This window comes from Rosa chinensis, chromosome 3 (assembly GCF_002994745.2).
Source record: "Rosa chinensis cultivar Old Blush chromosome 3, RchiOBHm-V2, whole genome shotgun sequence".
Lineage (NCBI taxonomy): Eukaryota > Viridiplantae > Streptophyta > Magnoliopsida > Rosales > Rosaceae > Rosa > Rosa chinensis.
Window position 1 is genome coordinate 5301557 of NC_037090.1, and position 136833 is coordinate 5438389.

Below are 136833 nucleotides of genomic sequence, written 5' to 3' on the forward strand. Positions count from 1 at the left end.
ATGATTGTGTGCATATGTTGTGAGCATGTATATGGTTATTTTACAATTGGTATCAGAGCATAGGCTCACAAGTATCAAAATCGTTTTAGGGTTTTGCAAAACAAACACAAAAAAAAAAAAAAAAAAAAAAAGGTTTTTGCTTTACGGACCAAGTCACTGATCAGGTAACTGACCATGTAACTGGTCATGTAACTGATCAAGGTAAGTTACTTAAGTCAATTGCTGCATCTGGTTAAATATCAAGTTCACGCTTCCGCTGTGATTTTTAGCAGCAAATTGGGGAAAAAGCAAAAACAGGTTTTTCTGTGAAATTGATTTCGATTCATAGCATGATAATTGTGTTTTTGATTGTGCTCAAGAACCCTAGTTGCATTCCCGGCGTGCGTTAGGTTAGAGTAGATGGTGACCGGATGAAATTTACAATTTCTTGATTGTTCTGTGGTTTCTTGGAATCAAATCAATTTTGGTTATGCTTGAATATGCATGTTGAATTGATTGATGATATTGTATTGTATCTGTGATTGTGTAAAATTGCATGAAGAACAAAAATCTCCCAGATTTTGTTTACACATTATTAAAATTGACAGATACGAGAGCTTAATTTTCTTACAAGGATGAATCTGGGTAGAATATAAAGTTAAAAGCTCATGGGTTTTGTGGTTTTCTGTTGGCATAAGTGATTATGATGCACAAAGCATTCTTCATTGATGTTGGCAGAAAACAATGATCAGGTAACTGACCATGTAACTGGTCAGGTAACTGACCATGTAACTGGTCAGGTCACTGACCATGTAACTGGCCAGGTCACTGACCATGTAACTGGCCAGGTCACTGACCATGTAACTGGCCAGGTCACTGACCATGTAACTGGTCAGGTAACTAATCAAGTACCTGATCGTGTGACAAAACTGAAATTGTGATTTGTGTTTTAAAACTATGCTTCAGTTTTATCTTCCAAAGAAGTGGTCAAGTATAGTTTTAGAATACAAAACAGCAATATGCATGCTTGATGAAAATAAATACGGATACTTAGAAATTTTTCTTCTGTCTAAAGATGTGGATAAATTTCTTTGGATAACTTATTTTCATTGAATATGGTATATTGATAAAGAACTCCAGGATGTTATGCTTCTGCTCAAAAGTGTTGCTTAACATTGTTTTTGGTTATGGACTGATATGAATGCAAGTATGGATTGTTTAGGTTTTCTGTATGTTCTTGTTTTGGTTGCTTAAAGCTAAATAAAACGCAGAAAACTTAATATTATTTTCTTTACAAATTAAGAACTCACATGAATTTTTGTTTTGCTCCTTAGGTAACTCCTACATGAACTTGAACAGTGTCTTGATGTTAACTGGAACCAACTATAGAGCTTGGCTAGATTCTGTAGAGAACTATATGGGAATGCATGAGAATATAGACTATTGCTTTACTGAGGATAAGCCTATAGAGTTGAATGAAAAGAGCACCAAGAAAGAAACAGACCTTTACAAGAAGTGGCATAGATCCAATAGAATGGCTAAGAATCTCATTCGTACCTCTATGTCCAAGACTGTCAGGGGAAGTATAGAAGAGCCTGAGCTAGCATCTGATTTTCTGGAACTCATCGGTGCTAAGTTTAAAGAAAGTGAAAAGGCAGAAGCAGCTAGACTAACCAAGGAGTTTCATGATTTGAAGTACATGGGTTCAGGGGGAGTTAGAGAACATATTATGAAGATGATCAATATAAATGGCAGACTCAGGGAGCTCTTGATGGGGGTTAGGGATGAGCAGGTAGTGCATTATGCACTTCATTCCTTGCCTAACAGTTTTAGTCATCTTAGGACCAGTTACAACTCTCAAAAGGGAAACTGGACTTTAGATGAACTTATATCCATCTGTGTTGATGAGGAAGCTAGGATCAAGGAAGAAAAAGAACCTGCTACAGCCATAAATCTCATAGAGAAGCCTAAGAAGAAAAAGCCCCAGAATAAGCTCAAGCCTACCAAAGCCATAACTAAGAGTTCAACAGCTGCAGTGGCCAAGGAAAACAGGCCATTTAGGTTCAAGTGCTACTTTTGCAAAAGAGTAGGACACATGAAAAAGGACTGCACTGGCTATAAAAATTGGTTAGCCAAAAAGGGTAAGATTTTTTCTAATACAGTTTTTTCTTTAGAAATTAATCTTATAAATGTTGAACCACAGTCTTGGTGGATAGATTCAGGCTCACCTATTCATATTACTAATTCTTTGCAGGGATTCATAAGGAGGAGAATCCCAAAAGGTGATGAAGTGAACCTGTGTGTAGGCAATGGCATGAGAGTGGCAGTCAAGGCTATTGGAACCTTAAAGCTTGATCTAGGATTAGGAAAATTATTAGTTTTGGACAATGTTTTTTATGTACCTTCCATGAGAAGGAATTTGGTTTCAGTTTCTCTTTTAGTAAAATCTGGTTGTAGACTTGTTATTGATAGTAATGGAATTCTTATTTCTAAAAATTCTGTTCAAATTGGTTCTGGTGTTATCTCGAATGATTATTTACAGTTAAGTTGTTCAATGGCTCAACAAGAAATTTTACTTGTTGAAGATAACACAAATAGTACTAGCACTTTAACAGGTGTTAAAAGAACCAAATTAAATGAAAAGTTTGCATTTTTATGGCATAGAAGACTCGGCCATGTTTCAAAAGAGAGACTGAAAATATTGGTGAAAAACAAAATCCTAAATGAACTTGATTTTTCTGATCTAACTGATTGTGTGGAATGTTTTAAGGGAAAAATAACCAACACAAGAAAGAAAACTGCATATAGAAGCCAAAATTTATTAGAACTCATACACACTGATATATGTGGACCATTTAGGCATCAAACTATCTGTGGGAATGTGTATTTTATCACATTCATTGATGACTTTTCTAGATACAGTTATATTTATCTACTTTCAGAAAAGGCACAAGCATTGAAAGCCTTTCAAATCTTTAAGTCTGAGGTAGAAAATCAACTAGAAAAGAAAATCAAAACAGTGAGGTCAGATAGAGGGGGAGAGTTCTATGGAAAGTACACTGAATCCGGCCAACAAAAGGGTCAATTTGCCTTGTTTTTGCAAGACAATGGAATTAAAGCTCAATACACAACACCCTATAATCCACAACAGAATGGTGTTGCAGAGAGAAAGAATAGGACTCTTTTGAACATGGTTAGATGCATGATGTGTACAACTGGTTTGCCTAAATTTCTGTGGGGTGAGGCTTTAAAAACTGCAAATTATATTTGCAACAGAACACCTAGCAAAGCCATAGAAAATACTGCTTTTGAGCTTTGGTGTGGCAGGAAACCTAGTCTTCATCACTGTCATGTTTGGGGATGTCATGCAGAAGCTAGGATTTATAATCCAAGCTTGAATAAACTTGACCCCAAAACTGTTAGTTGCTATTTTATAGGTTATCCAGATAAATCTAAAGGCTATAAATTATATTCTGCTCATCATTCACCTAGAATTTTTGAAACACATCAAGTAAAGTTTCTAAGTGAAAAAGTTCACAATACAAACCTTGAGGATTTAACCTCAGATTTTGAGGAAATTGTGTCGGATGAGAATTTAAGTGTAGCATTGCCTTTAGAACAAGATGTACCTGGTCAAGTCACTGCCCATGTCACTGCCCAAGTCACTGACCATGTAACTGTACCTGATCAAGTCACTGCCCATGTCACTGACCATGTAACTACCCAAGTAACTGTACCTGGTCAAGTCACTGCCCATGTCACTGCCCAAGTCACTGACCATGTAACTGTACCTGATCAAGTCACTGCCCATGTCACTGACCATGTAACTACCCAAGTAACTGTACCTGGTCAAGTCACTGCCCATGTCACTGACCATGTAACTGCCCATGTCACTGACCAAGTAACTGACCACGTAACTGGTCAAGTAACTGAACCTCAAAATCATCCAGTGGCTCAACCTAGAAGATCACAGAGAGCAAGAAAACCAACTTATGGGGGGGAAGAGAGTGACTACATTGTTTATCTACAAGAAGCAGAAATTGAAATGGATTGTGCAGAGGACAATGATCCAACTACATTTAATCTGGCCATTGAAAGTAGTGAATCTCATCAATGGCAGCTAGCAATGGAAGCAGAAATTAATTCCATGAGTCAAAATGCAGTTTGGGAATTAGTTGAACCTGACCCCAACCAGAAGCCTATAGGTTGTAAATGGGTTTTCAAAACCAAAAGAGATGCAAATGGCAATGTAGAGAGACATAAAGCAAGATTAGTTGCCAAAGGTTTTACACAGAAGGAGGGCATTGATTTTACTGAGACTTTTTCTCCAGTTTCTACAAAAGACTCGTTTAGGATAATCATGGCTTTAGTGGCTCATTTTGATATGGAGCTGCACCAGATGGATGTTAAAACAGCTTTCTTGAATGGTGAACTAGATGAAGTGATTTATATGAGGCAACCAGAAGGTTTTGTGCAAGCTGGAAGTGAAAACTTAGTGTGTAAATTAAGAAAATCAATTTATGGCCTTAAACAAGCTTCTAGACAGTGGTACAAGAAATTTGATTCTGTGATTTCAACTTTTGGATTTACAGAAAATCTTGTTGATGAGTGTGTTTATTTGAAGACAGTTGGGAACAATTTTATTTTTCTGGTACTCTATGTGGATGATATACTTTTGGCTAGCAGTAACATTAAATTGCTTAAAGATACCAAGAGTTTTCTGTCAAGGAATTTTGACATGAAAGACTTAGGAGAAGCTTCCTATGTACTAGGTATTGAGATTAAAAGAGATAGGGCACAGAGACTACTTGGTTTGTCTCAACACAATTATATTACCAAAGTTTTAAAGAGATTTGGTATGGAGAAGTGTGCAGCTGGAGAAGTTCCCGTGTCCAAAGGAGATAAGTTAACCAAGAAGCAAAGTCCCAATAGTGATGTTGAAAAAGAAAATATGGAATCAAAGCCTTATGCTAGACTTGTAGGAAGTCTCATGTATGCACAAGTATGCACTAGGCCAGACTTGTCTTTTGCAGTAGGGATTTTGTCAAGATTCCAATCTAATCCAGGCCATGAACATTGGGTAGCTGGGAAGAAAGTGTTGAGATACCTGCAGAGAACTAAAAGCCACATGCTAGTTTATAGGCAAGTGGAGGATCTGAAACTCATTGGATTCTCAGACTCGGATTTTGCAGGAAATTATCCGGACTCTAAGAAGTCGACTTGTGGATATGTGTTCATGCTTGCAGGAGGTGCTATTGCTTGGAAAACCATGAAACAAACACTTGTTTCAACTTCTACTATGCAAGCTGAATTTATTGCAGTATATGAAACTGTGTGTGAAGGACTTTGGATTCGAAATTTTCTCATGCAGACCAAAGTATTGAGTCACATTGTGGCTGGAACACTTGTGATTTATTGTGACAATGAGGCTGCAGTTTTCTTTAGCAAGAACAGTAAAAGGTCAAATAATTCTAAACACATTGATCTAAAGTATTACAGTGTTAGAGAAAGAGTAAAGCATGGTGAAATAGTTGTTTTGAGTATTGACACAAATTCACAGCTAGCAGATCCCTTCACCAAGGCCTTGTCAGTAGCAGCATTCCAGAAGCATACAACAAGCATTGGAGTTTTAGCTAATCTAGATGCTTAGGTTCAGTAGAGAGTTAGTCCAATTGGAGCAATTTAAATTTTAAGGTTCTTGAGTTCTTGTATTTTAGTTGTGATCTTTTATTGTTTGTTTATCACAACTTATTTGTAATGACAGTTTTGATTATCAATAAAATTTTGAGGTATTTCCAGTTATGATTTTGCTGCAGCTTTATTGTTTTGTTTTGGAAATTATCATCTTGTTTATGAATATCATACTTGCTATCAGATGGCTTAAATCATGTATAGCATGATGTTGAGGTTCAAGCAATAATTTTAAGCCATCAGTGTTCAGTAAATTTGCTTGAGTTTCTGGTTTTAGAAACATAAAGTAGGACCTAATATATGTTTACTTGTTGATACACATTAACATATATTGTATCACTTCTGGTTTGACATATGTGGATTGCAGGAGCTTATGGTTGTGGTTTTGAAACTCTGCATTTTTGTTAAAATGTATATTGTTTCTTGCTCTGCATAAGTAACTGTGATCTCACCATGTTGGAATGGATTTTCGATTTGAGTTTGTTATCTGGCGCGCACTTCAGTAAGTTAAGTAGGTTTTGATGTTTTCTGATGCAAATCATCGAGCATGATATGTGTGAGTCCAAGGGGGAGATTGTAAGATCAAATATGGACATAACACATATCATCATAAAGTAATTGATGATTAGCTTAATATCAATCCTAGTTTAACATGGATACAAACTATAAATCAATACTTGTAACTTAATGAAGCAGTGTATCTATTCATTAAGGTAAGTAATCCTATTCTTAGTCTGCAAGAAAGACTACAATGAAGTGTTACATTAGGAATCTAACTAGGAAACCTAAACCGATATGGATAGCTTTAATGGGAAGCTTCTTGAGGGTTAAGTCTCCTATATATACAGATGAATTGGTCCCTGATTACTACCGACGTTTTGCATATTGTTCTGTCCATTGAGAAGCAAGTTGGTAAGTAACAGAAGACCATATTCAGTGATCGTATTAGCAATTGCATAAGATGGAATCCATGCCAGTGATTGCTGAAGGTAAGCCTTAATCCCTTTTATGATTGTGTGCATATGTTGTGAGCATGTATATGGTTATTTTACACTTGCAACCAAACCTTGTGGCATGCGCAATTGGTTCTGATCTGTCGCAATCAAAATTAACTTAAAGCCTAAAGAAACTCACCAGGTTCACTACCTTTTGGTACTTCCACCACCCTTTTTGTCATACTACAGAGGATAGCTCAGAGAGCACCAAGAACTGGGACAAGAAAAGTTTTAAGTTCTTCTTCAAGTTATTCAACTAATTAACTACACTTTTGTAGTAATTATGACAATCTCAGTATACATGAGTTATGAGTATCATACTCAGCTTCTCCGCTGAGGACTCCACCATGAACTGAAGCACCATAGGCCGCGACCTCATCGGGATTAAGTCCCTTCATTGGTTCTTTCCCATCAAACAAGTCCATCAACAACTACTTCACGGACTCAGCGGTAGTGGTCAGATATTTTGCATCCCCATCTCTTGTCCCTTGGAGGCTGCGCATTGAGTGGCTAAACGGTATGTTTCTAGCAAGACAATTGCAGTTACGTGTCACTCACATCTTTCGGGAAGGGAATGTTGTGGCAGATGTGCTAGCTAACTATGGTGCATCACATGAAGGTACTCACAGATGGGATTCGTTACCCCAGTTCTTGTCTTCTGCCTTTAGTCGAGACTTTGTCTCATGGCCGGCCTATAGATTTGCTTGTTGATTATTTGTTCAGTCCTTGTTTTCCTTTTTCTGGAGTTTGCTCTGATGTCCTTGTTTTACTGTTTCCATTGCTCTATTTCTCTTTGTTGCAGGGGATGAATTATTTTGATGGTCATTGTTGTTGGTTAGTCTCTTTGTGTATTGTTCCATGGCTGGCTTTGGTCTTGTCCTCCAGCCAGTTTGTATTCTCCTTTTTTACTTTAATAAACTTTCGAGAGGGGACGAAGAGTTAGTCCCACTCTCGCTTTTCAAAAAAAAAAAAAAAAAAAAAAAAAAAAAAAAAAAAAAAAACTACTTCACCTTCGGAATTTTAGTGCTCCCTCCAGCAAGCACGATATCATGAATATCCTTGTTCTTCAATCCTCCATCTTGCAGAGTCCTGTTCAATTCCTCAAACCTCTCCCTTGTGGCCTTGTCAATGACTTCGAGAAATCAATACCATCGAAAAGAGACTCAATCTCCAACTGGTGCAGGAAAAACAAGGCTCCATTGGCCGTCTCGCATGCCCTGTGAAGCTTCCAGAGAGCCTTGTTGTCCTTGCTAATGTCTCTGTTGTACTTCTTCTTGATCAACTTAATAAGATACTCCATTACTCTGTGGTTGAAATCCTCTCCTCCCAAATGAGTGCCTCCACTCGTAGAGATCACCTCGATCACACCATCATCAATGGTCAAGAGATGCTAACATCAAATGTACCACCGCCAATGTCATAAACCAATATGTTCTTGTCCTCCTTATTCTTGTCAATACCATGGGCAATGGCCGCAGCCGTGGGCTCATTAATTAATTACTCGATCCACTTTAAGCCCGGCAATTTTGCCTGCATCCTTAGTAGCTTGCCTTTGTGCATCATTGAAATAAGCTACAAGAAGCAAAACAAACTCATTAAACCACAAAAGTGTGACTACATATCATGTAATATCAAACCTTACCTGGAACAGTTATGACAGCGTATTTGATCTTCTTCCCTAAATAAGCCTCAGCTGTTTCCATCATCTTAGTCAATATCATAGCACTGATTTTCTCAGGGCTAAACACCTTGATTTCACCTCTAAAGTCTAAACTTCACCTGCATATAAGGCTTCCCATCTATGTTCACAACCTTATAAGGCAACAACGAACCTCCAGATCATTAAACCTACCAACAAGACCAAACCATGCAAAAATTCAACTTCAGTTTAGAATCCAAGCCTAATGCAATTTTCAACACACCTTTCGGTCTTGCTTTAATATTTTTTCACAACTCATGACTTATCAATAACTAAAAGAGTATTCTCTGAGATAAATAAAGTCTTCAATTGAGTAAAATTTGTAACCATTTACTAAACCCTAATATTAATGATAAAAATGACATGTATAAATATATACAAAAACAAATCCAATGTGATGAATAAAAATTAGCTTTCTCCCTATGAGCCGCTGGATATCGAAAACGGTACGTTCCATGTTAATATGCGCTTGATTCTTTGCTGCATCTTCCACTAGATGGCGGGAGGGAAGGACTGCTTGAGAAGTGGCTTGAGGTCCAAAACGGTGTAGTTTACGGAGGCTGTGACGGTGGTCGCTTCGCCGGCCAATGTACAAGTAGGTGATTCCAATAACAACTGCTTCGACGGAGGTCGACAAAGACTACGTGGCTCCGATTCCTTCGAACAACTTTGGGAGATAACCACTGATTTTGGCTCCGATCCCCTCCGAGACGGCGAGAACTTTTAGTGACTTTAGTCAACAAGTCGGAGTCCTTTTGTTTTTGTAAATGCTTTCTGTTAAGCCCAATTTCAAATTTGCGTTAAAGTTTTCTAACTCCTGCACAATTTTTCACTATTTTATATTTTATTTTTTATCTCAAAATTTTGACAGCGTTCGCTGCACGTTGTGGTTCTGAAAAATATTTAACATACTCCTGCTATACAGGGACGGAGCCAGAATTTTAAAATGTTCTGGGTTAAATCTACCTTATTCATTCTTTTTAAGAGAAAAAAAAAGGCAATATTTGTTTTTTTTTTCTTCAATGAACTATTTCTATATGTAATTAGTAAAAAGATGAGCAAAAAAGTTTACAAATGTTAAAAGTAGCGGAACAAACTAAAAAAGAAGTAAAAAGATAAATATGGTTAGGAAACGCAAAGAGTTTGAGTTCCAAATTTGCATTTATATTTGATACAAAGAATTTGTTACTATAAATTATTTTGGAATAACACAATATGAGACAATTAATGCATTCATTAAAATTCTTTTCTTAATATTGGGATGAAAATTGCTTATATTATTTCAGAAAATTTTCTTATTGGTTGGGCTATTTACTAATAAATTGTAGGTTGACATAATCTACACATGTAATTGCTTAACTGGCTAGAAAATCTTACATGGGCTACAGCCCACTTAGCCCTTTACTATGGGCCGTCCTTGCTGCTATACATCAATTGACAACTTGTAGACAACAACGTGCAAAGTTAGTTATTGATAACAAATTGACAACATATAAATAACGCATGTGGTGGTAAATAATTTAATACAACGCATTTTTTGTGCATGTTGTAAAAGAATGTAGGTGAAAACGAGTATTTATAGCATGTTGTAAATATAATGTTGTCATAGACTATTTTTCTGGTAGTGTACGTTATATGTATATATATAGTCTTCTTCCACCATGATCAACCACCATGCGCCCCTTGGTTTTTCTCTGACTTCTCCAATATCCCCTGTTTCATCCACCCTCTCACTATAAACCCTCTCATGCTCCCCTCACAAATTTCCAGTCCAAACAATCACATTTCAATATTTCATTGCTTTGAGATCGATTACTGATTATTCCAAATAGCAATGGAGATTCAAGCAGAAAACCCGCTGTCGGATAAAGAGAGCAAACGGGTCGGGCAGGGCGGCAAGATGAGGAGCAACAGCAACAGAAGCACAATGTTCAAAGAAGACGATCAATGCTATGTGGAAGTGGCACTCGATGGTTGCGACGACAATACCTTTGTGCTTCGGAACATCAGAGGAGCTGAACCTGAGTCGACGTCAGCAAGGCTAGAGAGAAGACGATCCGTTGCTTCTCAACTCTCTTTTAAACTCAAGAAAGTCACACGTGAACTGAAACGCATGAAATCTTCCTTGAGCTTCAAGAAGGTCGACAGGCCCACCAAGCCCGGTATTGCTCGTGCCCTTAAGGGACTCAAGCTCATGACCAAAAATGTGTGCAGTGAAGGTTGGCCAGAGATCGAAATAAGGTTTGATGAATTGGCTGTCGATGGAACTCTTCCAAAATCAGTCTTTGCTCAATGCATAGGTACGTGATAAAGAAGTCAGAAATGTTTTCTTGTCAAACAATATGTTTCGCAGTATATGTAGGAGTAATGGATATATTAATGATTTTGTTTGTTGCGTTTGTGATCAGGGATGAAAGAGTCGAGTGAGTTTGCTTGCGAAGTATTCGATGCATTGGCTCGTCGGAGAGGAATAACATCGTGTTGTGTGACCAAGGAAGAGTTGAGAGAATTTTGGGAACAAATTTCAGATCACAGCTTCAATGCCAGGCTTCAAACCTTCTTTGACATGTGAGATCATTCGTTCCTATAATTTATTTTAACCAAAAGAATTTGATTTTGATTTTCCTTTGATCTACATCACTATAAGATACATTATTGCGTGCCTACTTGCTACTTTATTTGCAGCCCAACCGGCATACATAATATGTTTTTGTGATCCTACTATTCCCAGCATATATAATTGAATAGACGATATCAGATTGATAAGCCAAAACTATTTGGAAGTTCTTGATAGTAACAGAGTGAATGATGTATATCGTACAGTTGGTCTTGGATAAAATTATATCCTCACATTAACGACATTTTTTTCCATTTGTTTGAGCATGACACATACATTAATGCATGGTGAATATGTAACAGGGTGGATAAAAATGCAGATGGTCGAATCTCTGAAGAAGAGGTGAAAGAGGTGAGTTAAATAATTCTTCGGAAAATGAAATTGTTATGGGAAATAAAGTTACAAAACTTATACATATATATTCATTTAACTGTGCAGATTATTACCTTAAGTGCCGCTGCTAATAAGCTGTCAAAAATTCTAGAGCATGCTGAGGAATATGCAGCATTGATTATGGAAGAGCTTGATCATGACAACCTTGGATATATTGATGTTAGTTTAGATCTCTCTCTCTCTTTTATGTTCTTCAATTTTTGGGCATTTTAATGAAGTTTTACCAATTTGGGCCTGGACTGCAGTTGTACAACTTGAAAATGCTACTTCTTCCGGACCCAACCCAATCTTCAAACCTGGAAACAGACAGCTACATTCAGAGCCGGTTGCTAAGTGAAAAGCTGGTTCCGACCAAAGAGCACAACCCTATAAGGCGGTGGTGCCGGCGGCTGTCCTACTTTGTTGAGGATAACTGGAGGCGGATTTGGGTCATTCTGCTATGGCTTTTGATATGCATGGGCCTCTTTGCTTGGAAATTCATTCAGTATAGACAAAGGGAGGTCTTCCATGTAATGGGCTATTGTGTGTGCATTGCCAAAGGTGGAGCTGAGACCCTAAAGTTTAACATGGCCCTGATTCTTCTTCCGGTGTGTAGAAATACAATTACTTGGCTAAGAAGCAAGACCCAGTTAGGAGGTGTAGTTCCATTTGATGACAATATCAATTTTCATAAGGTAAGGTGCTAAACTTGTGTTAGGCTATTGTTTCCTACTCTTCGCTCTGAAGATTTTTGTGCATATGTTTTTTTTTGAAACGGCATATGTTTTCATCACATGTATTGTCGAATCTACCATTTAGACTAACATGTATGTTCATTTTTCAAGTTATAAAAACTTTAAAACAGTTAAAAAGTTACATGGTAAGATTAGAACATGAAAATGATAATAAACATTGGGGGAATTATTTTGCAAGTGAAGAAAAGTGGTTTAAAACCACATCGATCTCCACATTTCATCATTTTTATGGACAATCTTTCTCCAAAAAAAAAAGAAAAATCATTTATATGAACAATCAAACCGCAGCTCAAAAAAAAAAAAATTGCATTCTTCATATCCATGCAATGTATTTTGCTACTTTGCTAATCACATTGTGCATTAGGTGATCGCGTTTGGAATTGCAGTTGGGGTCAGTCTCCATGCCGGTTCCCATCTTACATGCGACTTCCCCAGGCTACTACATTCAACCAATGATCAATACGACAAGATGAAGCCATTTTTCGGCCAAAAACGACCCGACAACTATTGGTGGTTTGTGAAGGGAACCGAGGGCTGGACCGGGGTGGTTATGGTGGCACTAATGCTAGTTGCATACACATTGGCTCAACCTTGGTTCCGTCGCAATCGACTAAGAAACCTCCCTAAAACCCTAAAGAAAGTTACTGGGTTCAATGCGTTTTGGTACTCCCATCACCTCTTTATCATTGTGTACATCCTCCTTATTATCCATGGATACTTCCTCTACCTCTCCAAGGACTGGGACAAGAAAACAGTAAGTGATCCTTCAAATTATTGTACTATTTCAATGAAGCAAAATTTATAAATGGCAAAGCCTTTTGTTACTTTCTGCCTCAACACTTTTGACTTGCTCGTTTTCATGAATGGTCATTGCAGACATGGATGTATCTGGCTTTCCCAGTAATAATGTATGCATGTGAGCGTTTGCTTCGTGCTTTCAGGTCTGGATATGAATCAGTGAAGATCTTAAAGGTATAGTCATTGTTGCGAAAGTTGTTTAATTTCTTTCCAGCAATTATATAATGGATTAGCTATTATATCTAAATAGCTAATCCATTATGTGCTATTGAAAAGCGGAATAATAATTGAACTTATTTTCTTTGAATTTCAATAATATCAGGTTACTGTTTACCCGGGAAACGTATTGGCACTCCATATGTCAAAACCACAGGGATTAAAATATACCAGTGGACAGTACATTTACATAAATTGTTCTGCTATTTCCTCATTTCAATGGTACTTTGATCATTAGTATTTTGTACTTATCCCAACTAAAAGTTTTTGATTTGTCAAATTTTTTTTTTGTTGCTTAAAATGCATTCATTTTACACTTCTGTTTAGTTATCATCTTAATTATAACAATTAACGTGTCTTATAGGCATCCATTCTCAATTACTTCGGCTCCTGGAGACGACTATCTAAGTGTTCATATTCGCACGTTGGGTGATTGGACATCTCAGCTCAAATACATTTTCTCTCGGGTAATTAAATTAATTTAATTTGTATATTGTATTGATCAATATCTTGAGCATATGTGTCTGAATTAGTTTTGGCTTATGATGAAAACTGCAGGTTTGCGAACGTCCTCCTCTAGAGCTCAGTGGCCTTCTAAGAGCTGATATTGAACAACCTGATATACAACTTAGGTAAAGTTATTTTGTAGCATTTAAATTCCAGTACCCAAATGCATGTTAAGTACAGTTGCCCACGAGAATGTGAATTTGTGTAAAATTTATCAGGGCAAAATTTCACCCATATTAATAGCTAACAATAATCCACCGACAAAACCCTAATTAACGTTCTTGAAACTAATCTAAGCATATATGAGCAGGATGCCAAGACTTCTTATTGATGGTCCATATGGTGCACCAGCTCAAGACTACAAAAACTACGAAGTTCTTCTACTTGTTGGACTTGGAATTGGAGCAACTCCATTAATAAGCATACTCAAAGATGTGCTTAACAACATTAAGCGACAGAAAGAACTAGACGCTCAAATGTTGGTGGAAAGTGGTGTTAAGAGAAAGTCTACTTTTGCAACAAAACGTGCTTATTTCTACTGGATCACAAGAGAGCAAGGCTCGTTCGAGTGGTTTAGGGGTGTGATGAATGAGGTCGCAGAAAATGACCTCGACGGGGTGATTGAGATGCACAACTACTGCACCAGTGTCTATGAAGAAGGAGATGCTAGATCTGCTCTGATTACTATGCTTCAGTCTATAAACCATGCCAAAAATGGTGTGGATGTTGTATCAGGAACGAGGGTGAAGACGCATTTTGCAAGACCAAAATGGCGTAATGTTTTTAAGCATGTGGCAGTAAACCATCCTGATAAAAAAGTTGGTAAGTGCTACTACTGCATACCCTGAGCTCTTATGTTTGAGGTATTTAAACCCGAAATATGTACTTTTTCTACGATCATTTTTTTTACTTGCTTTATTTTATGAGGCGAATGGTAATAGTTGATCCCACATAGGTATAGTTATGAAATGTACATTTTACTCGTATAATTCAAGATTTATAATACACAATTAGAATTAAAAGTTAAGTAAAAGAAGTAAAAAAAAAAAACTTAATAAAGTATCTAAAAAAGACTAGACTTCATTACGTAATTGATTGCATGTCAAATAAATGTGAATAAAATATTTCCTACTTATTTGTCAAATATGAAGCACCTTTTTTTCTTTTATGATCACTGTGATGTACATTGAGTTGTTTCTTCTTGTACCTTTGATGCAGGAGTGTTTTATTGTGGCGCACATGGATTAGTTGGGGAGTTAAAGATGTTAGCTAAAGACTTTTCCAGAAAAACTGAGACCGAGTTTGATTTCCACAAAGAGAACTTTTAGTTCCACCCTAACCATATATCTCTTTTAAAGATATTTTAGGGTTATATATAGATGTAATGTGTAAGTAATATTGATAGGGGGTGAAATTCACACTCCTTATTTTACAATTTACATTCCATGTTTCATTTTTTTGTAACTTAAATTTTATCTTTTTTTGAGAATTTTGACCCATTACGGAAATAGGGAGTGTGGATTTCACTCTCTTATTGATATCATTGACAATTCCATCAATTTATTCCATTCATCAAGATTTTCCAAGTTGTATAATAATGAAGCTGGTAGTTTATGAATTATGAAGTCTTGTATTCATTCAAAGATGCTACTCTTACTTTATGACAAACTTTGGCAAATTAATTATAGGCAAAAAAAATTTCTTCAGAAAAAAAACTGAACCACTAATCTTAACAGTTAATAAAGGCCAATCTTTATTCTGAATGCCTCCTAATTGGAAAGTTCTTCTCTCCAGCCCATTGAGACCAAATTAAGCAACCTAGGTTCAAAAAGCTTCATGCTTTATTATTTCATAAATTTGTACCCTTTTCATTACTCTAACCAATAAAAACCAATAACGAACCAAGGAAGGTAGAGTAGTAGTGCACTAGTGCACAACTCAAACTGGGATTAGGAAAGAAAAACTACTCCTGCTTAGCCAAAGAGTTTGATTTAACTATATTCCACAAACAGAACCAAAATTCCTTAATCTAGTTAGTTAAAAATTAGTCCCTCTAACTACCTTTCCCCATATTCTCTAGTTATTAAAAAAAGCAGGAGATTTTGGGGTTCCTTCCTCTGTTCCTCTCATTTTTCAAGAAAGCTTTCATTATAAAACTGGGAATGCTAGTAATCTTAGCTAGCAAAGCATCAAATCCTAAATTGCTAGGTGTCCAAAGTGTCCATTAGAAAATAACAAGTATTTAAAAAATCTTTTATTTTATTGGATTGGATGTACTAAATGGTAAATTGCCACCCCACCAAGAACCAAAATTTAAGGACCCCAGTGTTTTCTCCAGTGTGCAAATCATTTAACCCTCAGCTCACTAGAACCTTCTCACCATATAAAAACCCTCATCAACTTCATTCTGAAGCATTCCCACTTCCCACACAAGAAAGCAAGTCTCTTTTCATTTCTTTTGGCAAATGGTGAAGAAGCTGATTAACAAGCCCAAAAGAGAACTCAAAGAGATACTGATCTCTCATCTCTAAGACACAAACATTTGTGTGCGTGCTCTCTCATAACTTCTGTCATATCCTCCAATGGCTTCAACAACTGAACCCAAAGGAGAAATCCAAGAAGTATCTGAAGATGTTTCTACTGAAACTCTCAAATACAAGGTAAAAAACAAAAGCCTATGTTTTAGCTAATTTCAAACCCTCCTCTGTTTTGGTCTTTTTCTAACACCTCTTCGCTGTTTAATTCGCAGACTTGGGTATTGAAGGTCTCCATTCACTGTGGTGCTTGCAGCAAGAAGGTCACCAAAATCTTGAAGAAAATTGATGGTAAACCTTAAATCCTTGACATGCTTACTATTCTTTGATTTTCTGAAGTGGGTGCGTAACTGTTTCTTCCAAGACTGCTATTTTCTGAAGTTCAGTTTTTCACTGTGTACTGGAGAGGTTTCATAGCTTTTAACATCTGGGTTTATTAATTGTGTCGAAAGTTTGCAGCTTTAACTCAAATCGTGTACTCTCTATTTATGGCCGATATGATGGGTTTTGTTCATTTATTAAGTTCTCACTCTTTTTTAGTACGACCATGTGTTCAATTACTGTTTCTCATTGATTTTTTTTTTTTTGTGCGTTTTCAGGGGTTTACATTACAAGGGTCGACTATTTGCAGCAAAAAGTGACGGTCATTGGGAATGTGGAGGCTGAAACTTTGATCAAGACACTGACCAAGAAAACAACGAAACACGTTGAGTTGTTGTGGCCTGACCCGAAAGACAATTCCAAAGACAAGAAACAGAGTAAACCCAAAGGCAATGAGAAACAGAGTGAAATCTCCGAGGAAGCAAAAGCAAACCACGGCGGCGGCGGCGGAGATAAGAAAAAGGGTAAAGAGCCGGTGAAGGATGAAGTTGTTGAAGTGCAAGAGTCTGGTGGGGGTAAGAAGAACTTTGAAGTTGGTAGTTCTAGCAATAGTAAAGGTGTTGAGGAAGGTAATGTTGTTAAACCACATGAGGGTGGCGGCGGTGGTGGGGAAGGAAAATTAAAGGAGGCACAGACTGGCAGCTTGCCCAGCCAGTCACAGCCGGCGGCGGCTGAAAAGCAAAGTGGGGGTGTTGAGAGTGAAGCTGTGGGGGAGAAAAGTGGAGGTGGTGCTGGCAATGGTGGTGGGGGTGGGGGTAAAAAGAAAAAGGGCAAGGGGCAGAACGGGAATCACAATGTCAATGCTGCTGAAGGTGAACTGGTTGTCAACGCACCAAGCACCGGTTCACCACCGGTTCAGCCCGGGCCTCAGCCTCAGCCTCAGCCTCATGGGCCGCCTAATGTTCAGAGCCAAGTGCCCAATGTGCAGAGGCCTATTCCAGTTCCAGCCTCTCATGGCCCGCCACCTCAGCAGCAGGTGTATGAGCACCCGTACTACCCAAGGCAGCAGCAGCAGCAGTATGAGCATCCTTACCCAAGGCAGCAGCACTATGAGCACCCTTACCCAATGCAGCAGCAACAGCACTTTACTCCTGTGCATGCGATGAACTACAATGCAGCACACCCCAGCATTAGCTACGGTGCGGCTGGCTATGCTCCACAACCTGTTTATTCTCAGTCGCACACTTATGCAAATTGGAGTTTGGGGAATGAGGTTGATCCACCAGCCTATGATTTGGACAACCTTCCGCCTGCGCCGCCGTTCCATCCTCCACAGGCCTATCCACCACATCCTTACAACTCATCTGATTCCGATACCTATGCATTCTTCAGTGATGAAAATCCAAATGGGTGCGGTATCATGTGAGGTCTTGGCGGTGCAATGGGGGCGTAAGGGACGTGGTGTCTGGAGGGAAGCTTACATTGCTCGTGTAAGTGATCAAGTGCGTGGGGGATTGTCTGTGTTGTGGTATCGAGTACTGTGGATATGGTAAGATGATGATGTTTAATCTAGGGGGAGGGGAAGAATAAACTTGGGGTTTTAGGGGGTTAACTTTATCTAGTGCTTTTTAGCATGTAGCTCTGAGGACTAATGTATGCTTTTAGTTTTAGTTGGTTACCCAATTGTAACTAATGCCTTGTCTGATGGGTTGAACTATTAATTGGATTTGGCATTGGGTTGTTATGACATTCTGACTCGTGAGATGAATCTTCAAGGGTCTTAAGCTTGAGTAAAAAGTAGGTTTACGAGCACTATTAGCCTAGTGTCTTAATATCAATGTTGTAAAGCAAAAGAATTTGACCCCATGATGCACTTTCTCTTGGTTGTGATTATCTTGCAAATTGCTTGGTTTGTTATAGGACCACCGCAATCTTTCAAGCTTCAAATTGCTATCTGATGTGTAAAGATAATAATGGTAAAGTGTGAAGATTAATTAAACTTGATTATCTTAGAGGTGTGCTTAAAGTTTCTAAAGGAAGATTACATTAAATTGTGAACTGGAAAGAACAATTTACATTGTGCAAGGCCTTAAATTGTCTGTCTTTTTTCTGGATTTAGAAACCCATTTCAGACTCCACTAAAGCAATGGAAGTCTTGACCTTTGGATTTGATGGTTTTTCTTTCTATTATGTGCTTCACTGCACAGTTCTTTCTTCTGTGTATGATTGCTGCAATTGCTACTTATTTGTGAAAGTTCAGATCCACCAAATAGCAGAGCTCCTTTCTCCTTATAAGCCTAAATAAGCATTAAAGAAATAAATCTTCAAGAAAAAGTTTTACTTTAATTAGAAACATCTCTTACTTCCATTAACCTTTGGAGTTTGTGATACACTGTCTTCTTGCTTTTACTCTGATTTAATTTTTCACTTCTTTTAATCTTGGCTACTGCTTTAGAACTAAAAGCAAATTTGTACAGTAGTAGGTAGGCCTTTCTTTAATCCTTTCTTTTGAGACCATCTTATTAGGCATAGAACCCTACAAAAAACTCATGCTTATCAGATTATGATATGCACAAAACCCAGGAGATAAGCTTTGATTGTTGATTAGTTTCTATTTGACTTCACATTAGTCTGTTTTTGGCAAGTGGTTTATGGTTATAAAGAGTATTATCTCACTCATCTGTTTTAAAGAAGCAGCTAGTGACACTTGGCCAGACTCCATCTTAATACTGGAGTCATAATTCTTTATGTCTAAGTGGGTTTTTTGCGATTATATCAGTAACAATCTGTGGAGGAACCAGCAATTTGATGGGTCCTAAACAAAATATTCCCCTTTGTCATATCTTGAAGAGAAATTGTGGACTCATAATTTCAATGACAAAACACTGCTCAGCTTGGATGTCTTTCAATCCATGGAGAAAGCTCTCTTTTTGGGTATTTTATTCTCTCGCCCACTAGAATTTTCATTTGACATTCCAAGCTTGAGAACGTCATTGAGTTATTCTTATTCGTTTTTTTTTTTTTTTTTTTTTGACTGATAAGGGATTAGACGATATTAGTTCCTCGGAGGTAGACGATGTAGGAAACAAGTCCCACCCTAAGTTATTCTTATTCTTACTTGAACAGAAATGTGGTTTCCCAAGGATAACTAATCTTTTACCCTCCTTATCCCCAACAAACGGAAAAGAGTAGCAATTGAGTCATAGCATCCGTCTCAGAAAAGCTTTGATGCGTTTTGCTATATTTAAGTTGCGATGAAATATATATATTATGTATGTTGGATCGTTGGAATAAGCCAATGACATGAATGAAACAGTTCATGAAAGAATCTTAGAATCCAAAAATCAGCACAGTTAGGTCCTAGAGTTAGATGCCTCGTATTACTGTTGAGTCATTTCACAATACGATGGTGGTTGCAGGGCTTAAATGCTTCTGATTCTTCACATGATTTCTGTTTTCTTTCCAGCACATTTGCCAAACCATATTGAAGAAATTAGGCATGCACTACAACCCAAGTAGTCTAGCTTCTTTTGTTCTATTCAAAAAATAGATTTCAACTTCTTTGTTCGTGAAGGAGCTGGCTGAGTTTACCCAATAACCAAGCTGACAATGACAAGTCTCACACAACACACCTTACCATTTTCATTGTTACATAGTGATCTGATTTTGCAGCTCATATGAAAGATGAGTTTCTTATTGCCATTCATGTGGGGGTTGCCTCAATAATTGAAAAAATACAGTTGTCTTGGTGTGTCTGTTTTCATTCAGAGTGGAATTTGATCAATAATATCAAGCAACACAAATACAGAGATGCATGGAGCACCTGAATGATCTGGGAATGCAACATTGTATAATCAGGAGCTAGTGAGCTACTTAATTAGCTTCTGCGTTTTAGGAAAGACATGCATACATCGGATACATCTACCTAGAAGAAAATTTTACTAAAAGAAGGGATGTGACCCTCCAATAGGGTACTCACGTCCCTTAAGATTTGCATTCTGTGGATTTGAGCCCCATGCTGGTTAGAAGAGTAGTTGAAGAAGGGTGTATGATGACATTTGAGATTTGACAAAACACCTTTGCCTTTTTTCTTCTTTTTACTAAACAAAATCTTTCTGAGCTTTAACCTAAGATACTGTTTCAATATAAGTCTGAGCACAAAATGAATCAAATAATAGATTCAAACTCTAGCCAGCTTCTGGTTTTTAGCAAAGTTTTTATAATCACAAGCATAAACATAATTTAAGCATCAGAAGCAGAAAACATGATTTATTGCTTGAGGTGGTGATATAATTATGTAGATAATGAGGTCAATCATCACTAACACAATGATGCAAGCACCTGAATGATCTGGGATTTCATTACCACTTGCTATTAAGCTAAGAGCCACTTAGCTTTTGGTTATGTCTCTCATATAGGGAACTATGTCCCATGAAATTTGCATGATATGGATTTGAGCCACACAAGCTCAGTTGGTTAAAGACTTAAAAAAAGTGAGAGTAGTTTAAAAGGGTGTGCCATGACATTTGATCAATTCCTTTTTCTGTTTTTGCCCTCCTTTTCCCTAAAACTCAATCTGTTCAATTTATCAAGCACACCAGAAACATCATGAAAAGTTGAACCCACATTACAACCTCAAATACTGGTTCATTGATAGCCAAAGCACATTATTACTGCAAGATTAAAATCATTATGCCTGCCACTGAATCCAATAACAGGTTCAAACTCTAGCAGTCTAGCCAACTTTTGTTAATTAGGAATTCAACGAAGTTTTGATAAAGAACTTCTACGTGCTCTGGATTTTCAATCCTTGAAACTACTTTTTTACCGAATTTGGCTATTGAAAATCTTAGAATATCATATGCTCCGAAGTCCAAAGTATAGTAGAACTTTCGAAAACTCATGCCACAGTTCATCAACTAAAGATTAAAATAGAGCCTCCGAAAGCATAGGGTACTGGTTTCTGTTCTGAAAGCATGATTTTCAAGAGCAGGGTCAACATCACGACTTTAAAACATGGTTGAAACTTGAACCACAAATTTCATGATGGAGAGCACAAATTGGTCCAAAGCATTTAGATCCTTTGTTGTTTCTTTTGGGTGTAACAGAAGACCAGAGGCTAAAACAAGACACCAAGACAAAACTGAATAGTGAAGGTTTGCGCCAAGAAAACTAGGACGACAATCGTATAGTACGTAGAGGACTGTGGAGATCTGAGAAAAGGTACACGAGGGAAGCAAGGGTGTAAGACTGTAATGATCGATGTACCGAACTTGATCACAAGGGTAAGGTCAGATTGATCTTGTCAAATCGAAGTTAAAGGCAGCAAAGTACTGGGTAAAGTGGCTGGCTCATGCCTAATGGGTTAGGTTTTCAAAACCCATCATGCAAATCAGTAATCACAGGTAAAAATGATCACTCGATGAAATATTTTTGGGGTGATTTACTACACCAAACTTCTCTTAATTACCTTCATTATTAAACTTACAATTCATGATAATAAAATATAACATTGTCACAATTATCGATGTATTATTTATACCTACTTATTTCTTGTAAGGACGGAAATTGTTGGTCACATTTAAAACATCCTTAACATTTCATCGATCAAATGACTAGAAAGACAAAATCTGAGAAAAAACAATACAAACTTTTGACATCCTTCATTATTAAACTTATAATTTCATGATAACAAAATATAACATTGTCTCAATTATCGATGTATCATTTATACCTAACTTTTTTCTTGTAAGGACGGAAATTGTTAGTCACATTTAAAACCTCCTTAACTATTTGATAGAGTAAAGACTAGTACGTACGACAATGGAAATTATTCTATGCACCGACGGTGCAAGTGAACCAACCCTTATAAAATAATTTCAACCCTTGATATTTATTATCAATTTTATTTTTAATAAACAAAAAGTGTATTTAATGCAATCTGACCATTCATTTATGTTGGTGCAAGTGCACGGCGGTGTTCTGAATAATCTCTTGTACGACAAAATCTGGAAAAAAAAAATGCAAACTTTTGACATCCAGAAAGCAAGAGAGATGATATATAATCAAATACATATTTCATCATGGAAATTATTCTATGCACCGACGGTGTAAGTGACCAAACCTTTATAAAATAATCTCAACCCTTGATATTTATTAGCAACTTTATTTTTAATGAACAAAAAGTGTATTTAATGCAATCTAACCATTTATTTATGTTGGTGCAAGTGCACGGCGGTGCTCTAAATAATCTCTCATTTCATCATCCTCACTACCTAAAACAAATTTGTTTGCAAGGATGATGGCACTAGGCTCTTTTCCTATACTAATCCCATCAAAATACCCACATCAGAGAAAAAAAATTACATTTCGATACTTCAAAGATGAGATTTGAATTTTCTTAACAATAAGGTGTAACGCGGAAAAATCGAACTTTAAAAAGTGCAATTGTAATGAAATCCTATTTCCCTATTTTAAATGAGAGAAACGAAGCCCAAGGTCCGAGCCCAGTTCTCTTGGATGAGGACCCAAGACCCGAATCACTTTTTTTAATTATCCAATTATGAATTATTTTTGGTAGAACGAAGCCTATTTTCGTTACCAATTTCCCATTTCATATTCTCGCGCCCTTCTTCTTCCTCTTCGTCTCTGAGACGAAGATGGAGATCAGTATGAGCGGCAACGCCCTGAAGACCTTCGCTCGCTCCATCACGTGCCTCGCACGTGTCGGCAACGAGCTCGCCATCCAAGCTTCCTCTTCTCAGGTTCCGCAAAACCTTTTCCCCCCTTTCACTTTCTCTCGCTTTTCTTTTAGACCATCTCTCCATTTGCACTCTCTTTAGCTTATATAGTTCATCGAATATATATTTTTTTGGTACAGAGTTCATCGATTTTGTTTTACTCCTTCAATTTTTCACCAACGAAATTGCAAGTTAATCATCAATTTTAAGCTTCATTTCGGATTATATTTATATTTTGAGAATGATAGGTAATTTTTTTTAGAGTAATATTTGTCTCGGCGTGTAATTAGATCAATTTTCATTTTTCAAGATTGAAGCTCATTCAGTGGAGACAGTAATTTTTCTGAATTAAAATTAGTATCTGCTTCTTTCTGGTAATAAATAGTTAGGGTTTTGCTTGTGCATTTTTTAGGGCAGGGCCTGAATTAAGAGATAGCTGTATCAGAAAAATGTGTGTGTATATTTGTTTAATTTCTTTTGGGTGTTAAATGAATTGGTTGGCAATAAATTGAACAAGGATCACAAGAATAGGGAATAACTCTTTGAAGATTGGATTCGTTGTCGCTTTTGGTTTTTGATGTGCTTCCTTTAGTTGGGGGTGCTCTTTGTGTTCTCCGGTTTCAGGGATAAGAACTCTTAAAGTTCTTGGTAACTAGTTGAATGGCTACTATGTAGTTTGTTACTGTGCATATTGATGTTTGCCAAGGATTTTATTGCTTTCTATGCAGCTGGCTTTTCACACGCTCAATGCATCAAGGTCTGCCTATCAATCGATTACATTTAAGCCTGACTTCTTTGATGTCTACAATGTTGCTGTTGACCTTGTGCAATGTAGTGTGCTTTTGAAGGTAATGTGTTATTTTTAGCTGAACTTCAGTGTTTAACAAAGCTTCTGTACCATGGCGTGGTTACTGACTTAGTCTGTGCAGGCTGTTTGTGCTGTTCTCAGGACGCCTATAGGAAGCATAGATCATTTGAGCGTGAATTTGCCTGATCCCGATGCATCAAAAGTGCAATGGACTTTAGAATGCTACAGTGGTAGGTTACATTTTGCCGATCATATGTGTTGTTTATTCAACTGCTTATATTAATCTGCAACACTGGGATATGCAAACTCATTTGGGGTCAGATAACTTGTTATTCTATGTTATAAAGTTTCATCAGCTTTCAGGATTACTCTGTATATTGTGTGATAAAGTCATTGCTATCTCCAATCAAGAGGAGGCCTCGGGAACTGTTATTTATATGGAATCCCTTGGATTTTCTTATTTATAGGGGGTTATTGATGTCATAATAGAGAACTACATGGTGCATACATAATCTTCTTCTATTATTGTTTGATCCTCAGATTCTGAACTTCATATGAACATTTTGCAGGTATGAGGAAATCCTATTGGATTATTTGCAATGTTGAACCCGACATACAACTTTTGGCACTTGATAGGACAAAATTCCCTAGCAGCCTAGTAGTACGACCTCGAGATCTCAACAGATTGCTTGCTAATTTTCAATCATCTCTTCAAGAGATCACTATTTTCGCAACAGAGCCTACTTCCTTACCTTCTGATGCAGCAAGTGAAATTGGAGGAAAAGCTGTTGAACTTAGAAGTTACATTGACCCAACCAAAGGTAATCAACATTTGATTCTCATTTCTGAATTTTATCACACACAGAATGCTGACGCTTCAGTTTTCTGATAGCAGATAATGACTCATTACTGCATACTCAATTATGGATAGACCCTACAGAAGAGTTTGTGCAGTATACCCACACGGGAGACCCTGTAGATGTGACATTTGCCATGAAGGAGTTGAAGGTTAGTGGTTAACTGAGGAAACATAAAGTTAGAGTTGGATTGAATTTTTTGATTACGAAAATATGGATTAATTTTTAATTATACTCATTCAAGAGGAGTTCATCTACAAAATGAACACTCTAGCAGGAAGGTCAAGGCTGAACATCAGGATTCAGTGAGACCATATAACTGTAAATGATTCATCTACAACTCAAAGAAAATCACATATCCCAACACCATTACTATGTTTAATCCACAGAACCATAACAACATGATGAAAACTATCAGCAAGACCTTCTTACTGAGCATCCTACAAAGTTTGTCATATCCTTACATGGGGACATCTTGACATTTTGTGGAAATATAGTTCTTCAAAATATTATTCAGTTTTTCTATTTGGAGTAGTAAATGCAGTCCTTGGGACATCCTTTTTAAAGTTATCACTTTGAGATAAATCACTGTCTTAATTAATCAGCCTTTTCTTTGAGATAGTGATGATATCAAGCTTATTACTTTCATTAGTTGTTACGAGCCAATGGATTTTGTTAATTGATGCTTTTGAGTAAACTGTAAAAAGTTCGTAGACCATTTGTTTCCTTGGTGCTCTATTTTTTTATTAATTTTTTTTCTTTTATTTCAGGCATTTCTTTCGTTCTGTGAAGGCTGTGAAGTCGAAATTCACTTGTACTTTGAGAAGTCTGGAGAGTAAGATATTTGTAGTTTCTTTCTATTTAAATTATCCTCCATTTGCAATATTTTCTTATTTATCCAATGGTGAGTTTCTAGCTTCGAGTTAATATGTATGTCATTAGCTGACCGTGGTCAATATTAGCCTCAAATTAGAGTACTACTCAAGCCTAACCTGCTGTTGTAGTGGTCAACATCCACATCCAAATTGCAGAGTCCCTGTGCATCCTTTTGATGTGGATATATTGAGGAAGGTGGTCATTTGATTGACTCCCTCAATACTTTGGGTTAACCATGCCATATATCTATGCTGGTTTTCGTATTCCATTTCTCATTTTTGTTCTGGGACTTCTATTTGACATTATTGTGAGTGGTCCACAGGGAGATATTACATATCTTAGGATCAGTTTAATTAGTTGTCTTGTCAGTATGTTTGACTGTGTAGAGGAACATACTGTGATTAGTGATTACTAGTTTCATAATCCATCTGTCTTAGACTAGTATGATGTACACCAAATGGTAACTTAAAATTGGTTAATCATGTATCGGGGAAAGCAGGCCTATTCTGATGGCACCGAGATTTGGTCTTGATGATACGTCCACTTCAAATTTTGATGCTACACTGGTGCTTGCAACCATGCTAGCGTCACAGCAAGGAGCTGCTGAAGTGCACATTCAGGATGAGAATGGGATGGGGTCAGAAGCACAGCATCAAAGATTCCGAACAAATGTCCCTGAGCATTCATCTGATCAGACAAGAATGTGGTCTGATCTTACAGGTAACCAGTTTCCGATGTTTTGATAGTGACAACAAGTTGCGCTTCCATTGTCTTAAATCTCTTACCTGTGCAGGAAGTGGTGCAAAAAATGGTAGTGGTGCGGAAGTAGGACAGGTTCAAGGGGAAAGAGATTTGAATGCCAGTGCTCAGAGAGATATTCAGAGGTTTAACACAGTGCATATATCAAAGGCTGCATCTGCTAGGGGAAATGAGCCTGTTGGTCTTAATATGTATCCTTAATCTGACTTTTCGCTTCAGTTTGCTTTTAGTTGCTTTCATTATGACTTCTGGAAGTCTTTCTTTTTCTTTTGGTCTGAATCTGTCTCTCTTACATGATGATTTCTGGAGGTGTCTTAGTCTGTTTGCATCTTAGTTCCTAAATGTTTTTATTATCACGAAAATCCAAACGGTGTTTTTATCAGTCTCTTCAGCAAAATAAATACTAGCTCATCACACCACCCTAGCTCCCAAATTGTTGTTTAGATATTTGGGGTGAAGGTAGCTCATGATGTGCTTTTTCATTTTTGGCGTATTCCCTTGACTTGTTGTGCTAGCTTCGACCCTGTTGAAAAGAATCATATGGAAGAGCCTCAAGGTTAGTGAGGGCTAGTTATGTTTGTCTTGCTGATTTTTCACACCCTAGTAAAAGTTACTTAAGCTTATGCATTTTGTTGCTAGCAGATAGGTCAACAATCGTTGGTAATGGCTTTTCACAACGTCATCCGAGCAACTGGGTAGGTGCAGATGAAGATGATAACGATGAGGATGGCGAGGAGGATGAAATGTGCATTCAGTCAACGCCACCATACTACGAAGAACACTAGGATGCTTTGGGTGAGTTTGTTCCCTTTCTTATTTTGTTGGTCAATCTTAATTCCTCCAATACCAGAATGCTTTGCTCTGCTTGAAATAGAATCCGAGTCCCCTTCACCTTTTAGTGTGGTTTTAAATCATTGCAGCTACTTAGTTAGGACCCTTTCTCATGTTCATGTTGTTGATTCTGAAATCTGGAAAATGTGCAGGTGGGACCCATTAGTCCCTTGTTGATGCGTGCTCTCTCGTCAATTTGTCAGTAAGATCTCTACATGATCTTTTAAGAATTTGATTAGAGTGCGGACGTGATATAGCCGAACAATATTTACATCTTAAGCGTATCACAGATCTTTGTATTATATATGTCACTGTGTTTTCGTTGTAAATCAGTAGTAGGCATGAAACTTCAGACTTCTTATGGTTTAAATAATCATTGAACATCAGTCTAAAATCATTAAGAAATTATGAAGGGAGAAGATTCAGGAGGAGGAAAGAGAGAGATTTTTATAGATATATTTTACGCAATAATTTCTTTCAAAAGCATAATAAAATAGTTTCCATTTGGAAAAAGAAATAATATTTCGTCCAAAAAAAAGAAATGATATTTAGTTGGGAAAGCTCGTTAGGCTCCAGCTGGCTAAAGGAGAAGTGGGTTTTGGAACGCGCAAACACCGCCCCTAGCGATCTGTGGCGGGCCACCATTCTTTTCTAAACGGCCACGGCACGTAGCCGCTCCCTTGTCCAGTTGTCCTGGTCTCCTGGGCTAATACTAACGCCGTTTATTTGACGTCTAAGACGTTTTTGCGACGTAGTCGAGTGTGATAAAGAACGCGGTTACGCGGGTGTTGGAAACAATGATACAAAAGCTATAAAGCAAAATCAAATTTAAATGCTCCAATTCCCTTCAATTAATATAGAAGAAGACTTGCATTCTAGTTATTGAGTTCCAATTTATTATTATATTCAAAATTAGAGGGCTCGAGGTGCAGACCTACTTTGTTACTGTTTTATTTTGAGGGACTCAAACTCAAAATTTGTTTTAGCTCAAACCATTTTGAGTTCGAGCAACATAGTCAAATAGTTCTATCCTTAGATCAACATTATTCTTATGAAACAAAATTTTTAACCACAAAATTTTTAAGTGAGCTACACATTAAACAAAATTTATTCCGATATTTCTACGCAACTCGATTTTCTTTCCTTCCTTCTACTTTTAGTGTTTTTTTTTAATAATTTTTTTTTTTTAGAAGATTATAATTTTCTGTTGATAGAAGGATCTGACTGAACTTGAAATCTGCTTATTGTATGGGCATCAGTGTATGGATATTGTAATTTAGTATTATCTATAATGAACAAAGAAACAAAAAACAGAGTAAAAGGCCCGACGGTTATGTTGAAAAACAAATGCAAACGGCACACCATAAATAACGATCACGCCAAATGGGATGGAGATTGAAGTCCATTTGTTTATTCCTCACTATTTATTTTCTGAGGGTGGTGAATTGTTTAATTGACTATATGGAGATTAGAGAAATACAGGTAGGTTGATGATGATGATGATGATGATGATGATGGTAGAGGAAGGAGAAAACGTGTTTCGGTTAACGATTCTTGGAGGGACTTTGCCCACTAGGGAATCGGAATGGGAATTGGATAGCAATAGGTGTAAACCCTAGCTTAGATGCCCGTCTTTCTTCTTACCTTTTTACTATTTTAGTCTCTGAATTCTCAGTTTGTTCTCTAAACTAGAGGCCTAGAGGGAGGGGACAGCAGTCAACTATTCACATTTGATTCCTGGGAGTAGGTCGGACTAGGAACATGCCCATGGTTGTATGTCTTATTACTGTGTTGCCATTGCCACCAGTTGGATTCGGTGGCTTTTCAAATTCTTCAACTACTATTCTTAAAAAAAAAAAAAAATTTCTTCAACTACAAATATATCCACCAAATATCCTACTACAATTCCCTAATTTTTATTTTTTCGAAAATAATTTCCCCAAAACTTGAATGTATGTGTATAGATATATAATGTATTTATCAAAATTAAAATATTTGGATTTGATGGCAAAATGAGAGAAATAATGTCTAGTAAAAGAAAAATGTCATTGCGTCAACATGTTAAACTTCTTTTCTTTTTTCCTTTTTAAAAATATATATAGCTATTATGTTTACTTGTCCAACCATCATGGTTTCCATTTTTGCAAACTACTTTTAAATTGTATTGAGCATGATTTACTTAAAGTTGATAATATGATCAATGTAATCTTCTTAATGCATTGAAAAATAATATTATAATGCAACTATTATTATCATTACAGGCTTATAGCAAATAATGAAGTCTCTTCTTTCACCCGTCAGCGTTGAAATTAAATTGCAATCCTTAGGGCTTGTCCGGTAACGTTTTTAAAAATGATTTTTCAAAAACAGATTTTGAAAATAAAAACGAGAAAACAAGATTGGATTTTTGAGATCCGAAAATGTGTCCGATAGCTTATTCTGAAAACAATTTTCAAAAACGAGAGAAGATTGCGACTAGAGATGAGAGAGAGACCTGAGAAGAAGATAGCGACGTGAGAATATGGAAGAAGAGAGAATATACTTTTTTTTCTTTGTTTTGGAAAATATATCTCCGTGTTTTCTAAAATATGAGAATGAAAAAGTGAAAACGTCTATTTGTCGTTTTCCTGTTTTACGAGTAAAATAAAAAATTATTTTCAAAAATTATTTTCTGCATTTTTGAAAACAGACCAACGAACGCATTTTCAAGCAATTTTCATTTTATAAAATGAAAAAGATGACTTGAAAACGTTACCGAACGCCACCTTAGTATTTCTCAGTTAGCCATTACTTTTCATAGTGATTAGCGCGTGTTCAAAATTACTTATTAAAAAAAAACACTCTAAAAATGCAAAAAAAAAAAAAAACAGTTTGAAAGCATAAATGGCCCAATCGTAATAAAAGCTAAACCCAACGTCATTTGCCCAGGTCGCTTATAATAAGTCCTCGGCGGCAGGCTCTCGCTCTTATTAGTTTTTGTCTAGTTGGCTCTCTCTCTCTCTCTCGCTCACTGTTGAAGAAGAAGAAGAGACGCAACACAACATTAACAAAAGTTCAAAACCAGAAGATCAACAACACAGTGAAACAAACACAGAGAAGAACCTCAAGCAACCCAAAGCATTCAACATCAACAGACGCAGCAAACAAAAGCAATGGCCAAGTTACTATACGCTGTAGCCATCCTCCTGATCTGGGCCACAATCTCTCTCATGGTTTCATCATCCACTGTTGAAGCAAGTGGAGACCTTCCGTGGATACCCACCACCGCCACCGGCTTAGTCTCCGGGAACGATGAGTTCGACCTTGACTCGGAGATCAACCGGCGCATCTTAGCCACCAGCGGCTACATCAGCTACGGTGCACTGCAGAGGAACACTGTCCCCTGCTCCAGGCGCGGCGCCTCCTACTACAATTGCCAGCCTGGGGCTCAGGCCAACCCCTATAGCCGCGGCTGCAGCGCCATCACAAGGTGCAGGAGTTAATCTTTTTGGGTCATTTTGGAAGTGGGGTTTGATTGTTATAGAGAAAGAGGGTTTGGTTGTGGATGATGTGTCATTGTTGTTATTATTGATGGAATATATTGATGTTTATGATCAAAATCATATTTGAATATGATCTCTGTAAAAGATTCATTTTATTGCTTAATTCTTTTCTTCAATCTTTTTCTGGGCTTTATTTTCACTGAATCTCAAGATCTGTGGTCTTCATAGTTTTGTGTATGGTTAATGTTGCTTATCTAATCACAGTTTACTCCAATGTGGATTAAATTGTTCATGAAAGTTGGAAATTTTTTGGGGACTTGTGATTGCTGGGATTTGTTACTTACAGATAATCCCTCTGTACAATTTGAATGGTGGCTTTCTTCTCCTTTGTTTTTAGAGAAGAAAAAGGTAACCCCTAGCGAATAGTTAGGAATATGAGGGTAGAGTGGTAGACTAAGACATAAAGGAAGCTAACAAGAGAAAAAAGGTGCATTCTTGAGTTGTAATGAACTAATGACAGTAAAGATGTAATTTTGAATGGGGAAAGGTTGAATGTGAAGATGAATTTAATCAAATGTTGGAAGGGAATTGAGGATTTTCGCTTTCCCTGTTTGCTTTTAGCATTTGGCAAGGTGTCATTGGATTCAAAATTGTAGGTCTGTACTATGAATATCTTCGATATTATTCCATAGTGGATTTCCTTTTTCTTTCTAGCAGATTTTAAGGTCCATCAAAATTAAAGTTCTTGCTTTAAAGTGGGGTGGAAGAAAGTGATGTACATGCAAAAGAAGGATATTGAGTTTATTTCTTACCTTTTGCCAAAAAAAAAAAAAAACAGTGAAAGAGATGGGTATAATTCAAAATTCAGTAGGGATCGGGACAGCTTAACTTACTTCTGCTCTCATTTTTTTTTCCCCAAAATTTCAATGAAGCTTATACCTACACTGCCAGAGTTACATGGGCATGGTTTTAGGAATGGGATAAAGCATGGAGAAGTTGCTCCTCTGTTGCTTGATGTATTGTAGATATGTTTGGTTTGATGGATGTGTTACTGCTGGTGAAGTAGTACTGTGCAGGTTTATATATCGACTTGACCTAGATACCATGGTTGATCTGAATATTGTTCTTCATGAAAGCTGAATGGAGAAGCCTCGCTAGTTTGATTATTTTTTTGTTTACTTTTTTTACCCATTCGTCATTGCCATAATCTCTTTGATGCAATTTGTCAAGTACCTTGTCGATGTACCTTTAATGAGCGAGTAGAGATTATAGTGTAAGGATCTATATGTCGGGATGATAATGATCACAAGTTCGAGGGTCAATTGTGATTTTCATTATCATTTTAAGCTGCATATTGAAGTCTTCCATGTGATCTGCATGGAAATGAGCTATCAAAGATGATCTTCCTGATCTGAATTCTGTTCTTTAAATTTTGTTGGTGTATGTTGGGTTGTTAGAGATAGGTCATAGGTCCATCACATTCATTACCAACTGAGATGGGGATCAAATTAGAGCCATTCGTGGTCCCCTTTGCCAAACATAACTTAGCTCAGCAATGACCCTCTTAAGATTTCCTTCCATCATTGAGGTATGGAATCTCTCTTAAGAAGTATACTCTTTAGAACAGAACAGGTTCTGGGTGGGTAAAAGCTGCACCAAGTTGCGTTAAATCTGGGTTTTATTCTTGGTTTACTCTTGAAGATGGATTCAGTTTGGTTGCTCAGGTGGTTCAAGTGTGTGAATGTGTTTAATGTTTCAGAAGTCAGAACACTGAAAAAATTTAAGAGACTGGAAAATTTTCATTTGCTGCTACCTTTAATTAGGACCTCAAGGTAAATGTGAGCAGGGCCTCTGCTCTGGTATCACTTGAAGATGCTTGCCCTGCGTCAGTGACTTCAATTTTTCATGGTCCTGAAGGTTCAAGTTTTCTCAGTCCCATTAAAGATCGGGGCTCATGCTAATGAGCTAATGACCTACTGGTCCACCAAATATGGCAACTGGGCGAGGTGGTGTGGAATTTGTCATCCAAGTTTCCTGCCCAGTAAAATCTTGATCTGTATCTCGCACCTATTTTCTTTTGAGTATGATAAAAAATCACAAATGATTACTAAATTTTGATTTATTCGATACTTTGATCATTCAGTTTAATAAAAAATTATTTTAACCACTCAATTATGACACTGTCTAGCTTTCACTTTAGTCACAAATCCCAAACTGCGCCTAAGTGAAGTATAATCTAGTAAAAAAATATGTAACTTAATCTTCTTGTCATTTTCACCATCTATGCTCTCAAGCTCGTTATCGATCTTGACTGAAACAATACTATCTGCATAACCAATAGCTTGGATACAATCTGGGTTTTCCACCCATTCATGGGAAGAGACTTGAGTGTTTGGGTGTCAAGGTTTCAACTTACAAGAGAATATACGTCCATTAGTTGCAACCATAACAAGTTTGTCACCCTTCCAAAATGCCAATGGAATTTCAACGCCTTCTATAGGTCTGATGATTAGGTGTTTTATCCATATATCTAGGGAATAAAAGAGCAACAGATTTTTTCCAGACCGAAAGACTCCTGTAACATCCTCTTTTCTCATGGAAACTATCTAGAACCATTATATAATGAAATAGCTCATTACTCATATCAGATGAGAGGATGACTTCCTTCTCTTCTGAAGTAGAATTAAGTGCCCACCAATGATAAATTCCTTTGAAGTAAATCTGAGTAGAAGGACCCCAAAAGACACAACTTCCTACATTAGCCTTAGTCTCTCTCCAAGAATTAGTACCCATCGATCGTGTATATCTCTGCCCTAAATGGATATCTAGAAACCTCCCCCCATCAAACTCTACAATCCTAACAACCTTATATTCTTTAGCTCTGGAATCCCACAGCATTTGTAAGTGATTGTAGTGCATCATCATCATCATCTGGCGGAGGGAGAAGAAGACAGGACTGGGGAAGAAATTTGAACTCCTTGATGGCTGGATTGGACAAAACAACTGTCCCAATCAACAGTTGCACAAAACAACAGTTGTCTTTTAGACAAATGATCCCATTACAATGTGTAGGTACAATTTTTGTACATGTCGTGCTTGCATTCCCATACAAAACTATGACAAATTCTCTTTACTGATCTAGGAGAATCACAGGTAAATGCATCTGCATATGCATGGGATTGCAACGTGTGTTGCAATCCCCGAGTCAGTAGTCAGTTTCATGTGGAGTCCGATTTTGAAAAGTAGGTTTTAAGTTTTATGTATTTATGTCTTTAAAAGATTTTTTTGAGTGTTAAAATCGTGGTGTTGATGGCCTAGGATTTTTAGGACTTGTCTATTCCTAATTGATTTTCTTTAAGATTTAATATATGGAAAGTTACTTTCCTAATTAAAGGACAATTATGGTAGAATCTTTGGTTGAGAGGTTTTGCCGTTGGTGCTTGATATATATTCAGAAAATATGCACGGCAGAAGGGTGGATTTAGTGACGCAAGAATTTTGTTAGAGTCTTGCATGTTAGTTTGAGATTGAATCTTCACAAAGAGTCAAACACTTGGTCCATGTGTAAGTGTTATTGATCATGTTTTCATATGCATAAACAAACTTTCTTGAGATCAGTAGAGAGACTGTGAAGAAGGAAGAACAAGATTTGGTCATCGTTCAATTGAATGAGTTGAAGAAGATAGACAAATTGTGTGTTAGTTTTTGTCTAAACAAGATAGCCGAGCTAGTGCTATTTGAAGTTGTAAAAGAACATATCATTTTGAATACGATGATTCTTATTCTGGGTTCTCAAGAGTAAGAGTCCTGCAGTGTTTTTAATCTCATATTTGAGGTTTTCATTGCGTAACCAAAATCTGGTGTCCCGTTTGTTTATTTTGGTTTCTGCTGCCCAGTAAGGATTGATCCGTGTACTGCAATCCTCTTCTCCAAAAAACAGTTTCTGTCCTTGTATTTTCACAATGACCTGCCATTTCTAGGCTATAGGTACAGATGTTAATAGGATGTGGAACATTAAGGTCCTGAACAACAGAACTATGAAGATTATAGTCGTCACAATCATCATCATTGTAAATATCAACTAAAGTGAGCAAAATGTCCTTATTGTTGTTGACATCGTGGAGTGTTGGTGATGAAAAATTTCGATTAGGAATTTGACCCAACAATTAATGCGGACTGAAGCAGGAGTTGAACCGGGAACAATTGAGAAGTTTCTATTCGTTGTTGACCTTATGTTGACAAAGCGGAGTCCTCTCTTTGCTTCGTAATCTGTCTCCGCTTCATAACCTCTCTCTGCTCCATAACCTCTCTCCGCTCCGTAATCTCTCTCCACTCCATAACCTCTCTCCGCTACGTCACCCCTCTCTTCACTCTGTAACCTCTCTTCACTCTGTAACCTCTCTTCTCTACGTAACCTCTCTCCGCTCCGTAATCTCTCTCCACTCCATAACCTCTCTCCGCTACGTCACCTCTCTTTGCTCCGTAACCTCTCTTCTCTACGTAACCTCTCTCCTCTACATCACCTCTCTTCGCTCCGTAACCTCTCTCCGCTACGTGACCTCTCTTTGCTCTATAACCTTTCTCCGCTATGTCACCTCTCTCCGCTCTGTAACCTCTCTCTACTACGTTCCCTCTCCGCTATGTTGCCTCTCTCCACTCTGTAGTCTCTCTCTGTTACGTAATCTCTCTCCGCTACGTCACCTCTCTCTGCTTTGCTGCCTCGATGAGGAAACGAAGACTCCTCTCCGTCGTTAAAGCGAAGAGTGGGGGTACCTGTAAAAGACCCTCCGATGCTTAAGTCAGTATTTTTCTGAGTCGAGTGTATGAGTTTCAACTAGAGTTTAATGTCATACCTAGTCGTCTTGCCCCCTATTTATAGGTGCATCAGGGCTTGGGCTACAAGTAAACTTGCATGGCAAATCGCTGAATCGCTGATAACTTGGATGGTAAGTCACGATTAATATCGTAGTTATTCTAGTAATTATCACCACTTATGACTATAATCATTATCATACTCAATGTTGCAATGATTAACGCACTTATTGCCGTACTTATTGCTACATTTATTTCCACATTTATATTTGTTGTAGGGCAAAAATATTCGACCATTTCCACACGGAAGGTAACAAAAATTTCATGCTTATATCCTTGATATTGTTGTCTTTGAGCACAGTACGTTTGAGAAGGATGTAACTGGAGGAGGTGAATTTGTTATTAATGGAACTGGAAATGTTCTTGGCCAGAAATTTAGGACTATGGATAATATTATACCACGACTTACGGATCCATTTGAATCGCATCAAAGATTTAAGAGGCAATCTTGACAGGAACTGCACCACCATCCCTTCTGACAATTTTCAAACTTGGCCATTTCTTCTCCTCTAGATCTTTCTACCGGCCTCTTCTCTATTTGTACGTATGCATCCATCACAATATCAATATTCCATTTGTTAGGAATGATTTCATTTCTACTTTCAAATGCCATATCAGAAGCACACCCATAATTTCATGACCATCATAGACAAGAGGCCTGGAGCTGCCCCTGATTTCCCTCCCTGCAGCCTAACCATTTCATGCATTTATATATGTGGCGGCTTTTAGTTTTAGTGAAATGGTCACCTTTAAATATAATCACGACTATCATCAATCGCTGTAAAATCTCCCAAGTTCAATCTCCATCTGTCCATCATATCCAACTATCCTTCCATTAATCAGATTTTTATTCACAACTAATTCTTACAGTATTAGAAACTGACTTTCGGTGCTAAATCTAGAAATGTGTGGTCGCTGAAAATTTGTGGCTAAAACTATAGTTGCAAAAAGTGACTATACAGTCTTTCTAAAATTTAATTATAGTTGCAGGCTTGTAGCTGGTTGTGACTTGCGAATTGTGGCTTGTAGCTTTTCAAATCACCGGTGGTCGGTCGTACTTAAGCTAATAAAGAATTGAAGATTTATTTTTTGCAGAAACGGCCTCATTTGAAAAGGCTGACGATTTTTTTCATTACATGTCAATTACATCAATATCATGATTATTGGTCAAGCTCTTTTCCCTTTTTTTGGTCAATTAAGATGAGAGCAGAGTGGAAGTTGTGGCGTTTCTCCCTTCAATTTTCTGTTTTAGTCAAATGAAAACAAAAAAATATAGAAAGAATATCACAAATGGTCACTTAATTTTTATCTATTCGACAATTTGGTCACTCAATTTTCAAATATATCATTTTGGTCACTCAATTATTACGCTGTCAATCATTTTAGTCACACAAGAGACATTTTATCTCACTTTAATCACTTCTCTCAATCATTCTAATACAGATTTATCAATTTTTCACAATTGGTTGGATGAAAATATCATTAATATTGTGGCAAATAATTTTTTTTTTAATGAAAAAAATTAACGAAGTGACTATTTAAAAAAAAAAAAACCCCACCTCATTCCCACCCTTGATGGGGCTCGAACTCCTGACCTAAAGTGACTAAAGTGAATAACATAATTAAAGTTGAGTGACCAAAGTGATATATTTAAAAGGTGTGAGTCATAGTTGAGTGATCATTTATGAAATTCTGCCTATTATGATCTTACACGCAAGTAATCAGATATTTCGTTAATGTATATTCTATTAAGTCTTGTCTTTTTTTATTTTATTTTATCAAGGAGGTGTTAATCCATTAATGTAATATCTTACATTATAATATGAGTCATACAGTCAACATCCAAGACCGAGACTTGATTCTACATCCAAAAAAAAAAAAAAGGTTTAATACTCGATTCTAGATAGGCATAGGAGTCAATCATTGACGAAACGTGTCCTATGTTGGACTTTGGGAAGTTTTCAACAAAATTAGGAGAGTTTCTACGTTACTAGAGCATGAAAGAAGAGTGATAGGGATAGAAAATCAACCCTTTCTTCTTTCGCTTTTATTTCCTACAACATGATCAATCGGTGTTGTTCACTTCTTTTGCCATTGGCGATTCTGTTAAGCGGCCTTGGCAGCTTGGCTACATCCAATTGACTCCGGATCATGTCGACAAGATCATATATCTCGTTGATTCTCCTCTCCATATCAAGCTTATTTTGCGTAAGATTCTCCGTCAGCTTCGAAATCGTATCCTCCATCTCCTTCATTTGGTGGACTAGACCCTGCAAAATTTTCATCTCTGATGAGTTGATGTAACATTTGCCAATCAGCCAGGCAATTTGCTCCATCGCTCTGAATTTCAGCTAGCTTCTTGATTAATTTCTGGCTAGAAGAGAACGGTCTAGGTCCGATTATTGGGAAAGTTGTAATAGTAGAAAAAAAAGAAGATCAACGTAATTCATTACCCTCCCAACTCTGAAAATCATAAAAATGCCACTGTTTCACACCTACAAAGTTGCTAATGCGCAGAAAATGTTATTCAAAGCTCTGCTTCTCTTCCTCCTCTTCCGATTTTGCGAATCCAGGGACACCATAACATGGAACCAAGAACAACTGAAGGATGGTGGTGGAGTTTTAGTGTCCAAACAGAGCAAGTTCGAATTGGGTTTCTTCAGCCCCGGAAATTCTAGCTACCGGTATGTCGGAATTTGGTATTCTCAGACTGAAGTATCTAATAAAACAGTGGTGTGGGTTGCAAACAGGAACAATCCCATCAATGATACCTCTGGTGTGCTCACAATAAACAGGTATGGAGAACTAGTCCTTTATGCTTATAACATGGAGAGCACTCCTATTTGGTCTACTTATGTGTCGCGGTCGGTTCAAAATGTTAACACAACCACTTTATCTGCACAGCTTTTAGATACAGGAAATCTAGTTGTGTTCCAGGATAATAATAATGAAATCTCTATATGGCAAAGTTTTGATCATCCTACAGATACTTTAATTCGAGGTATGAAAGTTGGGGTGAACTGGAAAAGTGGGCAAGAATGGGTTTTAACGTCTTGGAAGTCACAAGATGACCCTGGAACTGGGGACTATACCCTTAGGCTCTATCCAAATCAGATTGCATCCCCCCAATTTTTTATGTACAAGGGGTCGAGTAAGTATTGGCGAAGTGATACAGGGCCAATTGATTTTGTCACTAATCAAGAGGAGACTTATTATCTCATGAATGGCACCAATACAATTACAAGAGCAACAGTGACTGATTCTGCAGTAGAACGCCTTACATGGGATGATGGTGGCCTTCAATGGGAGGAAGACTTCTCTGCACCGAAGTCCCGGTGTGACTGGTATGGACAGTGCGGTGCCAACAGCAAATGTAGCCCTGACAATGTTAATGTGTTTTGGTGTGATTGTTTACCAGGGTATGTACCTAAATCTATTAGTGATTGGAATCATAAAAATGGGACAGGTGGATGTGTGAGTAATCGACTTGGTTTGTTGAAGTGTGGAGATGGAGACGGGTTTGTGAAGGTGGCAAGAGTTAAATATCCTGACACATCGATAGGAGCATTGTTAAAATCAGGTATGAGTGCCAAAGAGTGTGAGCAGGAGTGCCTAAGAAATTGTTCTTGCACCGCATATTTGAGCACTGAATATGAAGGGCTTGTTGATTGCTTGACATGGTATGATGACTTGATGGACATTTTAGTGTACACAGAGGTTGGACAAGATCTCTACGTTCGTGTGAATGCAACCGTGTTAGGTACTAATCTGCTTGCAATGGAAGCAAACTCAACTGAGTACATATAAGTTTTGAATGTCAAAATTACTTGTTTTTTATGTCATTGTTTTCTAATCCTTTGTCATCCTCTTATGTAGCTGCAAATGCCAGAAGATCAGAAGGTTTTTTGGAAAGGAGGGGTATGCTGGCTATTCCAATACTGTCTGCTGTGCTAGCATTGGTGCTAATCATTATGCTTGCATGTTGGTGGGGTAAGAAGAACAGGAACACAAAAGGTGAAAGACGTTCTCATCTATTTTAATTAATTAGTTAAACTGCTTTAGTTGTTATGAGCTGGTAACAGTCGTTCCATCTGTAAATCAAATGAAAGAACTTCAACATGCAAGATCATCTGCATCTTGAAAACATGGACTAAAGTGAATAATTGTTTATTTTCTAGGCATAGACTTTGTGGAGGCAGACGAGCTTGTGGAAAACCAGACAAACCCTGAATTGCAATTTTTCGATCTTGACACAATAATAGCAGCCACAGACCACTTCTCTCGTGTCAATGAACTTGGCCATGGTGGTTTTGGCTCTGTTTATAAGGTATAGCAACAAATTCCTAAACATTTCTAGGCTCTAAAAATCTCCTTTTTGTTCTGGCTCTGTTAGGTTCTGGCATGGCTGTTTCTTTAACTATTCTTAATTAATTAATCGACAGTTTAGTTGTTCCTTAAAGGTCTTAACTATGTGAAAGATTGATATTGATATTGGACATAACTTCAGGGTCAGCTACCAAATGAAGAGAAAGTTGCTGTGAAAAGATTGTCCCAAACTTCAGGACAAGGGATCAAAGAATTCAAAAATGAAGTTGCAGTTATAGCAAGACTTCAACACAGGAATCTTGTGAAACTTTTAGGCTGTTGTATAAAGGGAGAAGAAAGGATATTAGTGCTAGAATACATGCCTAACAAAAGCTTGAACTCCTTTCTTTTCGGTACGTGTAGATGAAATAATGATTGCTTCAAGCCATTTCTCAAATATAAAGAACATTTTTGAAGCTTCTTTGCTAAAGAGTACTGTTTGCATTTTGATGTAGATAGCACAAGACGGTCCTTTTTGGATTGGGAAAAGCGCTTTGAAATTATCAACGGGATTGCTCGTGGGATTTTGTATCTTCACCAAGACTCAAGATTGAGGATCATCCATAGAGATCTGAAAACTAGCAATATTCTTCTAGATACGAAGATGAACCCAAAAATTTCTGATTTTGGCATGGCTAGAATATTCCACGGAGATCAACTGCAAGATAAGACGAGCCGAATTGTTGGAACATAGTAAGAATAATAAATATCACATTTAATCTTCATTATGTCATTCTTTGTCTATGACATTCTACATTGTTTATATACAGTGGTTACATGTCACCAGAGTACGCAATATTTGGAAGATTTTCTACGAAATCTGATATATTTAGTTTTGGGATCATAATGTTGGAGATTGTTAGTGGCCGGAAAAACAATGGTTATGATCTGGAGGATCCTTCCATGAACTTGATAGGACGTGTAAGCAAAACATATTTTTCTAACATTTTATCCCTTAGTATTCATTTATTTTTTAAACTAAATTTCAACTACAGGTTTGGGAGCTCTGGGGAGAAGGCAGGGCCTTAGATATTGTTGATTCGACACTGAAGTCATATAAGCCTAATGAAGTCATGAGATGTATACAAGTTGCGCTTTTGTGTGTACAAGAAGATTCAAAGGACCGACCTGCCATTTCAGCCATTGTTTTCATGTTGAGTGGTGAATTATCTCCTCCATTGCCTAAGCATCCCGCATTTGTTTACAGAAGAGATTTCAGCGCTGATGTTGATCCATTACTTCCAAACGGATCTGATTCTGTAAATGACTTGACAATAACTACAATGGAAGTTCGATAATGATGCAAAACTTAAAATTCTGACAATATGTACTAGTTTTTATTTAATTTATTTTTCATCATAATTTTATGTTTTTAGTCCCCTATCCAGTTTCTATTTGTTTATGCAAACACCAGTTAAGACCCAATCTAATCCATTTCCTAATATCAATCTATTCCAGTCAGGGGTAGCAAACGTGGCCAATCTGCATTTAAAGATGGAAAAAACATTAAGTCAGAATTTAATGGTAAAGAAAGAAACACTAGCAATGGATGGATCAGCTGATCAAAGATAGGATTACTTGTGCTAGACTTTCCTAATTTATTTTTGGTTTCCAAGTTTGTTAAGGAAAGTATGATATCCTAGTGATTAGGGGAGAGACAGACTTTTGTCCTAGTAACTATGAATCATATAAATTACCGGTAATTTAGATAGATTCTTGGTGTGAGATTGCTAGCACTACTCAGTCTTCTGGTGCTTAGTTCTTCATTGAATTGCAAGCAAACTTTTCACTGAACAGTTTATGGCAAACTTTAACAGAATCAATACTGCTCTGCTTCTTCTCTATTTCCTACAAAGAGTTGCATCACTTTGTATCAATTATAAAGTTATTATGCCTTACAAACAGTGCCTTTGTGCTTGACAAGAACTGTAACACTTGTGACATCACAGAAGAGACCTCACTTTTAAAACTGCCAGCAGAAGGCAGATAAGATTCTTCCATCACTAAGTAAGAAAAAGGCATTGACACCTTGATGTATGAATCAAGGCCTAACTTACATAATGCCCCTTGAATGCTGGACATGGCCGGTATAAGGTTAGCTAGCAAGTCGGTTGTAACCATCTCATTTCCTGCTGCAATGTTGGTGATTTTCGTGGAGGGATAAAAAGGCTTAATGTGTGTGCTAACATAGAGAAGAGTTGCTTGGGGGTTGGTTAATTCGACCAACATTGTGTTTTCAATTGTTACAATTAGGGCTGGGAATGGGCCGGGCTGTGTGTATAATTTGAAGGTCCCAAACCTAGCTCTTTTTTTCGGGCCGGGCCCAAATTTTGTATTTTAAAGTCTGGGACCGTATTAGGCCAGGACCGTTTTTTTTTCAGGCCGGTTTTCGAGGCTTTCGGGCCCAAATTGGCCTTGGAAAAAAGAGAAAAAAACTTGCTGCCAATCACCAATAGTTCAACACAGATCTCAGATCGTTTAATACCAAGCTTTGAATACATCTAAACCAGCAGTCTTAAATCTTGAATCAAAGCCAGCAATTACAGAGAAATCAAAGCCACCAGTTACAGATCTCAAATCTTGAATTTGGGTAGTGCTCAAAATCTGTAAATTTCATAGAGAAATTACAGACTTGAGAATTAGGGTTTCCCGGAGTTTCAAACCAAAGATGAAAAGCGAGAGAGATTTCTAAGAATCGAAGCAATTTCAAGGTGATATTGCAGAAATGAAAACTAGGGTTTCGTGGGTATGTAGATCGGGAGACGATGGACAGAGACACAGACAAATCAAAGCCATTATAGGTCAGTGGTAGAGATGGAGAGCGACGACGCAGTGCAGACGAGGTCAATGGTGGAGGAAGGAGTTGGGTATGCAATCTCAAGATGAAAAATTACAGAGAAGCAGCAGTAGCTGTGAAGATTGTGAAATTCCTTGCTAGATTATGCTTTGCGGGGATTGAGGTTTCTTCACTTTCTTGATAGATTAGGCTTCCTTTGGAAGCGAAGCGTAAGAGGAAGATCCAAAAAAGTAAAGAGGAGGAAGAAGAAAAAAAAACTGACGGAGAAGGAGAGAGAATTTTTTTTGACAAAAGAAGGAGAGAGTACTCGACGCTTGGAGAGAAGAATAAGGACGCGTGGGAGAGAATAAAATAATCAATAAATATCTAATAATGGTATATACGGGCCTGACAGGCTTTTTTCTTCTTCTAAAAACACAAGGCCCGGGCCCGGGCCCGGACCATCTTTATCTACTTCATGCCCTGACCGAACCGTTTCGAGTGAAAAAAATTTAGGGCCCGGACCGTACGGGCCGAGTTTTGATGGGTCGGGCAGGTTTTCTGGGCTTTCGGACTAAAATGCGCAGCCCTAGTTACAATTAGCTCAATTCCGGAATTTGCAAATGCTGGCAGTATTTGAGGATGAATTTGTTTGATTCAATTAGATAATTAAACGATTTCTGATTCAATTGATTTTTTACAGAGATGATCTTTAAAAGTTTATTTAATATATAGACCGTTGGATTATAAATTTATTAAATAAAAGTATGTTAATCGGTAATGGGGTGAATATGCACCTAAGAATTATTCAAGTTATTATGTCTTAATCACAAGAGAGCACGTTCACCTCCTAAGATGAACCTAAGAATTGTCCAATATAAAGCCGGCACGTCCATCAGTCCATACATGAGGGCAAAACAGACGAATAAAAATCAGAAAGTATAAACCAATCACTATCTTATTGAGGTCACAACTCACAAGTTTGTTTCGAATCACGAACACGTGGACATTTAGAGCTCCACACGTAAACAACGTCACCAACCCAACCATCTTAGAAAGTGGGCCTTTCACAACTCCATCTTCATCGGGCCTTCTCTCCTTGAACCCATTGGGACCCAAGCACCTTCTCGAATCCTCCTTTCCCGCGCAATCACAACCACCCATTGAAACAGTCCAAAACGTTCCTTCTCCTCAACCCCACCAGCCTCACGGCGTTAGCCTCCCCAGTCTGCCCAAACCCAATTAGTCGCCCCCAAGTCAACGGCGCAACTCTAACGGACTTGCTCGTTAAGCCAGCAGAATATAACGCGCCGTGGCAGTTGGGTTTGCTCAAAAAAAACGACCCAACGCGCCCGGTTCACACCGCCTTTATCGCTTGCAGAGGAAGAAAATTCTTCGTTCTTAAGAAACCGCTCGGACTCTTTCCCCTATAAAACCCTCGTCGTCCTCCTCATCAAAGTCAACAAAATCTGAAAGTCAAATTCAACCCAACAGCAAAAAGAAGCGATTTTGATCATGGCCCAACAAGATTCAAGCGTGAAGGAACCACAGATGGTACTTTAATTTAATTTGTTTTGTTTTGTGAAATTTTTGTTTGGATTTTTGGGGTTTAATTAATGGTTGTGGGTTTTAATTGAATTGGGGATTTTGTGTAGGGTGAGAATAAGGAGGAGCAGAGTCTCAAGTATTTGGGATTTGTTCAAAACGCCGCCGTTGCGTCCGGGGTTTGCGTCACGAAAGTGTACGGTTATGCGAAGGAGAGGTCTGGTCCTTTGAAGAATGGGGTTGAGTGTGTGGAGGGGAAGGTGAAGACTGTTGTTGGACCGGTTTATGTGAAGTACCAGGAAGCCCCGGCCCAAATTCTCACCTTTGTTGATCGCAAGGTACCTTAAGAATTATTATTTTTGTATGTATTTTTTATTTATTTATTGTTCTTGTGTTGTTTGTGGTGTTGCTTGTGACATTTTTCTCAATGATAGGGTTTTGTTTTGGGTTTGGAAACTGAACTTAAACACAATTGTGATTGCAGAAGTTTCAATTTGTGTATGAAAATTTGGGGATTTTTAGTTTTTAACTTTTTAGTTATAATGGTTTTGAATTTAGCTTGATTTACTGGAGGTAGTTTGTTCATACACAGTTTTTTTTTTTTTTTTTTTTTTTTTTTTTTTTTTTTTAAAAAAAAAACCCCACCCCATTCCCACCCTTGATGGGGTTCATACACAGTTGAGTTACGTTTTCCACTCACTAAATTTGATAGTTTCTTGATAGGGTTGTTGCTTGCATTGTCGATTTTGAGTTGGACATTCACACAATCAATTGGGTTTTGAGCTTCTTCAATTTGAATTTAGACTTCTACAGGTGTTGAGTTAGCTTGAGATTTTTTGTTTCCTTGATGAGATAAAATGCTTCAATTCTAATTTATTTGTGTTCCTTAGAAATGATGGGTCTCTTCTTGTTTTTGTTGTCAAATAATTTGAGTGAATTGATAGTTGCAGTAATTTGATGAGTGCATCTAGGTCTCTATTCAATGCATGCCTCGGTTAAGATACTTCTAATGGTCTGAAGCTTATTTTGGATTGTGTAACTGATCATGAATATTTGAACTTGTTCAGGTTGATGAATCTGTGACCAAGGCTGCCAAGCTAGATGTGCGTCCAGTGATCAGGCAGGCCTCATCCAAAGCCTTATCGGTTGCTCAAAAGGCACCAGAGACGGCTTGTACAGCTGCCAAATCTGTCTACACCAAGTATGAACCAAAAGCTGAGGAATGCGCTGCTTCTGCGTGGCGAAAGCTGAATGAACTCCCCGTCTTCCCAAAGGTGGCTGGGGTAGTTGTACCAGCTGCGGCATATTGTTCTGAGAAGTACAATGAGACTGTGCAACACACCGCCGAGAAGGGGTACAGGGTTGCCTCGTACATGCCTTTGGTTCCCACAGAGAGAATTGCCAAGGTCTTCGGAGAGAAGGTGCCTGAACCAGAGCCATTGATCGCAGCAACTCATGGGGAGACTGATATTGCTGTTCAATAAGGATTTGTGTGTTTATATATTTTTTTTGATGTTAAAATACTGGATTTGTCGCTGGAAATAATTAACAGAAAACAATATATGTAAGAATTGGGCATAGCTTTTCAGCATGCATGAATGTTATATATACATTTTTTGTTTCTCCGATCTATTTTCTTCTGGGTATAATGTGCTGTTCATGAATCTAACTTTAAGAAAATGTAACACACTGGCCCAAGAAAGAACAAACTAGTCTCTACTCTTTGTTCATGCCACTCATAAATTTGGCACATCCTTTCAACTAAACCAACCTCACTCACACTAAGCAATACAATGTGCAACAACATGACACTTTCTAGACTGATAAATCAGCCTCTTGGACACCTTCGATTTCTTTCAACAGTAACTCCCTCGACAGCTAGATAAAATAATTTTATTAAAACTGCACGTCAAGTATTTCAACCTCACTAACCAGTTTGAGATAATTTAACCTCTGTTTATTGCGTCCAAAATAGAGATATCACAGGCCTCTTGCTTTAGCTACGGCGCCCTCTAAGGCTTGACGACGGGATTGGGTGATTTTCTTTTGGGCCGAAATGGGCCATGCCTTGTGGGCTGGGCTCAACATATATTTGGGCCTGTAAGGTACACCCACAAGTATATGTTGAGCCCAACCCAAGATCGTCCACGACATCTAAATTCCCAGCCAAGCTTCCACCTCCAAGTCTTCACCAGAAACCAAAGCACTCCCACTTTTCCATTTCCAAGTTCCGCAGAGAAAACCCATAAAACTCACAGAGGGAGCTTTGAGCTACAAAAATGGCGAGCAGTTTGCAGATACCAATCTGCACACCCACCTGTTCATCCTCACGAAAGTCTCGAAATTTCACAGCCTTCTGCTCCATTAACGCCAAAGCAAAAGCCAAAATCCCCATCCCTCCTATAAACCCTAGGGACCCCTTTCTCTCCAGGCTCGCCTCCGTGGCTCGCAATTCGCCGGAAACCTTGCTCAACCGGCCGGCCAACAACTCCGACTCCCTTCCCTACTTGGATATATTCGACGAGCCTAAGCTCATGGCCACCCCAGCCCAAGTATGACTCTTGATTCTGTGTTACTCTAGCTTTCTTTTTTCTCAAGTTTGAAATTTTGAGTTGGTACTTTTAATGGGTACTGATGAATATAGTTGTAGTAGACATTGTGCAGAAATATGTATTGATGTTCTTGATGAAGAAAGTTTGGATCTTTTTAATGCTTTAACAGTAATTAGAGGGATTCTTTTACATGTTATTAACGGTTCATTGTGTTATATTGAGCTTGTTTTATGACTCTAATGTTTGCTTATTTGTGATGAACTGTTTGAAATAGGTGGAAAGATCAGTTTCTTACAATGAGCACAGACCAAAGAAGCCGCCTCCAGATTTGCCCTCATTGCTACTCCATGGAAGAATAGTTTATATCGGCATGCCTGTAAGTTCTTGAGCCTCGTACTGATATTGGTTATAAATTCCATCTTGTGGAATATATCTAATTTTGTCATATTAATCATGTTTAGGCTGAGAATTGAAATAACATTAAATATAAAAAGGGACCAAGTGTTTGTTTTGGCTAAGTAATTTGGTTCCTAGAACTTTTTTGGGGCAGATGATTAAATGATATAGGAAGAAAGTAAAAACTCCAGTAATAGTTTTTTTTTATCAAGTCTTTTTCTTGCATGTTGTGAAATCTCTCAAAAGAACCTTCTATGTTTCAGCTTGTACCAGCAGTCACAGAGCTTATTGTTGCAGAACTGATGTATCTGCAATGGATGGATCCTAAACAACCAATCTATATTTATATTAATTCAACTGGAACAACACGTGATGATGGTGAAACGGTATGTCTAGTGAAACTGATATGTATGAACTGATATCTTTTCCTTCTTGACCAACTTATTCTTATTCTTGTATTCTGAACATTTACTATTCAGGTTGGCATGGAATCGGAGGGTTTTGCCATCTATGATGCGATGATGCAGTTGAAAAATGAGGTGATTCCATTTTAGCTACTCTTGCATATAACATAGTTATATCCTTTATCTTGGTCGCAGTGATGGTTTTAGTGTTCACGGGTGGGTTTTGAGCTACATAGGAATGTTTCTAGATTAGCAACTCTGTTATGGCGGAGATGCATATCATAGAGGTGGACTTTAGCAGTGTCTGAATCTGTTGCCTTGGTGTACAAAAACAAGTATATGGTGGCAGAGGCAGCTGCAATGTTTTGACATTGAATATTCTGGTTATTGTTGATCATGTTCATAAATTCTATGAAGTAGCATATTGCAGGTGTCATTTGCACAGTATTAACTTTTTATCCTTTTTCTACCCTGAACTGCGAGTGCTAAGGGAATTTGGCATTGAGAAGTACGAGTATCTTATGCATGTGTATATGATAAATATTCTATCTTTTGCTTTATAACATAGTTGTTCTTTATTCAGATACATACGGTTGCTGTCGGGGCTGCTATAGGTCAAGCTTGTCTGTTGCTTGCAGCAGGAACTAAGGGTTACCGGTTCATGATGCCACATGCCAAAGGTATGATGCATTTTTGTTCAAAAAGTTTCAGTTTTAGACCTTGAAAAATGCTAACAATTCCCATCACTCCTGTTTCAGCCATGATCCAGCAGCCTCGTGTCCCGTCATCTGGACTGATGCCTGCTAGTGATGTTCTTATTCGTGCAAAAGAGGTCAGTCTGACTTTAATTGCATTCCACTATTGAAATATGGCAAAAGATGACTGTTTCAATATTTTCTTTAATCCTTGTTCTTGTCCTATGCACATACTTGCACATTATCTGGTTATTTGCTTGGTCTCTCCACTTGTTCAGAGGAGATAGAGTAGAAAAGGTTTATATCAAGTCATGATCACCTGTTCATCTTGTAATACAATATTACAAGTCAACTGAGCACTGACTTTGGCTTGAGTACTTTTGTAGGTAATAACAAATAGGGACACTCTTGTAAAACTCCTGTCCAAGCACACAGGAAATGTAAGTTCTTTTATAAGAATTAATAAATATATGAGATAAAAGTTAATGAACTTATTGTATCGTGTGATTTATCTTCACAATTTTTTTAATTTTTTTTTTTAAATTTTAGTCCGTGGAGGCTGTATCTAATCTTATGAGAAGGCCATATTATATGGATTCTACAACCGCTAAACAATTCGGTGTGATTGACAAGGTAAGTCCTTCTGGTATTCCTTTTGGATTGACTGTGGTTTTTCACTAGTTGTGGAAAGTTGATCAGTCAATTCTTACTGCATTCAGATCCTGTGGCGTGGTCAAGAAAAGATAATGGCAGATGTAGCCTCCCCTGAGGATTGGGACAAGAATGCTGGCATCAAAGTTGCAGATGAAATTTAGTTTATCTGAACATGGATGAAATGTTGTCATTATAGGTAAGTGGCATTCTCTTTCGTCTATCATCCAATATCATTTCATTCGAGTTTACATACGACTTCAATGTGAATCGATTACGGTCCCATTGAAGACTCCCTCCCTTCCCCCTCTACTCCCTCCCCGGCGCTGGGAAAAATTTATTCCGACAAGAAATCTTTTTTTATTTCAAATAATTACATGAGCAAGCTAATAAAATTCAGTTTTCCTGGGGAGGAATATAACTGTAATGTCAGTTGCTTGGCAAGTCGACAAGTTATGGTGCAAATGTAAATAAAGGTGATACCTTCAGATTAGCTTAGAAGCTCTTTCTCAGCTCCTAGTAATGGAACTTGTTTTGGGATTGTTTGATGGCTTAATTTTTAGGTTTGAAAACTACCAGCATGATTTGTTTGGGAATTTTTTTTTTTCGTAGCAAGCATCTGTTAACTGGATTTCTGATTTGATTGCTTCTCATGGTGTAGGAAATTATTAGAAGCTATTACATGGTCAACCAAATCATTAAAGTGTCACAATGATCGGTGTAAAAGAACTCAGAATTGAGACAGTGACCTGTTTACGAGCAAGGTTTGGACGAAAGAGACTGAATAGTGTAGTGATGCCAAATTGAATCGACTCTAGAGCAATCTACAGGGCGCGCAAACACGCTTGAACTTGCATAGTGACTTTTTTGATGTAAAATTTTCAGACATAACTTATCACTGATCTTTTCTTTTTTGGATGGTGTTTCACGCAAGAACGGTGCAATCCTTTCTTAATAAAATTGAAAGTTTTTTTTAGAGGTTTTGTCCATTTACACCATTTTTAGAGATTTTTTTCCCACTTACCCCATTAAGTTTTTTTAATTATCTCTTACCCAAAACACTCTAAGGAGGTCTTCCCTAATACCCCATTAAGATTTTTTTTTTTTTTTTTAATTTTTTTTAATACCATTTTACCCTTACCCCTTTGTTACTTAGAGATAGAGAGAAAATAGAAGAGAGAGAAACTATGGGAGTCTTCGCCGGAGCCCGGTCACCGGCCGCCGGAATCCGGTCACCGGCCGCCGGAATCCGGCCAACTATTGCCCCCCAATAGACGACTATCAGCCATGTATTGCCCCCCAATAGACGACCATCAGCCATGTATTGCCCCCCAATAGACGTATATTACCCTAATAGTCTATGTCAAATAGACGTCTATTGTCTCCTAATAGACGTCTATTGTCCCCCAATAGATGTCTATCAGCCATGTATTGCCCACCAATAGGCGTCTATTGCCCCCCAATAGATGTCTATCAGACATGTATTGCCCTCCAATAGGCGTCTATTGCCCCCCAATAGAACTGTCAGTAGCTGAAATGGGAACTAATATTCCTAAAATTAGACAAATAAAACTTTGATTAAAGAAAAAAACAAAGAGATCATATTAATTTAAAAATGCATATTGCCCCCCAATAGATGTCTACTGCCCCAATAGACATTCAAAAAAAATTTCCCTTTCTCTCTGCCCCATTACTTAAAAAAAAAAAAAAAAAAAAACGGAAGAGAAAAATTGATCTGGCCACCCAGAGAAATACTCTGGGCACCAAATCGAAGCAAAAACCCAGAAATCCGGCCAGACATCACCGGTGGCCGTGCTTGCTGCTCTCTCCAATCCTCGAAATGCTAGCAAAATCCTCCTCAGTGAAAACGGCGTCGTTATAGGGGAAGGTCGATCAATCCGGTTTTCTCCTCATCCACGATTGCCAACGATCGTGCAATCGAGGCTGCAAATGGAGATGTGGTCCTCATCAATCCTAGCCAAAGATGATCAGATCGGCTTTCTCCTCGTTGGCTGAGCGGTTGAAGTGTTAATCGGAGTTGGAGGCCGAGTTGTTGAGGTTGATGACGATGGCAGCTGAGCGGTCGAGTTCAGAATCGGAATCGTTTGACGGCGACTGCAGACATGCTCGACGACGGTGAGAGAGAGTTGGTGACGACGCCGTGGTAGGCAGCCCGACTCTGGTAGTAGGCGGAGTTGGCGTCGTGGTTTTGCAGGGCGGGGAGAGGGAGAGAGAGAGAGAGAGAGAGAGAGAAAACGCAGATCGGAGAATGAGAGAGAGAATCGGTGTCCGGGGGGAGAGAGAGAGAGTGTACAGAGTGGCGTAGTTGTAATTCTTTAATTGGGTGGAGGGTAAAATAGTCATTTGGTGTTAAATTGTGTATGTGGGAACAAAAATCTGTTACTGGGGTAAGTGGGATAAGTTTTGCTTATTTTGGTGCTTTGGGTCAAGGACCCTTTTTTTTATTAAGTTGGCTAGATTACCTCAAATGCCAAACTTGGATTAAGAAACAGTGGTCTACAGTATAGGATTTAATATTGATTATGACAATTACATATAGAGTAATTTTTGTATGTTATATTACTAGGCCACCAATCTTCTTTTAAGGATGCCGCACTAACATGAATATCTTTTTGTTGAGGGAAGAGGGAAAAATAAATAAATAAACATAAACTTAATGCCATACCAACATGAATATCTTTTTGTTGTATCCATCCCAAGACCACTTACGAAATCAACAATGTCAGTATTACAAGAAAACAACCATGTACACAAGCATCTCTGCCACTTACAACCTATTATAGCCATAATGTGACAAAAGTGACTAATAAAAACAAACCACTAGGTTATAACACATTCAGCCACACTAGAGGATTATAAATTACAATCAAGGCTCACACCAGCCCACCGTTATAGCAGAAAATTACATATTTAGCAATAAGTAACTTTTAATTTTTTTCATTAGAAACATTGAGCATCTAGGATCATTTTTTAAAGTAATTTGAAATACATGTAACCCTTTGGAAAGTCTTTCACTTTAATATTCAACAAATATCATATAGGGTTGCATATTTCAGGTTCAACACTTACTCAGCAACTCCCTGTTCATTATACGAGAGGATCCAATGGGCAAGTTGTCTTGGCTTGCTCCAAAAACTAAGAAAAGCAAAGGGGCATTTCAATACTTGTATAGTAATGCAATAAAAAAATTTTAAAAATAGTTGTAGCGTCAATAGCTGTCAGAAGAGGCAATCAAATGTCCGAACTACGAAGTAAGGCCCCGTTTGGAAACAGAATTTTGATTTGGATTTGAATTTCAAATCTTATGTATTTAAAATCTGCAGAATTGAAATATGTGTATTCTAAATTTTGCTGTTTGGATTAAAAAAAGATATATAGAGATTTAAAATTGAAGATTTAGATTTTGTAATATTAGAACAGCATCCATCTCAACCAAATCAACCATCAAAGGCTTCAGAGCAATCTGAAACTTGACTCGGAGGGGATGAAGTCAGCGGCGGAGAGCTCAGCCACCATTGCCGGCGTCAATGAGTCGTCATCTTAGGACGATGACATCCTAAGGACGCGTCGCCGGACGAACAAGAATTCTCAAAGAGTTGAAAGCTCATTGGGAGGCTAGGCTTTAAGTCCTATGTATCCAAATACGATATCATCAATTTATTGATCCTACTTACATGTTATATATTACTTTAATAGATCAAGTGTTAGTTTTTCGGAATATTAAAATTTCAGAACCGAGAGCTATTGTATTAATTACTTTTTGCAATGAAGTACTCCAATAACTACAAAATACTTTCACATCATAATATCATAGAATATCCAAATCCCAACCCTACCAATCTTTTCTTGCTTCTCTTCGACGGCTTTTTATTCTTCTCTTTCTTTTTAGTAGGATTTGGAATATCCAGATTGTGGTATAGTGACACCTTCATCTTCAGTTTAGGATTTTTGCCTATCTGTTAATAACACCACCATTACCAACTCGTCTAAGAATTCTTCAGTTTTAATACTATTTTAAAAATTAATGTAGGAAGACAATTTTGTCTTTGAAAATAAAGTCGCATGCGTCACAGGTTTTATTTTAACGGTGAACTGATGGAAGTTTACGAAATACTGAGTATCATCCTGAAAGTCACACGAGCCTTCAGAACCTTTGGTTAAAAAAACACCCTTCTATACAGGTAGTAAAAAGTAAATTTACTTTTTGGCCTTCGCCATATAAAAGACACTGTGTTTGCTTGAACTATTGTGGCGAGGGAGAGAGGCAGATGGGGAAGCCCTCTCTCTCACTTGGATTGACACTACTCTTCTCCTTCTCTCTCACAGCTTCCTACTCCTTCACACCCTCTTCTTCTTTCCCAACTTCTCTCAAACAATCTTCACCATCTCCCAAAGCCACCCCTTCAGACCTTCTCTCTCTGCTGGGCCCCAAATCCCAGTCTTCATCCATTGATCCCCTCCTGGCCCAAGAACTCACTTCCTGCTTCAAGTTCCTCGTACCCTTTAGGCCCAACGCCAAGAAACTGGTCCCGGAGAAGTTTTCCGGTAGAAAATTCTTGAGGTTCGAGCAAAAGGGTCAACGAGAAGAGGAGGAGGATGTGCTTGTTTGGTGGCCCCCTCAGCCGGTTTTGGAGCTGGCCCGCCTTGCCGTTGACTCCGGCGGAGACCCGGCTGCTATTCAACGGGCTTTGGATCCGACTATGATCACTGTCAGTCTCTTATTCTATCTTTTCTTCTATTAATTTCGCATGTCTTTGTGTGCATGTAGTTTCGAACTGTGCTGTTTTTCTAGTCCTAAGGTTTCACAGGCAAATACCCTTTATTAATTCATAGCAAAAGCAGTAATTGGAGTTGAAGTTTCGATTTTTAATAATGAAATGAATAGCTTGGTTGATATAGGAAAGGTATGTTTGTGAGGAGGAAGGAGGAAGGAGCCAAGTATTGTCTTTTGTAGTGATTGATTATTACTACTTAATGCCCTGAAAGTATTATGCACAAATTGGGTTTATAAGATAATGATACACTCTAAATACTAATAAAGAACCTAACTTTGGGGTCACTGCTGCTTGGAAACCTGGATAATAAGTGAGTTCCAAGCACCTTGTTGACTTGTTCACCTTACGCCAGAGCTGGTTATGTCGATTGCTTAGCTAGTTTGATATGAATTGGTCCCTGTCTAGTTGAGCCGCTGTGAATTATGCTGAAAATTGTACCTTGGTGTTGCATCATTCTGATAAATTGGTGTTGTTGTGAATGACTGCTTTGAAATTCCTTTTTCCTTGCAACACCACTGAATATATTTTCTGATTCGGTCCTCATTGCCTACCCATTTTGGCATTTTGATTACACACAAGTGGGAGAACTGATGTGGCCTGTTTTGGAAATATAACCTGGCATGTTATTATATGCACTTGTATTAATGGTGTTCCAGCTACATGGTGACATCGCATACGATTTATATGAATTAAATGTAATATCTGGTTTGTTATACTATCAGTACCGCAGTTGTAACTGGATGATGTTTATTCTAGTGATGTATTAGGTACCTGATGTTGAAGGATCTGAAGAGAACCGATGTCAGCTTACCAGAACTCCATATGGGAGACATTTCATAAGTGAGGTCTGTATCAAAGCAGTGAAACTTTGTTTTCGTGTTATTCCAGGCATGGGATGAATTCTCTTTTGATTGATCCAGTGCTCTTTTCTCGTACTGCAGGAGTTGAATTCATATATTGGATTTTTATTTGAACTTATTCTTGCCCGCGGTCCCACTGTTGGGTTGAATGTGTCGTTGAATCGCTATGATTTGTTCCATGGCCACCTATTTCTTGCCTTAGACACTGGAAGACTTGGTATATTGTAAGTTGGTATTTCTCTCACTACATCTTGAAATTTTTTTTGTACCATATGGTAGGCTGTGCATGTATGATACGAAATTGAACAACAAACAGTTTTTACCTGTCATTTCTTCTGTTAAGAACATATGTTTCTATGTTTGGCAGGTTTCATGCGAAAGAATACCCTGCATATGATAAAGAATTATTTCCATACAACATGGGTTTCTGTCAAAGAGGTAGAGTTCCAGATAACATTTTATATATTAGTAGGATCTATTTGAATCTATTTTACTTTTTGTTCAAGGTTTACAAATAGTAGGTGTTCTGTTTTCAGTAATGGCTTAAAAAAGATTAATGAAGAAAGAAGCTAAAGTGAGATTTTCCTTGCTATAACCATTCCTTAGTTCCTCAAATTTTTGGATTAAGCATATCAAGCAATTACAATACGTCAGAAAATATGGTAAACGCCTTGTAATGAAACGTTTGTACATCTTTTGTTCTAATATCACCTCTTTTAGGGTCTAATGTGACGTATGATGACTCAATGAACCTGCGAAATATCCTCTGGCTAGCTCCATTGCCAAGCAATTCAGCCAAAGGTTGGGAAGCACCAGGTACCTCTCCCTTACAATTAGAATCTATAGGAAGTTGGAATGTCTTTCTGAACCAATAAAAAGTTTCAGTCTTTATGGGAGTTGTAAGTTACCGACAGACCATGTCACCTGTATATTAGTCCCCTATGAGCAGCATATTCAGTTTAATATCTGAAAGAAATGTGGAGGTCTGGGTTTGCATTTGTATGGGATGCATTAGCAACCAGAATACTACAATGTATCACATGAATAAAGCACATTTGTTTTTCTGTCGGATCAGATTTCTCTCGTCTGTTTCTTACCGCCAAAGTATTTGATTGAGATATGCACTGGTGATTTATCAAAATGAAGCACAGGGTCCTTTCTTTTGCAGTAAAATTTATGTAATTGGAAATTTTCAGGTGTCCTGGTGGTGCTCGATGCCCGTCCAGATGGAATCATATATAGAGATCTCATACCCGAATATGTAAATTTTGCAAGGACTATATATGAAGGTGTGTACTTCCATTGATCATTTTCAATCTCACTTGGTATTGGGAAGTTTGAACATATCTTATTCCATGTCTTTTCCAAATATAAGTTCCAGAAGGTTAAGAAAATACAAATTGTCATTGTGCTGCCAGACGATCTTGGGGAGGTTGCAGTTGATGTCAACTATTTGGCTGTGGGAAATCCAGAGCCGAGGTTTCAACTTTTTATTTGCTGATGCTCAGTCCGAAGTAGCCATATGTATATACATCTAGATCTCTGCTCTGTCATGTCGTTTATATTTCTGCAACTTTTCCTGATCGTTTCCTTTTCATCCCGAGCGGACGCGATCAGCTTCTAATTTCTTTGGTGGCCAGTTGCAGATTATGTATTGTGGTCGCGGATCAACCTGAAATGAGATATTTGCCAGAATTAAGTTGGAAACTTGGAATTATGAAAGCGAGGTGATTCCTTTGGTATGATTGCAGAAGGTGAGAGATCATTCGTTTCGGTTTTACTGGTGGCAGATTGCATGTCAAGAGTCTTGGTGCGTTTGGCTCTGCTACTTCCTAGGTGTGGAGCTCAGCCTATTCATTGATGTAACTGAATTGAATGTCGCTAAACATTGTATCTTCCCATAATGTAATAAAAATGTGATGGGGTATACAAAGCAGAGCTAAGATTAAGCATGTCTACTACAAGGGACACAAACAATCAATTTGGGTACCACTTTTAACTAACTTGATTATATGATAGCCATTCCATTTGCTGCATTGAACCCTGAATTCATTGCTTTTGGTTACTAGCTTGTTAATAATCCCTAGAGACTTTTTCGCTTGCTGCTAAGCCAAAAAAGTTCCTACAAAGTTAAATATCATCAAATCAAGGCTTAAACTGAAATTGGCTGATAATTAATGGTTCAGTTCATGAAAAATAAGTGTTAATTATCTAAAAAGAAAAGTTGACCCGGATCATTGTAAAGTCCGCCAATTTTTTAATTATATGGTGCAATGTTTTTGTGTGTGTGTGTGTGTGTTTGTGAGAAACCATGTAGTCAAGACTCAAAATGATAAAATTGAGCAATTATTTTCCCATCAGACCGTCTAAATGCGCTCTCGTCCCTTGTAAATGAGGAGGTGTGATATTTCTTTACATTTATTTTGATTTTCAATAAAATTCAAAAAAAAAACATGTTGCTAACCCTGAAATTATTTTATGTAACCTCCAATCAATTTTACAGACTCCAATAAACACTCTATGACCCTCTACAAATTTTCAAAAAAAAAAAAAAAAAATCAATTTTGAACTTGTGTGCTTCAGTCAAAGATAAATCGAAGTATTCATAAAAAAAAACCTAACCATTCCGGTCGGGTTCGGGTTTGGGTTTCCCCGCGGGAATGACAGTATTAAAAACAAATATGCAGCACAATTCCGACTTCTTCCCAGTTTTGCAGCTCCGGCCAATTTGGCAGCCACAAATTGACTTCCATCATTTTCTAATCGGAATCAACAGATTGCTTCGCCGGAAAGGCTCGAATTTCAATCAAGGTGATCAGGGCGGATCCAGCCCTTGCTGGGTAGGGCTCAAGCCCCACCGGGATTTTTAGGCCCAAAAAAAAAATTAGGTTTTTTTTTTTTTTGGACTAGTCCTCTCCAGCTCTCCACCGCTGAACTCGCCAACTCGATTGGAGACTTGGAGCTCTCCCGACTCGGCAAACCTGCAAGAGTGCAAGGCTAGAACCAGCAACCCATCTCCGCCTCCAGGTATCTCACCATCTCTCTCTCTCTCTCTCTCCGTCTTCTCCTCCTCCTCTGCGACGGCCGACGGCTCCTCCAGTACTCCTCTTGATCTGTAAATAATCGATTTCTAATCTTGTATTCTTGTAAATAATCAATTTCCAATCAGTAAATAATCGATTTCCATTTGTGTTCTTGTGGGTTTTTAACTAAGGTAATGCCGTAATGGTATGGTTGAAAACTTGAAATGGGTAATGGTTTCGATTTCTGATTTGCATTTGATGTTGATGGCATAATTGCAGACAGTCAAAAGACTCAAAATGATATAATTGCAATTAGGATTTAATGCTGTTTGCATTTAGGATAGGATGCTTGTGTTTTGCTGTGAATGTGATAGCATGTTTGTGTTTTAAGCGTCCAAATGACCAAATTATAAACTCTAGTTGTTCTATTTCTCAAACAGGAATTTGATTGCTTCTTTGACTCAGAATGCATATTCAAAACCGGCCAGCTCAAAAAGAAGTTGGCCAAAAATCTAGATAGTTTTTACTTCAGTTTGTTCACCATTACATTTTCTAAAATGATACCTTTTTTTTTCCCCTCTCAAATTGATCTTTTCCTGTACATTAATCTCCAGAGGAACAAAATCACCAACCCGAAGTTTATCTTCACTTCTTTTTAAGTCTTTCTCTGTAATCTTTTACTTGCATAAAGCAATCATGTAGCTGCAGATAATAAAACAACATGCATTAACTTTAGGCAATGTTCCAGAGAGTTTACTATCTAGCAATCTGATCGAAAACACCTTGGACAACTGCATCTTCTGGTGTGAAGTGTTCTTGTTTGCATTTACTAATGCATCCTCCAGCTTCTGTCCTAGTGAGACTAAATTATACCTTTGGTTTTACGTCATATTAGGTCTAGGCATCCAAATGACCAAATTATAAAGTGTAGTTGTTTATTTGATTAAATTGGTTTTGCACAGGTTGTTAAATTGGTTCTGTTACATTTGATTAAATTGGGGGTTTAGATTGTCCACCATAATCTTTTTTTCTCCCTTCGTTAAGAAGTTCAAGCCCCACCAAGGTTGTAATCCTGGATCCGCCTGATTAGTAATTCACTGTACTCTTTTCTCTTCCTCAATTTTCTCAGCAAACCAATCCTATAAGATACGACTGTATTTCAACTGGTTGAAGTTACATCTACTTAGTTCTATGCAGTTTACTTGTAGTGATGATCATCATTGCAGTCTACCCATGTCCCCAATTTGGGGATTCAGGGCTATTTTGCTATATGCTTCAAGGGTTTAGGGTTTATCATCCTCTGCAGTCCTTACAAATTTGGATTGACTAATGGGAGAAACCAGTGGGTCTTTTGTTAAATTGTATCAAGTTTCAAGCTTTTCTGATTATCTATTTCAAACCACTAGATTCGATATGAATTTAATTTCGATATGTGTAGACTAGTGCTCAATACAGATCTTAGTTTTGTTTTTTTGTTTTTGTAGCACTCGTTGATGATAAGTGGTATTAAGCACTGATGCATTTGATTGTCTCCTATTACTCATAATTGTAATGGAGTTTCGAAACTTTTTGGTTACCATCAAATTGGGTATTATATTTTGGGTGTCTTATTTACTGGTGTTTCTTGCATTGCTTGCAGTCTGCAACTTCAAAGTTGGGCTATCCCTAAGGGGCACTAGTTTACAGAAATGGGCAGCGAGGAGCCAAGAGACCCATTGCAAGGGGTCGATTGGAAAGCTGTTGGTAATGACATGCAGAGGAATCCTGGTGATAAACCAGGAATAAAGAAGCGGCTTCCCAAGAAGATTCGGCAGATTCCAGAGTGCTATTTTCTTCCTCGAAGATCCCGGTTGTATAACTTTACATTTGTTGGAGCATGTATTGCTGGTGGAATTGGTGCAGGGATGCTGGTGGAGATGTGGATAAACAAGAAAGTTAGAGGTACGCCTTTTGGTTTCCATGTTCGTTTTCTTTCCTTATGGTAGGATTTACCCTGTTGTTTTTTGTGTATTGATTACAATTTCTGACCCGTTCGAGACAACTATAATCTCTGTCTTTGCACGTTTAGTGTTTTTGGTTAGTATGCAATGCTAACATTAGATACTGCATCTCTTTGAGCTGTTTTCGACGTGGGAAATCATGCACCTTGGGGTTTCATGGTTTAAATTGCATATCCAACCCATTAAGAGTTTTTGTAAGGAGATGTGAAATGAAGAAATGATCAGATTTCTGATGTAATGCTTACTAACCAAAAACGCTAAAGGAGATGTGAAAGTATGCATTTGCTTTTGTATTTGATGAGAGATGGTTTCTTAACAAAAGATGAATCTCTTTTGACCTCTGAAAGCAGTGTTTCGCTAAAGTAGTGGGAACTTTTGTAAGCATTCTAAGATGTAGTCTGGTTGTTGTAAAACGGCCTGTATTTTTTCTGATTTTTTGAAGTATCCTCTTTTGGTTTTTCATATGTACATTTGGAATAGATCTTATGCTAATGTATTTCTGCTTTGCTGTTGCAGAGGATGGAGGCGTATTATGGGAGTTTGACAAATAAAGCCCAGATAGAGTTGTGAATGTATCGGCATTAGATTTGAAACTTTATTAATGAGGCATAGGCTGCAAAGACAACTGCATTTGGTTTCTAAGCTAATGTTTGGTATTGGCATTTTTGTATAAGCAGAAATTGTCTCTTTTGTTTCAGCCCTTATTATTTAGTGTACAAGAACTGCCACAGAAGTTGTCTTGATTGTTCTTCATACCCATTTTCATTGTGCAAAGAAAGCATGTGGAAGAATAATAATGGTGTTGCCTCTTCCACCTCAATCTCATTCTCTCTGAGTCTATGCCGTCTGATTGTTGCAGTCATCAATATTTGTTTCTAGATTGCAGCACTAAGATTCAGAACTTTCATGTTTATGATAATCTTTATGTCTGGATAAGTATTGCATGTTCAAGGGATTTGATGATCATTATCCATGATTTCGATCTGTGATCGTGAGTCTCATATAAAGGAAAAAAAAATGTGAACAGAAAATTTCACGTTCGATCTAAGTGTTCACAAAAACAATTTAGACAATTAGAATTATCGGAAATATGAATCGACACAACTGACTTATATTTCGAATAGTTAGTTGCTCATTGAAGTTTCAAGTTCGAATCATTCTTTGTGAAATTGAGTGAACAAAAGAGTAACTTTTCCGAGGGTAAATAGGAATTTTGGGGAGCAAGTAAAAGTAAAACAGCCAACCCAAAATAGATAACTAACCAAAACCATACTTTGATCAAAGAAAAAAGAAAAAAGAAAAAAAAAACCATTTACTTGCTCACTACGCACGAAGACTAAACCGTTCCCTCACACAAAAGAAGCTTTGCCGCACACCCTTTCTTCTCTGTCTCTCTCTACACTCGCGCTTAGCTATTCTCTCTCTCTCCATCATTTCCTTCTTTATTTTCTGCCCTCTGATTCTCTCTCTCTCTCCGTTTGTTCGTATTGATCCTACGGCGTCGTTTTGATGGCTGCTGCGAGGGTTGAGCGCGGAGATCTATGGAAGAGCAATGCCCTCTCCGTACAACGCCGGCTCAGGGAGCGGTTCAGAGTCGAGGTGGACCGCCGGTTCAGGCACCACCCGGTTTTCGCTGACGGTTACTTCGCCTCCACAGTGCAGCGTTGGCTCCAGCGGTTCCGTGATTTCAAGAGGGACTCTCTTCCGTCCTCCACCGTCTTCTATCGCAAACGAGGTCGGTGCTTCGCTCACTTGTTTTTGTTTTCGTTGAGATTTTGGGTAGTGCTTGAAATTTGATTCATTTGTTTCTTTGTTTACTTGTTGCAATTTGATATGATCATGATCGGTGAAGTTAGTTTAGGTTGTGAAGGAAATTCGAATGTGAGTTTTGATCAGGAAATCTTGCACATTGATATAATCCACTCTCTGCTGGAGTCCTAGTTTTAAAAATCAGGTAGATGGAGTGAGAGGCTGCGCCTAATTATATTTGAAGCTTGTGTAAAGTTCAATTTTTCGGATTAGGGACACGGTTGGGTTCTTATTAGCTTGCATTCTGTGAGTTCCTAATGTTACAATGCACATGATGAAATGAAAATCTATGGGCTTGAAGATCTTTTCAGTAATACTTGTTCATTGTTCTGTTTGTGCTTTCTATAACATGTACAATGTGACAACGTGTTCTGCAAATGTTGCGTTTGCATAAGAACCATGATTAAAGGGTAATTGTTTTTCGGTGGGTGTAGTGGGCAAGGAAATCAACGCTGAAGAAGAGTCGGCCATTCTTCGCATGGTGCAAGCTGTTGCTGTGCCGGTCATTGGCAATGTTTGCCATGTGTTCATGAATGGATTAAATCGTGTTCAGGTGTGTGAAATTGTGTGGAGTTGTTGATGTCCCAAGATGTTTGATTGTATGTCATTGTCGCAGCAATAATTTGCTTTTCTGGCTTTGACAGGTCTATGGTTTAGAAAAGTTACACGACGCCTTGCTACGCAGACCCAAAGATAGGCCTCTTATAACGGTATAACCTCATTATCCAATTTAATATTTCCAAAACTTAATGTACATGAAGGTTAATCTTTCGTTCAACTACCATATGCTTCTCCAGGACCTCCACTATTTCTAGTTTCCCATTGTTAAATTGTAATGTATTTTACTTAATTCCCATTCCAGGTTAGCAATCATGTGGCTTCTATGGATGATCCACTTGTTATTGCTGCACTGCTTCCTCCAAATGTTCTTCTGGATGCTAAGAACTTGAGGTGGACACTCTGTGCATCTGATAGGTGTTTTTCGAATCCTGTAACTTCAGCATTTTTCCGATCTGTCAAAGTCTTGCCAGTTGCTCGTGGTGATGGGATTTATCAAAAGGTACTTTTTCATTGTATCCAAAATATTGATAAGTTAGTTGAGACCCTAAGATTTGTTTAGTTTACGAAGCTGCTGTGCACGACGTGAGAGTAAATCCAACTGTCCTAGCATATACAAAGTGCTTTTAGAGAAAAATATATTTGAACTTTACATTGTACATTTCGTTTGTAGCATTGGCTTTACTGAAAGGCTCACAGCTATCATTTTGTCTCATATTCAATCATCAGTTGACTAAATAATTTTGGTGTAGAAAGTTGGGTGAAGTTTTATCTACTCTATATAGAATTGAGTTGTTGATGCTTGTTTTGGTTCCTCTACATTTGTATTCATAGTCCTTAGTTTGACAACGATGCTCATCTTCTCATCTTTATTCTTTTATTGGTTCAGGGTATGGACATTGCTATTTCAAAATTAAATCAAGGTGGCTGGGTTCACATCTTCCCAGAAGGTAGTCGTTCTCGAGATGGTGGTAAAACCCTGGGGTCACCCAAGAGAGGTGTTGGGAGGTGAGGATCTATTGTGAGAGATATCCCTTTTTGTGACTTTGATTAATAAGATATGTAGTCAAACCATTTGAAAGATATTTTTTTGTGAATGTTGGCTCCCAAGCTTTGGTCTTTGAGTTTCTTTTTGTAAGATGTCCTGTATTCTTGAATGGTAACTTATGCTTTAATACAACTGCACTTGGATTCAATTTATTTTTGTTAAAACACTGTTTGATTTTTATTGCATATTCTTACTTGACAGGTTGGTTCTTGATGCTGACAATATTCCCATGGTTATTCCATTTGTACATAGCGGGATGCAGGACATCATGCCTATTGGTGCCAGCTTCCCGAGGATTGGCAAGACGGTAGGTAGTCTAATGCTTGTAACCATGATTTGAAGTTGAAGTTTTGGAGAAACTTTTGATACTGCAGCAACCATATCTATGAGGGTATAGGCCTTGATATTCAGTCGTGTACTTCTTAAGGCCTTGATATCAGCTATTTCTTTCTTCAGCGTGCTTACTATTTTCACCTATACTTTGAAAATGTAGGTGACGGTGGTTATTGGTGATCCAATCTACTTTGATGATTTGCTAAATAATGAACGAGCAAAGCATTTATCAAGAGGAAAGTTATATGATGCAGTATCCTCAAGAATTGGTCATCGACTACGTCAACTGAAAGTTCAGGTTGACAAACTGACTCAAGGGACACAATTACTAAATGATGGTTCACTGATGGAAGAAACTCCAGAACAACTAGTTGTTGTCGGTACACAAGAGCCCAGGTCTTTTGATCGGTTCCGAGTGGGTTTCTCAAAAGATGGCTGGATGCGTAATTTTATGGAACCTACTGAGCTGATGGGATTTGCAGCCAGGGGCTTATTTATGAACCGTAGAGCAGTTGAAACCTCAGAAAGTGGTAGTAGAAGGGTTGGCCCGTTGAAAGCATGGAACCAATTTCTTGAAGCCGATGTACTACCAAGATGGAACTTTGCCTGACATTACTTCTAACTTTACTCTAGTAGAGGCTGATGTAAATTATAATTAGGGTGTTCATTTATAAATGAACTACAATTTTGGTCAGGAATTTTTTTTTTCCCAGCTTCAAAGGAAGGTTATAATAAAAAGGGCAGTTTGTTGTTTAAACAGGTGAAATTTGCTAAAGCGAAATATGATCCGGTATTTACTGAATTTCCATTCAATGAATTTTAAACATCAATTTTAATTTTATTTTAATTGCCTATATGTCCCATTAGATAAACATACCAAGAAGGCAAGAATTGAAGTGCAAAGTGATCCACATTGAGCTTGTCACATATTATTTAGGCATTTTCAAACTAATTGGAGACTCTTACCAACTTAACCACCATTGTTGAAGTTTGTGGTTAACAAAGTTTGAGACTTTGAGTTTGCTAATATCTGTTTTGTAATAAATCTGGTTAATTGCTCCATTGGTAACCGGTAACCCTAATCAGGGGATCAACAAAACGGCACCGTTTCATGGGCATTAACAAAAACACAAACCCCACCAATCGAAATCATTTCGAGTCACAGCTCCCAAGTCGCCCTTTACAGATCGAAGTGCACACACACTTCAAACTCGCAAAGGGCAACTCTCCTCTGCGACGCGTTTCAAACTTTTAAACAAATCCGGACCGTTCATTTCTATGTCCACCCCCCTAAAACTCAACGTCAAGATTCTGACAGTTCCAGCACAGAAACACCTTCCTCTCTTCTCTCCCCCTGAATATTCTTCTGCCTCCGCCACTCCGTTTTGGCCCCATTCAAATCAATCTCAGAGAAATCCTACTTCGTTTCAAATGGCGGACGAAGAAGAATCGGAGCTAAGCGAGAAGCAGAAGATTGATATAGCCAAGTGGTTCCTCCTCAACTCTCCTCCCGGTGAAATCCAATTCGTCGCCGAAGGTATCCAATTTCCTTCCGCTTCTTCTGAATTCCAAATTCAATTCCCAAACGACGCCGTTTGCATTCCCCCCCGCCTGAATCGAAGTTTCTAATTTTGTTCGTTTGTTTAAAAAAGTTTCGGTTTTTGATCGATCGTGTCAATCAATCACATTATTTGATTTTGGTGGCAGATGTGAAGGCGGTAGTCAACGACGACGTTTTGTACGAAGAAGCAGCTTCAGTGGCTTTTCCACTGTATAACAAATCACACATGATTTCGCTGGAAATGCCTGGTGGAATTGGAGATGTAAGTTTATTAACAACTCCCTTCTTGTTTTAGTGTTTGATTGCTATGATCCTATTTTGTCAAATTTGCGAAAAAATTTCGAGCTTCTATGTATGTTGTGCTAGATACATTGGATTTTATCTTGGTAGCTGTTTGTGTGAGCAGGTTCTAGTTACATCTTTCGGAGAGCTCCGTGAGAATGAGTACCTTGATCCCAGGACTGCTCATGTTGCCGTAGTTGACCATATCAAACAGGCAAGTCTTGTACTTTTGCTCCATTATTAATGCTACGAACAAGTTGGTGAAGCATACAGGAGTTTGTTTAGTTTAAAGTTTGGAATATAGGGTAGTCTAGGATTTCGTACTTGCTTGCTCGAAGCAAAAGGGATATAAACCCTGATAAGGGCACGGCTGCTTTTATTACTTCTTTCCTTACATATGGGGTATCCTTATGTTAAAACATCAATGCAATTATTAGTTCTTTCTGTCATGATAGGCCACCCACAGCTTTTGTTGAAATTGGTCCTTGACGGTGAACTTTAGCTTAATTTGTTGAGCAGTTTGGTGTACTGCTTGCTGAGATTGATTTATCTATATTTGTCGAGTCTATATATATATATATATATATATATATATATATATATATATATATGATACCTTTCATCAAAGATAAGATGTCCTGTTCTAAAAGCTTTACTTACCTGTGTTTTTTTAACCTCCATTTTAAGTATATCATATGTTACAGAACACCTTGTGGACTTGTTGAAGCATTATCACATCATGCATGTGCCTTCTATTCTCCTTGTTTTGTTTGTGTCACATTTTTTTTTTTTTTTGGATCTTTTCATTTACCAATTATTTAATGCTAAAATTGGTTCAGGTTTGTCCAGACGTGAGACCTGCATTGGATGAGGAACTTCCTTCCGCATATGTTGAGGAATTCAGGTACATGTTATGAGTTTTATGGCAACCATTTCTGTAAGTATGTTTTTTCAATATCTTTAAAAGCCAAATTGAGCATTATGCTCCAGAATATTTGACTTAATATTAGATGCTCAGCTCTATCATAGGCATTTACATTCATGCACTTAATCCATGTACTTTTATGTAGCCAATGTTTCAGATTAGCTTCTTCTTTCGTGTCTACTTCGATACATCAAACTATGGTTTTACTTCATTTGGTAACTTAAGGTTTGAAATGTAGTTTCTAAATGGACTGAGATAGAGCTATCAAATAAATCTTATTCTCATCAATTTAACTTTTAAGAGTGCTCTTTTAATAGCCATACAAGAATAAACAACTATTGATGAATTTTGTGTAACATAATGGACCATACTTGTCTTAATTGCATTTGTGGGTGCATGCTGGCTCGTGTGGGTTTCTGTGTATTTGGGTAGGGTTGTGTAATTCCTTACTCTTTTGTTTCAGGTGTGCTTTGGATGGAGAAATACTTAGATATGTGGGTGAAGCTTATCCAAAAGGAGTCTGCTCAGTGTACTGTGGGAATGGTAAAGATGCAGAGGGCCCAGGATCTGACTTTGAGCTCGTGGTAGTGATTTCAGCTGCTAGACACAGCCCACAAAATTTCTGGTGTGTGAAACTAGTTTAACTACTCAACCATAAATGCTTTATTGCTCTTTAACATTATATTTCAATATGCACGTAGTCTGCACCAACACCAGTTATTGCAAATTTAAACCGTGTCCTGTTGTTATACCTGGTACTTTCTTAGTTGCAAATATAAGGAAGATAATGTGGATTTCCCTTTTTTTTTTTTTAATTAGCAATGGTAGTTGGCGTTCAGTGTGGAGTATTGAGTTCAAAGATGAAGTACAAGTGCTGGAATTAAAAGGCAAACTGCAGGTATTATTTGTTTTGTATTTGGTGCATGATGGATGTGCAACCTGGTTCATGTATCTCTTTGCAATATATATTATGGTATGCTTGATATCTAGCATAAAGGCCTAATCAAGCATAAACTGTTACTTTTCCATGTTCACATCTTCTCGTTCTTTCAGGTGGGTGCCCACTATTTTGAGGAGGGGAATGTGCAGTTAGATGCAAAACATGAATGCAAAGATTCAACAATTTTTCAGGTGGAGTTTAGATTGACTTTTGCCATTTTATCTTGCTATAACTTGGGCAGATGTATCATACAAGGTCTATGAAACTTAATGCATTAGGTATCATATCACTTTCTACATCAATACTAATCAAGTCTAGCAAGGGAATAGACCTTTATGAGTGGTAGGCAGTACTTACTAAATGAACTTTATGCTATAACCATGCCGGTTGGTGGTACTAAGTTAGTAATGGTAAAGAGATTATATTGGTTGGCTGGGTCATCTGGTCTGGTCCCTACTAGGATGATTGTAAACAGTTGCTAGTACTTATCAGTAGACTGCAAATCTTCTTAATTAAGTTGATGTAACTCTTGGAGATGATGTTCTTAACCTTCTAAGCAATTTAAAGTCTGAAAAGAGTACGATTCATCTGACCTTATTATACAAATTCTTAAATATTGGATATGAGGATCTTTGATCTTATTCAGTTCCCATTTCATGCTTTTTACAAATTATTGACAGAACATTTCCTGTGGCTGCTTTTCTTTATTTAAAGTTTTTATCCCATAACTGAAGCATGTGACTCTCACCCATTGATCCCTTCTTCTCCCACCCTCATTGCAGTCCTCTGAAGATTCTGCAATTACCATAGGCAACATTATAAGGCAACACGAGGCAGAATACTTGGCATCTCTTGAGGTTCAACCATTTGTTGATTTCTCAAGTTAATATATGGTGTTGTTTTACATTTTGAGATTTTTACCAACAGATTTACTCCTGCAGGCATCCTATTCAAACTTGCCCGATACCACTTTTAAGGTACCATTCAAACTTCTTCCCCGAAGAAAGTTTCTTTATGAGTTCCTTGCCTGAAAAATCCTTCGAGTATTCATTATTAAATATCTAATTAGATTCATGTCAGTAACAGAACCTTCAAAACTTGATGAATAAATGTTCTGCAGGATCTTCGTAGAAAGCTTCCAGTTACTCGCACCCTATTTCCATGGCAGAATACTTTACAGTTTAGCTTGACAAGAGATATCACAAAAGAACTTGGCATTGGAAAGTGAATTCACCCTTTCAACTGGAAGGTGTTCGACTGAGAGAACAATTTTTCTCCCATGTAGACCCATTTCATGAGTATGTCAGTCATGCATAGAGGGTTTGCCTATTTATCATTCCCTTTCTCTGAAGTGATGCCTTCTGCCATTGGAGCTTCTCCCTCAGTTTTGTGCATTGTAATATAATTGGGATATCTATGTTTGTGTATAGTACAGGGTTGTGGCTGATTTCCTAAACATGGAAGATGTTGGGGAGTTTGTAAACTATATACGGCTTGATCCCTGCATTTTCTTTCAAGAGATTTGAATTGAAAACATCATCCTTAAGTTGCCTTGGCCAACTTAAAATCTGTGTTTAGTTTTTTGTTTGTGTTTGTCACTCTGGGATGATGCAAATTAGCCAAATCATACGTCGATATGCTCCAGGAGGCATTTTCTCCTAACCTTTGTTCTTACTAGAGAGGCGGGTGTCTCTCTTCTATGGACTCGATAAGGCTTTGGAAATTTGCCTTTTGTTGAAGTGTATCCTCTCTGATGATAAAACCGAGATTGGGTGCTGGCTGACCAGAATTCTTCATAATTTTTGTCCTCTGTTCTCTTTGTTGATGAAAAATACCTAGGATTCTATTGTTTTTCAGAGCATATATATATATATATATATATATGTTCTCAAACGTGTGATGCTCGGTAGCGTAGTACAAGTTCTCAAAAGTCAAAACATTACATATGGCTGTAAAATTATAATTTTTGGTCTGTTCCTGCATTTCAAAGCACGTGGTTAGTTAGTGCTGGCAGGCAGCAATGCAGTCTTTCATCCCATCACCATCCGAATGTAGACTGCGACTGTGAAACTATCTTCTTGCAACTTGTAGGTTACAGTTACTGACAAGCTTACTTTTAGTCTTGGCTCATCCTCATATCATTTCTCATGACCAAAAAAAAAAAAAAATCCTCATATCATTTCATCAACTGCCCTTGACCTCACTGTTTCATACAAGAAGATGGCCGAAATCAAAGCCGAACCGGCTCTCCAGCACCACCTCATCGTATCGGAACCTGATATTTCCGACCAGAAGCCTTTAAAACCGAAGCGTGTAGCTTCCCTCGACATCTTCCGAGGCCTCACTGTCTCTGTACTCAGCTTGTTCCCTTTCTTCTTTTTATGTTCATCATGATTTTCACTAACTAAAGTGAATATAAAACTCGCTTTTCGAGAAAATACTCTGTTGTAGTTCTGTGGTTTTGGTTTCACAGCATAATTTTGATGTGTGGAATTCTTTTCGAGAAAATACTCTGTTGTAGTTTTGTGGTTTTGGTTTCACAGCATAATTTTGATGTGTGGAATTGTATTGTAGTTGATGATTTTGGTTGATGATGCCGGTGGAGAGTGGCCTATGATTGGGCATGCACCCTGGAATGGTTGCCATCTTGCTGACTTTGTGATGCCATTTTTCCTCTTCATTGTCGGAACGTCTATTGCACTTTCTCTCAAGGTTTGATTTTCATCTATCACTTGTGTCCCCAGCAAATTCAGGTGTGTCATTAGTTATTGTAGGACTTTGCATTACTTCATTTTGTGATTAAATCTTTCTTATAGAGAATACCAGACCAACTTTTGGCTGTCAAGAAGGTGATTCTTAGAACTCTCAAGCTCCTTTTCTGGGGTCTCCTATTACAAGGTCAGTGTTCTTTTTTCTGTGTTTTAAACTCTGAATTTTTGGCTGTCCTTATATGTCGCTTTGACGTGAGAATGACAGAAGCTTTGTTTCCATATATCCCCAGATGAGGGGTGAGGTGGAGAATCTTACATTACTAATTAGGAAAAACAATTCCCATCAAAGTCTTTGTTGCTAGTTGTGCATGGTTCATTGTGATTCAAGTTTTTTTGTTTTTGTTTTTTCTTCTGGGTGATTGCTGTACTCTGCATATATTTGTTTAGATGGAGAAACTGAAGTTTCTTCTATTAGGCCTACAGGTCACTTGCAAGTTAAAGGCAAATGTATACATTTCAGTTCATTTTTTTCTTGATAGTGTTATTTTTTAAGGACCGGAAGTTTTGTTAACGTGCCTTCAATATGTTGTGAAGGAGGTTTCTCACATGCTCCTGACAAACTAACATATGGTGTTGACATGAAAGAAATAAGATGGTGCGGGATTCTCCAGGTAAGATTGATAATTGATATGCATATGTATGCTGTTAGTATTTGATTACATAACTCAGTTTAAAGATGCATGGCAGCATGTAGTAATTCTAGTCACCCTCTGTAGAGAATTGCTCTTGCATATCTGGTAGTGGCACTGATAGAAATTTTCTTGAGAAGTGCACAAACCAAAGATGTGACACCTGGCAGGCTCTCCATTTTCAAGTTATACTATTGGCAATGGTAATTCTATATAACTGTAATGCTATGGTTGTTTCCGTTTGCTGACAAGTTCTTTTTATTTTATTTTATTTTTGGTAAAACAATTAGTGATGATTCTTCATTTCAAAATTTCAAGGCTGGTTGCAGCATGTGTTCTCACAACTTACTTTGCTGTTATTTATGGGACATATGTTCCTGATTGGCAATTTACTGTCCATGACGAAGGCAGTAGTGATTATGGGAAGAGTTTCACGGTAAGCTTCTGGTTCTCAAATCGCATACTTATAAATAATTGGCATGTCTGAAAATCGTGAGAGAATTATTGGGTTAAGAACCTTTGTATGTGGTTGGAATTTAAAATATGAAATTTTATCACACTTCTTTTCAGTGAAAATGTGCCTTCAATATGTTGTGGAATAGGTTTCTTACATGTCTCCTTTTGCTTTTCAATTTCAGGTATCTTGTGGCGTTAGAGGAGAACTGGATCCTCCTTGTAATGCAGTGGGATACATTGATAGACAAGTGTTGGGAATCAATCATATGTATCAGCATCCAGCTTGGAAAAGATCAAAAGTATGTAGTTTATCTCTCTTTCTTTCGTTCAATCATTTTCTAATCATCAAGAGATTTTAACACTGTCAGGTTTAAATAGTTAACTTGTGTACAACTGCCAGGCTTGCACTGAGAATTCTCCATATGGAGGACCTTTCCGAAATGGTGCTCCATCATGGTGCCATGCTCCTTTTGAACCTGAAGGAATTCTAAGGTAGAGTTGGATATGACAAATTATTATTTCCTTAGCTTTTTAAAAGAAATGGTTGAGAAAGGTACTTTAAATTCGAGCAATTCATTATATCCTTGTCACAGTTTTTACATAAACCTCATGAAATGTGATTATTACGGCTCACAAATAACAAATCTAATGTGTATCAAGTATAGTTTTAAAGCTTGAGAAGTCTTTTAGAACTGTGTACTTATCTGGTTTATTTCCCCATATCTGTAGCTCAATATCTGCAATTCTTTCCACAATCGTCGGAGTACATTTTGGACATGTGCTTATACATATGAAGGTTAACTAACTGTTGAGTCTGTAATTTGGCATACTTGGTGCTTGAAATATGTCAAGCCTATTCCTTACTTGGAACATTCTTGCATTTATAGGATCATCAAACTAGATTGAAGCATTGGATCCTAATGGGCTTTGCTCTGCTCATCCTAGGAATTGTTCTTCATTTCACTCATGGTGCGAACTGAGGTGAAGTGTATGCAACTTGTTTTGCGCATACCACTCCATTATTCTTTCTAATGTTTTATGCCTGGTGCAGCAATTCCTTCAAATAAACAGCTATATACGTTTAGTTACGTATGCATAACATCTGGAGCAGCAGCTTTGGTGTTTTCAGCCTTCTACATCATGGTATGATATTGTCATGGAAATATTTTGGATCTTTAAGTTTTTTGTTTACTCCTCTTTATAAAAGTTGATATCCTCTCATTCCAGGTTGATATCTGGGATATAAAGTACCTGTTTCTTCCCCTGCAATGGATCGGCATGAATGCTATGCTTGTCTACGTTATGGCAGCTGAAGGCATCTTTGCAGGGTTCTTCAACGGGTGGTATTACAAGGACCCCCATAATACGCTAGTACGTTTACATACCTTCATTCTTTTCCTGCAATTACCATGTTAGATAGATTATTATCTCACCGAAACTCATTCTTTACGACTGCTCATGCAGTCATGCTTGCTATACATAGCTGACTATGACTACTCGCATTCTCTTTTCCACTGAAGTGGTTTTATAGCTTTACTTTTCGGCTAATACTGATACGAGTAATATTTCTGCTACTTGCGGCAGATATATTGGATCCAGAAGCACATTTTTGTTGGGGTTTGGCATTCAAGGAGAGTAGGCATTCTACTCTATGTAATCTTCGCAGAGATCTTGTTTTGGGGCATTGTTGCTGGCATTTTGCATTGGTTGGGCATATATTGGAAGCTTTAAATTCTACTTTTAGCACTTTGTATCCACTGTAGTGAATCTTGGACTCTTGAACTACTTGTTTATGCCTTTATTTCTACTAAACTCTGTGAAGAACTGCAGTAGCTTAAACTTTTAATTTTTATTTTCTCTGAGAATAAATAAACATATTTATATTTAATATTTTAAGTTACTAATTAGAACCTAATTAAAAGGTTAAAAAAATAGCCTTAAAAATGACACCATTAACTAAAATAATGCCATGTAACGTGATCTTTACGACCAAGTTCGAGGTCTAGATCTGTCACCTTGGCTCGTCATTTATTTACATATTTAGATTTCACGTGACCATTTTAGCCTTTTAAAACAAAGCTATAACATACTTTCATTTTTAATTTTTTGGATGAAAGGACATCACTCCAATATATTGAAAATGTAGGCAACATTATATAATGATCACCCCAGGGGGGATACGTCGGAACTGAATCACTACATAGAGTGATAGAGCCACTAAGACTCTAACATAACATCACCCTAAGATTAAGCTCTAAGAACCATAGTAACCGGACAATACTAAGGCTAAAGACCAACCGATTCAAGTTTTAGCTTCAATTATTCTTAATCTAAAAAGAAAAAACCTTAAAGAAGGGGCATCCCCAACCTAATTAATGGGTCAAAATCAACCCAGCAAAAAAAACCTAGCAACTTGGACCCAAACATACAGATTAAGGATACATATTAAGACCAACATAAGCTATTCTATTCAAGTGTGATCGATTACACGCTGTAGTCAATACCTTACATAGGCTATTGAAGATTATTTCACTCAAATTTACCAAACTAATTGCTGAACGTACGTCTCCTCATGGGAAGGGGTTCTCCTTGCTCCAAATGTCATGGTAAAAGAAGTTGATTTTCCAAAGTTCATGAGCTCATCTCCAGTTTTGCTCCAATAAGTCTTCTTGACCGAGTCATACTCTTGTAATAACCACTTTAGTAATGTCTTCTTAGATTTCCTAGCAAGTAACGATTAGTACGCTCGTACATTAGAGATTCTCTAGGCATTCTCATGAAACTAAATCTACTGTGTATGATGAGCTCATGAACTTTCCATCCGAAACTGTATTATTTGAATCACATTTCAACCAACCAACCATCAAAACACAAATACTATTGTTGGTGAATCTTTTGGAAACTGACCTTGGTATTCTTTCTATCTGTTGTTTCTGTAATAGATGTATATGTCGGAATAGAAAACAACAGAGTTTTGAAGAATGTCTGAAGAGATTATGGTGTCAATCCTATCAATATTGCCTCCCAAATCTGTGATGCGATTCAAATGCGTGCGTAAGTCATGGTATTCCTTGATCAACAATTCTAGCTTCATAGCAAAGCACCTTTCTAATACCATGTGCAATAAACACTCCACATCCATCCTTTGCAAGAGTTGCGTCCTCAGGGATATCAACACCGACGAGAAGGAAGTTGTCTGCTCATTGATTTCTCTTTCCAGTAATAGCAATAACGATGAGCATCACATTCATTCTGCAGTCGAGGACATTCACATTCCGCTTTCTTTTGGTGTAACCACAAGGGGCCAGTTCAAGGGGGATGAAGTTCTATTAGCTGTATCTATTATAGGGCATTGTGATGGAATTATTTGTCTAGTAGCTTCTTTGAACATTGTTTTATGGAATCCAGCAATCAAGGAATTCAAGATTCTTCCCAACCAGTGCCTTCCAAATGGGACTCTAAATTCGATGGCATTTGGCTATGATCCCAAATCTAAAGATTACAAATTTTTAAACATTGTGGATCCTAGTGAAGAAACACTAGGTGAGCATCGTATCGTTTATGATTTTCCCAGAATAGAAGTATACACCTTGAGTACCGACTCTTGGAGAGAAATGAAGACCTATAGTTTAGAAACAGAAACTACTATGTTCCTATGTTTTACCAAATTGTACTTCAATGGATTTTGTTATTGGATCGGATGTGAGAAACAAAAGGATTTCATGGATTATTTTGATAGAGATGACGAGGAATGGGTTAGGCAGGTGATCCATTCATTTGATATGAGTACTGAAGTCTTTGATCATATATTGCTTCCGAATAGTTTATACTTATACGAGCCACTGGCGCTGTATTTTAACATGCACGTCATTTTGTGGAATGAGTCTATTGCTCTTTTTGGCTTGTATCATTGGCGGTCCTGATGCATATGGAGTATGGGTATTGAATAACTTCGGTAGTCAGGAGGGATCTTGGACAAAACTCTTAACCCTAGAGCTCATACTGGGCATTGAGAAGGAATTGGTGTTTTGGAAGAACGACGAAATTCTAATGGTTGGAAAAGATGGACGTATAGCCACTTACAACTTCAAAGCTCATAAGATTAAGTACCTCCCTATTGACACTATGTTTCCTGAAAATTCTGAAGCTGTTATTTGTGTCAACAGTATAGTTTCAGTCACACCTGAGAAGCAACGAGCTTGAGAGTACAGATAATTGTTGTCCTATAAGGATGACTTTGTGTAGAATTTAATTAACTAAAATCTCATAGTTCTTTCACTCTTGAGATTTTGTTGCTACTTTCCAGTAGGGGAGATCCTCGATCGAGCAAGCATCCATCTGGCATGCTACTTGTTACACGTACATATTGATTTGGACTTATTGTTCCTGCTAATGTAGTTGAAAGCTCACATGAGTTTGATTTTGATCAGTTGCAAAATGACAAACAATGTTCAAAAAGGAGTAAATCTCTTTTAGGTTTCATCATCTCTGCGTAAATGAATTTGCTTGATCTTTATTTCTTCATGCACTGCAATGTTTAAGTAATGAGGGATAAAAAGATTACGTGGCCTAGAGAATAATAAGTTAGTAAAAGTGACATTACATGTCATTGACCCTTGCTTTTTTAGAGGAAGACTACAGGTAATGTGTTTACCATAATTCGTTGTTTTTATGTAAGAAAATCCCAAGTTTAAAAGGCACAATGAATAACCTGTTAAATAGCGACAAGCGTGGCTCGTGGTCCAACATTGTACCGATACTGTCCCAACTTAACCACCTATTAGGTGTTACCGTGTTAGGTTTTAATTACAAAATGTCTCAGTACAATTGGGTGTGATCCACCCACTTATAAATTATATTTTATTTGTCACTTTTCCAATGTGAGATCTTTTCTCTCCAACACGCCCCCTCACGTGCAACCTAGACACCTAGCTTTAGGTCTACACGTGAAATTAAGTAACAATCCAATTCCCACATTAGAAATTGGGACACAAGTCTCATATTGGATACTTGGTCAATATAACAATCCAAGGCCCACATTGGACACTTGGTAACAATCCAATCGGAATCTTCCGATGGCAACATAAGGAACCCAAATTTGGGCAATTGGAGAAGCAATTGGAGAGAGACCCGCTCTGATACCATGTTAAATAGCGACAAGCGTGGTCCACCATTGTACAGATAGTGTCCAAACTTAACCACCCGATTTGTATATAAGCGAAGTTTCTTAATAATATACACCGGTCCTTAGTCTAATTGGAGAAATTTATTATTTAATCCAAAATTTTAATTTATTGAACATTCATTCATTTATTGAAATTTTACTGTCTTTAGTCAAACACTGGACACAGCTTAAGGCTCTAGTCTAGTCCCAAACTCCCAAGTGGGGGGCATAATGTGGTCAGCTAAATTTATATACTCCATAAATTACGGGTCCATAGGCTCTAATATCCTTGACTGTGTCATACTCTTATAATAGCTCCCAAGAAATGTCTTCAGGGAGCTATTCCATAGCTAGCAAGCATGCTCTCTAACCCCAAAGAAAACAAGAAGAAGAAAAAAAAAAAACAGAGATAACTCATCAACCTAGCTATCATAATAACTGAATTACTTAAATCTAAAAAACTTCTATAGAGCAGGTAAGCCTTTTCGATCGTCATTTCAATCTGACCATCTTCTATTTGATCACATACTACTTCCGTATAGCTTAGATGCGCGGTATTCTGATATGCACATTGTTGTGTGGAAGGAAACCATCGCTCTTTTTGGCTTTGTTGTTTGTACCGAATTGGTGGTCCAGATGCATATGGATTATGGGTAATGGATAATTTGAGTAGTGGTAAGGTTCCCTGGACAAAACAGGTAACCTTAGAAGCTGTAGTGGGAATCAAGAAGGATTTGGAATTCTGGAACAGTGATGAAATTCTTATGATCGCCACAGATGGACGTATAGCTTCATACAACATTAGTACCAAAAAGATCAATTATCTTTCCATTGAAAGTATGTATCCAGAGAACTCTGAAGCCGTTGTATGTTTTAATAGTATTGTTTCTATAAATAGAAGGCAACAAGCTTAAGAGTACGTATCTTTATGTCCAATGTTAAAGAGCTTAAAATGAAATATTTGAATGGATGGAACTAGTTCTGTTGGAAATTATACAAACTTCTCGTTGTTTTCCATAGCAATTGACCAACCTTAGATTTTGATCATTAATATCGTTAGAACAACGAGCATTCCCACAAAATATATAATGGGAATCAAAATCAGTATTCAACCTGAAATAGAAGAAATGTACATTGCATCAAGAGTAGATTTTTTTGATGTGTTCATGACCACAACAAGACATAAGTGATACACACTACGGTTGCAAAAGCAAACTCTAGCAATTTTCCTTGTTCACCTGCGCTTCTAGATCAAAGTAGCTTAACACCTGCTTCCACCACATTATCTATGACAGCTTTAACCTTACCATGATATTTCTGTTCTCTCTTCAAGTGGACTGCGACCGCAGGGATGCTCTTGAGCAGCAGGCGCTCACCTAATATCTTCCCAATCTTTGCAGCAGCAGCAACATCCCGATGTGATTCCAAGCTTTCTCTCAAGGCCTTTTCCTGAGAGCTTGCGGAAGAGGCTACAGTGGCAGTTGGCGAGTGGATGACCTGAGCAGTTACAAATTTATTTGTAAAGTGCATTTTCAGGACATAAGGCTTTAGAAACTTCGTAACAGTAGGTGGCCTGATTGGAGGAGGAACAACCATCTCTGTCTGCAAACAAAACAAACATTCAAACATAAAAAATAACTGAAAATTTCAAATTTTTTTTTAGCTACATACTAGTTAACACTAAGTGACAGAATATTACAGTAATATGTTCATCCAAAACTTCTCAGAATGCTTGAGAAAATGGAGGTGCATACAGAAACACACCATAACCATCTAAAGAGAAGTACTTTAATAAGAAAACTGAAACAGCAATGCAGTGTTACCATCAAATAGAACTCCCATGCTGAAGTACAGGCAAGCCAAAACATATACATATGCACAAAAGAAGAAGGCTACTAAATGAGGCAGCAATCACAATGGAATTACTATTCACAGAAATCTGATCAATACCACCAACAAAGTAACACTCACCTAACGAACTTGAAACCCAATACTACATTGATTAAAATCACTTTCTTCTATCGGAAAGTTCTATTTTTGTTAAGCATCGCGTGGGGCGCACACACATTGTTTGCTGAGAAAGACATGTACAAAGGTCTTGGCCTATCTACACCCGAGTAAGTGTGTTCCTGAACTCTACATGAACTATATTTCCTGATCTTAGCTTTTAAATTTTATGGCTTCCCTGTTATATAAAATAAAACAGAAGCCATTCTTTTTGATAAATAACCAACCAAACAGAAGTTCTTATGCCTTAAAAAACCCAACATGGTTGGAGCCATATGTTTAAAATATGAAACACACTGGGGCATGCACCAGCCAGCTCAAAGGATAGTCATCAAAAGAAAAAACAGATGAAACTAACTGGGATTTCGATTTCTTAATTTCTTTCATCCGGATTATGGGAAACCAAATAGACCCTTGCATATAGAAATAAGAGATTCCAATTTCCAAACATGTAAATGTTAAGAACGGCTTACCGGAGTGGATGTCTCGCAAAAAAAAAAAAGCTTTCTTTCAGGTGTGGAGGCTTTCGCTGTTCCTCTGTTTTCTGAAGGAGAGAATTGGGCCTCATATTCTGGGCTTATTAATGCCCTCAGATCAGAGCCCACTATGAGTTAGGCCCATCTCTCTTTCCATTTAGGAGACGGTTTAGGCCCAAACAGATAAAACGGAACAAAGACCTTCGTGTTGGCTAAGAAAAACGAAAACATCTCTCTGGCTCTATATAACAGGAAGCAGAAGCATTCACTAAAGTTCCTTGCTTCTACAATCTGAAAACTCTTCTCTCTCACTCTCGTAGAAGCAAATCTGAATCACTCCGATTATGGCGACCAACATGGTGGTCGAGGATACGAGCTTCGAGGACGATCAGCTCGCCGCGATGACCACCGACGACATTGTCAGAGCCACACGTCTTCTCGACAACGAGATCCGAATTCTCAAGGTCCCTTCTCTCTCTCTCTAACTTTCTCTCTCTGTGCTAGTGTAGGGTTACAGCTCTTATGAGTGGGAGTTAGGGTTTCCTGTAATTATTGACTTAATTCGGAGAATTAGGGTGAAAAGCCTTCGAATTTGATTTTGTTATGCCATGGAATTTGTGGGTTTTTGTGAAATTTTGTTTTGGGATTTATTGGGTTGTAAAAGGATAAGCATGTAGTTATTTTTTCTCAAGTAATTTTTTAGTGTATTTGTCTGACTTTTTGGTGTGGGATTGAAGGAAGAATTGCAAAGAACAAACTTGGAGCTGGATTCATACAAGGAGAAGATAAAGGAGAATCAGGAAAAGATTAAGCTCAATAAGCAGTTGCCCTACTTGGTCGGCAACATTGTTGAGGTATGCTCCTTTTTCTCTGTGGGGTTTAGGTTTTTCTAGTTTCTGTATTTCTTGCTTTAAGCATAGTTATTGTGGTTGGGGATGCAAATGGAAAAGTGTCCAATTTGCCTTGTTAGCTTAATTTATGTGCCAGATATGCATTAACTTAAGGTTTAACTTATGACAGACTTGTACCAATTTAATTTTAAGCCGTTGATAGAAGTATATTAAACAATTGTATAACTTGTTTGGGTCACCATACTCTGAGACCTTGTTAGATGACTTATAAGTATATGAATATGTAATTTCACTAATGACTCTTTTGTTGTATATATAGACTAGTTGCAGACCTTTGAGCTCTGAGCCTGTTTTTTAAGATTTTGAGTTTGTTGTTCTTCTAACAGTAATTTGTTCTGACTTGTAACATTTTCAGATATTAGAAATGAATCCAGAAGATGAAGCTGAGGAAGATGGGGCAAACATTGATCTTGACTCACAAAGAAAGGGCAAGTGTGTTGTTTTGAAAACATCTACTCGTCAGGTAAAGCCTGCTGATTAATGTTTTGTTCATATTTTTGTACATTACTAGTAAAAGCAAAGAGTGCAGTTAGTTGTATAGTGGCTCTCACTTTATCCTTCCTGCAATTTGATTCATTTTGAAACAGTCGTTCATCATCATTTGGAAAACTAGTTTTTAATCTGTCTACATGAACTTCCTTTGAGTTTGTTGAATTCGGGGGTAAGCTCAGCATGTAGCGGTCCCATGATTTTCTTCAAATTTGAGAGAGTTGATTTTGGACCTAATTCTCTTTTGTATCATATTAGACTCACTTGTTTAATTAGGAAACTGTATTGGTTTTTATTGATTGCAGACAATCTTTCTGCCTGTTGTTGGGCTTGTTGACCCTGATAAATTAAAGCCTGGAGATCTTGTTGGTGTGAACAAAGATAGTTACCTGATCTTGGATACTCTGCCATCCGAGTATGATTCCCGAGTGAAGGCTATGGAGGTTGATGAGAAACCAACTGAAGATTACAATGATATTGGAGGGCTAGAGAAACAGGCAAGTTTCTGACTTTAGGCATGGGCTGCTGACTTGCTCACTGTTTGTATCCCACCAAACATTTGGATTCCGTACCCTAATACCTTTTTTTTGTGTGGCTACAACAGATTCAAGAACTGGTTGAGGCAATAGTTTTACCCATGACCCACAAGGAGCGTTTTCAGAAATTAGGGGTTCGCCCACCAAAGGGAGTGCTTTTGTATGGACCTCCTGGAACTGGTAAAACTTTAATGGCCCGGGCTTGTGCTGCACAAACGAATGCCACTTTTCTGAAACTTGCAGGCCCACAACTGGTTCAGGTATAGCATAATTTCTTATTGTTATTGTCATTATAACTTTTGTTTCATTGAATGCAAGATTGTGTATTGAGCAATTTTAGGTGCATTTGTAACGATTTTGATGATGCTTTAATGCCTCTGTCATTGTTTCATTTTCTTCGTTTTGGATTTGCATTTGCTCCTTTTATTTCGATCTTTTTGCTCTGTTTACACAAGGATCGTCTGTTTCTTAAAGTTATAATGTCCTTGCATTGTGCAGAATTGAATTATTTGTTTGTGAAGTTTCTTAGATTTAAATGTTTGTTCTACAGATTTCCTTTGCTTTATCTTTGTAATACATGATTGATGTTAGACTTTAATCCTTTGGGAGTGTAAATGATCATTGTATCACCAAATTTTTTTTATAGTTATGTAGAATGTTTAACTCTAGCTTTTCTAACTCATAATGAGGTAATCATACTTGCAATGTATGTAGATGTTCATTGGGGATGGAGCAAAACTTGTTCGCGATGCCTTTCAACTTGCAAAAGAGAAATCTCCTTGCATCATTTTCATAGATGAAATTGATGCAATTGGCACAAAGCGGTTTGATAGGTATACTATATTTTCTCACCATTTGTTTTAATTTAATATTGATTTTAACTTTTGTTTCATATAAGTTAACAACTATGTGCTTAGGATGTGGGTATATTTTCCCACACTTATATCTGTATTAATGGAGTCAAAATTTTAAAGTCAAGCTTTCCTGATTGAATTTGTTCTCTCATTCTTGGTTACAGCGAAGTGAGTGGTGATAGGGAGGTGCAGCGTACAATGCTTGAATTGCTTAATCAACTTGATGGCTTTAGTAGCGATGACCGGATCAAGGTTTGTTTGTTTTCATATATCCATTTCTCTTGTAGCTATGACTATTTGAGAACAGTTTGTAGATTTTGGTCTTTTTCTTGCTTTTATTTTGTTGTGACACATGGTTGCACACAGATTATAAAGTATTACTGACTTCCAATTTTGGTGACTTATATGATTTTATCATCAAAAGTTTAATTTCCTTTGTAAAGTGTAGTCATTTAAGAAATAGGTTCAAAACTTCAAAAGTTGAAATTATTTAGTATAGAGGAATAGGAGGTTTACATATAAAAAATTTAGCGTTTATATTACTAGTCATACAATATAATATAACTTTATACAAAGATTAGAACAATATGTTCTGCATCTGGCAATTATTCAACTTTTAGACTTTGAATATAGATCATGATGAAGATTCTCAGGCACTTTTCGGTTGAGTTAGACTAATTGTCTGAAAATTACAGGTGATAGCAGCAACAAATCGTGCTGACATCCTTGATCCTGCTCTTATGCGTTCTGGTCGATTGGATCGTAAAATTGAGTTTCCACATCCCACTGAAGAAGCTAGAGCTCGGATTCTGCAGGTTTGTCTTTCGCAATTGGTTATGTTTTGGGAGAATTTTGCTCTTAGCTGGCTCTAACTTAATTTGTTGCATTAATTTTGTAGATTCACTCTAGGAAGATGAATGTTCACCCGGACGTCAATTTTGAAGAATTAGCTCGTTCTACTGATGATTTCAATGGTGCACAACTAAAAGCAGTTTGTGTGGAGGCAGGCATGCTGGCCCTTCGCCGTGATGCAACTGAGGTACTCCATCTCATTAAATACCTATTACTTTGATCTTTAGGGGAACTGTGTATTCATTATGTGCGTTTGAATTCATAAGATGGATACAGTTATTTTTTTATGAATTACATGCTCTAAATGCTTTATCTTATGGGTCATTTTTGTTCAATCCAGGTAAACCACGAAGATTTCAATGAAGGTATTATACAAGTTCAAGCAAAGAAGAAGGCTAGCCTCAACTATTATGCATAGACTCAATCTTGGCAGTTCAGATTACTATTGCGGAGTATGAAAGGTTATTCAGCCTTTGCGCAAAAAGCATGTCTGAGTTCATGTTACTAGCAGACCCTCCCTATATTGAACATGTATTTACCTTTATTTCGTGGTATTCTGTTTGTTTTTTAGTGAGCGATGAAATGAAATGAACCTTTGCACTTGCATTTAGCGACACATGAAAGTTGATTCAACATATTAGGCTTTTTTTTTTTTTTTTTTTTTGGCTTTTTTCTTCCTGAGACTATAATCCAATGCTAAAATACTTTAATGATATATGAGAAAGGTTGACTAAATCATTTCATTGCGAATGAGTGCCAGATGTTCTGTCCTAATAATCAAGATTCAGGAGTGTTCAGACCAAAACAAATAATGCTTATCGTGCGCCTTACCAAAACTGAAAATGCTTAAACTTCTCCAACGTCAATTTCATTTGGTAGCTTGGCAATAGGCTTGAAATCCTTTTGATGATGTAGTTGAACCTTTCTTCTGGATTTGTAGAGTAGCAAGTTTGTTAAATCTGTTGATGACTAATGTTTTACTTGCACATTGTATTTGAGACAAACTTTTCCTATCGAAGTTAGTTATGACTTTCATCTAAGCTGTTTATCAGGTTTCATGTTGCTTGATTATTTTGTTACAACCCTGTGAGATTGCATTGGTTCCGCGTTTAAATAGAAAAGGCTAATGGAATTTTGTCTTGCTATTTCTCAAAAAAAAAAACAAAAAAAAAGTTGGTTTGCTAGAATTCCACAGTTTGAACATGTACTGTATATGCCTGGATTTTTTTTCTCGACGATGAAAGGATTTTTATATATTTTTTTATTCAACGAACAGAGGATTACAAACATGTTATGCCCGATTGAATACCCGGCTTTCTCAATCAGTCGTTCTCTTCTTGTTTGGAGGGGTGGAACAACACAGTCATTATCTACCTTCGATATTACCCAAATCAACAAAAGACAACTTTTTCTCTTAAAGTTTGATCCCTTCGTTTTGTAAAGTCCATGTTGCCCGGCATTGTGATAAGCAGCTGCAGAGTGGTAATGCATAACCTGGTAAACTATATTGCTATTTAACATCTTACGAAGACTAGACAGAAAATTGGAAATTATATTCCTTCACTTATCTCCTCTTCAACCTTATTGCCTCCCTCTATTGATACAGTACTACTCACATAAGAAACAGCTTGATAGTGGTTTAGGAACACGCCACTAATAGGGAGATACTTAAACTTTCCGGTACAACAGTTGTAGAAGATCACTACGCATTCATCAATGGCAACAAGAAGAAATTGCTCTCTCTTCCTTGCTAATGTCAACGGATATAAAATATTCACAACTGGGCGAAGAGTAACGTATTTTGTCCAAGTTTCTTCAATGTCGTCCAGCACTCATATATCTATGGAGTCCTTCTCACTCTCCCCCAAACTAGAAAGAGCTAAGGATTCATTCCACAATCCAAAAGCCCTACGGGTTAGCTAACCAACATCTGGACATGGTATATCAAGAAATGTCTCATCACCTATATGAAATGAAATGATCCGATTACTGAGATCCAACTGATGTTCGTCGTCGTCAACACCTGGATAGTCACGATATACCCTCCTTTTTCCAGACCAATAAATTATTCCCTTGCAGTATGTTGGGACTGCTGCTTCAGGCCAACTATGAGGCCAAATCACTGTAGAGTTCTTCACCAAATTATCAGCCTTGATTTCTTTCCAAGAATTTGTAACGAGGTTGTATACTTCTGCTTTTGGAGGTAGAGTAACAAGACCTGTATCATTGTAATCTTGCCCATATTCACAAACTCTAACAGCTTTATAACATTTTGATTTGAGATCATATCCAAATCCCACAGCAGATGCGTAGACACCATCCGGGTAAGAGAGATGAAAACTCGACAACGGAAGAAGTTTGAATTCCTTGATGGCTGGATTGCATAAAACAATGTTCTCTCTAAAATCAGTTAAACAAATGATCCCATCACAATGACCTGAAAGTTCCAAAAACTCGAGTCCACAATGCTCGTTCATCCTCTTTAGACGCATTGAAGGTGGGACATGGAGTTCCTCCATAACAGAATCAAGATGGTGGCCCTCACCATCATCATTATTATGCAAAAGATTGAATAATGACAATACCGTTTTCTTTTGGTCAGTGTTCTCGTTTCTAAGGACATAGCGCTTGAAAAGGATGGTGGTGAAGGAAGAGAGTTTGTTGTGCTTCGAAACGAATAGGTGTTTGTCCACAAAGATGGGATTATTGATCAAAGAATACCATGACATATGGATGCATTTGAATCGCATAAGAGATCTGGGTGGCAGCCTCGACAGGATTTGCACCAGCATCTCTTCTGGCAATTTGGACATCTCTGCCGTATATTCACCTCCCTTTTTTTTTTCTTCCACTTATTTTCTATTTGAACATAATCATTTCATTTATGAGAAATAATACTTGGAACAAAATCTCAGTTCTACACTTACCTGCCAACGGGTTCCTTGTGAAGCAAATAGAGTTGCTGCTTACTGAGTTTTAAAAATTTTGTGTCTGCACCTCTTTTTTGGTCAGTCAGCTATAGAGCGATCCATTCCCACAGTAGGTATCGGATTCCTGCATTCACTATTTATGTGATTAATCTTCTTTTTGGTCGAGAAAGTCTCACTCTCCTTGAACGACAAAGAAGGCAAAAAGCCAGAATAAGACCAAGTCAAATTACACAATTTGGGTCACAAGAGAATTTGTTGTCACTCATTGTTGAGTAGTTTAATATAACTTTTAAGAAATGTGTTATTGTTTAAGGATATCTCTATTTGTATTTGTCCCAAACTCTAGGTTACTTGACCTAGTGGTAATAGGGTTTAATTAGAAGAATCTAGAGATTATCTTTCCTTGTATGATTCTAACTCTATGCATTGTAATCCTCTATATAAAGAGGCCCCTATTATCAATGAGAATACACAGCAAATTCCACGCAAATTCAGTTTCTCTACAACACGTTATCTGTAAGCTGCCCCTGCAGCCCTTGTGCACCCATGTGCCACCTACTGCCTATGCAGCATTGCGGCACTCCTGCTGCCCCTGCAGCATAGCAGCTCGCTCGTTCTTGTGCAAATCAGCCTGCTTGGACACCCCCAAACGTCTTGTTCGGGACTTCTGATCAAAATACTTTCTTCATCAAAGTTGTTCATCTCTGTCTCTTCTATCTGACCTCCAAATTTCAGCCCTATTTTTGAGACCTGTACAGTATTCAAGGTGGGAGCTGTTCAGCATACTCGTTCCTGTGCATATCAGTCAGTTTGCAAGCCCCGAAACTTCTATTTCGGAACTTCAGATCAAAATTCTTCCTTCATCAAAGTTGTTCGCCTCTGTCTCTTCTATTTGACTTCCAAATTTTAGCCCTATTGGAGAAGTTTTGTGACCTGTACTCCAATCGGAGTGGGAGCTGTTTAGAAGCGAATCTGCTCCGAATTTCAACAAGTTTGATTCGGCTAGTACTGAAGCTTGTTTGTAATCCTACAATGAGGATCGAATGCGATCCGCAATCCTAAGAGGTATGGTTTGCTAAAAGTTCCCGTTTTTGAGTTTTTATTTCAATTTCTCTTCTTTTTCTCGGGGACTTGCAACATCCCTTCTTCTACCCCCCCTTCTTCTTCATAGGGGAGACCAAAATCCGAACTGTGGGGGTTCGTGCTCACTCCAAGCTTAGAGCTTGTAGATTCCTCCAAACTTAGAGTTTGTTGAGAAGAATACGATCGACCACAAACATCATTGTTTCGATCTAATCCAACCCCTCTTGAAATCGCATTTCTTGGAAGCAACTACGCTCGGAAATTCCTAATTTCTTACACTGATCTTGGCACTGGTGATGATGGGGAGGAAGCTTCACCCTTATTTTCAGGCGTTCTGGATAGTAGTGATGATGGAGCAGCCATTGCGTTCCATACTGCATGGGCCAGAGGCTCGTCCAAAGTCACTAAATGGGCGATAGATTTAGGCCAATATGATATTTTTTACCGACCGAAGATAAGGAGCAAGGCATAGGTTTTGGCTGATTTTGTGGCTGAATTCACACTGCTGAAAGGGCTTCAGAGGCACGTGACAATGCCTCCAGTTGTACATAAGGACATAACTTATTGGAAGCTGCAGGTTGATGGGGCATCTAACAGTAATGGGAAGGAGCAGAAATTATTTAGGAGACTCCGGATGAAATTTAAACTATACTTGAGCAGGCAATAACCATAGGGTTCCCAGCGAGCAATAATGAGGTAGAGTACGAGGCTCTGGTGGCAAGCCTGAAGGTGTCAATGAAGCTCAAAGTGGAAAGGTTATTTGTAACATGTGATTCCTTTTGATTACTAATTAACCAAATTTTGGATCATTATGCAGCAAATAACCCTATGATGGCATGATACTTGGCTAAAGTGAAAGACCTATCATGGCATTTTAGGGAGTCCCAGATACAACAATGGCCTCGAAGTGAGGATGCCCTAGCTAGCCTAGGATCCACAATGGATCACAAACTGAAACCCACCATTCCGATCGAATACCTGTAGAACTGGCATATGCAATGAGTTGTTTCCTATTGACACAAAAATTTTGTGAAGACATTCAGCAGCTGTGTGCTAAATTTTGGTGGGCATCAAGATAAGCGAAGAATTCATTGGATGTCTTGGCAAGCTCTGGGTCGAGCTAGGGAGGAAGAGGGACTAGGTTTTCGAGATCTACATGCTTTCAACTTGGTTCTGTTAGCTAAGCAAGGCTGGAGGGTTTCGCAGTATCTGAATTCACTTATAGCCAGAAATCCCAGAATTTACAAATCCAGTTATTTTTCCTGATTCTTCATTTTGGGAGGTTGAAACTTTCCTTTTCTTTCTCTCTCTGTTCGCTGAAAATTCCTCAGGAGGATGAATTTTTGGAGTTGCGATGACTTTCTCTGTTTTGGAGTTTAGTTCATTGTTTGGTACGTGGTTGGTTTTTAGTGACATAGTCAGTGACATGAGACATAGTTAGTGATATATTGAGTTTGATTGCTACACAATTTCTTCAATAAGAGTGGCGTGTCTGTACACTGAATTGAGGAGATCTTTGGAGCACCACAATTGAGTGCATTGACGAATGAAATCTCACATAAAATTTGATTTTGTGTTAGAATACTTGGCATAGTATTGTAGGCAATAAGTGACCTTCAATGTACAATGAGTAGTACTTACTTTACTACTTGCTTGACAAATTATAGGCAGGTGAAATATTTGCAAGTGTCGTTCTGACTCGATTGAATGATACGAAGTTTTTAGTGTAAAAAAAAAAATAATAATAAACAATCCTTGAAGTCTTCTAAAATTAATACAGTTTAGGTGAAGAGCTTTAAGAACGTTTTTTAATTATTTATTAGTGAATAATGACTTGGTGTTCTCGAGTTTAATTCAAAACCTCTCCACTCACAAAGAGAGACATATGTCACCAGATCAAATAGTTATGGAAAGAGCATGAAAATACACACAACCCTTTTCCTTCATAACATCGTCAGCAAAAGATATTAGGATCACCCCAATGAGAATCGCATGACCTTCTTTTCTGGGATTGTCCCCTTGCTAGAGTGCATTTCTTGTATAATGTCATGTAAGGAGAGATAAGAAACGGAGCACAATGCATGATAAGACATACCCTGGTAAATTATGCTTTCAACCGTATTTCATTACCTTATAAATTTATGTATATCTTATATTGATCAAGCTTCCAGAACAAGGTTAGGAATTCTATCGCTACAATCAGTGTATCCCTTAAACTACACTATTCACGTAAAAAAGAGCTTGAGAGTTCCAGAGAGACACTCCATTAACAGGAAGATACTTCAATTTTGAGGTAGAATAGTCACACAAAATTACTACACAACGATCCACGGCAACCAAAAGAGATTGCCCACTCCTCCCAACAAATGCCAATGGAAATTCAATGTTCACAACTGGATCAATGGATAAGCAGTTTATCCACGACCGCTTAACCCCACCAATGTTATCCAGCACCCATATGTCTATGCATGGATTTTCCGAACACCAACTAGTACTCACTGCGATGGAGTCATTCCACAAGCCAAAAACCTTATGATAGTAATAATAACCATTTGGAAAAGATATAACATGAAATGTCTCACTGCCAATGTCAAATGCAATGATCCGCTCTTTGTCCTCGAATATAAAAGTTTCATCTCCTGAATTATTGTCCTCGTCTGTATAGGAGTAGCTAACATCAAAATATTCCTTCTGTTCTTCATGTCCACGCCAATAAAGATTTCCTTTACAGTATATATATGCTGACAGTTGAATATGGCCAAATATTATTTGTACTTTCATTGTCAAGATTATCAGTCTTGATTTCTTTCCAAGACCTTGTAACGAGTGAATACTTCTGCTTTGGGAGGATGTATGACCATATCATTATCTTTAAACTCTCGTGCAGAATGTAAAATTCTAACAACTTTGTATTCTTCAGATTTGAGATCACAGCCAAATCCTACAGCAGCTGTAGATGACCCACTGGGTCTAATATCAGCAGAAGAGAGAGCAAGACTTGACACGGGAAGACGGTTGAATTCCTTAATTGCTGGATTGCATAAAACAACTCTTTTCCTGTAATCGGTTAAGCAAATTATTCCATTGCAGTGACATGCAATTTCTATATACTCGATCCCGGTCCATATGTCCCTCCTTTTTAGACCCATAGACTGCGGAACATGGAGGTCCTCCATTAAAGGATTAAGGTGATCGTCATCATCAACACAATTATTATCATGGCAAAGATCAAACAATGACAATACAATTTCCCTCTTGTCAGTGTTGAGGTCAAGAACATAACGTTTGAAAAGAATGGTAGTGGTGGAGCAGAATTTGTTGTGCTCCGAAACGGAGACGTGTTTGGCTGCGAAATTGGAGCTACTGATCAAAGCATGCCAGGATCTATGGACGCATTTGAATCGCATAAGAGATTTTGGAGGCAGCCTTGACAGGATTCACACCTTCATCTCTTGTGGCAATTTGGAAAGCTCTGCCATTCTCAACCTCATCTTTTTCCACCTCTTTTCTATGCACTTCAATGATATATATATTTGGAAATGAACGCTGGCTCATAAGATCTTATTATCTTATGATGAAGTCGATTTAAGTGAAACAAGAATTCTTCACTGTCTAAAAAATTAAACGAAATTAAAATAACAATTCTCAAAGTTTGGTATAATGAAGGAAGTTGAGGCCTTTACCTATCTTTACAGTTTAGTGGGGTTTTCTGATTTTCTGTCCTTTTGCTTCATAATTTCTTATTGTTTCTGGCTCTTTGCCTTGCACTTCAAACCAACAAGAAATCTCATAAATCTCTAAAGAGAGAATGCAAGGATCCCATGTGCTGGATCGATCAGGGACTCTAATTTTCTATAGCACCGTTTGGTTATGCGTGATTACCGGTCAAGAATGCAAACGCTATAAATGGGGTTTCTAAATATTTATGGTGTTGTTCTTGATTTTTTTTTTTTTTTTATCACAGTAGTTAATCGATTTCTTTGTATTGAGCATATTTGGCTATAGTGGTTAACTCATAGTATATGGCTATAAAGGTTACTCATGGTGACCCTTGCACAAGTTTACTAGTTATGGTCTTATATGGACATCGGCCCTTGTATATAAACTCTCTCATCACCCCAAATCCTTGTAATCATCGATCAACTAATGACAGTAATATTCAAATCTAAACTAATATAAACCCTCATATAAGTTATTCCTAGAACTTAGAAAAGTAAAAAATGATTTACAAACCAATTGAGTTTAAGAATTGATTGTCACTTACATTTGTTTGTTTTTAACAAGGGTGCGGTTATTAATAAAATTTGATTCTGTTTTCCTAAAAGAAAAAGTATATGCGCGTGCGCGCGCGCACACATATATATATATATATATATATATATATATACCTTTGCAAATTGTAAAATCTACTATTTGCTAGTGAGCTCTATCTTCATGCGAGAGTTTTTGAATTGTTAGATCATTACAGGTTGTACTTTAAGCATAATAATCCATTTGAAAAGCAATGCAGAAAAAGAAAACCTACACGCCTACATAATTTTAGATCAAAGCACTGTCTTGAAACTTTAATGCTTTAAGACTTTCATGATGTACATCGCATACATTTTTTTTTTTTTTTTGAAGTGTCCGAGGGCAAAATAATATATTCCATAAAAGCCATAATAGGTCATTACATACCTTCTGTTGCCATTTAGACAGACAAGAAGATAGTGGTGGTACCCACAGTGGTACATAGAAAATAAAGTTACTCAGTGTACAATCAAATACCTGGATAAAGCGGGACCCCCCTTTGGTACTGCGCCAGAGGCGATAGAAATATCTGGCCCTCCTAACCTAACTATCACCTAGTGAAGCTAAACGCTAGAGACCTCAATTGGTGTACAACTAGAGACACTGAGAATTGAGTTGACAAGACCAAGATCAAATGCTAGAAACTAGATGCACAAAAGTGTCTAGACTGTCCCTGACAATAGAGAATTATTGAACAAACAAAACTAAAGAAAAACTAGATAAAAAGCAGGGCCCAAAAAATCCCAACCCAAACTTCAGCTCATAATGGGCCCACAACCAGTGCCAAACCCCAGAAAATCAAACCCAGAAGGCGGCCGTCCCCAACCCTTCCCGGCCTAGACCAGCCTCGTCGCGCCTCCACCCCGTCTCCATCACTGATGTCGGACAAAAAGGGTGTTGTTGCCGCCTGACCCTCTGCCGAGAAAACGCCACCGAACACCATCCCTATCCCACACCAGGCCGCACCCTGAACTCTGCGCCATAACCAATTGGCAGTCCTATCATCGCCCACAACCAGTCGAGCAACATCCGATCCATTCCATCGAAATAGCCCGCCGAATTCCGACCATCACCAGACGCTGCTACTCCCCGGCAGAGCCCCGAGTCCACTCTTATCCCAATCCGCAGCCACGGCTCAACTACTCTTTTCACCGAGAGAGAGAGAGAGAGAGAAGGACATCCCCGAATCTCCTCCTCCAAGCCTGAAACACAGCCTCAATTATCCGTCCGGCCGCACCCAACGTGCGTTGGCTAGGCCAGAGGCCGTTGCCATTGCTGGGGTGTAGCCGGACAAGCGCTAGCACAGTGACGGCGACTAGAGTGACAGAATAGTCGCTAGGGTTTCTATCCAAATGGATGTGTTTTGCTTTCTGATGGTCTTCGGTTACATCGCATACATACATTTGAATATAAACATTGTATGGTTATGATAGTCTCCAAATATAATTAAAAATGTATGATAATAACTTCCGGATATAGTTAATAAAAGGGTTTCTATCATAGGTGGGGTCTGAACTATGTCTGACCGGACTGAATGGTACCTGGACTTTTAAAATGATCAAATAGGTACCTGAACTTCCAAAACCACATCATTAAGGTACTTCCGTCTATATTCCGTTAATCCTCCGTTAATTGCAGGGATAAATCAGACATTTCACCCAAATTGACCACTAAAATGACTGTTATAACCTCATCTGACATTTTGTCCATTTCCCTCCTTTCTATCTTAATTTCCCTCCAAAAAAATTGACTCTTCCCCCAACACTATTCATGTAAAACTTTTCATCAAATTTTACCTCCAATTATTGTCTTTCGATAAATAATAATCAACATCTCAACATCAAGTTTTCTTGAATATTCATTATTAGGCTAATTTTATTATCGAAAGACAATAATTGGAGGTAAAACTTGAATAATTTGGTATTTCATTATGTTAGGCCAATTTTTGAAGAACAATAAAAATTATTCAAGAAAACTTGATGTTGAGATGTTGATTATTATTTATCGAAAGACAATAATTGGAGGTAAAATTTGATGAAAAGTTTTACATGAATAGTGTTGGGGGAAGAGTCAATTTTTTTGGAGGGAAATTAAGATAGAAAGGAGGGAAATGGACAAAATGTCAGATGAGGTTATAACAGTCATTTTAGTGGTCAATTTGGGTGAAATGTCTGATTTATCCCTGCAATTAACGGAGGATTAACGGAATATAGACGGAAGTACCTTAATGATGTGGTTTTGGAAGTTCAGGTACCTATTTGATCATTTTAAAAGTCCAGGTACCATTCAGTCCGGTCAGACATAGTTCAGACCCCACCTCTGATAAAAACCCTTAATAAAATTAACCAAATAAAAAAAACTGCACTACATAGTCCCAACTCCATCAACACTTGACTTCCTTCAAGCCATGGGCAAGATAGATGAAGGTCGGCTCAGTAGCACCTTCCTTGTAGTATGCGAAGCTCTCATCATCATGCATGCTCTCCCCAACAAAACTGCCACATATATCAAAATCTCGACAAATAATTCTTAGAAAAGCAAAAAAAGATATACAAACCAGTTGAGATTCAATTCGACTGTACATGTTTTGCAGTTGATTGTCACTTACAATCAGAGACCCTCCAAGCATCCAGAACAGGTACTTGGTAGCTCCTTCAATATGCTTCTTGAAAAGCTCTTGCTGCTCACCATCCAATTTGTGTGTCAACAATTTTATCTACCTCTTTATGAACCCCACAAGCTGCTTTTTGTCCATGGCAGGTTGCTCCTGCAATTGAACCACTAGTTGTATTAGATACTATTGCTTATCATCACAGTCGCGTCCAATCACTTTTATTGAGAGCACTTCGTTTGAATGACATGAAAGGTTCTCTCTATACTTTCAAGTAGTCAGAACTGAAAAATATTGAAGGACGGAAAGAATACTTTTTACTATCATTGCGTAATACTAGGAAAAAACAAAAAAATATTCGTTTCTTTTGCACACGCCATCAAAGAATCATTCAAAAGATGCTACGTAAGAGCATCTCCAACAGTGATAACTATTTGCATAACTAAAAGTAGTTAAAACTGGAATATAACTAGTTACTTATTGAGTTATGCTCTAACAGAATATTTAAATCCCAAGTTAAATTTAAGTTTTAATTAAATTCTTTCTCCTCTCTAGCTAAATATATCTAGGTTTTTTAGCTAAAGTTAAATTTAGCTTTTGTTTAGCTAGTCTGCTGGAGATCAAACTTAGTCTAAAATTAGTTAATTTTTTTTTTAATAAGTATTCTGTTAGAGATGCTCTAATACAATATAGGGATAAAATTGACATTTTCTCTTTTTATAAACCGACCCATTTCATACATATTTTCATTCAAAGTGTGTGGTTTATAAAAGGGAGTGCCAATTTCAATCATTTATACTTTAGGTTGGTTTTTCAGCTCACCTGAGCCTCAATGTATAGACAATATCAACAACCTTGACGGCCTGGTCATCAACACCTTCATCTTCATCACCCCCGCCTTCGGCCGATGGGTAATATCTACTTCAATTGCTCCTTGAACCACCCACTAATACAAAAAAGTGGCTTGATGTTGTTGATATTACTTAAAATCTTTTCTGTTTATTAGGAAGAAACATAAACACTAGAGTAAACCATATATATAAGAGTCCCAACCTTTCCTTCCACCTCCCAAAGTATCACATTCTCAATTTCCTTGTACGGGTATGAGTCTGAAAGAAGCTCATCAGCTGAATCAAACCATAATGCATGTGTTAAAAACCAACATCGATTGTGCTAAATATACAATCATACATTGAATTACTTACACTCGTACTGTTGTGCGGAAGCGTAACAAACACAATATTGATATGGAACTAGATGAGCGACCAAACAACGAAAAAGAAAGTAAAAACACAAGAACACAAGAATTTATAGTGGTTCACTCAATCAATGTGATTGAGTTACGTCCACTTCGGAGCCGGCGAGAAATTCCACTATAATCAATTGGAGATAATACAATTAGAGTTTGATGATAAACTCTCTACCCAAAATCCCAATACACCAATACCTAGTTAACTCTCTCTATCCAATACTGGCGGCATATATGTATATATATATCCTATCCTAATTAACCTATCCTAATTAACCTAGGGGTGCCTTGCCCACGTGATCACCATGGGCCATTCAAATTGGATTTTGTCCACCAATATAATAAAGCCAATATTCAATAATCTCCACCTTGGCTTTACTTGATGTAAATTCTCCAAAGTAGAACTTCAAAACCAATCACCGCTCCGACATCCCCGTAGGGAATTTCAAATTCTACAAATACCAATCAAGTTCAAGCAATGCTTGAACTTGCTCAATGGAACTGACTTTGTCAACATATCAGCAGGATTATCTGCAGTTCCAATTTTGAGGAGTTGAACATCACCGTCCTCCACCATCTGACGAATCTTGTGAAATTTGACATTGATATGTTTAGTACGAGCATGAGTAACTTGGTTCTCTGCTAAATGAATAGCACTTTGACTGTCACAAAAAATATCCACATATTCTTGAATAATTCCCAAGTCCTCAAGTAAACCACGAAGCCAAACTGCTTCTTTTGCACCCTCTGTTACTGCCATATATTCAGCTTCTGTAGTCGACAAAGCAATTGTAGATTGCAAATTCGACTTCCAACTCACCGGTCCACTAGCAAGAGTAAACACATAAGCTGTAGTAGATCGGCACTTATCCAAATCACCTGCGAAATCAGAGTCCACATATCCAACAACACATTGACTCGTCTTATCTTGCTGAAAAACTAATCCAACATCCACAGTACCAAGAATATACCGTAGAATCCACTTCACTGCTTGCCAATGACCTTTACCTGGGTTATGCATATATCTTCTCACCACACTTAAGGCATGTGAAATATCCGGTCTAGTACACACCATACAATACATCAAGCTACCAACAGCACTAGCATAAGGAACTTTAGCCATATATTTCATATCATCATCTGTGCTAGGAGACATAGTAGATTTAAGCTTAAAGTGAGAGGCAAGAGGTGTACTTACAGGTTTAGATTTATCATTCATGCCAAACCGATGCAGTACCTTCTTCAAATATTGCTTCTGCGACAAACAGACTTTGCCTCTTGATTTATCTCTTTCAATTTCCATGCCCAAAATCTTTTTAGCTTCTCCCAAGTCCTTCATCTCAAATTCACCACTCAATTGTGATTTTAATTTATTTATCTCCACCTTGCTCTTAGATGCAATTAACATATCATCAACATATAAGAGCAAATAAATGAAGGTACCATCCTGTAGCTTGCGAAAATAAACACATGGATCATAAAGACTCCGAGTGTACTTCTGACCGAACATAAATTTATCAAACCGCTTGTACCACTGCCTTGGAGATTGTTTCAAACCATACAATGATTTATGCAGTTTGCATACCCAATTTTCTTTACCAGCAATTTTAAATCCTTCTGGCTGAGTCATATATATCTCTTCTTTTAATTCACCATGTAAGAAAGCAGTTTTTACATCAAGCTGTGCTAACTCAAGATCAAACTGTGCAACCAATGCCAATAAAATACGAATAGAAGAATGCTTAACAACAGGAGAAAATACCTCATTGTAGTCAATTCCTTCTTTTTGTGCATAACCTTTAGCTACCAATCTAGCCTTATACCGTGATCCTTCCTTTTTAGCAAACACCCACTTGCAACCAATTGCTCTCTTCTCATGCGGTAACTGAACCAACTCCCATGTTTTATTCTTGTGAAGAGACTTCATCTCCTCACCCATAGCTTTTTCCCATTCTACACAATCTGCATGTATGACAGCTTCTTCATAAGTAGTAGGAATTTCTTCTTCAGTAACTGGAAGTGCATAAGTCACCATATCATTAAGCCAAGCTGGCTTTTGAGCATTCCTTTTTCCCTTTGTAGTTGCAATTGGTCCATCTTGCTGTGTAGGCTCTTGAGTTGGAGCCTCTACTTCAATACTCATGTCCTCAATATTTAAATCATCTGAATCAACATTAGGACTCACTGGATCAATTGGAGTTTCAACAATTTTTTTCTTTAACTCCACCTGCTGCAAACTCTCTACGGTCATTCTCTGCTCATCAGAATTTTTCTGCTTGTTCTGATCAACCATAATAGCCTCATCAAAAGTCACATCTCTACTTACAACAACTTTCTTCACATCTGGACACCAAAGCTTAAATCCCTTAACACCCTCATTAAATCCCAAGAATATAGCTTTCTTGGCCTTTGGATCTAGCTTACTTTCCCTGACATGAAAATAAGCAGGACAACCAAAAATATGTAAATAATGATAATCAGTAGCAGGTTTACCAGACCATACCTCCATGAGAGTTTTTCCCTCAAGTGCAGCAGTAGGTAACCTATTAATGAGATGGCTTGCATACACAACTGCCTCAGCCTAAAATTCTTTGCCTAATCCAGAATTAGACAACATACACCGAATTTTCTCCAATAAAGTCTGATTCATGCGCTCTGCCACCCCATTCTGTTGTGGTGTCTCTCTAACTGTGAAGTGTCTCACAATGCCCTCATCTTGGCATAGTTTCAAGAACGGATCAGATTTGTATTCACCACCATTATCTGACCTGAGCCTCTTAATTTTCCGACCGGTCTGAGTCTCAATCATCTTCTTCCACTTCACAAATATATCTAAGACTTCATCTTTATGCTTCATGGTGTACACCCATACTCTTCTAGAGAAGTCATCAATAAAAGAGACATAATAATGCTTACCTCCCAAAGATGCAGTTTTGGTAGGTCCCCATACATCAGTGTGAACATAATCTAGAGTACCTTTAGTCTGATGAACTGCAGTGCCAAATTTAACTCTAGTCTGTTTTCCCAAGACACAATGTTCACAAAATTCTAATTTTCCTGTCTTTGCACCTTTCAATAGACCTTGCTTCACTAATCCCTGCATTGCTTTCTCACCAGCATGTCCAAGACGCATATGCCATAATTTTGTATTGTCTGCATCATCACCATATGTAGTCTCAGATATTGCTGTTTCACCTGTCACTGTGCTCCCTTGTAGAAAATACAAATTTCTAAACCTTTCACCTCTCATCATCACAAGTGAACCAGAGACAACTTTAGCAACTCCACTTTTCAATGTAATTGTGTGCCCTTTTGATTCTAAAGTTCCCAAAGAGATAAGATTTTTCTTCAAATTTGGAACATACCTGACATTAGTTAATTCTCTGACTACTCCATCATGCATCTTGAGACGAATTGTACCAATCCCTCTTGTTCTGCACGGACTGTTGTCTCCCATCAAAACTACTCCACCATTCAACTCCTTGAAAGTAGAGAACCATTCCCTATTATGGCACATATGATGTGAACAACTTGAATCCATAATCCACTTGTCAGAATAACCAACTGCAGATGAACTAGCCAAAGCAAACTCAATCTCATCTTCTTCAAAATCTTCAAAAGCTGATGAACAACTCAAAGCAAAATCAAAGTCGTCATCTTCATCATCTCTTACAACATTCACTTCAGAATCCTTCTTGTCTCTATTCTTCAACTTAGGACAATCTTTCTTCCAATGACCTTTGTTGCGACAAAAAGCACACTCATCTTTTGCAGGAAATTTACTTCTTGACTTGGAACGAGATTTACCTCTTTTTCCAGTAGGTTTTCTCTCATCAGATCTGCCCCTTACTACAAGTGCTTCACCTGAAACATTCTGAAGTTGCTTCTCTTTCTTTCTACACTCATTATTTATCAATGAATTACACACATCATCAAATTTCACATCATTCTTTCCATGCAACAAAGTTGTAATCAAATGCTCATACTCGTCAGGAAGAGAATTTAGCAAACACAACGCTTTATCCTCATCACTAATTTTCACATCCAAATTAGCCAAATCTGCAAGTATCTTATTGAAATCACTGATGTGTTTAGACACAGAAACACCCTGTCGATAATTAAATCGAAAAAGCCGCCTCTTCAGGTGAAACCGATTTTCAGCACTCTTGATCATATATTGGTCTTCTAATTTCTTCCACAACGCTTTTGCATAAGTTTCTTTCATGACAAAGAATTTCTGATCTTTAGCAAGACACATTCTGATAGAACCACAAGCCCACTTGTTAATTCTCGCCCACTCTACATCATCTATGTCTGTAGGTTTATCTTCCAGAGCTATATCCAATTCTTGTTGACACAAGACATCCATCATCTCACACTGCCACATGCCAAAATTGTTGGTGCCATTAAACTTTTCAACTTCAAATTTGGCATTACCAATTGATGGCCTGGAAGTTGACCAACGCGAAGAACCTGAAGACTCAGTCCCTTTCTTTTTCTCGTCAACCATGATTTCCAATCAATGAATCAACTCCCAATTCAGAACCAGAGCTCTGATACCAGTTTGTTGTGCGGAAGCGTAACAAACACAATATTGATATGGAACTAGATGAGCGACCAAACAACGAAAAAGAAAGTAAAAACACAAGAACACAAGAATTTATAGTGGTTCACTCAATCAATGTGATTGAGTTACGTCCACTTCGGAGCCGGCGAGAAATTCCACTATAATCAATTGGAGATAATACAATTAGAGTTTGATGATAAACTCTCTACCCAAAATCCCAATACACCAATACCTAGTTAACTCTCTCTATCCAATACTGGCGGCATATATGTATATATATATATCCTATCCTAATTAACCTAGGGGTGCCTTGCCCACGTGATCACCATGGGCCATTCAAATTGGATTTTGTCCACCAATATAATAAAGCCAATATTCAATACGTACAGCAAAAATAAATAATAAGTGATAAAACTGTCCACAAATTTCAATGTTAGAAAAACCAATGATCAACGCAAAATAAAAAAAATTTCAACTAAAATTTATCTAGCTAAAACCTTCTGCATTAAAACAAAATAAAGACCAACAAGACCCTGAATTTCATTTTCGAAATTACAGATACCTGTAAGAAGATGTTGATAGACAAGCATGATTGTAGAGCTGAATTTACTTCGTTATTAGTGTCTATGAAGAATTGGTGTCAGCAAGAGAGAAAGTGTTTAGGGCTCAGAGGCTGCGAGTATTTATATGGTCCAAACAACATTGAGTTTTCTTTTTCAAAAAAAAAAAAATTAAGTTTACAACTTGATTAATGCTCAACACATTAGAAAATATACCTAAATTTTTCCGCTAAAAAAAAAAAAACACATTAGAAAATATTACTACTAATCCGACACGCTATCATCATGAGGTACTCAACTCTTGAATTTAGCCCTACCACGATTACTCTTTGATATTCGACTTTATATAAGATATTATGACATGCATGTTCATTATTGTTCTTGTGCAATTTACATTTAGGATCGAGCTAGGTGCATGAATCCTAACCATTTTCCATCTACACATTAAATTTGGTTGCCAATAATACACACATTCATTAGTCATTAGTCATTACGTATTTGTGGAAGTCCATATTTTAGGCTAATCATCAAAAAAATGTGAATGAGCTGGAATTATATTAGGTAAAAAAAAAGAAAAAAAAGATGGAGTTAAATATTCCACTACACCCGCCTAACTTCCTTTTTTAGGTAGAGAGCATCTTCCTAACTTGAATCACAAGTAAATAAAAACATTTAAACCAGCCCGACCCGATAACCCGGATCCTACCTCACGTTCCTAACCCGACAAAAAACATAAAAAAATCTTATCTAACCCCCAAAAAAAAAAAGGGCTTTCGGACAAACAACTACAGCGTCAACCAGAATCAAACGGCAGAAGAAAAATCATTCCTGGCCGTTGATCAGGGTTATTAGGACAGCGGTTATTACGCCGAAAGTCCAACCTCTCCTGATCCGACGGTCCGGAAACGCAGACACAGAGATAGAGAGAGAGAGAGAAGAAAGGGAGCCAGCGACAGGGAGAGAGAGAAGAAAGAAAAGAAAGAGAAGAGAAATGAGAAAGAGGAGAGAGAGAGATTTGGATGTTTGATTTGTCCATCAAATTTCCCAGAACACCATCTCTGACGACTCACGCGTCTTTCTTCGTCTCCGCTTCTGATCCCCACGACGTCGTTTCGGGGTCCCTTTCGTGATCGTCAATTTGTAACCGAAGGCTTTGTGTGTGTTTTTTTCGCCGGGTGGTTCTTCCGTCTTCGCGCGCTTGAGATTGAGAGGGAAAAGAGGCGGAATTGGACGCCGGCGCATCGGAATTAGAGTTTTGAAGACTTGATTTGGGGGTTTCTATGGGTCTGGGCAGCGATGAAGAGGTGGTTGTTGAAGAAAGCGATGGCGTCGGTGGCGATGGTGGTGGTGGTTGTGGAGGCAAGTCGTACGGTGGCTCTGTGTCCTGCTCGATTTGCCTTGAAGTCGTCGCCGATAATGGGGATAGATCTTGGGCCAAGCTGCAATGTGGGCATGAATTTCATCTAGGTGAGTCGGAATTGAATGTAATTGGGGTTGCAATTTTGGTTTTCAAGATTGCAATTTCAGAGATCCGGGTTCAATTATGGTTCTGACTTGTGAATTGTTTTGGATTTTGGATTTTCTGTTAATGTGCTCTTTTGGTTGATTAAGAAAGTTGAGGGAAAAATGAAACTGAATATTGCCTCAGCTAACCATGATTAGAGTTTTGGTTTTATGGGGTTGTCATTTCATTGTGTTTTCTTATCTTATCCATGCATTATGTTCATATTTTCCATTTATTCTTCAGTATCAAGTTGCTTGCTTTTGTTAGCTAAATGATCATATCTTTCTGTTGGAAATCATGTAGTTCATTCCCTACATTTCGATTTGTTAAGGTTTTTAAATTTAATGGATCAGCCGATCATTTATACTGAAAGATGGAAAATTTGATCAGTTGGGATCTACAGATTAGGAGTGGCCATGTAAAAGGAAGTATCTTTATGCACGTTTGTAATGTAGAATGTGGAAGTTTAATCAGAAGTATAATGTATCATCTTCATTTCATTTTTTAACAAAATCTATCTTCACATTTCCAGTTTTTATTCAAATGCACAATTCTATTTATTTTAAACATCTCCTATATCAATTTCATTTGTTAGGTTTGGCCATAGACTTGAAATCTTGTTGGTGATGTAGTTGAACCTTTCATCTGAGTTTGTAGAGTAGCAAGTTTGTTAAACCTATTCTCCTTCTTTTGATGATAGATGATTGATGGTTTTACTTGCACATTGTATTTGAGACCAACTTTTCCTATGGAAGTTAGCTAGTTATGACTTTCATCTAAGCTGTTTATCAGGTTTCATGTTCCTTGATTATTTTGTTACAACCCTTTCAGATTGCATTGGTTCGGCGTTTAATATAAAGGGCGCAATGCAATGCCCTAATTGTCGGAAGATTGAGAAAGGTCAATGGCTTTATGCTAATGGCTGCCGTTCATTTCCAGATTTTAGCATGGATGACTGGAACCATGATGAAGATCTGTATGATCTAAGTTATTCCGAAATGGTAATTACTGTAGCTGTAGTTCCTCTTTTTAGATTTAACTTGTAGGACTAAGTGTATTTTTGTATGCGGCTCTAATTATCTTTGTGAAATGCATAGATCTTGTTGTTAAAACCATTGTTTCATGCCTACGTACGTCCAAGGGTTTGAGCTAATATTGACAAACATAAAGGGTTGTATACTAAACATTTAGGGTCAATAGAGCATTCAAAGGAAGTTCTGCTATAGATGGGCGAGATAATTGATTCTTATTAAGGTACATGATCAGGATGAGTGCAGCTCCCTTATAGCCAAGGATCATCCTTCTACTTTTGTCTGATGTGAATGTTATATATTAGGTGAAATCTGATAAAATTCTACATTCCAGTGAACCTAGTTAAATTGCTTCAGAGCTTTGTGGCTTCTTTTATCAAGTAGGTTATCACAACTTCCTCCCTTACCAGTAGCAGTCTATCCCCTCAGCTTAGACGTGGAGGTCATTTCTACATTGTGCCTGAGGCTAAAAATGTTTTCTTGACCATAAAGATAATCACATGATTAGTGCAAATGATCTGTGGCAAGCAAATCATCAAATTTGTTCAATAGGGACCCAGTAAGTTTGCTATTAGTGAAGAGAAAAGGAATGAAGAGAACCAAGTTCTCTAAATGTTTTGTCTGCTAGTATTACCTTTTGTTTTCCCTGCTATTAGAACCAATCAGAATCCATTATATTGAAGTAATAGTACCAAATAAAGTATGTATATATTTATATCATGTCTGTCCCTCTCATATGTATTACTCATCCTTGAACTGGATTGATTGAGGTCCCTTTCTATCTTTTCCTTTTACTTTTACTAGCATTTTAATGATGACATCTGAGGGGTCTGTGAGTAATATAATGTTCAACTATAATCTTTTCTGGGGGCTGGGATGCATTTTCTTCTTCCCGAATGCTCTAAACACTTAGAAACCTTTGCTGCTACCAGGAGGTGACTGGAAGAAGCAAAGCCATTGACAGAAAATTGCGGTCAGATTGAAACAAATGATAGTAATATCGACAAGAGTAGTCCAACCAAATTTTAATATTGAACTGCATTGTGGTATCAATGCAGCATAAAATACCTAAAATTCTTGTCTGCAGGCTAGTTTGTATTGTGTGGGTTTAGATACTTATCCGCGTTTTGTTTACAGGTTAACTGAATTTTGTTCATCATCTAATATATTTATATTTTTGGGTATGTAAATGCCTTTTGCAGTCCTTTGGTGTTCACTGGTGTCCATTTGGTAGCTTAGCAAGACTTCCTTCATCATTTGAGTAAGTGATCTCGTGTTAAAATTTAATTCGACTCCAAGTTGTTTGCGGATAATTTCTATGCATTCATGGTTTTATTAAAAATAAAAAAAAATCATTTCTAGAGGTTAATTAGGAAATTAACTTGTTCTACTGTAATTCTAAATCTAATCAGTAACCATTTGGTCCTTCTAATTCAAAACAAGCTCTTTTTCACACTTAGAAGAACTTAGTTATCTAATGGGCATGTGCAAACACGGATTATTTTATGAGGTAACATAGTTATCTCTTTTTCTCCTTATCCACATAAGCTCTTGTTATCTTTTACATTAGTAAGTTTGATTGGAAAGTTATTCATCTATTATTTTCTTTAAGAAATCCAAAGTAACCTTGCAGACTTAAAGAGTTGGAGAAGTTGCATGATTTGACAATAGAGTTTTCTGATATCAGATGGGTTTTGAATACAAAAATGTTGAATCATTGTTAACAGAATATCAGTGCCATTGGTCCTTGGTTTCCTGGGGAGCAATTAATAAATTGATTATTGCATTTCATGGGTGCAGTTCAGTATTTCTAGAAAATAACAAGAGAGCAGTGAGCACCATCATCTGGTTCTACCACTGTCTGAAATTCCTTCAGAATTTTTTCTGATACACCTGAAAATATCAACTAGTTCTCCCCGGCCTGGGGCTGCATTGAAAAGAAAAGGAAAAGAGTAAAAAGAAAAGAAACAATATGTTCACTTCTGTATATTCACCTTTAACTAGCTGTCTCAAAGAAGCAAACTGAGGACCAGGGACCTAGTTGAAAGTTAGACTAAGAATTGGCAGGCGTGGTTATTGTGTCAGATAGTATAAAGTCTTTTCCTTTTGACAGTCGTATGTGTAAAACATGGTATCTCTTGTCTTTTTGCTGTATAGCTGTTTGTCCTAAATGCATTTAAAGTTTCAACATAACAAGAGTTTGTGATTTGTTGTTTTTAGAAATAGTTGTAGCAACTGTGTCCAGTTTAATATATTTTTTTTCTTCGTGCATGTTATATAATTATGATTAAGAAAGAGTTTTATTTGTTGTTCTTTTGTTAAACCGTTACACTTTGTTTTGTTTACTAGTTGACACTTCCAAAATATCTTTGTTGAAAATTATAGTTTTACCCTTTGCCTTATATGCTTTCAAACTAACAGTTATGAGGGTTTTGGAAGGATGGGAAGCAGAGGTTGAGGGGCTAGGCTAATCCCAGTTTGGATAGGTTAACAGAATGCTCAGGCGCAGTCTTCACCTTTCGGAAGATTGGATCGGCCATATGACTGATATGCTAACCAGGAGCCTCACCTTTTTTAGGATATGTCTTAAAAGAGAAAACTAGTGTTTTAATTAAATTCTATCGATTAACTAAGCTTACTACTAGTGAACAAATTGTGTAAAATAAATGACATAAACTTTTGCAAATACATAGTCAATCTTAAGGTAGGATAAGGTGAGAAAACTTTTGCAATCGTATATGGAGGAGCATAGCCTGTTTATGACTCTGGGTCAGGCTAGCTCACCGGGTTTTGCCAAAGGTTAAATCTATGAACTTTTTAAAGGTAATAATTGGAATTGAAGTTTTAGAATAGTTGTTTGGAACTTTGCAGATTAATTTCCAAGTTTCAATAGAATTTTCATATCAACTCGATGATACATGTATGCTTGCAGTTTTTTCTTTTAGTCTTTCTGGTCAATGCAATATTTTCTCCTCCTATGTGTTGAACCTTTTATTTTGGCTATCAACAGGGAAGGAGAGTTCTCACCAACTTCATGTAAGACTTTCTTGATTTTCCCTTGTGATATATTTTATTCAAGTTTTAGTGGTGGTTAACGCATAATGTAATATTTATGCGAGTGGATGTTGTAATGCAGATCATGATTTACTTGGACAGCATGCCATCTTTGCTGAGCATACAGCTGTATCATCTGCTGCTCATCCTTGCCCATATATTGCTTACTTTGGACCAATCCACCCCTCATCCTCTAATTCAAGTGGAAGTGTTTCAGAAGCTTCCAACTTTAACCACCATTGGACTGGCACATCTGTACCTAGTGAACTGCCAAGCTCCTATGCTTTTCCTGCCATGGATCTTCATTACCACAGTTGGGAGCACCATTCCCCTCCATTCTCTACAACCAGCAGTCATATTGGTGGGGTTGACCAAACTTCAATCCCATCTGTGACTCAAAGATCTGCTAGGTCGAGTTCGGAGATACCAAGATCAGGATCTTTCATGCATCCCTTTCTTGTTGGTCACAGGTATGCCCTTGATAAAATTTGAAAGTGGTTTCAGACTACTTCTGACCTTCATCTTGCTGTATCACATGTGCTCTTTTAATTGCTTATCATTTAATGCGTTATTAGAAAATACTAGAAGTATCTCTCGATGTACATGTATGCAGATTTCAAAGAGAATGAGGTATGTGAAAATAAGAGTTGGGCCTGATATGTGGTTTTTCTTTTTGTCAAACTTTTTTTAATGAGATAATGGTGTAATTTTTTTTTTGCAACAAAAAAATGATGATGGTATAATTTTCGTTTCCTAGATGTTTCCTAGATGACAATTGACTGACTTTAGGTATATTCCTTAATTATATGTGGACTTTAGATCGGATTAAATACTAACATGGTTATGTAAATGTTCGTGGTTATTGATCATCAAGCAGTTGATGCATGTCTTTCTGTCGTAAATCCTTCCTGCAGTTCTAGTGCTAGAGCCGGCAGCTCAGTCACATCTTCAATGATTCCTCCTTATCCAGGCAGCAATGCTCGGGCTCGCGACAGAGTCCAAGCTCTTCAGGCATACTACCAACAGCAACAACCTAGCAATTCACCAACCATGCGCACACCCATGATTTCAGGAGCCCGAAGATCAAGCAGTCAAAGAGGTTTGCCTCAAGTAGGGCCAGTGGCTTCATCATCAGATCAAAATGGTGGTTTCTATTTTTACCCTTCTGGTTCATCAGGCCGTAACTACCAAGAGGCTGAAAATCCTTTATCTACTCGTTTTCATGCGTGGGAAAGAGATCACCTGCCTTCATTCTCGATGAATCAGGTTGACCGTGATCCTGGTTGGGCTGCTCTTCACCAGGGTGGTAGTGGATCAGAGTCGGCAATCAGGGGAAACAGCTTACGGCGGCATGCATCTGAGAGGACATCTTCACAAAATCGGTCATAGGCTTTTCTCCTTATCCTTGTCGGTGAAGTAAACTACCACTACTATAACTGAAATCCTAAATTATGTATGCTTGAGAAATGATATATAATGCTCGGGGTCTGTCATGACCAGACAGGCTCCAAGTTACTGTGGTGGCCCTGAAAATGTTGTCTATAGCCACTTGGTGGTGTGATGGACTTGAGTTTCCTCTAGTTTCTTCGCCTTGAGGATGTGAAATAAGATGGTGTTAATGGCAAATGTAGGATTTGAGCGCATACTCCGCCATATTATCAACGGTGATCCTGTCATCTTGATTTGACAAAAACCAACTATTCTTCAGGCTGAGTTATCAGTGGATCATTATTTGTGCCAAAAACATATTTGAACAATTGGTAAGGAAATGAAATCTTTACCAATATTTCCAACACAAGCAGTGCTTGGAACTTGTGCTGCACGTTAGTGAAACTGGTATGACAATAATCCAGCTTTCAAATTTTTATGGCCGATTATGCCATCGTAGTTAATTATAAGTGAGCTTCGTAATCTTCTGTTCATGTATCCCTCTCATGAAATGTCTAAAGCTAGGGCTGGGCGTCCGGACCAGAAAGACCGAGGACCCGATCCGAACTGAGGAAAAATGACCGATTCGGTTCGGTTTTGATATAGGAATTTTCGGTTCGGTCTCGGGTATCACATTTTCAGGGACCGAAGCCCGAACCGACCCGAATCTTGTATCAGTTGCCATATGCCAGTCCTTGATTGGGTGATATAATAATATGTTAAATATTAAAAAAAAAAAAACAAAATAACAAACAACCCTAAAAGGCTAAAACGCTAAAACATGTCTCCTTCAGTCGAGTAACCCGACCTCACTCACCTCAGCCTCCCTCTCTCTCGATAGTATCGAGTTGATCCCATCTTAGCCCCAGAGGCCCAGATTACCAATCTCAGTCCCTCCCTCACGGTCTCACCCTTCTCTCTCTCTCCGTCCATTACCAGCTGCTGCACCACTCTCCGTCTCCGAAATCCTCCTCCGCCAGCAACTCCTTGATTAAATGCGAAGCTCCAGAAGTTCGCCTCCCCCATTTAGCTGTTTCGATTCTCCCGTCGCCGTCGCCGCTCCTCACAACTCAGTTCGGTGAGTAATCTAGATTTAAGGGTTTTCAATTTGACTTTTTCAATCCTCTTGATCTGTGAATGAAATTGAAATGTATGAGATAAAATTACCTTGTGTTGAACACAGGAGATAAAATTCCAGCCATTGGACTTGGGACATGGCACTAATGGTAGAATGGGGGGCTTGTGTTTAAGGGTTCATTGAAGAGGGAAGATATTTTCTTGACTTCTAAGGCCATGGCTGATTCAGATAGCAGATGGAGATGTCTGTCACTGTGGAACTGATTTTGGTGCCCAGAAACTCCAGAGCAAGTGTTTCAAAGCTTGCACCGTGGGGATGGATATAGTGTTGAAATTACCAGATGTGCAAATTGGGGTTTTGATTTGATGAGCTATATGATTTATTGCGTAGCTGTGCTTGATATGACTATTTGTTGTTTTAACCAAGTTCTTGATTGGAGTATTGTTGTTTTCACCGGTTCATTAATAAAAGTCCAGACATTGTTCTTTACCCTTTACAAGTTTAGTGCAGTTGTAGTACCATTTAAAATTTGAATTTCAATTGATTGAACACATGGTTTAAATGATTGAATAATTTGGATTATTTTCTGTTGGACAATGGACAATGTATTTGTGAGTTTGTGTTGTAAGCTACAAAGTATAAACTTGTAGTAATGCATGATTATTGTTAATTTGTTATGTTAATGAGAAAATTGGATATTTGGATATGCATTCTAGTCTTCCAAGTACCAGAAGTGCAGAACTGCAGTTTGGAAAACAAGGAAAATAGGCAAAGTTTGTTGAACTGGAAATTGGGCCCGAAAAGCCAGAAAGACTGAACTGGCCCGAATGGTTTTGATTTCTATCGGTTTTGATTTCGAAAAAAGCTCGAACCGATAATTTCGGTCTCGGTCTTGGTCATTTTCAGGCCCGACCCGACCCTCGCCTAGCCCTATCTAAAGCCTGTAAGACTAGCAACATCTGATCTGCCATCAAGAACCTTGAAAATTATGAGACATTTTTTTTCACATTCCGATGGTTCTTGTCATTTGATTTGGCGAATCTGAACATTCTGTGTTACATTGATGTATTGGTGCTTCACGTTATATAACATTATGATGTCATAGGCTCCTTTTTTTTTTTAGAAGAAAAGAAAATTCATTAATCCAAGAGATTACAATGATGGGGATGACTCCATAAAATCTCAACTACTCTAACTAGAGAAGAGGACCTACTCATACCCCTAATGTTAAGCCAGTGGTTACAGATACCATGAGCTGATAGGGGCTTAACTCTAACCACAATCACCATTTCTTTCGGGCTACAAACACTCAACTTATCTCAGGAGTCCCGAAATATCCTTATAGCCAACCTCAAGAAGAGACTATCCCCTTCCAACTCCATATACCAAAATCGTCAGTATATGAGTAGAGGCATCTCCCCATTACATTGACAATAAGAAAACATCGACATTAAAACAACTAGTCCTTGGAGATGACACCATAACAATGGCACAACCAAGAATCCAAAACAATCAAACCCACGCTCAATTGAGGAAGGGCTTATTAGACCTAACCAAAAACCAAAAAGTAAAAACTTAATAAAGAATAATAATAGACTGTCGCAAACCGCTTTCCTGTCCCTCAATGTTGACTCCAGCTTTCGGGGAACCGCCACAGAAAGTAGGGAGCTTGCAAGGTTGGTTATCTCGAATCCAAATCTCTGGTATCTAGCCCAAAGATAGAGCCACCACCAACCCCAACCTAGAGAAAAATCCCACCATGCCTTCCGTTAGCCACCAAACCCAAATCCAACCCTTAAAGAGACCAATGTTGGTGTCAAACAACACTAACGCAGGCATAAAGAACGTAGAACATCATACCACCTGGCCAACCCACTCCTCCCTTGATTTCTCTCGCTACCATACTCCCGTACGCCGGAAACCATCTCTACCGAAATCCATCCCAAATACCGGCCAGATAATAACGCTTCTTGCAGCCCCGTCCAGAAGATCAAACCTCGCTATTCTGTCATTGTCATTTCAGCCCACCACCAAGCGTTGGACAGCTGTGTCGTTGACTCCAAGTTATGGAACCCAGATTGACTAAGTTGTCCTCCGCCAGTGTTGAGCCCCCCTTGGGTATGCAACAAAACCCTGATCCACCATTGCAGCCATCTGAGAGAGAGAAAAAGACTTCCACTGCAGCCTCAAACCACCTGACGAAAACCAAACACGAACCCGTCCGGCTGCATCCGTCGATCGAACATCGACGAGGTTGGAAGCCACCGTTAGTGAGAGGGCGCCGCCGGACAGGCACCACAGCCTCCTTTGTTTCTGCCAAACCCTAATTCTCTCCTATTTTTGCGGAGCGGTTCCATGATGTCATAGGCTCTAATCTTTTAACTTATTAGTAATTAATAATAATAAATGACTGTTTATATATATATATATATATATACTATTATTAAAAAAAGAGATTTTGTTAGCCAAAACTGAAAATTTTGACAGATTTAACCCTAAAAGATTAAAAAACTTTGAGAATAAATTAAATCACAAGGATAAATAGGATAATTATAAAATATATTTTTATTAAGAAAATTAAAAAGAAATGATTCCGCAACCCCCACTTTTCTCTCTGCAATAACTACCATTGAATTTATTTCTTCTGCAATAACTATCCATCTTTTTTTTAAAAAACGAAAATTTTTCGTACACATGCAGAGCATGTGATTGCAGACTAGTATATTTTAGAAGATCAATAACTGTTTATATTTTGTCAAATTGATAAGAAAATTAAAAGGTTAAAAACTTAAAAATCTTATATAATTAAGCTAATTCTCATTTGAATGGTTAAATTTCCTGTCATGCTCATAGTTTATTAATATGCAAAAGAACATGATAAAAGTGTAAAACTGATACGTACTGGCCATAAAATTGACAATAATAACCTAGTATCCATTTTTTTTCTAATTTTTATTTATTTTTTCACAAATTTTAAAAAATTTGACGTTTTAACTGTTTTTCCCTACATTTTCTGCGCCATTTCCTTAGAAAATCCCTGTTTTGGAAAGTTTCCATTCTTCGATTGGGAAAGTTCCTATTTGTAGAAAGTTTCTATTTTGTAGTTTCTATTTTCATTTTTAGAAAGTTTCCATTTTCAGTTTAGGAAAGTTGCCATTTTTCATTTTAGGAAAGTTTCTAATTTTCTTATTAGTTTCTATTTTCAGGACCTCCGAGCTAAAAAGTGGAAATGAACTCATAAATGGAAAGAGGAGCTTGCGAACACCAAGGGGAGCAAAGATGAAGGTACATTGGAGTAGATGAAGGTGAAATGTACTAAAAGATCAATTTTACACATATTCCTACTCCGGCTAGGAGAAACCAAGCCAAGCAAAGAAGAAGGAGCGGCCGCCTGACCAAATGAACTTCAAATGAGCTGAAACCTTCCAGATCCATTCTAGACACCCAAAGGAACATTTCATATGAAGAGTGCAAGATCTAGATAGAAGTGGAAGGCCTTCAAACAATCAGTCCAATTTTCTGCAGAAGCAAAACTGGAAAACTAGACCTGTGAGGAGTCCAGCAGAATTTCTGGCCCAACCACATGGATTGAAACTCTGAAAATTTATCAGGATAATGTACACTCATAGAGGAACATTTGATATGAAGAAATCGGATGCCCAATATGAAGTTTTGATGGAGAAATAATTGAAGGAATAAAGGGGCAGAAACTGACCTGAAAACAGCTCAACACCACATATTCATGTTTCCTACCCACATGAAGAAAACATTTCTTTTTCCTTGGATACATTTTTCTACTCTAAAATATCATCATCACTTCCACATTTCTTCACCTTCATGCTTTGCTTTCATCATTACCTCATCTTTTACATATTTTACAAACCACTTTCATACTCCACTTTCATTATTTTTCTTCATCTCATCATTTCACTCTTCTTTTTCTTCCCTATTTAAAAACATTCTCCTCTGACTCTCAATCACCAATTTCTGAATCCATAACACACATTCCTTCATCTATTCCATCTTCTTTGTCTCTCTATTTCCTTTCCATTTTCCCATCCATCCTCTAGTCATCTCCACGAGTTCAAGCAAGGCCAAAGGAAGAAGAAGAGAAGCCGTGAGCATCACCATCCATATCCATCCTTGAAGCTTGCTTTCGAGATTCAAGAGCCCACAACGTTTATCATCCATCTCATCTTCATCCACGGTGTAATCCGATTCTTCTTTGTAACCTTTGCTTTGAATTTCGTTGGTTATGAACTAGTTGACACATGTGTTTGAACAAATATTAATTTCTGGAATTTTTATGATTAATTGAGAATTTTCAGATTCATATTATTGTTCTTCGAGAGTTGCGTATGTGGGTTTGTTTAATTAAATTTGCATTATAGATATCCTTTGTGTATTAATCTTATTTGGGTCGACACTTATAGGGTTTATGCATAATTGTTGCTAGGTTTAAGAACATGAAATCAACTTTTTGTTTTGTGTAAACTTGAACCAAAGTAGTAAAGGTTTTGGACAAAGATCGAATTTAATTAACGAAGATTGCAATTAGGTGGACTTTTCCATACTAAGTTGTACACTTGAGTTGATAGCCTTTCTCTATGTTTATTGCGTTGAACATGTTATGATTGACTAGCTTTCTAGGGCTTGAATGCATGTTTGATAGGATTAGTCTTTGTGCTTTCACTTAGATTAATTAGCATTGAAAAGTAAAATATGGGAAATTGTTTGCTTTTAACATTTCACATGATCAACTCCTTTCTCATGACTTATATGAACAATATTAGGGTTTGATTCAATTTTAATCATATGTTTCGATTTTGATCTTTGTTCTCTCATTCCACTCGTATTTTTATGTTTTTGCATTTTAATTATTTTGTTAACTTAGTTTTATTTTCGAAACTCCAAAAACAAAATCCCCCCTTTTTTCGTAAATAATGTTTATAGTTGTGAATATATTTGTGAATATTATACTTTGTTTTAATTTTAATTGTTTAATTGTTTGACAATGACAGGTGTACCCTCAATCCCCGGAATAGAACGATCCCTACTTACTTATATTACTAACGACATTTCAGGGTTAAATTATGCGCTTCCAACAGCACATCAGTTAAGCGAGTTGGAAACGGGTAACTCATTTAATAAATAGGTTGGGTTTGAGTTTAAATTTTCGACACGATTAATAAATAGGTTGGGTTTGAGTTTGTCTCTTGTGACACGACATATACCTTAATCCAGCACGAACCCAACCCGACACGACCCATTGACAGCCTTAGGTCCGTGGAAACTGGACTAAAAAAAAAAAATTCCCAAGACCATTATTTACACCCAAATTGTGGACACGATTTTTAGCTAATATTACATGTTCTTATTTTATGACTAAAGTTTTTCTACCCTTTGTGAGGGTGAATTTGTGATTTGGACCTTTGCAGCAAGACCCTCTTGATTAAGCGAGACTAGGCCCAAAATTGTTCAAAGGTTGGACCTAAGAACGACTTCGTTGTAACCCATTAGATGATAACAGCAGCTATTTAGCTTGATGATAGCAGCAACAATTGGATTAGATTTCACGAGAACAGAGCTTATAGGTGGATATGGTGTGGGAGCTAGATGCCTGGGAGTTTAGCAGAGAGAGAGAGAGTTCCAGCAATGGCATGATTTCTGGGTTTTGGATTATGGTTGATTGGGAGGAAATGATGGTTGAAGATTCAGAGATAGAGCTTGATCTCTTGCTTGATGTTTCTGGGCTGTTGTGGCTTCCTTTCCAACGGCAATGAACTCGCCTTTTATAGCAGAGGTAGACGGGGAAGATTTGTGCCAAGAACCAGAGGTTTTGAAAGGGTATTCTCAGTTATGGTGGGATCATTCTAAAGCTTTCAGCTTTCGTTTACCCCATGAAACCAAAAGAGTGAAAGCTTGCTCTGGCTATGAGGGTGAAGATTGACGGTGATGGGGATCCCAGATTTTGTGCTGCTGTGATTTTTTAGGATTCCTAATCCCTTAATTTCTGCTATTGTAAATTGTGATCACAAAAATCTAAGGGTTATTGGAAGTTGAAGCAGGATTTCAGAAGATACGAATTGGAAAGCTTTTTCATAGATTCGGGGCTCTTACCGGAAAGGGTGAAGCAATAATCCCAGCAGCAGCTTGATAGAACAACATTTCTAGTTTGGGAAGAAGACGATTCCAACGAGTTTTGGGCTAGAGACTGGTGTAATGGACTTTGGGTAGGGAAGTGACTCTAGTGGGCTTTAAGTCTTGTTAGGCTTGCTTTCATCTCTCCACTAGCCCATGTTAAGATATTGGTACTTCAAGCATGAATTTTGGTTCCCAAGTCCAAAATTATCGATGGGCCTAATCATAACAATGGGCCTCACATGATCCGTTACCTTCCACACCACATCCCGCCGTATAAGCCCCAAACGTAGCTTGGGTCTACGCGTATCACATGGTAAATAAGCGTGTTGGCTCCTTTGAAAATGCATGTCAATTGTTTGAGTATTTGGGCTTCTCGTATCGCTTGCTAAATAGAGAACTTCCTTTTGACGTGAAATGGGCTTGCTTGAAGGCCCAATTAGGTTACGAGGTTGATGACTCGTTCCCTTTGCTTGTCACTAGTTAAATTTGAACTTGTGGAAATTTGGGTATCAACACCCTTGAATAATGATTTTCAAACACTTCTCGAACTGATCATTTAAACCAATGCTCTGAAGATCCACATCTATAACATACCTCACCCATTAATTGAGATGCACTTTGTGCATTTCGATGTCCCCGAGGGACGTTGGTGGCTGCACCACCACGACCGGCTGCTCCGCCTTTGCCTCTCCCACGTTGGCCAGCGTTGCCATTTGTTTGCGCATCAATCTGGCGGTTTTCCTTTATGAACAATCTGAGATCAATTATGAACCTTGGTTTGATGAGGGCAAAGCAGCTTTAGATAAGAATTGTTTTTTGTGCTCTCCCAAAGCCTTAACACAAAAAATTCAAGGCAAAACAATGTCAAATGAGTTCAAGATACCCTACATGCAATCGGACACTTACGGTGCGTCGCAACCTTTAGTTGTTCGAAATTTGGTTAATCTTCAACCATTTGCATGGTTTGGTAATGTTTTTTACATTTTTATTCTTTATAAGGGTTTTGGTCTCATGTCCCTTCCCTTTTGATGTTGATCTCTCTTTCATTTAATACTTTTTTCTTTTACCAAAAAAATGAGTAAGAAGTCGGTAAATATGGTCACTTCTTAGGGTTTTTATCTTCCCATTCAGTGTCAACCACTTGGTTAATTTCCTTACATTGAGAGATATATAGTGTACAAATTAATTACCCAATTCCATGTGTAGCAATTTAGCTATTTAAATTAATCTCTCTTTTGAATTCTGCATCTTTCAGCAATTTCAAAGTTGGTGTATACTAAAGAGAAAAGAAGTCAAGCTTAGGTCAAATGATCCAGCCCCACAACTCGTATAACGAGTAAATCAAGGCTAGTAGAACCGACATGAATTCGACTAACTAATGTCTAAGTTTTCAGCTTATCTCATGATCATCCTACCAACCAAAAAATGAAAAGTTTCGAAGGGTGGAAATTATTCTATGCACCGACAGAAATATTTTGGTGGATAGCATACTTCAAAAAATGGGATTTCTATCTTTGTTCGAAATATTCTTTTTGTAGCAATGCATTGGAAACAGTTGATCATTTATATTAACCTTTCCCAATTGTGCGCGTCATGTGGAGGTGGGTGACTGATTTGTTTTGTTTTCAGCTGCCTATCTCTGATACTCCTTACGTCCTGATATTAAGGGAAACGCATAACCATTTTTTGAAATCATCAAAGATTTTGTGGAGGTTGGTTGTCTGTAATTTATTATGGTATATCTGGAAGATGAGCAATCGTTTAAGGTATGATTTAATTTCCTGTCATGTCTGGTTCAAATAATTGTACTTCCTTAATTTAAAAAAAAATCATCTGGTGCTTATTTCTCACATTGCACTTCTTTATTACATGGTTTTCCTACCTTTACTATATTGGGTGTATCTTCGTTGGGAGCCTCAGCAGTTGCTTTCAATCTAGTCAATTGGGACCATACTTCTGACTATTGGGTATATCATTATTGCAATGAGACAATCACTTTCAACTTCGACCTTTGTTGCTCTCAATTGTTGAAGCATCTGCAAGCCATGTTTAATTGCCAATAACTCAATGGTGAAGGGGTGACGTAAGTAACTGCAACCTGCATGTGTAGGACGAGAATGAGTTCAGTTTAGTAGGAAAACCATAAAAGCAAAGAAGCGGCGTAGAATCAAGAAAGGTGATTGGAAAATGGGTAACTCACCCATAGTGAGATTATTAGCCGCTAGAATATTCAAGAAGATTTGGTTTTGGACTTTTAGGTTATTCGTACAAAAAGTCAGGTTTTGATTGTGAATCAGATTTGATCAACTTTTGGCCAGAATGTCAGTTTGAGACACATGATACCTTTCCAGAATGGGAACGACGAGATCTTCAAGACTCACTTTAGTGAGCCCTATTATATTTAGGCCAAAATATATTATCTTAATTATCCGATTCGGGATTTAATATTTTTAGGCTAGTTTTATATTTGTTTTAGGATTCTTTTTATTTTGGTTTTTAGTTTCCTTTTTAATTTGGATTCTTTAGGATTTCTTGTTAGATTATGATTATGATTAGGTTATGACTTGGATGCCTATATAAGCACCATCATGCTATGTATTAAGATCAGTGATGATATGATAATCAAATTTAATAAAATCTAGAGATTTTTCTCTATTTCTCTGGTGCACTCCAGAACTATGTCTTTTAGGGTTTATCACTTGTAAACCCCGTTACTTCCGACTGTGTCACTGCATGAAAAGGTAGCCAAAAAACTGCCATGTTCATCACAAAATACTCCACCAACACCTCCATGACAAATACCAATAAGAAAAGCTCCATCCGTATTCATTTTAACGAAGCCAGAAGATGGCTGACTCTAGAACCAAACCCTAGAACTCATCTGACTCGCTGAAATAGGCTTCCTAGCAGCACAAACTTGGTTAAACTCCTCCAACCAACTTATGGCTTGAGCCACCAAGGCTGTGTTTTCCATTCCACAGTTGTTCATTGCGATTTGCCACAAACTCCACATGAGCACCAATATCTGATCAAAAGTAGAGGAAGATAATGTGCTAGCCTTGTCCAATAACCAGTCCTAAACATTCAGAGAATTAGAAATATCAAAGTTAAAGAAGAAAGGATGAGCACTCCAAATTGATTGAGCTACAGAACATTGACATAGAACATGTCCCATGTCCCAAGTATTATTTTTCTTTTTATTAATAAATAATATAGAGAAATGCAAGTGGGCTACTAGATGTAGTAGCCCCCAATTCTTTGGGATTGTGAGTGGCACTAAACGCCTCAAATAGGTTACTGTAGAGGAGGTAATATCGCATAATCCTCTATTTATTTTAAAAAACCAACCATACTCGTGCCAGGAGGACTAGCGCTTTTAAAAGTAGTGAAATTCGAACTGGAGTGAAAACAATTATGAATGAGCAACATCATATTTAATACAAAGAGCGCATATTTGTTAGCTTTTGATTTACTACATGGGGGTTCTTCTTCTTCTGAAGATGGAGGGACTTCGGAGTTTTGGAAGTCTATTTGGTTCGCCAATGTTCCTGGGAAGGTTAAGGTTCACTTTTGGAAAGTTTGTTCTTCCATTTTGCCCACTAATTCACAGCTCTGTTCTCGTCGAGTACCTATTTTGGATGGTTGTTTCTTTTGTAATGCTGCAGAGGAGACGATTATGCATGTCAGTTGTGAATGTCCTTTTGTGAAGGACTTGTTGAATTACTTTCCTTCACTGGGTATAGTGCAGTCGTTGCATATGGTGCATGGTTCTGTACGTGATTGGTTGGCTTTGTGTTTGGGGAACCTAACTAAAACAGATGCTTCCTTATTCTTGATATTGGTCTGGTTTGTGTGGAAGGAAAGAAATAAGAGGCTTTGGAATGGTAGGTTTGCATCCCTTGATCAGCTAGCTTTTCAGGTTACTTCTTTTTATCATCTTCATAGGTCAGTTCAAGCTCCTTCACGCCGGGTTGTGGGGAGAGGGAATTCACAGTGGACTCCACCTTCCCCGGGTTGGCTTAAGACTAATTGTGTTGGGATATATGATGCTTCAAGCCATTCTGGTGGTATTGGGGTTGTGCTTAAAGATAGTTCTGGCTCTATAGTAGGCGGTGTTTGCTCTAAGGTACGCTGGGTGTCAAATCTGCCAACTGTTGAAGTTTTGGCTTGCCGAGCTGCATGCAACTTGGTGGATAGGTTTGGTCTTGCTCCAGTTGCCTTTGAGTCTGATTGTCAGCACGTTGTGACTACCATTAACTCACAAGGTGTGAATACTTCTTTGTTGGGTAGAGTTTATGAAGATATTTTCACTAAGCGGGGGGGGGGCCTTCATGGCTCTTATTTCAGCTATATTAGTCGGACTGCAAATAAGGTGGCCAACATGATGGCTAGATTTGCATTAGGTTCTGATTTTGATCTGTATTGGAGTGGGTTTGTCCCCACAGAAATTAGTGGCTTCTTAGCCACTTTGTGTACAAACTGATTGACTTCTTCAATATATACTCTGACGTCTTCTCCTCAAAAAAAAAAAAAACATCATATTTAATAGAATTTTGAAGTCTATCATTTTTGTCAAACCCCGATTCCCCGAATTGTTTCTTTTGGCCTAAGCCAATTTATATAAATTTTTTAGCCGGAAGGAAAAAAAAAACAGATAGTTTATGGATTATACTGCTCCACATATGGGATAAAAGGTCTATATTTGGAATGTGGATTATGGTCATCAACAAATGATTACAGAAGGTTTGAACTTAGTCTCACATACCATGAAAAGCGTTTAGAACCTAGACCAAAATGTATGCATAGACGGTCGGCCACCGAAAGTCATCAAAGGAGAGTCGTTCATGGTACCTTTGCGCATCTTCATTGATGGCTTTTCCCGTCTGAGTGTGTGTGTGTGTGTATTTTTCTTTTCCAAATTAACGAAATTTCTTTTGGTATTAGAGTGAATGCAGTTTGCTTTCTTGTTATGCTGCGATTATGTGATGATCAAATGTACATTTTTGATTAGTAGAAGAAGACGGTAGAAGTGGATCGTAGATTCATAGCAGAAATGACAGAGTTTTGCAAAATGCAAGAAGAAGCATTGGTGGCGCAAATTCTATCAAGGTTGCCTCCCAGATCTCTAATGAGATTCAAATGCATCCGTAAGTCATGGCATGCACTCATCAATAGCCCTTGGTTTGCATCCCAACACCTCCAAGTGTACAACAAACTCTCCTCCTCTACTCGAATCCTATTGAAGCGTTGCGTCAGCATTAGAACGGAAGCTAACAAGGAGGAAATTGTGTTTCATGTCTTAATCTTCCTAATAATGCCGATGACCACGAAAACAAAAATCTTCCTTGTGTTGTTGAGGACCTCGTTTTTCCACCTTTGGGTTTACAAACTAGGGGCCAATATATTGAGCTCCCTGGCGGCGATGGTAGTGTACATATTGTAGGTCATTGTGATGGGATAATTTGTCTGAATCTTTATACCGGCAACCTTGTTTTATACAATCCAGCAAGGCAGCAAACAAGGAATTTAAAATTCTTCCGAAACCATGCCTTCCGGTTGAAGATAAAGATACATTTATAGCTGTTCTGGGATTTGGCTATGATTTCAAATCTAATGATTACATACATGTTAACATTGCTGTTTATGGTGAGGAACTCTTAGGAGACTACGAGAATACCATTCTCTTCATATTCCCAAGGCACAAATGTACACATTAGGTACTGATTCTTGGAAAGAGATCCAGACTGATTATCTAGAAACCGGAAGCGCAATCTTTTGGCCTACTGATTTCGAGTTGAACTTTCAGGGAAACCTTTATTGGTTGGGATATGAGGGAAAGAAGGAATTCGGCTCTCAAATTGGTAGGTATAATGGGAAATTCGAGCGTGTGATCATTTTGTTTGATACGAGTGTTGAGGCTCTTCGTACTATGTTGCTTCCGTACAGCTTCTACGAGCCAGGGCACCAATCATATGGTTACACCGCGAACGCGCACCTTTCAATATGGCATGACACCATTGCTGTTTTTGGTTTCCATCTTCACCTCGAGTCATTTCACTTGTGGGTAGTGGATGACTGGTGGTGCCCGTGGTGGTAAGGGATCTTGGTCAAAGCAATTCACCTGCGAATCCATAGTGAATATCAACAATGCGCTCGCACTTTGGGGAATCCATGAAGTTCTTGCAGCTGCCAAAGATGGACATATATGCTCCTATAATCCTAGTACCAAAAGGCTTACGTATCTTCACATTCATGGCTTGTATCAAAGAGATCTTCAAGCAGTTGTTTGTGTGAGTATTTTAATCTCAGTCAAGGGAGGGAACAAGACTCAGAGAAAAGATAAATAATTTCTCATTTCCAGTCTTGATGGTGATCCCGGACATGACTTAGATTGCAAACTACCAAAGGATGTGTTGAAAGTTGAAACCAAATTGCTGGTCTTGCAAAGGAGGGGCTCTACTGCCTATCATTGCATCTTTTGTTTTGGTCATCTTCCATAGTTGCATTTTTATTGCTAATTTGGATATTTGTGATGTCAAAGTAAAGCACAATTCTATTCATGGTACTACGTGAAAGTAAAGTACGATTCTATTCATGATACCTGTGATGTGAAAACAGTTTAGACAGTTTGCATGTGCCTACCATTTTGCAAAACATTCGAGCTTGTACATGCAAGTTCGGTAATGGAATAACATCATCTAGACATGATCACATAATTACAGTAATGAAACAACAGAATGTAATACCGATATAATCAGTACTCAGCAACATAAACGACCCAACCAGTAGAAACAGAAAAAATAAAAAAAAAGGTAAGGAAGTATCAATTACAGCAGAGATATGAATTATTCTGTATAAAAAATTGACAGCTTTCAAGTAATCAATAGCCTGACTGCCTCAATGTAAGCAAAATGGTTATCAAAGTTACACCAAACTAACTAAGCCAGTACAACCAAGGAAAACATTGGTTGTAGATAACATTCCCCAGTTCAGAAAAGTAGCAAAACCTCCACCATGGCATGTTACATGGTAAATTTACTTAATCCTTGCTTTGGAAGTTCTCAATGTGCACATACTTGGCGTATTTGTCAGCCTTTTTACCAGTTTTATGGTCATAGTATTCAACAACAGCACTACCAAATAATGCAGCCAGCGTGATAGCCTGTGCATTCATCCTGAAATTACATTGAGTGTTGAGCCATCAGAAAGAAAGCACAAGCAGTTAAAATGAAAGCAAGCACAGAAAGCTGATATATAGATTTAGCAGGGGCTATGCACAAGTTACACTCAATTCTTTGTACTCAATACTCCTACTCTCTAGAGGTCACAAGGCACTTCAAGCGTAACACTTTCCAAATATAGTATATTAAGACCTTCACCCCTCAGCTTCCATCTTCCTAATGATGAACTATAACATATTATTGCGGCAACAGATTCCTGAAGTAATCCTTTTAGCTTCAGGCTAAAGGATTAAAGAGACAACAGATCCCGCTAAGCAATTTCCATTGAAAGAACATTGATGCCAACTCAATAGCAAATGAAAGAGGTATAACATGACCACATCAAACTGAAGGTCATATCGCATATCGAATTAGCACACTGAGTGGCTGTTGCCAGGAAGCATGCATCATATCCAAGGGCAATTTCTCGTAATAACATACTTTGTAGATGGCATCGGTCAGAACTAAAGACTGCCGACTAGTGAAGTAGTTAAAAACAGTAAGGTAAATTCCAAATTTAAAACACGTGCATACACATTACAAGGATGCTAGCACAACCACAGGAGAAACTGTTCTTTCTCAAATTCAGGCACATTATACCCATGAACCAGAATTTATTCTTATATAAACAACTACAAAGCTCCAAAACTTTTTAAATTCCAATGACAACCTTGACGAAGGCAACATTTTTCATACCAGGGAAACCTATGCAAAAGACTTCTAAGAGAAAAGTTGCTGGCAGGGAAAGAGAATGCTAACAAGACACCAGTTTGAGGCATGAGTAACCTCTGGTTCAAAGCTCTTGTTCAAAGCTAATATAGTATCATTGATTCAAAAGCTGAAAACCAACACTCTCATTAACCCAAAATGCTTTCCAATTCAAATGAGCAAGGTCCAATAATAGAATCAATTTGATCCATAACATAACAAACAAAACAAAAGTTAGTGAAACGATAGACCTGACTACTGTGGGCTAATAATTCACTACAGCATGTTTTCATTTGCAAGCAACAAAGCTGCAAAACAATCTGTCTGGGAAACATCAAAAAGTCATAAACACAAATATTTACCTGGCATGAATCATCTTCACTTGAAGTTTCTTGGGACTTGACCAGTTGTAAGCTACCGAACTGGCTATTCCAGTAAGCCACACAGCCCCTTTTGCAGTTATGCAAGGAAAACAAATTATCAAAACCAGAACCATAACACCACCTTCTGATTATATATGAACAAAGCCACTTATAAACATAGTTTTCATAGCCAGATTAACTACCCTTCATTCAATATCAAACAACAAACACGAAAACAAAGAACAGAAGCAATATCCTGCCAAAGAGACACATCAAGATGACACCTTTTTCCAAATGAAGATTCATCCGATAGAAACCGCAGATCATAAACCAAGAGTTCAAGAAAATTCCAATCACAAACAATTAAATCCATGGATACATTTTTCAACAATCATAAAAAAACAATGATCTAAAGCCCTGAAATTTAATATCTTGCATTTTCTATAAACGAAAGAGAAGAACTTTAGAGGCTAAATCAAAGAAGAGAAGAAAAAACTAGGGGAATTACCAACAGCTCGGAGCTTATGCTGGAGCGCCCACTCCCTTAGGGATTCGATCTTGGTCTTAGGTTCCGACATTCAGAGAGAATTTTTCAGAAAGAGGAAGACAAATTTGAGAGAGAGTAAATGGAGGCTGGAAGCTCCCACCTGGAAATTTTATATATAATTAGACGCAGAGGAAAGGAAAACCGAACTTGTAAACCTCCAAATCGGTGGGCGGCACCCCATATTGCAACGTGTACGAGACTTTTATATACACCTTCTTTCGATTTGTCACGACGGCTGGTCGTGTGTTTCGGGCTATACCAATCAATTTATCTTTATTTTTTTCTTTTGGTGACGAATCTCATCTTTATTTTAATTGGACCAACAAAACGGGTTTTTGTTGTAAATATTATTATCTATGTGGATATCCATGTAAATACTCATTAATTATGTATTTTGATATAAACCCTACCTCTATATAAAGGAGGCTAATGAGACTGAATGATAACACTTCTACTTTCTCCCTACTATTCTCTCTACTTTATAACACGTTATTAGCACGTTTTGCTCTGTTTTCTTGAGTGCTTTATTTATTTTTATTTTTATTTTTTTAACTCTATGATGATCCATGAGTCATATGGTGCAACGTTGTTACTTGACTATAACTCTTGATCTATGAGTTTTGTTTGATTGATATCTATCATCAGCACTATGATATCTTTTTGAAGTAAAATGATTTTCAATGTAATCGAACGACTATCGTTTGCTCTTACCTATATAGCTTCATCAGCTATTTGGTTCTCTTATTTGTTGTTATCTATTGATTAACACGCAGGTATTCCAGATCGCTCAAGATTTAAAGGATCATGGTATGATCAACCCGATGATTCTATCCAGGCAGCCTTCATCAAATAAATGCTTTTATTAGCTTATTTGACTCCAGAATTCGTTATCATATCAAATATGATCTTCATATGCAGTCTAATTCAATTATAGTTTAAATGTATATTGATGCTGGTATTAGCACTTACGGTGCTTGTTTTACCAATTTTTTTTAATGAAATTTCATGGCTCATGTTTTGTAGATGTGATTGTTTATAGATTATATATATATGGATACATATGGATACCGATTCGATTTGGTTTTTTTCTTTCTTTCTATATCATAGATATATGCTTTGTTACCGCTAGACCACCGTTCACATATGCAAGACTTGTAGTGAGGAAATAAATTTGCTTGGTCTGTATCAAAGTAATTGATTTCCTTTGGTCTAAAAACCGTATGGGTGAACGTAACTGATCGGACAAGGTAATTTTTATTTTGGCCTCTATTTTATTGATTTATTGTTTGACCTGACCACCTTATTCTAGTAACAAAATTGATCGAGACCTAAAGTCTCTTGATCTGATTACAAGAGGACCTGAAGCTCCTTAAGGATTATATTGTGAAATATTGAGTTTATACAATTACGAGGGCCAGAAGATCCTCAGAGCTATACAATCAAATATATAAACTCATCTTAATCCCCAATTATAAGAGAGCCTGAAGTTCCTCTAATTTTTTTTCGATAATGGGGTTCAAACCACCTCCAGAAGCTGTAGTTTGAGGATGGAGACTAAGTCAATGACAGAAGCTTCTTGACTATATATTTTTATAAAGAGAATTTGTCCAGAAGACAATATTGCTTTCTTGTGCAATTTGAAGAGAGATCGAAGATTTTCATGAACCAGACCAGAAGTTCTGTGTATTCTCTTCATTACTGGAACCAGAAGTTTCCATTATTATTTTATTTATTTGCTCGCTATCTATTAATTTCTTTTTTTTCATTAAGTTTTTTTTTTTGTTACTCATACGGACCAGCAGTCTTATACCTCGAACATATGAATTTTGAGTGTAATATTTTTGAACCAGAAGTTCAAAATTTCATAGCAGAACTTGAAGTTCTAACAGTAAAACTCAAACCCGAAGCTTTGAGTATAAAATATAAATTAGTTAAAAGTGAACTTGAAGATTCACTTTAGTCACTTCGAGCCTGAAGTTTCGAGAACCAAATTTATTTGAACCCGAAGTTCAAATTATGAAATCTTAGAACTTGCAGTTCATAGAGAAAATATTTGAACCTGAAGCTTCGATTACACATATAATTCATTCATAGCTTATTTGACTTTATGTCAACTCGAACTAGAAGTTTCGAGTAAATTTTCATATGTTGATAGATACATTCTTCTTTATGCCTGCTTAAAGCATTCCACCTTAGAACCTGAAGTTCTAATTGTGCAGACTTGAGCCTTTAGTTTCGAGTGGATATATGGACAATATATCAAAGAGTTTTAATCTCGGTCAACCTCAAACCTGAAGTTTTAAGGGAATTATATTGACACCAATTTAAAAGTAAGCAGATATTTAACTGTTGGTTCATGACGAATGAGTATGAGTATACTCCAAATTTGTGATCGTGGATTTTATAATTAAAGGAGATCAGAACCTGTAGTTCCTTGATCCTTAATTACATAAGGACTTAAAGTTCCTCAATGATCAAACTAACTAGATGACCATCTAAAGTCCTTCACTCATAAGTTATGGTCATGAAGTTTGAACTCGACATTTCGAATATATCATTTTGGCATGAAGTTCAAAATGCATTTGATGTTAATCTACATCAAACAACAATACAATAATTGAACGTCATGGAAGCTTCGGGTATATCCTATGAGATCCACCGTTCAATTCTTACAAATTTGATTTGTGTCATCTTCAAACTTATGTTTTGAGTGACTTTTCAGGCAATGCAATTTTATACATGGTGTCCAGAAAACATTATTAAGACCTATGCTTATAAGGCTAATATAACAACATCTCAGATCTTCCATATCTGATTGATGGCTCCAGAAGAACATATATTATTGCCTCTTTGCATCTTGTGCCTCCAATATTACCAGAGATGTATAACCTCTCCCTCTCATTGATCTCATTGATAAGAAAGCCAATTGACATGACTATACCATGAAATGCCACCAAAAGTGGATCATGGCAAGAGAGAAATTATGAGTCAATGTAAATATTGCCCTACCATCCACGCACGTGAGGAAATTAAAAATTAGGCGTGTGTCGCCTATGGAACACTATTTGGTGGATGTTTATCAAGCCATTTTCAAAATGGCACTAGTCAAATTAAATTGCATTGACTAATAAGAACATTGATTTAGTCTATAACTCTGGATATTGGGTACGAAGAAGAGACGGAATGAGAGAGATCAAAGATGAGAGAAGAGAGAATAAAAAAATAAAAGACAGTTCTCTTTGGGTGTCAAATTTGACAGAGCCTACAATATGTCTTTTAATTGACACAAGCCACATCAGAATTAACACATTGGTTAGAGTATACAAATATGTCAAAATTAGTTGTTGGAGTCTCTAGGTGGCAAAAGACTAATCCATTAGAGATGGTGTTATATGCTCTTATTTTGATCCGAAATACTCTATTGAACAATATTTCTCTTCAGTTTATAATGAAGTTTTTTTTAAAAAAAATATGCTACTTTTTTTTGAAACCAAAAAAAAAAAAGCTGCTCTTATTTTGATCCGAAATACTCTATTGAACAATATTTCTCCTCAGTTTATAATGAAGTTTTTTTTTTTTTAAAATATGCTACTTTTTTTTTTGAAACCAAAAAAAAAGAAGCTGCTTTCACATGAATGTAAATTTTCAAACAATATGAGAATATTGTTCTAAAAAAAAAAAAAAAAACAATGTGAGAACATGATAAAACCATGACTATTAAAAAAGAAAAATGCTAATTGCCTAATAAACTACCAGACTTCAAGTCACACGTTTGAATAACGCCACGTAGTAAAATCTAGAAACATGTCAAGCAGAGAATCGTCACCCACCCGTATACGTGCCCCTTTTTAAGCCTGCACTGACCCTTCCAGAAGTTCCATGACTTCCAGACCTTAACTGACCCAAATCTACCCTCTTCTCAATCTCTCTGAAGTTAAAGGTAAAGCCTTTTATTTCTGTCTGAGAAATTAATAACTGGGGAGAACAAATTCTGAGCCTTTCGATTTTGTTCACTATGGTTTTTAATTTTTTTTGGAATTGATTCAATTCAGTTGTGATTTTTCTTTTGTTCTTCAGGGGAAAAATGAGTAGCCGATCGAGTCGTACTATCTACGTGGGGAATCTGCCTGGAGATATTCGTATGAGAGAAATTGAAGATTTATTCATGAAGGTCAGGTCTTTTCCGCACTATCTTTTTCTTTCTCTTAATTTTTCTGTTTTTTTTTTTACTGAATTTCAGAGTAGTCTTTTGTTTACTGATGAAATTGATATTTGTACGTGATGAACAAATATAGCTGTAATTTGCCTCTGCATGTACAAGTATTACTATTTTATGTAAAAATTTGATACCCATATGCGAAAGTTGATACCTTTCTGCGTAAGATGAACTTTATAGTTTCACTACATATTTAGTTTTAATTGTTCTTCGAAAGTTTTAAAATTTTGCTTTCTTATTGTTTGTTTTGCAAACCTAACAATTGTTGCACTACATTTCAGCTGCTTGTTCTATGCTAATTGTTAACAGCAATTATTTGGTTAAAGCTGCTTGCGTTTTCCTGATTGTTGATCTTTCTTTATAATTGCAGTATGGACCGATTGTTGACATTGATCTTAAGATCCCTCCCAGACCACCGGGTTATGCTTTTATTGAGGTGAGTTTGAATACAGAGGAGTATGATTTGTTTTTACATAGTCTCTGCAAAAGTTGCTTGATATATCTTTTAGGCTGCATTTGGTTATTGTTGAATCTCATGGTTTTCTGGTTGATGTTCATGTAATACTATACTTTTGCAGTTTGAAGATCCACGTGATGCTGATGATGCGATTTATGGCCGGGATGGTTGCAACTTTGACGGGTATCGCTTACGGGTTAGTCATACGTACTTGTGCATGACAGATCTACTGTGCTAGTATATCTACTTAGTTTTGCTACTTTACCATCTCAAAAAGTGTTTGTTTTCATCCAACTTTATAGGTTGAACTAGCACATGGTAGACGTGGATATTCATCATCAGCAGATCGATTCAGCAGTTACAGTCGTAGTAGCAGTAGCCGTGGAGCTTCCCGCCATTCTGACTATCGTGGTAGGAGTCCAGTTAACTTATTATATGTTACCCCATCAGTTTTATCACAAATGATTTGTAGTTTGCCATCAGAGTTGAATGCAATTAATTTGTTATTTGTCACTCCATTATGCAGTGCTGGTCACTGGATTACCTGCTTCTGCTTCATGGCAGGATCTGAAGGTAAGTATACACTCGCTTTTGTTATGACTTATGAATGTTTTTATCCTTTATTGTACTTAAAGACGATAGCTACTTTCAATGGTCTTGTAAAATGAGTATTTACCATTGTTATATGTATATAAAATCAGGATCACATGCGTCAAGCTGGAGATGTTTGTTTTTCGCAAGTGTTCCGTGACCGCCGTGGTGAGTTATGTCAATTTTTCAATCAAAAGTTATCAGCTCAGACCTTGGGATTTTACATTCTGTAGTAGTATACTGAAATTTTGTAGTTCTTGTGATTAATACTATTGTAGGCATGACAGGAGTTGTAGACTACACAAATTACGATGACATGAAATATGCGGTAAATAATACTTAGCAAGAGGACACAACTACTATTTTTTCTGTTCTTTTCTTTTCTTTTTCCCCTTGAGACGGTCGAATTTTGTTGCTCTGCAGATCAGGAAATTGGATGATTCTGAATTTAGAAATGCTTTTTCTCGGTCCTACATACGGGTAATTTCTTGTTTGCACTTTGATCTTTACTTGGGTAGGCTGCTCACTGTATTGAGTCCAAGTTTCCAAATTTTTTTTTTTTTTTTAATTTGGATCTTGGTCTGCTACTTGCAGGTCGAGGAATATGATTCTAGTCGTGGGTATTCCAGAAGCCCCAGTTATGACTCAAGGCAGAGCTACTCTAGAAGTCCCAGTCGTAGTCCATATGTGTCGAGAAGTCGCAGTCGCAGCCGTAGCTTTGGGGGCCAGAGCAGAAGGTCCATATTGCTATTTTTCTTTGGGCAACCTTAGGTAGGTATTTTACTTTTTCTTTATGGAATTTAACAAAGATTTTTGTTGTTGCAGCATATCACCGGATGTGGAATATTCCCGCCGCTCTCCTAGGTCTGCCTCACCTTTCCCTTCAAGGTATCTCACATGCTACTAAACTTGGTAATTGCTGGGCACAAAATGTAGTGATTCGGTGTACTTTGATTTTGTCTTTTAGTACACAAACATTCTCTTCTGTTTTTCCTTTCCCCTTTTCTAGTCGAGCATCTTACCTTAAAATGCTTATTTTTCTTCTGCCGCTTATTTTCTTTCAGCCGACTATTTTGCTCTATTTTTTCGGCAATACATTATTTTTTAACTCATATATTTAGCTTCTTTTTATTGGTAGTTTACCGGGATGTTTGGTAACATCCCATAAGATTAGATTGTCACTCTACTCTTGCTAGTTATCTTCAGAAGGGGTTTCCACTTATAATAAATTCATAGTCTCTGTCTACCTGTGCAACTTTTGCACTTCTAATGTTGCTGTAGTGGCCATGTGGTGATTTTTGCTTTAATGCTTCGGCTGCTTTTTTCTGTCCTTTGGTGTTGATTTGTGAAATAAGAGCAAGACATATGATTATGAATGTGAAATAGACAGAGGTAAATCTTACGCGTAATTTATGAAAGAAGAGCTAGAAGTGTTTGGAATTTATGCTTCTGGTAACATTGTCCAGTCTTGTAAGTTTCTGGGTACATAAGGGTCCAAGAAACGTGATTGGACAACTGTTCATTCTCTTGAGTTGTTAATTTGTTTTGGTTTGTTTTTTTGTTTTTTAAATCCCCTCTTATCCTTGATCTGTTGTATGCTGCCTTTAGCAGATCTCTTCCCAAGCATGCACCCGTCTTATTTATTAGCCAACTTCTTTCCTTATCTGGGAAAATATTGAAAACTTAGGTTTCTAGCAGTGCAATACCTCTTTGATTACCATTGCACATGTCCTTTGTGTTTACAATATTACGGCTGCTATATTGTAGAGTCCCGTACAACTTGAGTTGGTCACAGCTGACCTTCAGTAATTATTTTGCTCTAGCTGGTTCAGTAACAACACTGTATTTTACCATTCTAGTTGCTTAGTTACCTCTGGACAATTCAAAATTTCGGTCTTTCAGTTACCTTGAGTGTGCTACGTCTCCCTTTTACTGTTTTTTTTTTTTGAAAGAATTTGAGATTGGTGTCTTGGTCATTTTTCCTATCCTTAAACATAATTTCCTGAGATGTTTTTGACACAGTGTAAGATTGGTGTCTTGGTCATCTTTCCTAAAACATAATTTCTGAGATGTTTTTGACACACTGTAAGATTGGTTATGCCATATCTTTTGCAGTCTCATCTCTGTCTTATTTCCAGCCTTCACATAGTGGGATTACTACTGAAAATGAGCTCTTTTGAAATTCACCAAACTTGGTGCCATCTTTTTCCCTATTTTTGTAATGGTTTAAGGGTAGTCTTCATGGTTTGGTAAGTTATCCTAATCTGTTGGTGAAGGTTGCCTTATTTCTTGCTAGATTGGCTCCTGTGGAGGTGTCCTAGGACTGGATCTTAGGAACTTGACGGGAAGTGGTGTTGATGCCTGCAACTCCTTAGGTTCAGGTAACACCAATTTGTTAATGAGCACCTATGAAAAAAAAAGGACAATATTTCTATTGAGTATCAGTTCTAACAATCGTTACTGTGAGTTGGTGCTATATAGCTATGAATAAAAAGTCGGTGGTGCAGATTTTGTTAATTTGCAATTAGGATTGTGGGTCGATGATCTCTCTCTGGTTTATGATTGGATGTTGTATTATGCTGGTGTTTTTATTTCTTACTGTTTTAGTTGGTTCAACTTATAAGACTGCTGGAAAGATCATGAGATGCTGGCTTTAAAAACTTTGAGGCTAAAGGTCTATGATTTTACTGTTTCATTCCCCTCCATTTATGGTTAGTCATTTCAGGACCTTGGGTCAGAGGGTATACTGTTATTGAGATTGATTTGGATTTTCACATTATTGCAGATCTCTGTCAAGATCTAGATCTCCAGTTCGTTCTGTAAGTTCTGACGTTCGTTATTTCATCTATTAGGGCATAGAACATAAACAAAAATCTGAATTGCATATGATAATAGCCATTCCAATATTATGCGCCTGGGTAGTTTCTACAACTGAAGTTGGTGCTCTGTACTTTGCAGCCTTATTATGGAACTCTCTGCAGGTCACCATCAAGATCCAGAAGCTTATCCCGTTAGCTTGGTATGGTATTTTCCTTTTGATTTTAGAGATTTTAATTTTTTTAATTTTTTTAACCACGAAGCAATATAATTTTGCGCATATCATGCATGAGCTTTTAATATTAACATGACAAGTGTTTTCTGATTATGATTTCTGACTTGCAGGTGACATGCATATGTGCCAAGTGCCTTCTCAGTCCTTTTGGTGAACTGGACACCACATGGAAGTTTGGAACGGAAGTTAGGAACTTGATGTAGCATCATATAGATGTTGATATGGATGCTCAGAGATAATATTGTCTAGCATTATGAATCTATTAGTACCGTATTGAATTACTATTTTCTGCTAAACTGAACTATGTTAAGGTAATTGTGCTCATTTGTGTCAGTTAAGTTTGTTGTTTGCTTTACTGGTGCAGTACCTGTTTTCTTGCATGACTTGCATTAATATGTGGCTTATAACGCAAAGTTGCACAAGACCGGGAAGAGAACCCGAGTTTCTCAAAAATATTTCAACATTCTTAAGTTGGAAGGAAAAAACAACGCGAGGAAATGTGAATTCAATACTACGCTTTCTTAATACTCTAATCAAGAAATATTAACAGATACTAGGTCCCTATTGAGTGGAACTATACTATTCACAAAAGGTATGGCATCGAAGTGTTCAGCAGCACACAGTGGTAAATACTTGAACGTTTTGGTTGCAAAGCTGTACAATGCTACTCGGATACGAGGGGACACCAAAAGACTCTGGTTGCTCTCCCAAAGTACCAATGGTTGAGGAGATTCCGTAATGTCAACCGATAGGTGCTTTATCCATGAACAAGTGAAACCATCAGATTCACCCATCACCCAAATTTCAAAGGGTTTACTTCCACAACGGTTATAGCCAAAAAGGGCAACGCAATTGTTCCACACTGTAAGATTGAAGTCATGCGCTGGATAGCGATACAAACAATCAGGAGTCAATGCACTATGGAAAACCCGATCGCTCGTGTTAAACCAAACGATTACTTCCCTAATGTAATACTCCTCAAGACTGTCAAACGATGAGATGAATTCCTTCTTGATTTCTTCTGCCAACCCGTAGCAGTTTCCCTTGAAATACACCTGGAAATGATTAGGCCGAAACATAGTAGTTTCGGTTTCCAAATTGTGAATATTGATCTCTCTCCAAGAATTAGTACCCAGTGTGTACATCTCTGCTCTCAGAGGTTCAATAACGAGACGATCATCATCGTATCTATTTTCACCATAACTTGCAACGTTAACAAGTATATAATCTTCAGACTTGGGATCATAACCAAATGCATCACAACGGAAATAAAACTGACGGGGACGTGGGAGGCATGGCTCGGGTATAACCTTGAATTCCTTAATTGCGGGATTGTATAAGACAAGGTCGCCTGCAGCATAAAGAGAGAGACAGATTATTCCACCACAATGACCCACAATATCTGCACATTCGTAAGTTGGACCAGGGTTCTCAATAAATTGTGCCCTAGTTTTTAGACCAATTGAAGGCGGAAAGTGGATGTCCTCGATGTCATAATCCAGGTTATCCTCATCACCATTATTCTCATTGCGAAGAGTAAGCAAAGAAAAAACGATTTCCTCATTCTTTGTTTCGGTTCTCCAGATTACAGGACGCCTTAGAAGGATGGTAGTGGAGGAGGATAGGTGGTTGTGAAACTGGAGATGCTTAGCTACGACATGGCGACTACTGATCAGAGAATTCCATGACTTATGAACGCACTTGAATCGCATAAGAGACTTCGGAGGCATTCTTGATAAGATTTGTACCACCATCACCCTTGGCAATTTGCACCCTGCCATTTGTGCTCTGTCCCTTTCTTTTTGGTTTCTTTACTTCTTAGCTATACATAAATTATTTCATCAAATACAGAAAGAAAAGCACATGTCCACAAGAAACTGCATTGAATCTCATACAGTTACAGAGTACAATTCAAAACAAAATGAAATGGTACCATGAACATGGGTAAGAGACACACCTTGGGTCCTTGGTGGCAATGGGCACCCAGAGAGGAAAAGTCTTTTTTATTATTAACAGATATTATGGAAAGTTGAAGTCTATTTATAGAATTGTACATTAGCCATTGGTAGGAGAGGAGAGGCTTTAGCTTATTACGACCAACAGAAAAGCAAGCCATTTTTCGAATTTATTTTGTCCAATCATCCCTCTCCATTTATTAATTTGCCAAGTGTGTTTTGACTTGACTAAATAGGCTAAATTTATTCATTTAATGTTTCTCACCTTCCTAATGCTGGCCTCAAGAATTGTAATCCACACTTCCTTTGATTTTTTTAATAATATTTTATCTCCACTATATTTTTACTTCATGAAATTCCCTTGAGTCAAATTTACTGTGCTTTTTATTTTTTATTTTTTAAAGAAATTTTATTGAATCAATTAGCGAGTACAATCGCTTCAAATGACATCCCTTATAAATTCGGGAGTTGTTACAAACCACATTTGGCTATCACTGTTTCCGGGTCTTACCGAGAGTAGGTTATTGTCAGGCTCTGGAATCATGAGTTCGAGATGTCTCTTTGGTTCTTTTTGAGAAAGAAAAACAACCTTTATTCATACTAAAAAGTTTAGAGAATCTCCAATGGTATGAATTATTTTGTAGTTAAATATAGCTAAAATTGTGAAATATAGATATTGATTTAACAATGTTGCTCCAGCAGTAGTAGCTATTTATAAATAATATATTATATTTTATTCAATCATAAACTGACATGTAGACAAAAGAGGAGAGATGAATATAACTTTTGCTTTAGCTACGCATGATTCTGTAGCTAAATATAGCTAGCCAATTTAGCTAAAGCTAAATTTAACTTAGCAATAGCTAGTCTGTTGAAGTTGAATTTTGCTTAAAAAATAGTTATATATAGCTAAAATTTGAATTTAACTAGTCTGTTGGAGATGCCCTTACAATAGAAAAGGAGTGACTAGCTGTAGCACCCTCCCTACCCACAACTTGGGTAACAGGGACACCACGCACATCCGTTAAATTAGAACTAGGAATAGGTAGGTCATCAAGGACAACCCGCATGAGCCAATCAGGCCTAGACCTGTACCACTGTACTCGCCCCTCATTTCGGGCTATAGAACGAGACCAATCCCAAGAGTCACCGTGAATTTCCACCGGCAACACTGAAAATAACCATGTCACCCTCTTCAACACCGTGTCTTTAAACCACCAGACCATGTGCAAGGGTAAATCTCTGAAAACTTGACAAGAAGAAACCACTGATAATACAACAAGTAGTCCTCGGGAATAACGCCAAAACAATGGCTCATCAATCAATATAATCCAGGAGTCACCATACCTCTTCGTAGCCAATCTCAAGAAGAAAATTACCCCCTTCAACACCATGATCCGAAGCCACCAATTAAACCATGTGTAGGAGCTCTTCTCCAGTACCTTGACCACCAAAAAATATAGAAATTCCAAGGAATTGATACCATAACACTATGCCAAAAAAGCTATTAGATGACACACATCAGACGACAGAAGGCTGATTTTCTGTCGTCTGATTTTTTCAGACAACAGATAAATTAAATGTGTTGTCTGAATACACAAAGAAACCATACTTGTTTCATTTGGAAGATATGGTTAGATTCAGGCGACAGATAAATGTCGTTTGAAAAGATTGAAATTTTCTATATTGAACCCTAGCAGAAATTTCAAACTTCCCTCCAACAAATTTTAGGCTTTTCCCTCTCAAATGCCCAAACCCTATAGCTGAATAGTCAATGGAGTGATATTCAAACAACACAGCTAAGAAATTGTGTTGTCTGAATAAGGTAAGTTAAAAAAATTTTTCTTTTCTTTTTGGTTTAGTTGCGAAAGACTTTGCGTTTTTTCCACACTCACTCATTCTCTTCTCTTTCTCTTTTCCCATCTCTGCTTGTTCGCTCTCCCATTCTCTTTCTCTCCTTTACCAACAAAATCCCCTTCCTCTTTGTCTCCATCTCTCCCATAAATTTCTTTCTCAAAACCCTACAGCCTCCCCAGATTCTCTTCGAATCCCTACCCTTCATCCAGAAATTCAGAGCCAGATCAGCGTAGTCAAGTACCACGGTGATGCCATGAAAGAGAACACCGTCCAGGCCATGGACGGCCTCACCTCTACATTTTCTCCGCCTATTCCTCTTCCTGCTTAATCCTTCGTTCAGATCCAGTGCCCGGAAGGCTTCTCTCTCAAAGACAATGTTTTTTTAATTTGGGTTTTTAGGGTTCTTCTGGTTTTGGGGTTTTTCTAGTGATTTTGCTCATGATTTTTAATTTTGCAGAATTGGTTAAAGAGGTAGTGCTGGTTTGGTTCCTCTTTGACCTGCTTTCAAAACATGACAAGGCTTCCTTCTTTTACAATGACCTCCTAATTTTGGATGCCTTCGTGATTCATAAGGAAATATGAAAGCAATTTGCAATACTAATTTGATTCTTTTCTCTCAATTTAATTATAATTAGAAAATGGGATCTTCAATTTTTCTTTAGATTGGTACATGATAACAAAAGTCTGCTTTAAGTATGTTCTGGGTAAAACTAGAAATTAACATTGAAAATGATAAGCTTGGTGTGTGTTTATGCTATTTGATTAAGAGATAGCTGTAGGTCCATTAGTTTGTCTGTTTGTTGGTTTTTCTTGTTGATTAAAGCAACTGCTACATTTGTTGAAGAACCTAGTTACGATGACATTGATTGAAACAAATCATCATATTATGCACTGAGCATTAGAGAATTGCATGTTCAAACATCATGTAACATGTGCATATGCTTTTCAAAGTTTGTGGGCCTGTGAGCAATTGGGTTATTTGAATTTGAGTTGATATATGTGTTTTGTTGGTGGCAGGTTTATGGGAGTGGGGGCTTGGCCCCTTGGCATTACTTTCATAGGTTGTATCGCCTCAAGTTTTAAACTGATTAGTCTTTGAGGCATTTAACTTTGGCTAAAGTCTTTGAGGCATTTCCTTATCAATTGATTCGATTTTGATACGTTCGATTCTTTTTATGAACAAAAATTTGATTTCAGATCTGGATTTTATAGGAGGTTAGATGTAACTAAGTACGGAGGTTTGATGCTCCACTCTGTCTGCCTTCAGAAGGCAACTTTATTTATTTCCCACATATATGGGTTCAATTTCAGAGTAAGTAGTAGCTTTGATTTTTGTCAATCTTCTTTTGTGATGTCTATTGAGTTGTATGTTACAATTCTCTTTTTTGGGTTTTGGCTTGATCAGGAACTGATATAACTCACTCTCTAACTCTTCTTTTACTTTTCATTTTTCTATTTTATGATGCATATTTAGTATGATGCAATATTGTTCGTGGTGTTCAGTTTTGATTTGGCTTCGAAGAGATTCTAAACCTATGAGCTCCTATGGCTTTCTGACTCTCAAGTATTCTCATGGGTAAACTACATCACTTATTTACACACTCTCTTTCTAATTTTGTTAGTCTCTTCCACCTTCCAATGACTTGAACCTCCTAAAAGCTCTGTTTTCAGGCTTCCAAGGATAAGAATATGCTTGGAGGATCTTTATAAATGACAAAGCAGCTGAAGATAAGGTAGAGGATAAATAAACATGTAGGTTTTTCCTAGACATCACACATATACTTTTTTGCCTTTTAATTCACTGTTTGGTTTGCAATCAATTTCTTATACATGTGATGCTTTTGCATAATATTCTAGTTGTCTCAAAGAATTACTCAAGGGTTACCTTGAAGAGACTTGCAGAACTGCTGTGTCTAAGTATCCAGGTTTATAATTTGTATTTATTCCTATAGTTGATACCATTATT

The 136833-nt window shown here is 37.6% G+C and overlaps 20 protein-coding genes, 1 long non-coding RNA gene, 1 other non-coding gene and 2 pseudogenes across 39 annotated transcripts in view; 18 read left to right on the forward strand and 6 right to left on the reverse strand.

Moving 5' to 3' along the window:
- Window positions 1-6946: 6946 nt before the first annotated feature.
- LOC112192384 lies at window positions 6947-9339 on the reverse strand (annotated as a pseudogene).
- An 859-nt stretch (window positions 9340-10198) lies between these two features.
- On the forward strand, window positions 10199-14957 carry LOC121048790 (respiratory burst oxidase homolog protein B-like). 2 transcript variants are annotated; one of them, XM_024331754.1, is made up of 12 exons: window positions 10199-10664; window positions 10773-10932; window positions 11284-11332; window positions 11420-11533; window positions 11620-12048; window positions 12473-12862; window positions 12985-13080; window positions 13229-13344; window positions 13487-13589; window positions 13681-13754; window positions 13940-14451; window positions 14848-14957. In XM_024331754.1, exons 1-12 carry the CDS (start codon window positions 10199-10201, stop codon window positions 14955-14957), a joined length of 2619 nt encoding a protein of 872 aa, XP_024187522.1. The 2 variants fall into 2 exon arrangements, with proteins under 2 accessions (XP_024187522.1, XP_024187523.1); XM_024331755.1 differs by having other exon boundaries at window positions 10274-10664; window positions 13937-14451.
- Window positions 14958-16006: 1049 nt separating this feature from the next.
- LOC112191863 (heavy metal-associated isoprenylated plant protein 36) lies at window positions 16007-18350 on the forward strand. The gene is made up of 3 exons (XM_024331333.2): window positions 16007-16289; window positions 16379-16454; window positions 16763-18350. Exons 1-3 carry the CDS (start codon window positions 16212-16214, stop codon window positions 17908-17910), a joined length of 1302 nt encoding a protein of 433 aa, XP_024187101.1. The 5' UTR covers window positions 16007-16211; the 3' UTR covers window positions 17911-18350.
- A 4714-nt stretch (window positions 18351-23064) lies between these two features.
- On the forward strand, window positions 23065-27752 carry LOC112193110 (cell cycle checkpoint control protein RAD9A). Its single transcript, XM_024333145.2, has 11 exons — window positions 23065-23248; window positions 23953-24072; window positions 24154-24262; window positions 24602-24853; window positions 24928-25040; window positions 25660-25724; window positions 26265-26485; window positions 26559-26715; window positions 27040-27080; window positions 27167-27319; window positions 27508-27752. The coding sequence occupies exons 1-10, from the start codon at window positions 23144-23146 to the stop codon at window positions 27307-27309; spliced, it is 1326 nt and encodes a 441-aa protein (XP_024188913.1). The 5' UTR covers window positions 23065-23143; the 3' UTR covers window positions 27310-27319; window positions 27508-27752.
- Window positions 27753-30314: 2562 nt separating this feature from the next.
- LOC112193190 (protein RALF-like 33) lies at window positions 30315-31016 on the forward strand. The gene has a single exon (XM_024333262.2). It carries the CDS (start codon window positions 30508-30510, stop codon window positions 30835-30837), a length of 330 nt encoding a protein of 109 aa, XP_024189030.1. The 5' UTR covers window positions 30315-30507; the 3' UTR covers window positions 30838-31016.
- Window positions 31017-37646: 6630 nt separating this feature from the next.
- Window positions 37647-41392, forward strand: LOC112193655 (G-type lectin S-receptor-like serine/threonine-protein kinase RKS1). Its single transcript, XM_040516024.1, has 8 exons — window positions 37647-37917; window positions 38227-39469; window positions 39586-39723; window positions 39888-40036; window positions 40217-40427; window positions 40530-40767; window positions 40845-40995; window positions 41070-41392. Exons 1-8 carry the CDS (start codon window positions 37861-37863, stop codon window positions 41370-41372), a joined length of 2490 nt encoding a protein of 829 aa, XP_040371958.1. The 5' UTR covers window positions 37647-37860; the 3' UTR covers window positions 41373-41392.
- Window positions 41393-44183: 2791 nt separating this feature from the next.
- LOC112192789 (stress-related protein) lies at window positions 44184-46027 on the forward strand. The gene is made up of 3 exons (XM_024332662.2): window positions 44184-44404; window positions 44506-44733; window positions 45463-46027. The coding sequence occupies exons 1-3, from the start codon at window positions 44366-44368 to the stop codon at window positions 45877-45879; spliced, it is 684 nt and encodes a 227-aa protein (XP_024188430.1). The 5' UTR covers window positions 44184-44365; the 3' UTR covers window positions 45880-46027.
- A 544-nt stretch (window positions 46028-46571) lies between these two features.
- LOC112195337 (ATP-dependent Clp protease proteolytic subunit-related protein 3, chloroplastic) lies at window positions 46572-50006 on the forward strand. Its single transcript, XM_024335752.2, has 10 exons — window positions 46572-46947; window positions 47222-47323; window positions 47607-47729; window positions 47823-47882; window positions 48331-48427; window positions 48506-48579; window positions 48829-48882; window positions 48992-49075; window positions 49162-49292; window positions 49755-50006. Exons 1-9 carry the CDS (start codon window positions 46675-46677, stop codon window positions 49255-49257), a joined length of 963 nt encoding a protein of 320 aa, XP_024191520.1. The 5' UTR covers window positions 46572-46674; the 3' UTR covers window positions 49258-49292; window positions 49755-50006.
- A 3339-nt stretch (window positions 50007-53345) lies between these two features.
- LOC112195284 lies at window positions 53346-56785 on the forward strand. Of its 4 annotated transcripts, none has more exons than XM_024335690.2 (8): window positions 53346-53823; window positions 54657-54734; window positions 54831-54973; window positions 55117-55187; window positions 55470-55565; window positions 55946-56038; window positions 56168-56273; window positions 56390-56785. In XM_024335690.2, exons 1-7 carry the CDS (start codon window positions 53383-53385, stop codon window positions 56248-56250), a joined length of 1005 nt encoding a protein of 334 aa, XP_024191458.1. In that variant the 5' UTR covers window positions 53346-53382; the 3' UTR covers window positions 56251-56273; window positions 56390-56785. The 4 variants fall into 4 exon arrangements, with proteins under 4 accessions (XP_024191458.1, XP_024191459.1, XP_024191460.1 ...); XM_024335691.2 differs by having other exon boundaries at window positions 56396-56785; XM_024335692.2 differs by lacking the exon at window positions 56168-56273.
- A 641-nt stretch (window positions 56786-57426) lies between these two features.
- LOC112193390 lies at window positions 57427-60597 on the forward strand. The gene is made up of 3 exons (XM_024333531.2): window positions 57427-57776; window positions 59412-59713; window positions 60289-60597. Exons 2-3 carry the CDS (start codon window positions 59461-59463, stop codon window positions 60321-60323), a joined length of 288 nt encoding a protein of 95 aa, XP_024189299.1. The 5' UTR covers window positions 57427-57776; window positions 59412-59460; the 3' UTR covers window positions 60324-60597.
- A 509-nt stretch (window positions 60598-61106) lies between these two features.
- On the forward strand, window positions 61107-64322 carry LOC112193389 (tafazzin). Of its 2 annotated transcripts, none has more exons than XM_024333530.2 (7): window positions 61107-61507; window positions 62016-62134; window positions 62226-62291; window positions 62444-62641; window positions 63029-63147; window positions 63389-63494; window positions 63681-64322. In XM_024333530.2, the coding sequence occupies exons 1-7, from the start codon at window positions 61282-61284 to the stop codon at window positions 64128-64130; spliced, it is 1284 nt and encodes a 427-aa protein (XP_024189298.1). In that variant the 5' UTR covers window positions 61107-61281; the 3' UTR covers window positions 64131-64322. The 2 variants fall into 2 exon arrangements, with proteins under 2 accessions (XP_024189298.1, XP_040371822.1); XM_040515888.1 differs by having other exon boundaries at window positions 63440-63494.
- Window positions 64323-64730: 408 nt separating this feature from the next.
- On the forward strand, window positions 64731-68795 carry LOC112192860 (F-actin-capping protein subunit alpha). Its single transcript, XM_024332761.2, has 10 exons — window positions 64731-65057; window positions 65228-65343; window positions 65488-65577; window positions 66203-66267; window positions 66752-66913; window positions 67108-67186; window positions 67342-67419; window positions 68011-68085; window positions 68170-68205; window positions 68349-68795. The coding sequence occupies exons 1-10, from the start codon at window positions 64799-64801 to the stop codon at window positions 68454-68456; spliced, it is 1068 nt and encodes a 355-aa protein (XP_024188529.1). The 5' UTR covers window positions 64731-64798; the 3' UTR covers window positions 68457-68795.
- Window positions 68796-68828: 33 nt separating this feature from the next.
- On the forward strand, window positions 68829-69016 carry LOC112195619. Its single transcript, XR_002934675.1, has one exon. It is a non-coding gene; the product is annotated as a small nucleolar RNA snoR127 (small nucleolar RNA).
- Window positions 69017-69138: 122 nt separating this feature from the next.
- Window positions 69139-72936, forward strand: LOC112192859 (heparan-alpha-glucosaminide N-acetyltransferase). 2 transcript variants are annotated; one of them, XM_040516641.1, is made up of 13 exons: window positions 69139-69580; window positions 69803-69940; window positions 70045-70126; window positions 70534-70610; window positions 70716-70831; window positions 71040-71064; window positions 71267-71383; window positions 71485-71576; window positions 71814-71880; window positions 71972-72053; window positions 72136-72227; window positions 72312-72455; window positions 72669-72936. In XM_040516641.1, exons 1-13 carry the CDS (start codon window positions 69449-69451, stop codon window positions 72813-72815), a joined length of 1311 nt encoding a protein of 436 aa, XP_040372575.1. In that variant the 5' UTR covers window positions 69139-69448; the 3' UTR covers window positions 72816-72936. The 2 variants fall into 2 exon arrangements, with proteins under 2 accessions (XP_040372575.1, XP_024188528.1); XM_024332760.2 differs by having other exon boundaries at window positions 69151-69580; window positions 70947-71064.
- Window positions 72937-73924: 988 nt separating this feature from the next.
- On the forward strand, window positions 73925-75283 carry LOC112193976 (F-box/kelch-repeat protein At3g06240). Its single transcript, XM_024334242.2, has one exon. The coding sequence runs from the start codon at window positions 74066-74068 to the stop codon at window positions 75005-75007; it is 942 nt and encodes a 313-aa protein (XP_024190010.2). The 5' UTR covers window positions 73925-74065; the 3' UTR covers window positions 75008-75283.
- A 1983-nt stretch (window positions 75284-77266) lies between these two features.
- On the reverse strand, window positions 77267-78772 carry LOC112194631 (50S ribosomal protein L18-like). The gene is made up of 2 exons (XM_024334846.2): window positions 78729-78772; window positions 77267-77850 (listed from the first exon to the last, which is right to left on the reverse strand). Exon 2 carries the CDS (start codon window positions 77842-77844, stop codon window positions 77500-77502), a length of 345 nt encoding a protein of 114 aa, XP_024190614.1. The 5' UTR covers window positions 77845-77850; window positions 78729-78772; the 3' UTR covers window positions 77267-77499.
- Window positions 78773-78957: 185 nt separating this feature from the next.
- Window positions 78958-83010, forward strand: LOC112194949 (26S proteasome regulatory subunit 6A homolog). Its single transcript, XM_024335214.2, has 10 exons — window positions 78958-79195; window positions 79469-79585; window positions 79998-80105; window positions 80437-80628; window positions 80736-80927; window positions 81382-81500; window positions 81686-81773; window positions 82217-82336; window positions 82420-82560; window positions 82714-83010. Exons 1-10 carry the CDS (start codon window positions 79076-79078, stop codon window positions 82789-82791), a joined length of 1275 nt encoding a protein of 424 aa, XP_024190982.1. The 5' UTR covers window positions 78958-79075; the 3' UTR covers window positions 82792-83010.
- A 5456-nt stretch (window positions 83011-88466) lies between these two features.
- Window positions 88467-89823, reverse strand: LOC112193979 (F-box/kelch-repeat protein At3g23880-like; the record flags this gene model as incomplete). Its single annotated transcript, XM_024334245.2, has 1 exon — window positions 88467-89823. A coding segment is annotated over one exon (645 nt), but the record flags the coding sequence as incomplete, so codon positions are not given.
- Window positions 88598-89167, reverse strand: LOC112193978. Its single transcript, XM_024334244.1, has one exon. It carries the CDS (start codon window positions 89165-89167, stop codon window positions 88598-88600), a length of 570 nt encoding a protein of 189 aa, XP_024190012.1.
- Window positions 89824-93059: 3236 nt separating the features above from the next.
- LOC112194843 lies at window positions 93060-99693 on the reverse strand (annotated as a pseudogene).
- A 774-nt stretch (window positions 99694-100467) lies between these two features.
- LOC112191961 (E3 ubiquitin-protein ligase RFI2) lies at window positions 100468-107163 on the forward strand. The gene is made up of 6 exons (XM_024331466.2): window positions 100468-101130; window positions 101999-102168; window positions 103401-103459; window positions 105209-105234; window positions 105335-105722; window positions 106167-107163. Exons 1-6 carry the CDS (start codon window positions 100944-100946, stop codon window positions 106639-106641), a joined length of 1305 nt encoding a protein of 434 aa, XP_024187234.1. The 5' UTR covers window positions 100468-100943; the 3' UTR covers window positions 106642-107163.
- A 13509-nt stretch (window positions 107164-120672) lies between these two features.
- Window positions 120673-122930, reverse strand: LOC112194844. Its single transcript, XM_024335083.2, has 3 exons — window positions 122701-122930; window positions 122193-122280; window positions 120673-121077 (listed from the first exon to the last, which is right to left on the reverse strand). The coding sequence occupies exons 1-3, from the start codon at window positions 122768-122770 to the stop codon at window positions 120942-120944; spliced, it is 294 nt and encodes a 97-aa protein (XP_024190851.1). The 5' UTR covers window positions 122771-122930; the 3' UTR covers window positions 120673-120941.
- A 3604-nt stretch (window positions 122931-126534) lies between these two features.
- LOC112193315 (serine/arginine-rich splicing factor SR30) lies at window positions 126535-131410 on the forward strand. Of its 6 annotated transcripts, none has more exons than XR_002933840.2 (15): window positions 126535-126679; window positions 126817-126910; window positions 127326-127391; window positions 127534-127608; window positions 127715-127823; window positions 127939-127985; window positions 128114-128171; window positions 128258-128331; window positions 128427-128483; window positions 128598-128740; window positions 128829-128891; window positions 130280-130384; window positions 130789-130822; window positions 130962-131022; window positions 131166-131212. XR_002933840.2 is itself a non-coding variant. In XM_024333400.2 (14 exons), exons 2-13 carry the CDS (start codon window positions 126824-126826, stop codon window positions 131016-131018), a joined length of 870 nt encoding a protein of 289 aa, XP_024189168.1. In that variant the 5' UTR covers window positions 126535-126679; window positions 126817-126823; the 3' UTR covers window positions 131019-131022; window positions 131166-131410. The 6 variants fall into 6 exon arrangements, 3 of the variants coding, with proteins under 3 accessions (XP_024189168.1, XP_040372437.1, XP_024189169.1); XR_002933842.2 differs by having other exon boundaries at window positions 130300-130384; XR_005808342.1 differs by having other exon boundaries at window positions 130300-130822; window positions 131166-131219.
- Window positions 131411-134918: 3508 nt separating this feature from the next.
- Window positions 134919-136833, forward strand: part of LOC112191274 — a 5538-nt gene continuing 3623 nt past the window's right edge. Inside the window, exons 1-4 of one of the 7 annotated variants that reach the window (XR_005808189.1) lie at window positions 134919-135928; window positions 136080-136179; window positions 136371-136443; window positions 136539-136600. This is a non-coding gene — a long non-coding RNA (uncharacterized LOC112191274). Of the gene's footprint in view, window positions 136180-136341; window positions 136444-136526; window positions 136620-136833 lie in introns of all 7 variants that reach the window. The other 6 variants (XR_005808186.1, XR_005808188.1, XR_002932897.2 and 3 more) reach the window with 6 other exon arrangements.

Coding starts and splice junctions, on each gene's coding strand:
- LOC112194844 (XM_024335083.2), bottom strand. CDS start 122,770: ATGTCGGAACCTAAGACCAAGATCGAATCCCTAAGGGAGTGGGCGCTC. Junction 122,281..122,700: donor GCATAAGCTCCGAGCTGTTG/GTAATTCCCCTA, acceptor TAACTGCAAAAG/GGGCTGTGTGGCTTACTGGA. Junction 121,078..122,192: donor GTGAAGATGATTCATGCCAG/GTAAATATTTGT, acceptor ATGTAATTTCAG/GATGAATGCACAGGCTATCA.
- LOC112193976 (XM_024334242.2), top strand. CDS start 74,066: ATGTCTGAAGAGATTATGGTGTCAATCCTATCAATATTGCCTCCCAAA.
- LOC112192859 (XM_024332760.2), top strand. CDS start 69,449: ATGGCCGAAATCAAAGCCGAACCGGCTCTCCAGCACCACCTCATCGTA. Junction 69,581..69,802: donor TCCGAGGCCTCACTGTCTCT/GTACTCAGCTTG, acceptor ATTGTATTGTAG/TTGATGATTTTGGTTGATGA. Junction 70,611..70,715: donor GATGGTGCGGGATTCTCCAG/GTAAGATTGATA, acceptor CACCCTCTGTAG/AGAATTGCTCTTGCATATCT.
- LOC112191863 (XM_024331333.2), top strand. CDS start 16,212: ATGGCTTCAACAACTGAACCCAAAGGAGAAATCCAAGAAGTATCTGAA. Junction 16,290..16,378: donor CTGAAACTCTCAAATACAAG/GTAAAAAACAAA, acceptor TTTAATTCGCAG/ACTTGGGTATTGAAGGTCTC. Junction 16,455..16,762: donor AATCTTGAAGAAAATTGATG/GTAAACCTTAAA, acceptor GTGCGTTTTCAG/GGGTTTACATTACAAGGGTC.
- LOC112193655 (XM_040516024.1), top strand. CDS start 37,861: ATGTCGACAAGATCATATATCTCGTTGATTCTCCTCTCCATATCAAGC. Junction 39,724..39,887: donor GAAGAACAGGAACACAAAAG/GTGAAAGACGTT, acceptor TTTATTTTCTAG/GCATAGACTTTGTGGAGGCA. Junction 40,996..41,069: donor CCATGAACTTGATAGGACGT/GTAAGCAAAACA, acceptor TTTCAACTACAG/GTTTGGGAGCTCTGGGGAGA.
- LOC112193390 (XM_024333531.2), top strand. CDS start 59,461: ATGGGCAGCGAGGAGCCAAGAGACCCATTGCAAGGGGTCGATTGGAAA. Junction 59,714..60,288: donor GATAAACAAGAAAGTTAGAG/GTACGCCTTTTG, acceptor TTGCTGTTGCAG/AGGATGGAGGCGTATTATGG.
- LOC121048790 (XM_024331754.1), top strand. CDS start 10,199: ATGGAGATTCAAGCAGAAAACCCGCTGTCGGATAAAGAGAGCAAACGG. Junction 10,933..11,283: donor CTTCAAACCTTCTTTGACAT/GTGAGATCATTC, acceptor AATATGTAACAG/GGTGGATAAAAATGCAGATG. Junction 13,081..13,228: donor AATCAGTGAAGATCTTAAAG/GTATAGTCATTG, acceptor CAATAATATCAG/GTTACTGTTTACCCGGGAAA.
- LOC112194949 (XM_024335214.2), top strand. CDS start 79,076: ATGGCGACCAACATGGTGGTCGAGGATACGAGCTTCGAGGACGATCAG. Junction 80,106..80,436: donor TGAAAACATCTACTCGTCAG/GTAAAGCCTGCT, acceptor TATTGATTGCAG/ACAATCTTTCTGCCTGTTGT. Junction 80,629..80,735: donor TTGGAGGGCTAGAGAAACAG/GCAAGTTTCTGA, acceptor TGGCTACAACAG/ATTCAAGAACTGGTTGAGGC.
- LOC112193190 (XM_024333262.2), top strand. CDS start 30,508: ATGGCCAAGTTACTATACGCTGTAGCCATCCTCCTGATCTGGGCCACA.
- LOC112194631 (XM_024334846.2), bottom strand. CDS start 77,844: ATGGTTGTTCCTCCTCCAATCAGGCCACCTACTGTTACGAAGTTTCTA.
- LOC112191961 (XM_024331466.2), top strand. CDS start 100,944: ATGGGTCTGGGCAGCGATGAAGAGGTGGTTGTTGAAGAAAGCGATGGC. Junction 105,235..105,334: donor AGAGTTCTCACCAACTTCAT/GTAAGACTTTCT, acceptor GTTGTAATGCAG/ATCATGATTTACTTGGACAG. Junction 105,723..106,166: donor CCCTTTCTTGTTGGTCACAG/GTATGCCCTTGA, acceptor TCCTTCCTGCAG/TTCTAGTGCTAGAGCCGGCA.
- LOC112193389 (XM_024333530.2), top strand. CDS start 61,282: ATGGCTGCTGCGAGGGTTGAGCGCGGAGATCTATGGAAGAGCAATGCC. Junction 61,508..62,015: donor CGTCTTCTATCGCAAACGAG/GTCGGTGCTTCG, acceptor CGGTGGGTGTAG/TGGGCAAGGAAATCAACGCT. Junction 62,292..62,443: donor AAGATAGGCCTCTTATAACG/GTATAACCTCAT, acceptor TTCCCATTCCAG/GTTAGCAATCATGTGGCTTC.
- LOC112195337 (XM_024335752.2), top strand. CDS start 46,675: ATGGCGAGCAGTTTGCAGATACCAATCTGCACACCCACCTGTTCATCC. Junction 47,730..47,822: donor CACGTGATGATGGTGAAACG/GTATGTCTAGTG, acceptor TTTACTATTCAG/GTTGGCATGGAATCGGAGGG. Junction 48,428..48,505: donor CATGATGCCACATGCCAAAG/GTATGATGCATT, acceptor CTCCTGTTTCAG/CCATGATCCAGCAGCCTCGT.
- LOC112192789 (XM_024332662.2), top strand. CDS start 44,366: ATGGCCCAACAAGATTCAAGCGTGAAGGAACCACAGATG. Junction 44,405..44,505: donor GCGTGAAGGAACCACAGATG/GTACTTTAATTT, acceptor GATTTTGTGTAG/GGTGAGAATAAGGAGGAGCA. Junction 44,734..45,462: donor TCACCTTTGTTGATCGCAAG/GTACCTTAAGAA, acceptor GAACTTGTTCAG/GTTGATGAATCTGTGACCAA.
- LOC112193315 (XM_024333400.2), top strand. CDS start 126,824: ATGAGTAGCCGATCGAGTCGTACTATCTACGTGGGGAATCTGCCTGGA. Junction 127,986..128,113: donor CTTCATGGCAGGATCTGAAG/GTAAGTATACAC, acceptor ATATAAAATCAG/GATCACATGCGTCAAGCTGG. Junction 128,484..128,597: donor TTTCTCGGTCCTACATACGG/GTAATTTCTTGT, acceptor TGCTACTTGCAG/GTCGAGGAATATGATTCTAG.
- LOC112195284 (XM_024335690.2), top strand. CDS start 53,383: ATGGGGAAGCCCTCTCTCTCACTTGGATTGACACTACTCTTCTCCTTC. Junction 53,824..54,656: donor TGGATCCGACTATGATCACT/GTCAGTCTCTTA, acceptor GTGATGTATTAG/GTACCTGATGTTGAAGGATC. Junction 55,566..55,945: donor CAAAGGTTGGGAAGCACCAG/GTACCTCTCCCT, acceptor GGAAATTTTCAG/GTGTCCTGGTGGTGCTCGAT.
- LOC112193110 (XM_024333145.2), top strand. CDS start 23,144: ATGGAGATCAGTATGAGCGGCAACGCCCTGAAGACCTTCGCTCGCTCC. Junction 24,263..24,601: donor GACTTTAGAATGCTACAGTG/GTAGGTTACATT, acceptor AACATTTTGCAG/GTATGAGGAAATCCTATTGG. Junction 27,081..27,166: donor TCATATGGAAGAGCCTCAAG/GTTAGTGAGGGC, acceptor TGTTGCTAGCAG/ATAGGTCAACAATCGTTGGT.
- LOC112192860 (XM_024332761.2), top strand. CDS start 64,799: ATGTCCACCCCCCTAAAACTCAACGTCAAGATTCTGACAGTTCCAGCA. Junction 67,187..67,341: donor AATTAAAAGGCAAACTGCAG/GTATTATTTGTT, acceptor TCGTTCTTTCAG/GTGGGTGCCCACTATTTTGA. Junction 67,420..68,010: donor AAGATTCAACAATTTTTCAG/GTGGAGTTTAGA, acceptor CCCTCATTGCAG/TCCTCTGAAGATTCTGCAAT.
- LOC112193978 (XM_024334244.1), bottom strand. CDS start 89,167: ATGAAAGTACAAATAATATTTGGCCATATTCAACTGTCAGCATATATA.